The sequence below is a fragment of the Alligator mississippiensis genome, chromosome 4 (assembly GCF_030867095.1).
Source record: "Alligator mississippiensis isolate rAllMis1 chromosome 4, rAllMis1, whole genome shotgun sequence".
NCBI classification, from domain to species: domain Eukaryota; kingdom Metazoa; phylum Chordata; order Crocodylia; family Alligatoridae; genus Alligator; species Alligator mississippiensis.
The window spans coordinates 49,869,504-50,013,682 of record NC_081827.1 but is presented as its reverse complement, the minus strand read 5'-3'; the positions used below and the strand labels follow the sequence as shown (position 1 = coordinate 50,013,682).

Here is a 144,179-nt window from a genome sequence, read left to right as displayed (position 1 = left end):
GGCTAGAATCTGGACCCAAGAGTTCAAAAGCATTATAATTAGTTCTAAAACACTCTTTCATCAAATTCATTGATGAAAATCCAACCCCTCAAAATAACAATACAACATTTCAAAGGAAAGTCATGAGTACTTTAGGAGTGTAATCTGGTACAAAGTACCTATTGCCAGGATTGCAAAACAGAAAGTTTGGCTTCTTGTGTAAAACAAACATCAGGAACCAAAAATTTGAAGCAAGCTGCAAATCTCCCTAAGGGTTTAGGTTGAAGAGATGACAGATATAATCTAGTTCCCTTTCTCTTTTGTTTCACAAATCCTGAGCCTAGGATTTATTACACCTACATATAAACTACTATCCCTAGATCCTGCTGTGCAAAGAAGTTCCTACAAACAGAGTTTTATCCCTTTGTGGGTTGGGAATTGTGAAAGCCATCAATGACAAATCAACTGTGGACAAAGAAAGAGGGAAGTCATTCCTCCAGGGAGGCAGCTGGGTTTAGGAAACTCCAAGATCCATTGCAGACAGTGTGTGCATGCATTGGGACCTCTGGAAAGGAAGGTTTTTAGTAGTTTATCCATCAGATCAAGAAAGGGATAGATCTTTTTTCTTTCCTCATTGTCTGCACTGCTCCCTTTTCACTTGGGGCTTTCAAATTTCTCTTTTCATCCTTGCAGAAAAGGGAACTACCTCCCTCCATTCAGCTACTCTTCCCAGAGAAGATTCTGGAGTTGCCCTTTCCTGCCACCTCTTACTTAAGTCATGTTCTTCTGAAGTGTAGAGGCCTTCTTATCAGGTAGCATTGTCCTGCAGTGAAATTCTTCTAGGAGCTGTGATGCCCCCTGAAATGTCCACATTAAATCACCCCTGAGTCTGGAATGCATAGTAACATTTTATCAAAGAAATTATGTCAGGTATGACAAAGCCCTAGCCAGCACAGCTATTAAGGATGTGTGACCCATTAAACTTCTCAAGTTAACTCCATTTTTTGTGTCCTAACTGAACATTAAAAACAGTACAAATTACAGGAGTAGGCTAAATTTGAAAACCATAGCTATTTCTGATGCCAGGTGAGGGATCTGCAGAACAAGGACACTTCTGGAGTGAATGGAACCCTGTCTCATTTTCCTAGTTTATAGCAATAGCCAAGTCAGAGTCTAGGAAAAATGAGCTAAAAATCTAGGTGTCAAATCCCTAAATAGTGCTGCAGTTAGAGATGTTAGCTCCTTAACAGTGAAGGAAGTAGACTTTGTATATTTAGACTGTAAACATGTTGGGGAAGAGACTGTCTCAGAAGTGCACAGAAGTGCACGCAGCAGCACCCAACAAGACTGCAGTTTCAATGGGGGATTCTGCCTTCTTCAGCAATAGTGCAGTATACAACAAAGAATGAATAATACTCCAGGCAGGTCCTTTTCTTCTCTTCCCAGTGCTCTGGAGTGGCTGCTATCCCAGGGCTACAATGGCCCACACAGATCTGTTACAGTGGATGGGGAGATGGACTGAATTGAGTTTCTAATAGCATTAAAAAATGGTATGCTGATGCAAGAGGGGTGGATTAGGAAAGTTTGCTACATCTGCCTAGTCTGAACACAACATGAAAGGAGGATTTAGCTACTTGATAGGTCCCAGCACAGAGCTCATATGCAGAGGGCTGCACATTGTGTTTCTCAGCAATTCAGATAAACAAAGGAGTCTCTCTTCCAGACTGAATCAGGGAGGACACGCATGCATGCTTCTTGCTGTCTCTCTCCAGCGTGGTCCACTCTGATTTCAGGGTTCTACTTTGTTTTTTGTACTCGGGCCATAAAGCCCCTCTACTTGTTGAGCTGGGCAATACAGCCCTAACCCCAGCTGGATCCTCTCTCTCCAGCTCAGTGGCAATAAAATGAATACATCATGTAAAGAGCCAGAAGCTTCATTACAGTGTGTAGATAGTCTCATCATATGCACAAGTCTGTGTGACTGTACAGTATAGTCAGGTTGTTCAGCTTCTGTACATTTCACAATGTGGATGTGCAATGGTCCAAGGTTTGGTCTATATTTAAACAGTGAAAAATATTCACTAAAAATAATTACAACACAACTCTTCACTGCTTGGCACTTCTGTGGCTGTTTACATCTGTGCAACGTGAGTGCCGGGTTGGAAAACTAGAATAGTAACATTTTACATCCAGTTTGGAAAGGTGGGAATAGCAAGATGCATAGAAGTGGAAAATTAGGCCCCTAAAATCTTTAAAGGAAATTGTCTGTCCAGTTCAACATTGGACTAAACAAATACTTTGGAGTCATAAAAGAATATAAAGAAACAGCTTTTTAAGGACCTGAGTGTGATTTCACAGAAATGTAAATCAGCAGTGACTCCAGCAAGGCTAGCAATTACTCCAGACTGAAACACATACAAGTGAATTCAGAATCAGAATCTAGACAGCTTTTTAACTATCCCAGTAAGATATTGTAGTGTGTGTGTGTGAATCCGTGCATGTGAGCACGCAAGCAGTGTAACCGTACTTTGTTAGAAAGAACTAGGTTTCAGCTTTGACTCTTTCAGCACAGCCTGAATTATGTGATTGCACAACTCAAATACACCCCTTCATGTGCCTTTTTGATAAATTCACAGCACCAGTTATTGCAGTGCATCTTTTTCCATAACTTTATGTATTTTTAACCTGGTTTTGGCCAGGTTGTGTCACATTGCTGCTATTCATTCAAGTGTCTTTGTTTCCCCCCTCCACTGTTATACAATCCCTTTCTCTCTGTTTGGCCATGGAATATGTTCACTTATGCTGGCTCTTCCTCCAACATCACACTGGAATTGATTTGCTACAGTATGTCCTTCTTTACTTCTTACATGCAACTCCCTGTGCTAAGACAGATACACAGTCTCTCCACCTTTCTTCCTCCACTGTCCTCAGAAATCTGAAAATTCTTTATACCCCATGAATATTTATATAGTCTTTCAGTTGATATCAGTGTGCTTTACTGTACTTTGTTCAAACGTGTTTTGCATTACATATAGGGAAAGAATTTTGTTTGCATTTCTTTTCATTTTCTTCATGCCTTTCATTTATTGCTATCACAATAACTTAATCATATTTTAAGCTGGTTAATTGGTGTGTTTCATTCTTATAGTAGTATTGGGGCACCTTCTTTTAAGAATTTTAAACAATAGAAGCCTTGCAACTAAAGACCTTGCTTATGATTTTTTTTCATAATGAGAAAGCAATAAGAAGCAAAAGAATACTTTCAAGTGAATATTTTCATTTTCTAAAAGAACAAATGCAGAATAAGAAATAGTAAAACAGGAAAAATTTATTGTCATCTCATGTGGGAAAATACACTTTCTTTCCTCTAAAAAGAAACAGATATGAATGTAAAAGAGTTCATGCTTGCAATTATGAGATCTAAGCATATACCAGACCCTAGGTGTCCTCAGGAGAGTTTGAAGTATCGTGCAGTCTGTTTCTCAATGTTAAGGCACTTTTTACTGTAGCATATTGTTTTATCTGGTCAAATTTTCAACCTTTTAGAAGCCAAGGTGAAAGCTTAAACTTCTTTGCTAAAGTATATCCATTGTATATTAAAATATCCAGGATGATTCATTCAGTCAACCCAACATCTACTCATCAGCAGGAGAACAAGCTAAGGAGGCATTATATCTTTCTCTAGCATACCACTTAAAGTGAGGCATTCCAATCTAAAAGGTAGAATTGTTCCTTTGAGTAAAATAATTAATGATCCCAGCAAAAGAAAAGCTGTTACGAGAGAGACCTCTAGTGGAATAAAATGTGTGAGACTGAAAAAGGGTTTTATTGTTTTTGCTTAGCTTGTTCAGGTTTAACTTTTTTCTTTCCTAAATGGGCAGTCTATTGTTTTAATCTCTTTGAATTTGGAAACTAAGGGGTCTGTTCTCCTTTCTTTCTAGACATCATATGACCCTCCTATTCATGCTGAGAGCTGTTACATCCAGGAATAAAATGTACCTTAAAGGAAGATTGTGAAGCTTGGTCTACTGTGTATGTCGTACACTATGATACAACATAAGGGACAGATATATGAAAAGAGAGACCAACAGATAGGGCTGTTATGCCAGGAAGAGTGACACCTGGCTACAAAATAAGAAAGCTAGATTCTCAGATGGCTCAGGAGTCATGTCAAGATCTGGCCCAATGTTCAGGGATGTAACAGTTCGACAAATTAAAACATGCTACTACTTCAGATGATATTTTAATATGCAGTATTTCAAGCTTACAGAACTTCTGAATTATTTCATTGGTGCCTTTTAGAACCCTTTTACTGATCAACACTTACCCAGGTGAGTAGCCGCACTGAAGTTAGCAGAGGATTCAATGAAATATTCAAGTGCTTACCAACAAGAGTAAGCTCCTGTAATTTAGTATATTTTTGCCAACTAACTATTACAATTTTATGGAGGAAGCTGGAGGGGTATTGTATTTATTCAGCGTCTTATTTGTACTGCCCTTAGCAGACAAAGTGACAAGTCTCTGCCTGAAGGAGTTTGCAATTACAATTAGCGTTCAAAGGCCTACAGCTGCAAACTCCTCCTTCTTCCTGTGTAATGTTATTCTGTGTGCCCCCCTGGTATTACACTACTTAGCAGTCATTGGTGTCAACTAGCACGGTGTTAGTACAGTGTCAAGCACCAGACCCCATAGAAAGGGTGTGCACAGGCCTAAATGTATGAAAGGCAGCAAAATTATAACAAACATCATTTTTTTTTTATCATAAACAGATACAAAATATGCAAGGGACAGAGATAGGAAAGACATGCACTGTGTGTTAAGTACAGGTTATCAAAAAGAAACTGTCTCTGGATTATGTACAGTTTCACTTGACTGAAGCTTCATGGAAGATTAAGCTTCTTTTGTTCTCTGTGCTGTTTCACATAGATCAGTTGATGATGTGCAGAATAATTTTAACCACATATTAAACAGTGGTTAATCTAAGATAAGGATATGAGCAAATATGAATAGTGAATAGTGTTTTTAGTGTTAATGCTAATTAGAGATGAAGCAAGCACTTCAGAGATTTAAACTCTTTGTGGAGGACTCCCTAAAAAAAAAATGGACCCATTTACTCTACTGCTGTTTACCAGTTATTCTCCTGTGTGATACCTAATTTAAAAAGGAATCAGTAATTTCTGTCTGATTTATGAAGAATAACAGCAATAAAGCAACTACTGCAGGCATGGGAAATAAAATAGGCAGAAAGTGTTAAAATCCAGGGTATTGTGTCAACAAGTCATGAGTATTAACCAAGTTCAGTTTGATTTTTAAGAGGAGAGAGAGAGTTGTGTGGTTCTGCAGCACATAAAAATAACATTGTTTTGTCCTTAAATTATGGCATTTCTAAAATGCTACACTTCAGAATTTTGCTGGTCCCAGAGGAATTCTTTTAAGTGCTTTTTCTCTTGTTAAGATTTAATTGATCTCTTTTGAGACTAAGGGAGATTTAATATTTTTTCGGATCTATTTATATTTTCAGCTTTTGCCCTAATTTCTCCCCCCCCCCACACACACCTTTAATTTTCTTCATTTGCATTAATTAAGCTCTCCTCAGATATGTGAGAAGAATGGGATTTGTAAACCCCATTCAGCCGGCAACTTATTCACAGTTCTCTCAGGTCTTACACTAAGAGTTCTCAGCTAATGATAAAAGGGAACTGGCCTCTACATAAGTGCAAAACATGTTTCTAAAAATGAATACTTTGAAATTTGGGCCAATAACAAAGGTTTTGGTTAAACAAACACTACTTAGGCAAAATGTGTATATAAGACTTTGATTTCTGGATGATACATAACAGGGAAAAATTGGTAGGGAATTAATGAAATAATAAAAGATGAAAATCAAGAAATGGCAAATCTGGATTAATAAAAGTCAATGAATTCCTATTTTCTAAGTATCCCAGTGTCCCATTCATTCTTCCTTACTGAAAACTATAGACATTTTTAAGTGTACAAATTATATGATACTAACTACATAGGTTTTTTTCTCCCATCGCCATCCACACTATTTTGTTTTTTAACATATATACTGATTTGTCATCTCTTTTTGGGCACCCATACATGTGCTGTGGGGTGGTGAGGGAGGGGGGTGTTTTAATTAGAGCATCTCTCAGGAGCCACTGTAATTAAAACACTCGGAGCATCTTGTGTATTCAGCATCCCACATTTCAAAATGGTGGCGGGGGCACTTTAATTAAAGCTCATTTGATGAGCTTTAGTTAAAGCACCCCCACTGCCATTTTGAAAGTGGGGACGCTGAATACACGAGATGCTGCGGAATGCTGGAGGTTTCCAAATTGAATGCTCCCACAGACTTGATTAATGGAGTCAACTCCAAACCGTTCTAATCAGAACGTGTCAGAGCACGTGTAGAAGTGGTGGACTGCTCTCTAAATATTACTTGTACCATTGGAGGAGTAATCTACTGAAAAACTGTATTTAGCATAATGATTGCTGTGCATAATATATATGATGAATAATCTTTTAAATATGAAGAGGGTCATTGCCAGTCTGGCAAAAAGCTAAGAAAAATAAGAGAAGAAGCGTGCAGGTTCAGCATACAGGAGAAGCGTGCAGGTTTAGAAAAGTACAAGAAGAATGTGGATAGGTTAATACCGTTGACCACCTATGCCCTGTGAAGGTATGTGTTTGTTTGTTTGTTTTGTTCTTCCTGCTGGGACTGAGTTTCTGATTTGCATTATATTACCCTGGCCAAGTCATTGCATACTCATCCTGTACTCCCTTCTATCTCCTTCCTTTTTCATATCTTAATGGTAAGTGGCAAGTGTAGAGACAAATGGGCATATGACCTACGATCTTAGAACTGTAGCTAAGATTTTCTTTTTCTTCTTATCCTCCAACATTGATGCTTCTCTTGTTTCCTCTGTTTTCCCTTTTGCATAAAACCAACAGATTGTGCCTTTTGGGATCAGCCCTTTAGACAAGCTCCTTTTTCTGTTTTAAATTACTTTCTGTTAAATTCCTGTATAGCCATTCAAATGTAGCCCATCTACCATTCACAGAGCAGGAGCATGTATTTTCTACTTAGAATGAAATCAGCCCAAGACATGGTAAGCACTACAGTTTTCAGAAAACCAGTTGGGGAAGCTTTGAAAGCATTTTATAACTACTACAGACTGCCAGATCCTGATCAGGGTTACCACAGTATGTATTTGGAATAACTTATCTGAAGCCACTGAAATTACACCAGTGTAACTATGAAACTAATTACTTTTGTAAAATATAGACATTTTCCACACCCAATCTATGGTCATGTAGCTTGCTTTAAGTCATGTGACTGTAGATCAGAAGCAGATTGTGCACACATTTGTCAGTGCCAGGGATCACACCAGGAACCCAGTGTAAGTAACTTGAGGTGCTGGGGGGGGGGGGGAAGGGGAAGAGCGGGGCAAGACTGTGGGGACTAGTGAGTCCAGTAGGGTGAAGAGGCTGGGGGGGGGAGAGGGGGGAGACTGGGAAATGGTTGTCTGTCCAGTGATGGGGTGGTTGGGGGATTTAAATATAGCTTGGTCAGGGCTGAGGATGGGGTTGGGTTATATGAAGAGTTGTGCTCTGACTGTGTTCAGATGGTTTACTAGATTGGGCTAACCTAGTCTCAGTCTAAGTTTACCTCCTCAGGTAAGCAAAGTTAGCTCAGGCCAGCCGTTTTTTGCCCAATTTAACCTCCACAAACATCTGCACAGATTGGCACTTAGATTGTCCTAACCTTAGCTGAGTTGATCTAATTGTAACATCTGCACGTACCCTTAGACATAAAAGTATTTTTGTGCTCCTTTATTCAGTGCTGCATTGAGAACTGAGTAGGAGCACCAAAAGCAACATAGGCTGAGATCCACAAAGGCACCTAAATACTTTTTTAGGCACCTAGCACCAACAGTAAGGTGCCACAGGGGTTCCTAAAGACCTGTAGTCACCCAAGGATCTTAAGCACCTAATTTGCTGCTATTAGATATGTACTAAAATAGGTACACCCTGGCACTGCCAAATTGTTTGGAGCCCTATCTCTACACTAGACTGCTTCTGCTATTGGTACACATGCTGGTTTATAGCAACCACCACAAGGAAGCCACAAAAGTACGTTTACATCTACACAACTTTTGGTTGCTCTACCCAGATCCACTATAGTAGCTGTACTGACAAGGGCAAAACGTTTACACACTTTTTTCCAGCTGCTCAGAAGTAAGAGAAGTTCTTTCAGCCAGGAAGGAAGTGCAAGTCTAGCACCTAAAAGAAGGAGAGCTTTCACTGTAGATATACTCGCAGCTTTGCCAGCAGAACCCAAGTTCTTTCAGCCAAATCATATAGGATAAGTAAGACCTCCTGCCAAACCCTGTCAATAATCTCTCGTTAGCTGTGGCCCTGCTTACCTCACCTGTGTGACCCACTCCAGTAGGTATTTGCAGAATGCAAGCAGTTCACACAAAACAGCTGGAAAATAAGAGTTTTAGAAGGATACTCTCTATTACACTCAAAGACCAGGTCATTCATCTGGGATGTAAGAGATTCAGGCTTCATTCCATGCTCTTACTGACCTGGAACCAGGACCTGAACCCAGGTCTCCTGTGTTTTAGGGGAGTGACTTTACAACCCAGCAATTAGATATTCAAGAGTAAAGATTTCTTCATCTCTCTTATTCAAGCTGTTCCACTTGCATTAATAAGCAAAGTGGAAAACTGGGCCAGAGAGATTGACTTTGTGGTCAAGCAGTTAAAACACTTACCTAAAATGCTAAAAGTTAAAGTTCTAGCTCCAAATTATATGCAGGCTTTTCAAATCCTAGGTAAGTGCCCTAGCTACTGGGCTACTGGGATTTTGGTAGTTGGAGTTTCTTGCTCAGTTTTTTTTTATGGGATAGGCTTAGGTGCTTACCTCCATGGCTGAGAATCCTGAGTGCAGACAAACATATCCTAAATGATAATACCCCTTCCCTTTCCTTGGAGTTTACTACTATTTACTTTTAGTAGATCCATACTCATTTTGCTGGTTTATGTGAATCCCATTCATAGATGCCTAACTCTTCCATAACTCCAAACTATGGATTCCTCTGAAAAGCAAAGCGACTAAGATGCATGTATTGCGACACTCAGCATTGCAAAGCCTAATGCCTAACCTCCCCTGTGGCTTCTAAGATTTTTCGACAATAATCTGGGACACAGTTTATTTTGATTTTAGGTGTTACACAGGAAACAGCACCCTCTAGTGATAAACTTTAGAGGGTCCACATGTAACCCAGAAGGTTCTGGAAGCTGTAGACAGAGAGGAAAAACAGTAAGCACTCAAAGGTGTGATATGCTCAGGGATTCTTCTTAGCTGAACCTGTTGGTCATCCACTCTCACGGAAGAAAATAAATTACATACTCATTGCCAGCTATCATCAGACCACAGTAAGTAGAAGGACTTTCTTGCTTTCCTTTGTTAAACTGTCACAACAGCTGCACCAAACATTTAGGGGGTCAAGGCAGTCCTCAAACTCCAAAATAAAATATAATCCAATACCCATCTGCAGCTATATTTTAGGCTTAACAGAAGCATGATTAAAAAATAAAAGGCACGGTATTTATTTTAATCCTTTCTATTTGTTCCTTATGATTAACTACCATACAGCAGTAATTGTCATGGGTTCTAAGCCAAGGACCTTAAGAAACAGAGAAAAGAAAGTGAATCATTAAGGTGGAAATAAACTACACTGGAAAGAAACTAAAAACAATGTTCATGGACATTCATTCAAGTCCTAAATGGTAGGGCTGTGCGAAGCTTTGGGTGTTGATTCGATTTGTAGAAGATTTGGCCCAATTCAGTGCCCGAATCTCCGAATCTGAATCGAATCAGGGGACCAATTAAAAGGTCCAAATCAATTCAAAGTTCTCTGATTCTTCAAAAAAGATTCGGAGAACTTCAATGATTTGGACAGTCCCTGGTGGCTGCAGCAGGGAGCTGTAGCCAGACTAGGAGTTGGTAAGTAGCAGGCAGGGGGCTGAAGAAGGAAGGGAGGGGACCATGGGGGACCCCTGCCAGGCCCCATGCCCTGCCTGTTCCTCCAGCCTCCCCACTCCCCGCCCGCTCCCCCAGCCCCCCTGTGACTGCCCTGTCCACCCCAACTCCCAGTGTTTTAAAAAAAAGCCCCAAATCACCAGGTGCTGCCGGGCCGGGGCACAACCTCTGCTGCCCCCCACTGCCCCACTCCATGTGGGGGCTCTTCCCTGAGCCCCCCAAACTCTCCTTTACTCCTTCAGCCCCCCCGCGGCTGCCTCGCCCAGCCCAGCTCCGGCCCTTCAAGGAAAAAGAAACTGAGAAAAATCCCGGGACTCACCACTCCTGCAGCAGCCTCAAGGCTTCAGAGAGCTTGTGCAGAGCCCCTCACATGCTGTGGGACAGCAGGGATCACTCCCTGCCAGGCAGGAATGGTGAGTCCGGGGTTTCTGGGGTTTTTTTCTTTAAAGGCCTGGAGCTGCCATAGCCGGGGAAGCTTGGGGGGGGGGGAGGGTTGGGAGGCTCCCCCACACCATGTGGGGCAGTGGGGATTGCTCCCCAACTCGGCAGCACCTGGTAAACAGGGGCTTTTATTTTCAAAGTGCCAGGAGCTGGGGTAGGCGGAGCAGCCATTGCTGGGGCTGGAAGAGCAGGGGGGGGTGGGCTTGGCTGATTCAGAGATCATCTCCAAATCAGATTCAGCCAAAATAATTCATATTACCATTTTTCTAGCTTTTTTTAAAAGATATGAAAATATAAGACAATATCAACAATACAGATTTCCCTATCATAATCAATAAGATGCGCTATTTAGCTATTTTACCCAAACACCTTAGACATACGAAAAATGCTTCCGAGTTCTAAAAGGAAGTGGCAGGGGTTAACTGGTCTGGGTGAAGGTAGTGAGAGTGATAACTGAAAATAGAGATAATGAAAGAAGAGAGGCATTGTGAATCTAATAAGTAGAGCAGGATCCTTTTCCACAACATGTCTCATTGGTTTCTTGAAATGTTGATGTCATCCTAATGGGACCCTGGGTAGATTTCTGGGTGTGAGAGGTTATATATATTTTCTATCTGGGGCCATTGATGATTTTAAAAAAAGTGGTAGAAACTATGTTCACTAGAAAACTAGATCCAGAAATTCTGGTCACTGTTTATTTCTACTAACTTTCTTAACTAATTACAAGAGTGAAAGTACTTACATATTGTTCATAATGGTATATTTATAATGAATTCAGCTTGTTTTCTATATTATATAAACATTCCTCTGAGATTACAGAAGTAAACTAACATTTTAAATGCACATCGTTCTGCTAATTTCACTGAAACTATAAACCTTTAATATGTATAATTGCTAAGTCCTGTAGAATAAAATCAGTTATTTTTTTCCCTTAAAATTTATGAAGAAATTATTACTAATTTCAGTCAGGAACATTTTTATAGTGATTTCTAAATCTAACTGGGCCATGCAACTTCATCAAACTACACAGGTTGTAAATCGGGACACAATCTGGTCTCAGTTTTGTTTATGCATCATATAAAAATTACACTTAAAAACAGCATCTGAGGATTTCCAATATGTTTTTAACATTTTTCTTCTAGACTGAACCACAGGAAAGTTTTGCTCCAAAATCCATATGGGGGAAACTGCTACCAGCTATATTATAAACAAAAGTATTTCGTATTTTCCAGCAGTTACTAAGCATGTTTAAGATACTCATGTGGTGTTTTGGCAGGTACTTATTGATGCATTTTAAGCCTTTTTTAGCTATAGTCTTTAGTCATTTTAGTACATTGAGAACTAATCTTCAAGTCTGTCAACCCCATTTTGCATTACAAATCATTTGTAGTTTTATAACTGTCATTTCCAAGGACATCTGGAAAAGATGGATTTATGAAAGGTTACTGTGCATTCTAAGAAGGCCAGGAATTAGCATGACTTTGTAAAGGTTCTTGTAAATTGAGCAGCAGCCATCACTGGCAATAAGCTGTTTTCTGCTCTAGTCAAGTATCTTTATTTAAATATTAAGGAAGAGATATGACCTTTGGCCTCAAAGATCACTATGATACAGCAATAGCACAATCTATTAGCTGTCAATGAAGTATTATGGCCCTGGCTCTCTCAAGACACCTATTTGTGGACAGTGTTATAATAACCCTTCTATTAGGCATCCCCAAGGCAAATAACCTTGGCTTTAACAGAGTCAGTTTAAAATTCCTTGGAGTAACATTAAGAGAATATCTGGTTTGTGTCAGTTTAGGATCAACTACCAGCATTAGTCCCATTCTGTAAATTGTAAGTAGCTGCAGATTTATTAGAATTATTTTATACATGCCCACAGGTAAATATTAAATACAGAAAGATGTGAAAACTCATATTGCTTTCTACTTCCTACACAGAATATTTATAGATTAATGGATACCTGACATGTTGGAACGTTTTAAAACAGGACTCATTTTCTACTGTATACATTTCATTTCTTTTGTTGATGGAAAATACACAGTGTCATCAAACTGCACAAAAAAAAGAATTTGTAAAATAAAATCCTCTAGCAATACACAGTAAATGTGATACAAAGGCAGTATAGATAACATTTCCATGATCTAGCATGTTATCCTATATAAATAGTTAGGCACATCTGCAATAAGATTAGGAGACAGCTTAAGAAACGAAGAATTTTCAAGTGCTTTGTTTCATTTTTCTTAGGAGTACATTTTTTTTCTTTTTTGCTTTTCAGATACTAATATTTTTATTCTTCAGGCTTTAGGCCTAGATTGAGCTTTTCCAAAATTATAGGATATTCCGAATCATGGCTATGGTTAGGCCATCTTTGCCTTTTAGACTTTTTAGATAAGCAAATCTGTTTATGGTTATGTAATGCCTATTCCACATGTTTTGAACATAAATCTACAGGAGGTGCCCTAGCTATATATAATAACTTGCAATCATTTCTGCATTGCTTGCAAGAGAAAAAGCTCAGGTCAAAAGTTACCCAAGAGACAACAATCACTGTCAAACTCTATTAAAATGCTTTGAAAGATCACATATGTCAGTGTAAGTCTTCAAAATAAATGACTAAAGATCCTATTCACATTTCAAGTATTTTGGCCAATGGACTGGTTTTAGGGTCTTTTCTGAATCCTACTTTCTTTCCTAAAACATATGGCTTTTATCACTGAAATGTAACAAATAATCACATGCAATAACTGTCATGGAATTATCACACAATAGAATTAAAACATGGTCATTGAGGAGCTTTGGTGGCTTTGCAAGTCCAATTTTTGCAGTACAGCCTTGTAAATTGTTTCCTGATGATTTTAATAAGTGAGGACTAGATCATTCCTTATGCAGGAAAAAGCCATTCACAGGAGGAAAAACTACATGAGGTTTCCCTCACAGAATTTCTATGCCTCCACATTGCCTCCTAGGTCCTCAGGCAGAATCCTCATTACAGAATAGCTTTGATGAACTAACACACCTAGGGATTCCCTCCAGCCACCAACTCCCAGGACTCCTCTGAAGGAGGGCTTACATACTGTAGAAGAAGAATGCACCAGAATTAAAGCAAACAGTCAAAACTAACTTGGCAAGTTTATCTGCAGAGTTATGAACAATTTCCTGTCTGCTCCCACCCACCTGCATATTATGACCTCCTTGGAGAAGAACGTAAGAGTAGAACGAAAAAAGGGTGAGAAGCCTCTGATTTTCCCCCACCTAGATTCACTGGGATTTATCCCCTCCATTCACAAAGGCAGAAGAGACAATTTTAGTCTGATCTGGGATTAGAAATACTGAACACAGCTGGCGCACACATCTCACACCCAGCGTATCAAAGCAGTGAAAGCCCCACAGCCACCTGAGAAAGCATTGATTTGACTTAGGCATTATATGGGGCCATTGTACTGCCCCTCCTACCTGTCCTAGTCTAAGGGCATGCCAAAAGCACACTTTAAGTTTCTATACAAGATCATCTTCCAGTAACTGTCTGCCATAACATGCTAATCATAATTTTGCAATTGGCCAGAATTGCTCAGAAGCCAGGAAAATACAAAGGTTGAATAAATAAACAGCCCAGATTCTCACTGGTAAAGCTGGAAATCTTCTTTTAAATTGGCCTTAAGAAGCACAATGTACTTAAGAAGCAAACGATTAATTGTGTATTACAGCAATTGTTTTCAAGCTCTCAGTAGTCTTAGTCCTTACATTTCTCAGTAAAGGACACTTGACTTTTGGCTCATTCCCCCTTCAGTAGTCTTCTTGCAGCAATATTGGATTCAAAACCATTTTCTTTCATAGGGCAATGGATAGCAGAATCTAGGATGTAATTTAAGAGGTTCTATTGATCTCATAAATTACAAGAGGCCTGCTGAAGCAGTTTATGAATGGCAGTAAAAACCTGAAACTGAATTACATCATTAGAATCATGTACCACATACATGTATTATTATTTATAATACAGGCCTATGGATTCTACAGTTTATAGATTGAGAAGATGACCTAGGACTTGGTGCTAAAAAAGGAATATGACTTCTTCAGCCTTCTTACTAGAAGATATGCCTCAATAATGGAATAAGAAAACAATGTTTATGAAGTTTCTGCCATAAGGAAGCAAAGACTTACAGTGCTTTGAACTTGGGAAATGGAATAATGTGTGCCACGTTTTACAAGGCCAGATTCTGATACCATCATACACTTGAAATACAACCTTACTTCACGTATAGACCCCACTGAAGTCAGAGAGATTACTTGTAGACCAAGGCATTACTCGGTGTGATAGACACAGAACTGCTTTTAGATTTCAAAATACAGATATAAAAAGAACAACTGTCTCATGCTACAGTACTTAACCATATAATTTAAAAATTCAGTCAAAGGAGGACAAGAGGAGCAACAAATACAGTCTTCTGTAAGTCTTTCTGTAAAACCCAACTTCCTTGCTCTCAGTTCTTATAAAAATCTAGCTCCCAAATAAAAATAAAAAAGTAACCCTTTTTGTTTTTCAGACCCATAAGCACTTACCCAAATAAATAGGCTTTGAAGCAGCCAGAGTACACAGGCACATCTCTGAAAGCACTTTGCTTTAAAATCTACTATACAACATTTACAGGAACTTCATATGAGACAGTTAGCTTTACAGATCATTTTACTGTCACTGATTAGTGGAAAGGGAGGGAGGTTTAGTATGATACAGTCTCTCCAATCCACACTTTTCCATTCTTCCACTTCTTGTGCACCTCCAGCTATCTGTAGTACACACATAAAGATATGGGCCTGTATAGCTTTCTTCTTGATCTCATAGGCTAGGGACAGGAGTTACACATAAACCAGTTTAACCGATCAGAAACCAGTTTAAACCTGTAACAGAACAGAAATTCAGTGCATATAAACCACTTTCAACACGGCTGAAACTGTTTAAGATAAATCTGGTTGAATGTAGTATCAGACTTAAAGGATTTAGCCCAAACAAGTTTATGGAACTTCTGTCCCAGACTCCTGCCTAGTTTAAGTTAACTCACAGTCCTTCAGCATCCCAGGATGCTTTGCAGCCCTGGTCTGAGCTGTCTGCTTCAGCAGAGCAGAGTTGGCGCCGCCCCTCTCCTCCCTAGCCGGAGCACTACCACTGCTCCACCTGCCTGAGAAGGGGGTGGGGATGAGAAACCCTGCTCTGGAGTGCCCCCCTTATTGCTTGAGCAGCAGGAATGGGGGGCATGGCCAGACACCAGTAGCCTGAGGGAAAGAGGTGTTTTAATCCCCCCTCCCTCCCATCTCCCACTGGTGCAGGACCCCAGCTGCAGTCTGCATGGCTTTACCCCCACTTGACTGTCAGGCAGCCAGAGCATGGGCGTGGCCAGACCCCAGTCCTGGGCCTGAGGCGAACGGGGGAGGGAAGGGGGAATCACAGAGAAGCAAGGCTGTCAAGTACCTCTGGAGGTCCTCTAGTGTCTAGTCCAGCCCCTGCCTGAGCCCTGGCCAGACCCTCCCATAAGTGTTGGTTTTGCTTGCAGCGTCTGCAACTGAGAACACCCACCAGGGGAGCTCTATACTGCTGAGGAAAAAAGCCACCAAGTGTTTCCTGCAGCCAGTTTTCTCCACCCTGCCCCACAGCAGGGCCCAGCACTGTGCCCCTCCAGCTCTGAGCCCTGAGACAGCACCACACAAACCCCACCACCACACCCTGTGGTGGAGGAGGAGGTGGAGGGGAAGAGTCCTGCCCACCACAATGACTCTGTGACAGCCTGGCCTAGCCTGGGCACAGTGAGCCAGGAGCAGACTGGGTGCGCAGGTCCCATGGCCCCAGCCTGAGCTGCAGCCAGCTGGGAAGGGCCCCGCCCCTGCAACCTGAGCTGGCCCAGTCCTGCCATCTGCCCACCTCACCCAGGGCTCAAGCTGGGGCTATGGGGTTGAGCCACGCTGGTCTATGGGCACTGCTGAAGGTGGGCATAGAGGGGCTGGGCCCTTCCCAGCTGGCTGTGCCTTGGGCTGGGGCTGCAGGAACTGTGTGCCTGGTTAGCTCCCAGCTCCCCATGCTCAAGCTGGGCTAGGCTGTCATGGAGCCACAGTGACAGGCAGAGCTCTCCCACTCCCCCCCCAGTCCGTCCCCCCCCACCCCCGGCTGCAGGGCGGTGTGGTTTATGTAGCCCTGTCTCAGGACTCAGGGCTGGAGGGGTGTAACAAACCCCTGTAGTGTCAGGCACAATCACTACAGCCAATGAGGGATTTACTTTATATTGAGTATCTTAGGGGTTAGGGTCACAGGCCAACAGGAAAGGACAAATACAGGTAAATGGGCATTCATAGTATAACAGCATATACTTAGAGGGCAAGTAAACAGGTAGTGCTCAGTACCGTTGTGGTACATACATTCAGCACATAGGGTCCTGTGTTCACCTCTGGAGGTGTTCCCAAGAACCAACCTTTAGTCCAGGGTCAGTCAGCAAGCCTTCACAAGGTTGCTCCCCTTCTGTCACACACTCGTATCTCATTTTCAGTGCACACAATGCATTACATTACACAATGCATGCATTACAGCAGGGTGGTGTGGTTTGTGTGGCCCTGTTTCAGAGCTCAGGGCTGGAGGAACACAGCTCTGGGCCCCTCTGTGGGGCATGGGGGCAAAAATGGCCAAAGGACCCCTTGGTGGCTTTTTTCCCCAGCTATACAGAACCCCTCTGGTGGGTGTTCTCAGTTGGGGACACTGCAAGCATACCCAGCAGGGAGGGGGGGGGGGTAAAGAAGAGAATAGGGGGCAGGGGCTGGAATAGACACAAGAAGAACTCTGGGGGTCTCTACCAGCCCTGCTTCTCTGTGATTCCTCCCTCCTCCACTTCACCTCAGGCCTGGGGCTGGGGTCTGGATATGCCTCTGCTCTTGCTTGACCCTTTGGTGCCAGCTGGGGGCTGGGGTCTGGCCACGCTCCCTACCCCTCAAAGCCTGGCAAGGGCTGCTTCCCTCATCCCCATACAGGTACACCCTGGCTGTGGTCCCTGCAGGCCAGGGTGGAGGTTTAAACCCCTCCCCTGTCATACTCAGCCCTGCTGCAGCCTGGCCACAGCATCCCCCCACAACTCAGCTCAGCTTCCCTCCAGCTGTGAAAGGGAAAGTAGGGCTTGCTTTAGCACCCCCTGGCTTTTGGCTTGAGCCACTTCAGACATGGGGCTGCATTTCTAGAATTGAAAGGGAATGTCTATTTACTTGCTTGCTGGTTCAATCTATGCAGGTTAGACTAACCTGCAAAGATTGAATCAATTCAGGCTTGGGCTTTTTGAATGTCAGAGGTTGGCCATAAGGAGCAAATTCTCTTCTTTACCCTACTGCATCCTCTTGACCTCAATGCAGTCACTATGCATAGTGCAAGGATGAAAACTACTTTGAATAAAATAAGGGCTGATCAAACTCTTTAAGAAAAAGTTTGGATAGAATATATATTTTTTTCAGTTTCATTTGTTGCTATATTATCTCTCGTATCTTAAAGCTTGACCTTGCAAATCCTTCCTCTGGAGAGAAGACACTTTGAAGTCAATAGGGCTGCTCGAGTAAGCAAAGAGCTCTCTGAGGGGTAAGGTTGTGGAAGTATGAACCTTTTCACTAGCACTGGGAAGATGTGGATTTAACATAACTACTTAGCCTATGATTTCCAAAGATTTTAATGAGTTAGGTACCCAGCTCATGCTGGATTTCAATAAGATATGAACCTCAATGCCTTTTACAAAACACTTTTGAAAATCCAAGCCCAAAAAATATGATCTCCCTCCCCATGCCCCTTTTCTTTTTTGGTAAGCATACCTGTGATCCCTTTAGCTAGAGTCAGCTGAGGCTGCAGCAGCCCTCAAAAAACTTCAGGGGAAAGGAAAGGGAAGAACGTGTATACTTGCTCTCATTTCCTAAAAGGAATCTGGAACTGTTTTTACTTAAAGGAGAATGAGCCCAGGAACACCAAGAGGAAGGAGGCAGTGGCAAAGTGAGCATAACACCTCCTCTAGGAACCTGGAACTTTTTGAAAAGGTGAAGAGAGAGACGTGGGAGGAGCAGCTTGAAAAGAAACATCTCCTTACTGAAAGCCAAGAAAACTGTGAGAAGAGGGAAGCTCCTTCCCCTTTATCATTGAAGAAAAATGAGTTGGGGAAGTGGGGAATTACAGAGTTGTACTAGGAATTTGGCAGGCTGGTTGCTGACCCTAGCCTTGACCACTCCAGCCTCTGAGAGGGTTGCTGCATGACCTAGAGCCATTTATCCCCCACCCCTTATGCACCTCTCTTAGAAGCCTTTTATCTTGTGTTTTTATGATCACCTAATTCCTATTTGTTAGTCTGTGGTAAAAACACAACTTTCTGTCAGTGAAAAATTAGTATGAGCTTACTGAAGCTTCTTCAAGAACATGCCAGTTTCTCAGATTGCCATGGCCCTGCAATGGTGTCAAAATCTACCTGGATCAGTTTATTCTTCCATGTGCATTCAGAAGGAAAAAGTGAGGGCCTGGAAGAGGCCCCTGAAGTTTAGGGGGAAAAAAATAAAAAGACTAATGCTGGCCTTTCACACATCAGTCACTTGTATGGTCATTTGTATCAGTGAGTTGCCCTGCACCATAAAACTCATTTAGCTGACATAAACACTGAAAAAAATTGCAGAAATAATCTGCAGAAAGCCCTTCTTAAGTACTTCTGTCAGCTTTCTTTCTTTGATAAGTATAATGCATGCTCCATAATTTTGATCTACCCTATCCCCTATTTTCAAATAAAGAAAAGTAAATGCACAAGTATAAACAAACTGGCTGGTTTAACCCAAAACTGTAGTTTGGCATAGTAGGGATTTCTACTTTTAAAAAAAAAGGGGGGGGGGGGAAGAGCAGCATGGTATAAGGGGATGAGGAGAAATGTGGGGAGTAAAAAAGGGAGAAAAAAGAAGAAAAGCAAAAAAATCAACCCCTATTTTTTTCAGATTTGGGAAAGTAGAATTAAAAAACTATACATATTTTTATTTTAAAAAAGAGCAACAACTTTGAAAAAATATTTTCATGAAAATCCAGTTCATTTTATAGGAGTTTTCTCTCATTAAAAAATGTGAAAGGTATACTACAGAACTAATTAGCTAACTGTAAAATGTTTGTTGGGACATTGACACACTTTTTACCTTAGACTGTACCAGAACAGCAAAAACCCAGTGTGTAAGATTTCATTTGACAAAGGTCTGGATTTTTTTTACAGTTTCAAAGAACAAATTGAATTTACTTAGCTGTATAATTTGTATTAATACTTCCATTAAGGATTTATGAAATCCACAGCATAACTGAAGAATCACAAATATGTTTACTTATACAAGCAACACTCACCATTCATGGGGGATACATTCTTGTATCCCCCACGAATGGTGAAATCTGCGAATAAGGCACTGCATTCATGAATGCAGTGCTCCCAGCAGCTGGGGGTGGGGGGGGGCACTGCTCCAGCAGGAGCCTGGCGGCGGGAACCTGGAGGCAGCATGTGCAGAGCTCCCGAGGAGCTCCTGTAAGTGTATAAAGTGTATTTAAAATACAGGTTTGGCATTCATGAATATTTGAAACCACAAATGCTAAACCTGCAAATAGCGAAGGTTTCCTGTATAGATAGTAGACTAATGCCATGTACAGACATTCAGCTTCTCATGGGAGAGTTGCTGCTCTCCCAGAAGAAACCACAAGTTTATAGATGTTCAAGATTTTTTTCCCAGGGTAAAAACAGCTTCTCCAGGAGAAAAATAACCTGGGAACAACCAGGATTAAATCATTCTCCCAAGAGAAAAAAAAAATGCTTCATGTTTTCTTTTGAAAGAAGCCATGGCATGGGAACTTCCTCCTCACCCCCAGGATACAGTGGGCTGCTCACTGGACTCTTTTGCTTTAGAGCAGAACACACTCTATTCACAATCCTTCTTCATGCTGCAGAAAGACACAGACTGACTGATCAGACTGCGTCAGCCGATCAAGGCTGCCCTGTGCCTTACTGTTATCTGTTGCCAGGCAGATTTGGGAGCAGACAAGGGTGCACACTAGGGCTAAGTAAAATTTCACTGGGTGTTTCGTTTTGAAGCTGCTTCGACTCATTTTGAGCTTGAAACAGCAAAATCAAAATGAAACAAAAGACTTTGAAACAGGCTCGAAATGAAACGAGGGTGCTCAAAACATTTTGAAAGTTTTGAAACATTGAGTTTTGAAGCTGGGTTTGCTTGCAGGGAAAAAGAAACTAAGGTGAGGGAGGGGGAAGAGGAAAGAAGAACTGCTCTCATATTGACATGTGTAGCTGGCCAGTGACTGTGATCCTTCCCTGAGGTCCCTTCCAATCCTTGTGCTCTGGGGGAGAGACAAAAAAACAGCATAAAAAGCAGCATTGTTTGAACTGAGCTTTCTCCCTACCTTGGGGTCAGTTACTGAGCTGTGTCTTCCAGCAGCTCAGCAGTGTCAGAGAAAGGCTATCACTTCCTACTTGCTAGCCTGTTACTAGTAAGTGGGATCCAATATTTTTTGTTTTCCTAATACCCTTTTATTATTATATTCATTCATTCCTATTATTATATTCATTTGTCCCTCCCCCAAAATCCTTTTTCTTTTTGTTAGTCTATTTTGATTCTTTTCCCTCAGAAAAGAAATCTATGCTCTCCCTCACCGTGTGCATTCCATTTACTATGCAGGGAAGCACAGCATATATTGCATATAATATAAAATTTATTCAGGAACACATACTACATACATTTATATATTTTATTTATTATGTAAATACATACATACAATTATCTATATATATTACATAAATACAGATTACATTACAGAAGAACACACAGATTTTCTAGCACACCAAACACACTATGAAACACTATGAAGTGTGCTGGAAAGGCAGCTGGCAAGCCTTCAGGGAGGGGCAGAAGAAGGGGTAGAAAGAGAGCTGGAAGTTCCCCCCTACCCGCCAAACTGAGATGCAGCTTCTTTCCTACAACTAGCAAGCATGAGGTTTCCAATTCTACTGGCAGCAAGAAGGGAGCAGTGCCACTGCCTGAGTCTGCATCCCCTCCAGGATCACCAGCCATAACCCCCCCCACCATCACCATGACACAACAAGCAGCACCAGCGTGACCATCTCCTCCACCCCCATTTCACTTCCCACCCTGAGCCTTCCAGTGTCAAATGAAGAGCTGGAGCTGGATCTGAGTGTCATAGGAAAGGGAATTCTGGGGAAGGAGGGGGAATCATCTGAGTTTGTGCTCCACACCCCTCAAGTTTCCCCCAAAGCCAGGTCTCCTTCCCCAGAAGACACTTCAGAGGAGGTTGAAGTAGAGGTTGTGGAGGCAAGTGGCTCATCTGAGTCTGCTTCTCCTGTTGCTGTGCCTTTGCCTGATGAGGAGGGGGGAAAGGCAGCATCCACACATACACCCATAACCCAGAAGCGAATGAGTAGTGTGGTCTGGGATCAGTTTGAGCTGGCAGATGATCCCACATATGCTATCTGCCTGCACTGCTGAGCCAAAACCAGCCAGGGCAAGGGAACAAAACACATGAGCACCACAGGGATGCTGATGCATCTCTGCAGGCACCACTCCCTTGCCCTTGCTCCTCCTCAGCCTGGCACCAGTGGGAGCATGCCCAAAACAAAGTCCCCCTCTCACTCCAAAGCACCCATACCCTGAAGCAGAGGCAGGCCACTCTGGAACAGTTGGGAAAGGCGGACAGAAAGCGGGGCATGATGAAAAGGTGAGTGACATCACCCAGAGCATTGGGGAGATGCTTGCTGTGGATGGCCAGCCCTTCTCCTTAGTTGAGTGGCCAGGGTTAAGGCGACTCATGGCACTCATGGCCTCATCTTACCAAGTACCCACACACAACACCTTCAGCAAGACAGTGGTGCCCTCCCTGTATGAGGCATGCAGGCAGTACTTGAGGGCGGAGCTATGCAAGGCAGGTCCACAAGTGGCCTTACACTTCACCTTGGACATCGGGAGCAACCAGGGTGGAGATCATTCCTACCTCTCCCTCACAGGGCACTGGTGTGACCATTCAGACTGTCGGTGGGCTCTCCTTCAAGCCGAGGTGATGGATGAGTCCCACATAGCAACGAAGATCATGGGGGCCATGAACTGCTTGATGCAGGGGTGACTCATTGGGCAGGGGGAGCTCAACTGTGGATTCATGTCCACCAACAATGAGGCCAATATGATCAAGGCAGTCCATGATGCCAACTTTTCAGGCATCTGCTGTGTGGTACACAAGATCCACCTCATTTTCAGGGATACCTTGGAGGGGGACAGGGCTGCCAGCAATGGTGCCAGCACCACCAGCAAGCTCATTTCAAAATGCAGGAAGCTGGCAAGCTATCTAAACTGGTATCTTTTAGTAGACCAACTGAATAGTTGGATAAATATATCTTAGTAAGCTTTTGGGTTGAAAAAAACCTTTGTCAGGCTGAGGAAGCAGCCTGAAGGAATAGTAAAGAAGCCAGAGGCTTCTATTCCTTCCATCCAGGAAGAGCACACACACCAACTGCAGATGTTTCCTCAGCCTGACAAAGGTTTTTTCAACCCAAAAGCTTGCTAAGATATATTTCTCCAACTATTCAGTTGGTTTACTAAAAGATACTAGATTAGATTGACCCAAGGAAAGGACCTTTTCTGCCAGTGCCATGTCCTTAGATCAACACCCATAGCACCTGTCCCCGGTCTGCTGACCGGAAGGAGGCAGGGTCCTAGGCACACCTAAGTCCCAGGGCTAGGGCTGACAGGGAGAGTTCTCTGGCAGCTACTGGAGAAGAAGTTCCTGCAGGAAAGGAAAAAAAAGTTCTGTGACAGTTTGGCTGCCTGAGATACTGCTAGTACTACTGTGCTGCAGTGCACTGCTTACCTGTTGTCATTTAAAGTGATGTACCAGGCTGAGGCTGTAGGGGAGGAGGAAGCCTCATTGGGGCACACTACCATATCATGTAGAGGCCCCAGTGCCAGGGAGGGCACGCCTTAACACACACATAAAGTCACACAAGTTTTACTTGTCAGCAGCTTGAAGTGCAGTTTCCCAGAAACCCCTGCACCTATCTCCTTGAAACCTGGCAGGCTTCATGGCCTCAGCAGAGGTTACCATGATGCTTTACAGGCTTTGTGGCCTCAGCAGAGGCTACTCTCTGTGCTGTTTTCACTTGAATCAGACAAGACATTACAAAGTTATAGGCATTTTTGTGATTCCACATTTTAGCCTATGGGCGAAACGTCGAAACACATTGAAACAGCAAAACAGTTTTGATGAAATGAAATGGAACAGTGCTTTGAAATGAAAGAAAACAATGAAATGAAACACTGTCCCTTTGAAATGGCAAAATGGAAGTTGAACTAGAACTGTGCTGTTTCACAGAGCCCTAGTGCACACATGCTCTGCACGCCCTCTATCTGTGCTGCATCAGCAATGTAAGTTCTCTTCACTTCAGGGGCTTAGCATGTGAATGTCTGTTCGGGCATCACCAGGTAAGTTTTTCTACCAGAAGAACAAACCTGGGCAAGTTCTCTCAGATTCTTTGAATAGGAGTATGAAGCTTGGGCCTACCATAGAAGGAGGGAATCTCTTGGGTTTCTGAGTCAAATCCTCTGCTATCTTGCATAGTCTTATGGGGTGTGGGACAGAGCCAGCTCATCTAGGGGGGCACAGAGAGGGGGTGGTGGCTCCCGCTGCTGCACGTGACCTGGGTGGTCATAGGGGCTCTGTGCCCCCAGATCTGCACTGGGCAGGGCAGGCTGCTGCTGCAGGCTGGGGCTGCATCAGGTTCTTCCTGGCAGGGGCTGGGCTGGGCAGCACTAGGTCCGGAGAGCAGTGGCAGCAGCATTGGGTGTGGGGCTATGGGGGGACTGCAGCCACCCCAAAATTTGCTGTAGCCTCCCCAACCCTCCCTCCCAGTGCCGCCACTGCCTGCCCCAAGTGCAGCACTGCCCAGCCCCCACTGGGAAGAGCCTGGTGTAGCTTTCTGGCCCCAGCCTCTTGCCCCCAAGAGGACACAGGAGCCATGTGCCCAGGATCTGCGTGTAGGGCAGGGCAGGTTGCCACTATGGGCTGGGGAGCTGTGCTGGGCTCTTCCCAGAAGGGGGTGGGGTGGGGGTGGGGCTGGGCCAAGTTGCACTGAGGGCAGGTGGTGGTGCCTCTGGGAGGGGGAGGAGTGGGGGACTACAGCACATTTTTGGGAGGCTTCAGCACTCCGTTAGCCACCCTCCATGGCCCCCCTCCCAGTGCCACTGCCACCTGCCCTGAGTGCAGCACGGCTGAACCCCAGCCCCTGTTGGGAAGATGCTGGTGCCACCCTGACCCCAGCCTGCAGCAGCAGCTTGCCCTACCCTGCACAGATCCAGAGACACTCCCCCCCCCCCACTGCATGCCTCCTGGGGTGCACGTAGTAGCAGAAGCTGCAGCCTCCCAGATGAGCTGCTCATGGCTCAGTTCCACACCCTGCCCTACCCCAGCTGTGCAGTGCCTACCACTCCCCCAGACCCAGCCACAGCCCCACTCCCTCCTTCACCACTGTGTGCACCCCTCCCCACCCCTGCTGCAGCCACTGGAAACCCATGAACAGGTTGCCTTGTGGCCCTACTGCTGCCCCACCTTTGGGGGGGGGACTAAGCCTTGTTAGCCCCGCCTTCTGCTACCTATGCATCTAGCACACTGTGAAGGTCAACAAATGGAAGCTATAGAGAACCAAAAAAGGAAGTGAGTTCTACAGATTAGGTCCAAGATTTTTAAAAGCCATTACTGATTTATGGAGCCTGTAACTAGAAGACAGGATCATGTTACTAGAAAGGAGAAGGCACAGCAAGCTAGCCTGGCTGTGTAGGTAAGCAGGCAGCTGAAACAAGCTTAGTTGCACAACAATAGGTGGGAGGAATAGAGCAGACTCCAGGCAACCATAGGATAAGGGCTACAAGATGCTGAGCTAAGCTGCAGCTAGGAGGAGCAAGCTTCCCATTAGAATGAAAGAGGAACATCTGTAGAGGGCTAGGGAGTCACTTGACCCAAAGGGGCAATGTTCTGTGGCACCCAAACCCCACCCCTGGAGAAATGTATGGAGAGAAGGCCAGTCCTTTACAGGAAATAAGAGCTCTCAGGAAGGAGGAGCTTCATAAGACACCCTGGTAAACCCCAAAATGCCTTGTAGATAGAGAAGCGACAGCCCCACAGAAGGAGAGCTGACCAAATAGATGTTTTACCCAGAATGGGAAAAGGGGTTTGTTTGTTTGTTAATCTAAAGTAGCTGCTTGTCTTTGTGTTCTGATTAAGCAGCTAAGGATGAGATGTGGCTGATAGGGAAGGAAAATAGGCCACAGGGGTACCTGCAGGCATGTGAGGTCTTGAGCTCTGGCAGGGACAGGAGCACAAGGCACAGGTAGATGAAAGGCAAGAGGGTCAAAGCCTGAGGCAGGAAGGGCAACAGAGGTGGGCTGAGGCTGAGAGGGCCAGGCCCAGAACCCAAAAATTTTGAGACCAGGTCCAGGAGCCCAGAGCCTGAGAAGGGCAAGACAGAGATTGGCACCCAGAAGCCAAGGTCCAGCAGAATGGACCCAGGCTAGGGGGGCCAGGTAGAGCCAGAAAAATGGGGCTAAAGCTTGGAAGGCCAAAGCCTTAACAAAAGTTTTGATGCTTGAGAGAGCCAAGCATTGTGGTAGAGCAGGCAGCTCCACTGAAGTGTTAACGTATAGCATCTGCGAGGTGTGGGTATGTCTAGTGGGGCAAAGGGAGGCCACAAACAAATCCCTTAAGGCACTTGGTGTTCCAGGGTAACAATAGGGCTGGAGGGGCCACGATGGATTGGATGAAGGCAGATTTGCAGTACAGTGGACTCACTCCAGGCCCTTGGGGCAGCCTCCCAACCTTTTTGTTTTGTTTTTTTGAACAACATCAAGGTGTGGCAGACAAGCAATAGGGAAGGACCCCCTAGGAAGATCAGACTGAGCAGGAGCCATGTGTCTACCGAGGGCACCATAGCACCACTGGGCACAGGTCCTGTCACAGAGCACAACTTGAGATGCTTTGAAAGGCAGCTTTTTTTCAAAAATTGCCAAGCACCTGCCTTCCAAAGAACATCTGAATTTGTGCATCAAAAAACATAAAATAATTTGATCTAACATCTTCCATATTTTGCCAACAGCATCCTCTTATATGGCACAATTTCTCTCTCTAATGCCTCTGTTAATCACAGCTGCCACTTTATAAAGCACAGAGGAAATGTAATGTGTTAATCTGGTAACCTGGGACCCAAACTACTGTATTAATTTCTTCATAGGTCAAAACTAGCACATTAAACTCCACCTGGAAGCCAATGGGTACTAGGTACTAGTATAAAAAGAGAAGCCATTTGTTTTCAAAACTTCACATAACTGAGGAAAACTGATAGTCCAAACCTTTTGAGGATGATCTTGGTATGATCCAGGATGTGTATGATTGTTAGAAGGGTAGAGAATAGTGTATGACTCCTATCTAGGGAAAATACATTGAGTGTATGGAAACAAATACAATGGCATAAAATATTTTCTTTTCTAAACTTCAAGCATGAATTATTTCAAGCTGTGACCCAAATGCTGAAATGCACATCTTGCTGGAAAATAAATATATATTTTAATGTAGTGAGGAACCTAGAAGAAAAAAAAAGTTCATGACATTTGAGAAAATTGTTGATTATTTCTTTAGACTTGATTTATCTTTCTTTAGATTTAAAGCATTTTCCCCTTTCATAAAAATACAGTGTCACTTACCACATTGATAAGCATTTGAATCCCTTATGTTGACTACAGTATTGTTTTCTGCAATCTGCCTGTTCCTAACTCAGCCTCTTATTCCATTATAATGCTTGAATGATTCACAGGCAATGTTTCCAATCCACTTTTCCTAGCTCGTGAAACTTTTTAACGAAATGTTAGCATTTGCAGGCACCAGATGTTTTGACATAAGGAGAAGCAGTATGTAAATTTTAATCCATGCTAGGAACAATAGCCTGCAGGCAACTTTTTCTTATTACATGAATCATATACTTAACCACAATGTGGTGGATTACATCAAAATCATCACCATCCTGAATATAGTACACTTGTCTTGTGGTTGCCAATTAATGAAACTGATATATATTTAACTTGATGGGTATCAGTGATTTAACCAATAAGCCTTATCATACTTCACTACTGTATTCCCCTTAATAATTAGATTTTTGGACCTGCAACTGATTAGTATCAAAACTTCACAGGTTTTGCTTTAATCTCCCATTGGTTGTCAATACAAATGATGCTTACATCAAACCTGATTAGCTGCCATTTACTCTAATATCACTATTTTTAATCAAGTAGTTAAGTGCATAGTGCTTTTCCTAATCCTTTTTAATAATTTCTGATTTGATTTCCCGATGTTGTTTGTTTCATCATCAGAGGGCATGAATCAACGTGAGGATGAGACCTCCTATCTTTGTAGGTAAATGAGGTGATCCGAGCAACTCACAGACAGCACTGTGCATCTTTCATGATCAAATCCTAAATGTGTACAAAAACAGTGTTTCCTTTCTTTGGCTCTTCCCTGAAATTAGGTTTGTAAGTAAAATTACAACTGTATCATATATCTGAACCATTCGGGGTATCTTAATTAACAGATTAATGGAACAAAAAAAGCTAGCTAGTATTTATTTAAAATGAAATGCTCATCTAGCACTGCAGAAAATACTATGACAACCAAAATTTAAAAGAACTAAATGAAATACTAGAAAACCATGGCCAAATATATATTACTACTATTTCATAATTTTTGCATCATTCATATACCTAAAATGCCAAATACATGCTATAGACAGCAGCACTTTTGATATGAGGTATTCAAAATACTCAACACAAATTCTTACTTAATTCATTTAGTAAGGGTATCTTTTTAGTGCCAAAATGCTGCCTAATTATCAGCTTTAAAAATGTTTTACATCTTAAAATACAATATTCTGTTTATCCTAGATTGTCTGGGGAACATCTAGTACATTAAAAGGTTTTTGTAGAGCTTCTTAGCGATTTAACTGATACTATCATGCCTGCTAGCAATTTTGCAACATTCTGAAAACACTTTCCATAAATCAAAGCCTTAGCAGCAGGAATAAGCAGATGGCAGGAGAACATATTAAAGAATATATCAATTATTTTCATTAATGGGAGGCTACTGGATCATGATGTATCATAATGGACTAAATGGTTAGCAGTTGTTAAGAGTGTTGTCTATTAAGTATTTCCTTAGATGTTCTTAGTGATGCTATTATAATGTCTTGCAGTAACATTCTTAGTGAGTCTTTGTTTCACAAGGGACATATAAAAAAGATGTTTTAATTTCTTTAATTGTATTCATATAATAAACATAAAGTACCAGCAAACACAAAATGTATTTTCTATAAAGACTGCATGTACAGTATGTACTAAAATACATTCTGTCACATACATTTACTTAGAAAACAAGATACTGTATGATTAACAATGAAAAATAGCAATTATCATAAAAATATTCTACTGTCTCATAATAGTAATGTAAATGCCTTTGCTGATCTAACAGCCTTAACATAATTTTAAATTACAATAATTTTACATCCTCCATTCATGTATACAGCCCTATTAAAGTCAAAAGGTATTATAACAATGTTCTTATTAAGATTAAATGACTGAATTATATTTAGTCCTTTAAACTATAAGGCAACTGCATTCCTGTTTGTTAAAATGTTTGCACTTACTTTAGCCTTTTACACAGTATCCACACAGGCAGTGAAATAATTTAGATCTCTTTTCTTTGTATAGTATCTATATCCATTTCATTAATTAAACAAGATGGTAATATTTCAGCTGCCTTTGGTTTTGTATAATTATCAGCTCACTGGTTCATGTACACTGTAAGAATACAACCACCATTTTTACTAGAAATAGGCAAAAAATCCTTAAATATACTGGGGGGAATGGTTTTCCCCCAAACTAGTAGAAATTAAAGTCTTTAAATTTCCTTCTGAAGGCTTTATTCATAATACACCAGACTTCATCAAACAAAGCTGTATTAGAAATAATTTGGACATACTTTTAATGCATCAAACCCTGGAGACCTAGCACAGATTTTATTCCTGTAAAACTCTCATTGACATTGAAAGAAGTTTTTTTTTCCTGAGTTAGGACTTCAGGATTTGTTCCCATATTCATAAAAAACCCTTTTCTGTGTTCAAGATTACAAGCACTGCACCATGCTGTAAAAAGTCTGAAGCTTTAAAGCCATCATGCTAAGTCTGAGTTGGGAGAATTTGCTATTTTAGGGAATTTGGAATAGCGAAACCAACATATAGAGGGCCGTGGATGTGCTGAATACCTTTCTGAAGCTTCCTTAACTGTGTAGCTTTCCATTGACCTTCTCATAAGCATTAAGATTTATACTAAAAGATCAAACCATACTGGGAAACTATAGCCTCTGACACAAAAGAGCCAGGTGAATGTTATCCTCTCTCAGGGATGCATTCCCTTATAGCGGGTTAGAGGAAATCTTTTTCACCTTGTGTAACCACCTATAGTAGTAACACAACAGCTCTCACTGAATTAAACTAATTCATGAAAATCCTAATCACAATCTGAAATGACAATTTCCCATTGGAAACATAATTCAATTGCACTGAAAGAGAATTACCATCACACATATACACATAGTGTTTCTATGAATGACTGCAGCTTGGGAAGAGTAGTCTCTCTGCATATTTACTGACAGATACTGCAGGACAGTATATAGCAATAGAAGTGACTGCTAGCCTGTGTTAGGTTTTTCATGCAGAAAAAAAATCTGATGTTTTATACTGAGGGAATTGTCAGAAGAATGAAAATGAACTTAAAAAAAAATAATGGGTGCACTGAAATATTTTTAAGATGGTACTTGTAAAAAAGATGAAATTCAGGATTTTTTTTAAGTCAATGCAGTCCAAAAGTATGGTCTATCTCCCATGTACAAATTAAATGGGAAAATCATGTAACACATTCATATTTAATTCATTTTTCTCCACTGTGAGCAAATCCATGCTGGTGTATTTAAATCTAATGTAGTAGAAACTACAAGGACAAATGCCAATTGGTTAGCCATCTATCTTCTCCCTTCTTCACATGAAATGGACAACATGAATCCTAAATTAGGTGCCTGGGCATAAATGTTACTTTTGTTGTATCATGTTTCAGATTTGACTTTCATTTTGTAATCTGTGGACTCTCTGGCATGGTGGGTTATGCCCCAAGTTTACTGAACAACTCTAATTAAAATGGCTCTTCTTCCTATATCCAGTTACCTTTGGTTAATATTCATTTGCACTCCCATCCCCACTTCCAAGATTTAAAAAAATAAACAAAAAAAACCCAAACCTCTGCATCAGCTGTTATTTTTTGTTAATTGTATTGTAGCAACACAGTTAGGAGCCTCCACCAAGGCATGTTGAGCTAAACATGTATATGCACATGACAAAAATGTGGTTTCTTTGTACCAAAGAACTTATTGTCTAAATGACTGCATTTATACAGTCTAACAGAACTCTTTAAATACACTAAAAAACTGATATGATTTCTTTAGATAGAAGTTGATTAGTTTTTGCCACATGGTGAAATTCCCAGTGAGTTAGTAGAAAATCCAAGTGAAATTCCAATGAGCAGGTAAAATTCCAGTTAAGAAAAAAAATGCCAAAACACAAGAATTTAGAACTGATGGGGTGTGCTATGACCCTTGTAAACCATGTAGTTCAGTGAAACCATCTATACAGCAGCGTGTATAACACTTATGAAGGTCCTACTTGCCAACTTTGCACAATTTCTAAATAATAATAATAATAAAGACGACATGAGAAGTAAAGGCCTACGCATTTAAAATCCAAGTCAAATAATAGCCTGATTGAATCCCTTTTTGCTGCAACACTTCACATGATGCTTCTTTAGGAAGGTTCTGGGAGAGCAAAACTGAACACAACAGTTCTCATTTTTAAGAATATTTTACCTTTCACAAAAACCCCCAAAACAAATACTTTTGGTTTATTTGAAAAAAGAACTGCAAAGAACTTGTGCCAGCTTATTTTCCAATGTATTAGTATTAAATTGATTGTACTTAATCTACTCCAAAAATATATAATCACACTCCAAAATTTCACCGCATACGAAGATGATGCGTCTTCTGCCTGTCCTCTAACTGCTAAAGCTCTAAGTCAAATCCATATGTTTTGAATGCCCATTACTAGCATGTGAATGTGATAAAGGAGTGGATCAGAACAACAGCTTCAGGAATATTTCCTTTGGCTCCAGACACTACTTATCTTTTTGATAATGAATCTAGAGGCAAATTTAAAGTGAAATTCTCTGCCAAAATGCATGCAAGGGAATGTAGTACATCTCATCCTCCACATCCAACTGGATCAAAAATATTGGTATAGAGTTAGGACTTGTCCCTTTAGAAAAACCCTACTATGCCATCAAAGGAACCAAGACACACTTTATGGCTTGAAAAAGTTTTCTTGGAAAATACAGTATCCTATTATTCAATTGTGATTAGCCACCATCAAAGAAGGACACCACCTGGGTACATGACAAATAACTGATATTGCTATTAGCAACAGTGGCTGTTTTAATTTATACTAATTGTAACACTGAATATCTCCATTGCATCCCATACATGCAGGGCGCGTCTACACATGCACCCAACTACACAGCTGTTACTGCACAGTCATTTAGTACTTGCTTTAGCAAGTTGTTACTGTACAGTCCCAGAGGCGCCCAAGTCGTTTTTGACCCTACTGTGCAGTAGCATCGGCATCATGATTCGTGTCTGCCAACTGTGCGTTGCCGTAGCTCGTCACTATGGTGACATAGCGTCTCATGTAGACACGCCCACATGCACTCTTACTTTATTCTGTTGACTAAGTAATCTCTTTTTAAATTGCTGAAACCTGATCTGTATCTGTCCAATAAATGTGGTTTTTGTTTGATTGCTTTTTTTATCCCTATTGTTATATTTCTGGTTTTCTTTGGTAACACTAAAATGCACAATAATAAGTACTGAATGTTTGATATTTTCTATAGGTGAATAAAAACTGAAATATGGATTCAAAAAACAACTTTATGAACTTTGTGGTCTTATTTTAAATACAAGTGCATGCAGTTCATGCAGCATTAGTCTCCCACCTTTTATAATGATTTTAACATCTCTATTGTAAGTAGATCACATTCAAACATTTCCCCATTGCAGTTCATGTTACATAGCTATTGGTTTTATTCAAATTTTCTATTTTTCACTTTTAAAGAAATTAATAAATGCTTACAACTAAAAGTCTTGAATAAATTTGGGAGAAATGAGTACTAAATTCAACAGTGTATTTGAGTATAATTTTGTGACATGGTTTTGTGGGAACTATTTTAATACTTCTGTGAGAATAGAAGAAAAGATGGAAAAAAAAACAAACCTTTCTGGTAAATAAAGAAGGATCTGTAGCTAGTTCCAGGATAAGGAGATACAACTCTATTGTTCTATGAAGTTTGCCTCAGCTAAACCCTACTCACACAACAGCTTGTTACCACAACAGTTCTTTGTTTTCTTATTTGAAGTAAGCACCAACATCAAACTTAAATTCATAACACAATTTTTTAGCACCAGCAAATGATTAAAAAAATATCATCAGGGCCTATCTAGTTCTACAAATCATCTCCATCATCGGTACTAAAGCTACTTCTCCGACTACTCTCTTTTGATGCAGCAGGTGATGTGGAAGACAAGAGTGGATCTGTTCCAAATGGCGATATTGTGTCATCGAGTAAAATTTCCTCTAACCTTTGTTCTTCTTTTAAAGCGGCACTAAAAGAGAGATCTGTGAAGTGCGAAAGTGGATCGGAAAAGGCTATCGATCCATCACAAATGTCAGAACTTGGTCCATGAGTCAGAGCCATTTGCTGAGAATAGTCTATGACATTCTCTTCTGGATATGTCTGTTGCTTGATGACTTGGGCAGCTAAATCCACAGCAGCGAGTGAAGACATGACTGGCAGACCATGAGCACGAGCCTGGATTTCTAGTTCCTACCATTTAAAAAAAAAGATAATGATTTAAAAATAAGTCTGATTTCTTCAGAACCACAGTAGATAACAGCATTCATACACAGAATATGTACACATTAATGATAATTCTTAATTCAATTTTGACAATATGTTTAAAAATGCAATATGTGTATAATCCAGGATAATAACAATGAGTAACACACGCCAGTTTTCTTTTTAACTCTCATCCTGTTGTTAAATAGATCTCCTATGGGAACATGAGAGATATGACAGCCCCCCTAATACTATTACCTACAGTACTGAACCACTTTAAAGTGATAGAAAAATGCTGCAGACATTTCTACTCGTTAATTATCCACAAGGATTCAGGACTCCTATCAGGAGAAATAACAGGTATCTTACCCAATGATATATATGTGTGTGCACATATATTTCTTTAAATCTGGCATCTCAAGGTATGGAAGGCCATATTCTGATACTTCATGTCACATGAGCAGATGATGTGTGACTTAATATAACATGGCACAACATACCCCAAGGCAATGCAATGCCGTGGAATTTTTACAAAGGGGAAAAGAAGATACGGGAGAGGATTTAGTGTCCAATATTGTTTTAGGAAATGTTTTTCCTTTCTTTATTTTTAATTTTTTTCTCTAGTAATAATGTGGATAGTATAAGGCCGCAATGTTCTTTCAAATACTTTACTGGTCTTTCTCTACACGTTACCTTATATAAATCCTAATGATTAAAGGAATTTCTTAAAAATCAATGAAAAAAAATGAACACAAAAAACACAATTTTACAAATCTGTTTCTATTTTTATATGAAAACGTGTACCTTTGTCACAAGGCCAATGAATTTTTAGCAAATGGTATTTTGGAAAAAATTATGTAGGTGAATAAAATTGGATGAGGGATAAGTATTGAGGAAGCTTTGTAGTTCATAGTAACAGTCTTATACAAACCTGAATTCGAAGTAGAAGTCTTCTGTTAGCCTGCTCTAATTTCTTCTGTCTGTGTTCTAATTCTCTGGCTCTCTGTTGTTCTTTTTGTAGCCACTTGATGTACTCCACTGATGCTTTTAAAATAGTTCCTTTGTTCCAGCGCATATCACTGCAGAATGTAGAGATAACCTTTTCACAATTGTGCATGTCAGCAGAATTCATAAGAACTTACAAAATCTTTTACATTAATATGAAATAATGATTTACATGACTATTATTCACTCTTAGATATTATTGCTTCTGAATGGAAATTTTAATAGAATAGTTAAGAAGCCCTTATATAGTAAAATTAATCCCAGAATGAAAATAAGTGTCAAAAGAAAGTAATAAAGTGACTTTTTGTGGGAGAGCTAAATGCAATATCATGATTCTACCATTACAGTTTTTATATTTTTAGTGAAAATTGCTTTTATTATTAACTCTAAGATTAAAATCTATGTGCAGTATTTCTGCATTAATGAACTAGGAAATATACATTACTGAAGACTTAAGCCTAAATTTTTAAAGATCATTTCAAATATACTACTCCTTTTACCTGACTTTCTAATGAGGTTGCTTTTATGCTTGTTGGGAAAAAAAATGGTCTGTGCTGAATGCTGATCTTCACTGACGATAGAGGTGGCAAATCACAGTTTAGCAATCACACTGTGTAACACGACAAAACTGACTCATTCAAACCCTTTGACAACAGCTGAAAAAACATATACCGGGTTAAGTAGACAACTGATATAAATCCCAACTGAAAATAAACACATCCTTGACAAGGATGAGATGATCCTTGGCCCTGATCTAGCAAAGCCCTTATGCACACATTTAATTTTAAATTCACAAGTGATCCCATAAAGTCAGTGGGCTTATTCATGTGCTTAAAATAAGCATGCACTCCAGGACATTTGCTGGATCACTGGCCTTGAAACAAGAAAAAGTTTTATTAAGGATGTCAATTTTTTTAATAAAAGTTTGAAAATTTTATAATACAGGTAAGAATACAGCTGGCATTATAGATAAGGATGGTCTAACTTCAAGGCCAGAAAGTCAATACAAATTTAAACAGAGGAAAGGACTCACATGAGCCCTGCAATGGGTGTAAAAACTGACTGGTGAAAGCTTGTAGGAAGGTGGATCACTTCTTAGATTCTGAACCAAAGGTGTGTACTTGGATACTTGCTACGTATGGTGAAAATAATATAAATTATGAAAACAAATCAATAGTCTAAACTGCTGTTTAGATTGCAAACTCTGAAAAACACTGAAATTATACTTCTTCTACTATTTTAAGGAAAGCCTTTGAAAATGCTATTCATACATACACACCTGTGGTGAGTAAAATATAATATTTCCTTCATTCTCAAGTAAAAGGGTGAGTGACTATATTTTGCAAGTGCCTTAGTGAATTTTGATGGCAGTTTTGGAAAAAGATAAGGGAATGATAATATCTATAACATGTCCTTCAGGGAAACACATCCACAATCCTCCTAGGTACATAAGGTCACCCCCTCATATTAAAGGACAGAATAATACCATGCAAATTTTATGACTACTTGCACTTAACTAGCTCAGCTTGAAAAAAAAAAATACAACACTACAAAATTAGTTGCAAAGACACAGTATTTGGCAATTTGGAAATACTTTGGATGGGGTGAGGGAACAAATTTATTTACAACTACTGAGTATAGGTATGAAGTCTGGCAAAAAAATATCACAGAGGTGCTCCAGGTAATCACAGACATTATGAATTAAAACAGGAAAATTTTGACAAAAATATTTTTCAGTGAATATTTCCCTTAGATCTAATAATAAACCATATATTATGGGCTGCACTTTGAACTCACTAATCAGTTATTTGCAAGCTTTTTCCCCCCCCCCATAGTATTAATAACCCTAATTATCATATTCTGAATTTTGCTGACTTCTCATAATGGTGCTGGCTGGACAGTTTGAATTTCCTCTGATATAATGGTGCTAATTTTTCTCTTACTTTAAGATAAATCTTCACTGTGAACCTAATTGCCAGATTTAGATATCTAGTGGAGATAGATCTAGTCGACTCGCAAGTGCTAAGGAATAAATGCTACATAACTTGTAACGTGACATTTACACGTTTGAAGGGATTGTCCCTACTTTTGTGAACCCTGATAAAAAGCCTCCGGCCCCTGAGATACTCTTCTAGTAAGGAATTCTGAATCTTTCCTTTAAACTCTGGAAACTCAGAACTGAACTACATCACTGACAGTTTCTTAAGTTTGTTATCCAACAAGTTCATTGTTCAATACCTGAGAGAAAGTACAGAATTCTTCCCAATTGGCAAATGTGAGAGAGTGTGTGTATGCACGTATATGCACACACATGCCACACTATACATCATTGGTGGGATGTTTTGCTAAATAAGAATACTAAATCCCAATGTGCCAGTATTTTTATGACATATACTGATGTCTGTTTTCTCTCTGCGGATGCCCTCTCATCCCCCAATATACCTCAGGTACATAATGACATCTTCCTTGTATGGATACGAGGGAAGGAATCTCTAGAAAAAATTTCACCAGATCTTTAATAACTTCCACCACTCCATCACACAACTCTGGAATACTCCACCTAGCAAATTTATTTCATAAACACTACAGAGAAGGTTTGCAATGGCCACAGTCCCACCACATTGTATCAGAAACCAACCAACTGCTACACCTAACCTCATGCCACCAGCTTTCATCCTAAACACACCACTAGATCCATCTACAGACAAGCTTGATGATACACCTGTATCTGCTCTGATCTCATCAACCAGCATGCACATCTTGAGGATCTGAAGCAGGGATTCCTACAATTATAATACAACTCCAAAACTGTAGCCACTCAGATCAACAAAGCCAGACTTAGTCCTTGCATCAACCTGCTACAGTGTTAACCCTGGGACAAGAAAAATAGGGTCCCTCCCCCAACACTCCATTGCTGACCTCAGGATTGCTGTTCTCAGGCAGCAAACATTTAAAAATTGATTTGAATGGGGAATTGTGAAACAAGAAATCACCCACAGGCTGGATTGTGTTAAGTATGGTTTATATATGGACTATGGATTCTTATTCCATTACCTAGATTAGTTTTTGCGACTCCCTTGTTCCTATGGGTTTATTGCTTGCTTGTTCACCTCTCCCAGCACTGCCCCCTGCCCCTCTTCCCTCTCTCCCATCTTCCCCTGCCCTTCTACCTTTGTATTCAAATCATTCTTTATGTTTTATACATTGGTATATGCAAGTCCTTTCACAGCATCTGATGAAGTGAGCTCCAACTTACTGAGATGAAGTGTGCACTATATATATCTAATTTAGTTACTCTATAAGGTGCAAATCTACTCTGCCTATAGCTAAATTTTCCAGAGCCTGAAGGGGATACAGCCTTAAATACGCTAGAACAGATTCAGTGGAAGGCATGAAACAACAATGCATTAATCTGGTTTAAGCTGAGCTCCATCCATACTCTTTTAAACTGGCAGATGGGCAAGTAATAAAAAAGCCTCTGCGCTGCCTCTATATGAAACTGTTTTTTGCTTGTGCTGGTTTTCTTCAGCATCTTTACCCATGGTAACGGAATGGAGCATAGAAAAGCCATATCAGAATACTGTCTGTCTAGGGTATCCCCTATTGGAAGGGCAGGAACATAATCCATCAGGATAGTGCCCAATTGGCAGAATAGTGTGGGAAAATGTGCTTGCATAGGTATTATCAACAGTATGTGCCACAAGAGACAGCCAGCCCGTGTGTGTGGCAGGTGGCAGACTGGGAAGGGAACAAGCAGCACAGTGGTAGATAGTAGGGCTGTGTGAAACACCATTGTTTTGTTTCAACATCCATTTTGAAGGGACAGTGTTTCAATTTCATCTTTTCATTTCATCGAAACCATTTCACTGTTTTGATGCATTTCGATGTATTGCCCATAGGCTATAATAGGAAATCACAAAAATGCCTACAACTTTGTCATTTCTTTCCTGATACTGATGAAAATTGCACTCTTCTGAGGTCATGAAGCCTGCAGTGTCAAGGAGATGGGTACAGAGTTTTCTGAGAAACTGTACCTCAAACTGCAAAAAAGCAAAACTTGTCATACTTGCTGGCAGTGGCAGCCTCCTGTCATCTGGTGCACAGATCCAGGGGCCCACACCCCTGGGAGGGCTGCAGGGCTGTGCAAGACTCCTCTTGGGGGTGCAGGCCTCTGGATCTGTGCCAGATGACAGGAGGCTACCGCTACCACTTGGGACCAGTGCTGGGTGCATGGAGCTCAGCCTGGCAGCGGGAGGTGGAGAGCAGCCCTGGCTCTGCCCACCTCCCACCACCAGGCTGCACTCCATGGGGCTGGCAGAGCTGATCGAAGCACAACCCTGGCTGTGCCCACTTCCTGCTGCTGGGCTACACTCCATGGGGCTGCAGAGCCACTTGAGGTGCAGCCCAGCGGTGGGAAATGGGCAGAATCAGGGCTGCGCTCCACCTCCCACTGCTGGGCTGTGCTCCGTGGGGCTCTGCAGCCCCATGGAATGTAGCCCAGCAGCAGGAAGTGGGCACAGCCAGGGTTGTGCTCCAATCGGCTCTGCCAGCCTTACAGAGCCACAGCCCAGTGGTGGGAGGCAGGGAGAGCCAGGGCTGTGCTCCACCTCCCACCGCCCGGCTGAGCTCCATGGGGCTGCAGAGCTGCTTGGAGCACAGTCCTGGCTCTCCCCATCACTGAGCTGCTTCGAAACTTGAAATGTTTTGAATGCCCTCATTTCATTTTGAAGTTGTTTTGAAGCTTTTTGTTTCATTTCAATTTCACTGCTTTGAGCTTGAAACACATCAAAACAGCTTTGAACCAAAACACTTGGCAAAATTTCACACAGCCCTAGTAGATGGGCCAAGGAGCAAAAAGGAGAGCATTAGATTAGGCAAGGAGCATAGGGCAGGAAGCAAAAAGCAGAGCAGCATCTTGGGCACGGAGCAGTAAACTGGGCAGCAGATCAAGTAAGGGAAGGGGATTGGAGTGGCACATGGGGAGGGCAGGGAGCCAATTTGTGGCATGCCTACCAAAAAAAGATATTAAAAAGGGATACTGTATGAGAATATTATAGGTCTTATACATCATCCTTTTATTTATTTATGGTAACTGAAAGATAAAAATTGTCATGGGAATTTTTTAATTCAATTCTTGTTTTTCAATTTTTTCTATGATAAATCTGAAATTCTAAATTAAGATGCAGATATGTGAAACGTAACTTAAATGGCATTGCAAAATTCATCTTTATTGCTCCATAATCGTTTCCATGTCAGCCATGCTCCAGTTACAGATAAAATTATGACTCTCAAGTTATCAGCCCTATAAACTCATTTGGGAATGAGCAGTAGGTATTAATGATTTTATTTTTTAATAAAACATTTTAAAATAATATTTAAAAAAATCAGTTATATTTTTAAAATATTTGGAAATAGCACATTGTGTATCTAGCTAGCATATAGAACTGCTGAGCTCTTATTCTTCACTCTTGTTCCTCCATTTCCTTTCTAGTATTCGTCACATTAATTTTTATCTTATCGCATTAATACCTACACATGTGAATAACTCTTCAATTGAGCTCAATCCTAAATGTTTTCAAGATTGGGCTTCTAACTGTAAATTCTTTGTGTGTGTCAGGACACTATTCAACATAGTGGAACTTAAGTCCTGATCAGGGCACCTGGATGCTACTATAATAATAATAATTTGTCCTTAAATTAGTATAATGAATATGTTATACAATTGTTACTGTTATTATGGACTAATTTAAATAACTGCAGTGTCTCAGGAAGGCCTGACTCAACTATAAAAGTAAACAACAGATATACAATGTCTTCGAAATCACTCAGGGTGATGACAGATGTGGAAAACCCCCCCAAAACAAAACAGCGCTTTATCAGAAGAGGCAGTGCATTAGTTCAACCCAGCTCCGCAGCGTGTATATAGATCAGGCATTTCAGCAGGGATTTTTGGCAATTTTATCTAAAGCTGATTCAGTCACTATTAGATAAAAGTGCTGAAAAGCCCCACTGAAGCTCCCAATAAATACAGATGTTGGGCAAGTTGGGTCCAATTAATGTGATGCCTCTTCTGGGGATGCACTGTGCTTGGTGCGAGGGTGCACCAAGCTTAAAGCATCATTGGGGGGGGGAGGGGGGGTTCACATTGGTAAGCAGCCTCAGTCTTACTACATTAGCCATTTCCAACTTCACCAACTGAAAACAACAAATGCCCACTAACTTCATTATACTCTCTCCCAAACCACTCATGTCTATTCAGGAATAAGAAACAAAGCCATTGGCCAGCTTGTTCTTAGCTGGTCTAAATCAAAGTAGTTTTATTGAAGTCAACACAGTATCAGCAGCTCAATGAGGCTGAAGATCCAACCTCATGGAACAAACATGTCCCATATATTTTTAATACAAAGTAATGATGAACTCAGTTTGTGAACAAGTTTTAGGTTGAATGTTGCTTTTATCAATCATAGCTTGGGCAAAGCAACAATAAACAAATCAATTCAAATCAGAGTATATTTATGAACACTCCCAGTTCCTCAAAAGAAATTAGTCAAAAAATATGCAGATGTATTTGAAGGGTTCAATTCTGAACCTCTTTGTTGACTTGTATCAGACAACTTGTATGAGTAAGTGCTATTCAGTGCAGCCCACTCAAAGCAAATCTGCTTTTATATCATCACTATACATGGACCGCTATTTACATAACATTTAATAATTGATGCAGAAAGCCAGAAGAACTTTGTCTATCAAGGCTTTCCACAGACATACAACAATTCAAAATACAGCAGGCAACAGACAGACACTGAATGCATAGAGAAGGTGACAGCAATCCATTTATTCTTCCCTGAAGGCTTAGGGAATCTGTGAACTTCTCATATCAACAATATTAGGTTGGAATTCTCAGATGAAGGGCTTTTCTCTTGTTATTTCTGGTCATTCCAGTCTGTTTGGAAATATCATGGGAAAGATGTTCACGTTCCAGCACAACTTGGAGCCTGGTTTATTCAGCTCAACCTGGAAATCCATATATTTAAATAAACTAGTTTTGAGTTTCAACAAAATACCAAATGGTATTTGGGTTTCTCCTGTTTGAGTTTTAAAATATTTGACCATCTATTTATGGTTTTACATTTCTGAAGCACCTAACACTTAGCTCTATCTATTTACTGAAAATTAAACTAAAAAGTGCTTTGCAATTTAATTGAGCCAAGATTCCTACCACCAATTCCTTCCCCCTGATAAAGTGAATTTAGAATCTTCATCCCTTTAAATCACATAAACTATAACCCAAATTACAAAATTAAATAAAAAAGTAGTAAAGAGGTTTTAGCAGAAACGTAAGACCCCCACTGAATCTCAGCTGAATGCAAATAAGTTGGTCATAAAAACAACATAATAAGAGGAAGATACAAATCATACCTTTCTCTTTGCAGTTACATCACTAGTTTCAAAAGCATTTTTTAAATTAATAAATGAGGTGTAAATGGTGCATTTGAGAAAATGTCATGGAGGGATAATACATGACAATATAGAGAAAGTCTTTAGGAGATAATAAATATCTATCTTTTTACATAAAAGGAAGAGCAACCTAGGAGCATAAGAAGGAAAACAAGAACAGTGGTGTGTGTATATATATACCCATACTATATATATAGTATGGGAACACTTGGAGGTAGTGAAAGGGAAGGACTATGCCATGGAGTAAATAATTGTTCAGATGCACTGAGCCTATTAGATTAATTTGTATTTACAACTGAAGATAAACTTCATGTGCATTAATCCTTTGATCCTTTTCATCTGACCAAGCATAAGTAAAATTGGACTGGGGCCTACCTTTTCAAAAATGACTAGTGAATTTGGATGCCACATTTTGGATGCCAAATGAAGATTGTGATAACCTGTCCTCTGAAAATGAGGTTTCTTAAAAAGGTGTCAAATAGGACATCTGAAAAAACAGAAGCACCCAAATTCACTGATCACTTTTGAAAGTATGAGCTTGTGCGACTGTCACACCAAGCCTGTCATGTTGACAGAATAAGAAAAGAAAAAATATGACCTCTTCATTATCATTGCCCAAAACCTTTTCATAAAGCAACACTTTAACAGATCAGTACAATTTGTTCATATATTCAATTATGTGAAATCTAGAAGTTAACCCAAACCAAAGCATTCAATTCCAGCACCCCTCCATACTTTCAGGGAATGAGGACCTCTTTCTGTAATTTGTAAGTCATTCCTATTTCTAATTGCAGTGTAATTACTACTTCATAGATACAAACCAACACTGCCATCTGTGTTTCTTTGAGTAATCTTTCCTCACAATTCTTAGAAGGGTATGACACTATGATTAAAATGCTTTTAGATCCAATATGCCTATGAAGGATATGAAGTAATGTTGTATCCCTGATGGTCCAGAAATTGTGAGAGGCAAGGAATTTTTGGGGTGATATCTTTTATTGAACCAACTATATAGTTGGGAAAATGGTAGACAAGCTTTTGAATGCAAGGTATTCTTCAGATCATTCTTTTTCTAACTGCTTGCATTTGAAAGCTTGTCTAACTTTATCTCAACTATGCATTTGATCCAATAAAAGATATCAACCCAAAAAATCCTTGCCTCTTTCTGAAGGATGTCAGCGGTGAACAAAACATTATTTAGGAGCTTTGGGAGGTCCTTATATTAACTGAACTGGTTCAACCAATCCTTGTATTAGCAGCATCTATAGTGGTATGCCCATTTAATTAATGTTGGGTTGATGCTATAGAAAAGCTGAATCTGTAAAAATGTCAGTCTGTAGAGACAACTAAGACGTGTTACTTTTCTCACTGGTGATTTCTATCGAAGTGGCTTGTTATGCCAAGCTTGTACTCATGTAAGTCTCACACAGCTTTATATTCTTATAGAAATCCTGAATGTAATCAAAATTTTCTTAGCCCTCAGGAAGAAAGGCTGAAGTGTCAATAGATATTTTTATTCAGAGCATCATGCAGGCTTCCATTGACATGCAAATGAAAACCACAATATTTGTATAACCAGTTTTATCCAAGTATCAGTCATGCTCTTTAGGCTTTTTGAGTGGCATGAGAAATCCAAAGCTAAAGTCCAGGCATTAAATAACACTGTTACTGCTAATCCTGAAAGAGACTGTCTTATAGACTGGTCTTTTTTCCCCCTACTGATGACAAATATTAACATCATAGAAAAGAAGCAGAGTTCAGGCAATATAAATTCTTAGTTACAGTAAATAAATATATCAATATAAAATATAGCAATTTTTATTTTTTATAAAACATTAAAGGTCTTTCATTTCCACCTTTACTTTTTGATTTCTTTTTCAGTGAATGTGGATTTTCTGAAATGTGTCTATCCAACAACTTCAGTATGAAGGGAAGGTAACAGCAGTGCACATGTTGTCTTATCCCACCAGAGGGACTATCTCTGAGAATGAGAGGATATTTCTTTCCCTACGATCATTCTACCTTTATAATCTAGTGAGACTATAAACAAGCACAGCGGTTATTCCCCAATACATTTCTTCCCCTCAGTGTGGAGACCTCTCTCTGAAGAAGTGCACTGATAAAATACAGTCTTCTCAAAAAGCCTCCAAAAAGCTGACAGTGGTTTAACAACTTTTGGTGTCTATCAGAACTGCTAAACTGGATTTAAATAAATAAGTGATGTAGGAGGTGCAAGATTCTGCATCATATGAACAACTCTCATGGCATATTTTCAGACCTTTCCCCCTGTATTTAAAGGATAAACATGATTATAGAAATGATTGTTGAACTCACGGATCATTGGACTTTGGAATAAGCGTGCCAAGCTCCTTGATTCGGTAATTAATATTATACCTTCTTCTTCTTTCAACTGTTAAAAAGAAACATTTTCTACTTTCATTATGAAACATTCTTGGGAAAAAAATCTATATGAAACACCTGAATTAGTTATAAATGAGTGGTCCTGTCCAAAGAATATTTCTTCCCTCAAATGAAAGCACATGAAAGCCCCATGTTGCTTTGATGTCTACATTTCACCCCTTTCCAATGAACTTCCTTGGAAGCAAGGACCATCTCTGGTCCTCAGGACAGCTGGCGCAAACACTCATTGTAGAACCCAAACTTAGGAATGAAATCAGGCTCATATTGTGAAATTAATGTTTTATTCCCCAAATCCTTCTGTATGGGACTCAAACCTGCTGCCACAGATCTGTAGAATTTTTCTGTTCATTTCCAGGGGAGCATGAAGAGTCTGACCCTGTTGTGCACATTCACTCAGGATTCCCAGTAGCCTGGGCAAATTTTGACTCCTGATAAATCCTCCTTTTCCCTTTGTGTTCACCTGCTATAACCTGACAGCAACAAGAATCACATGAAGAGGACCCCTTTAATCATCCTGATTAAGGCGGAGTAAAGGCATTCCAGATGACTCTTCAGCCTTTGCATCATCACCTCTCATTAGGGCAGTAATTCTCACCCATGGTGCCATGGCATCCTGGGGTGCCTTGAGATCCTTTCAAGGGTGCTGCGGTGCACCACACAATGTTAGCACTGTTAGGTGTGTAAGCATGACTCGCAAGATAAACCTGGAGATTTCAAATAGGAATTCATAGTGTTAAAAACATTCTGAATCGTCATGGCCTTTCAGCATTTTTTGCTACAGAAAAATTGTTCTATTATTTTTCTCTAGTCAAAAAACAAATGAAAACTAAGAGCTGGCAGTTTCTAGGGGTGCCTTGAATCTAAAAAGGTTGAGAAACACTGCATTAGAGATTACATGGTTGTCTTTACTTTGAAGGTAGACTGCATCAACTTACCCATACAATAGTTTTCTTAAAACAAGATAAATTTAAAACAGACAAAATTTATATTAATTCAACAGAAACTACCTGTTTAAGTGTACCTAGATTTACCAGTCCAATAAAATTATCCAGATAAGGCATCTCAATTTAGTTTTAGTTTAGTTACAGAAGAAAAATGAAGAAAAAAGTGAATAGCTTATAACCTTTAAAACAACTCCCTTTCTCTGACCATTCAGGTATGCTTGTTAGCAAAGCATTGCTATGAATGGGCTTGTCATCCTTTTGCCACTTCAAGTCAGTGCACCCAGCCCTACTTCCCACACCATTTTTTCTAGTTTTCTAGGTACATGGTAGGATTTGGAGGAGTTGCAGTACTTTATAAGGTATCAACCATAGAGGTTAAAAGACTTTTCAATGATAGTTTATACCTGCCTTTAAAGGGATGTACTGACCTACCTTAGATACAACACCTCACAGACTAAGCTGTCTGATTGTATCTACTTTTACTTAGGCCACTAGCAAGCCACCATAAGCAGGTTTTTCTTCACTCGTGACCTATGATATATGGATCCTCTGTTACAGGATGCCCAAACTGTGTATAACAGGCATTCTACATAGTGTTTATATGTGCCATCTCCGTAGCAATAAGAAAGGCAAAACTAGAAGGAAACGTGTTTACAAGCTGAAAAAGAGAAAGACAATAAATCAGGAGCCAATTCCAAACTGACCATTTTAAAACTGTATCTGCTTAGCTTTGCCAAATTCAAAAGGCCATATGCAGAAACACAAGCTGGGAATAAGTCCCAGTAAAAAAGAAAGACTTACATCATGAAGAAATAACAGGAGTCAGGACGCCACCAGAACAGAAGCAATGGGAAATTCTGAGTGTGCTACCCTAGCAATACATGCTGCCACAAGCACACCAAACCTGTACTTTGCATTGACTCCCCATATTGGAGTGTCAGTCAAGTCTATAACTCCTTGTCAAATCCAACTCCTTTTTAGTCAGGTAAGTAGCATTTACACAGCAAACTTTAGTGAAGATGTTTCTGCATTTTTGTTTTAATGGACCTATATAAAATGGACACCTGGAAATGGGCACAGAAGCAAGGGCCAGAGTCCTTAAAAGGCAGTGGCCAGCTCACTGACCTACAGAAGCATACCTGCTTTTTGCCTGCTCTCCTTCTGATCCTAAATATCTTCTCCACTTGTCTGCCCAGCAGCCAGCTTCAACAAGTGGTAAGAAAAGCACTTTGCTGGGAAATAAAAGCTGTAGCTGTGAACTCTTTTGGGTTGAGTGTGGCTTAAAACCATTGTTCTGAGTAAGTGCCCTAAACTTAGCCTCCTGGGCTAGAAGTTGGGAGGGTTGTCCTCTTCTGCTATATTAGTGTAATTTACACAGTTATGCACTGTCTTTGGAACAGTAGGACCTGAAATCTGCATGAGTAGCTTAAATGCCATGTTAGCAATGCAATTCCTACTTCCCGGCCTCAAGGCAGCATTAGATTTTGGCCCATCTTCAAGATGGCCTGGGTCCAAGATGAGGGTCAAGTTCAACAGCTTTGCTCTCAGGCACAGTGATACTTGGACTATAGGTGTGAAGCAAATAAGTTTAGGAGAAAGAGTTTTCTTGGGCCCAGCCTACATCTAAGGAATAAACATCTACAACCATTAAAGAACCATCACAAGCCTCACCAGCTTCCACTCTAAATGCAAGGGACAGCAGTTTGACTACATCGTCCCCATAGAACAATGTAAATTTATTAAAAGCAAAACATGCCATTACAAAGACCATGCTCCCCAAAACATTTTCTGAAATAAAATGGAGCAGCTGGCAGACATGGCTCTCAAGCTTGCCTTATATCACTTCCTGTGCATTCAGGATCACTCTAGGAAGTCTGCTTACATGAGGGTATCTTATGGAGTCAGGAGCAGTCTGGAAGATCCCTGGAGTCAGGGTATTTTCTGTAATGGATGAAGGAGCTGAAAAGTCTTGGAACCCCAAGCATAAAGTCTTCAGGAAGCCCCTATGTCCTCAAATGCAAAAGAGTTAACATGGTGAAGCTGCCAGGAGTCGCATACCATGGAAGCTGTGAGATCTTTATTACTCAAGCAGTTTGCATAGCAAGATTGCCCCAGAGTCACAAGCTCTAGAAGCTCTGGGATCCCTGGCATCCTGCCAGGGTTGATATATTTACCAAAACGTTTCTTTGAAAGCTTCTGACAAATCATAATTGTCATACTAAATTATGAAGAGAATGGGAATGCCTTAGTCCAGGGCTGTCCAACTGATAAGCCACAGAAGGTGTTAACCTGCGGACCTCAGGCTCCCAGCTGGCCACTGATCATCCTATTGCTCCAGCTGCAGCAACGGCCAGGGGCTCCAGGCCCCCTCTCCAATTTCTTCTTCCTCTGCCTGCCCCAGGGGACAGCATGGTGCAGCACAGCCCATGATGCTGGGGGAGCCTGAGGTGCAATGCACTGGGCGAACCTGTGGCCAGTGAGTTAGAGGAGGGGTGACTGCCCCCTACCCATCCACACCTGTAGTGCAGTGGGGGTGGGAAGGGGAACCACACAGTAGCAGCAGCCCACAGAGTGCAGCCCCTGCTGATGCAACCTGAGTGGGGCATGGCCCCTGGCTGTCTAGGAGTTGAACAGCCCTGCCTTAATCCACATTCGGATGACTGCCTAACTGAGTCTGTCAGGAATTTCCCTTTCTTCTACCTTATGCATGTTACATAAACTCAGCCCCAGCCTAGACTCAAAGAGCAAAGCCTCAAAGAACATTGTAACCCACCATTATACCAGTGAATAAAGGAGTATGCACATGACATGCATTTATTGGTGTTATTTACTAGAATTCAAAGTAGAGTTACCCCAGGAAAATTAGGAGGAAAACTTCACAGATGTAAGTGAGACTCGTATAGTTTTCTTATGTCTGTTTCTGTCCAGACACAGTCCTTTGCTTATATAGCAATAAGCTATTATCACTTCCCTCACCAGTTAGTGACAAGGCATCATAGTAAGTACGCACTGTGGTTGCTACTCTGAGAAAGCTGATCATCTTGTCTGCCTCTATACACTGGTGTATGTTAAAGCATAAACAGTGTATGAAATTAATGCAAGTTACATTGATATTTAGGTATCATGTGGCCAAGTCCACGTAATGCCTTCATTTTCAGTGGATGCATCTAAACATGGCTCTACAGCACTGTTGTTACTGCACTGTCATTTAGTACTTCCAAAAGGAAGTACCAAAAGGAAATTCTAAAAGGAAGTACTAAATAACAGTGCAGTAACAGCCCATACTGCACTATGTTGGTGGCACACGATTATTTTTAGCCTCTATGTTGCTGTAGCAATGCACTATTTTGAGGGAGTGTGTTGTTACAACCATGTAGCAGCAGCATCATGGTTTTTGCTTGCGGATGCTACAGCAATGTAACATCACATGTAGATGTGCCCACTGAGGAGCAGACTAATTAGCTCCACAGTCAAGTGTCATCATAGTGACAGTATTATCTTACAATGGAGTCACTTACTGCACTGAAAAGTAAGTACAGATGATGTATATGAAATCTTTGCTGTGGAGTTGCCTAATCAGCTCCACAGTAAACTTCGCAGTGTCTACATGTGCAGTGCTATTAGAACAGAGTAAGCTAATTAACTCCACTGTAGGTTAGTACTTGTAAACACAAGTACTGTCTTACAACACAGTTCTTTACTCCACAGCAATGCACATGTAGTTGCTGACAGAGCTGATTGGGGCACAAAAGCGCTTCAGTGCAGGGGCTGCCTACCAGCTACCCCTGCAATGGAGCACACACCAGCCAGGCCCTCTGCAGCACACTGATCCAAGTTGGAGCAGCTCTGGGATAGCAGGCTGACCCCCCAGGCCTTCAGGTAGCCAGAGTTGCTCCCACCTGGCTCAGTGTACTGCAGTCCTGGGCATACATTCAAATGTTGCACCCATGAGCAACAAACTCTGGTGTTATATGCACCAGAGTTTATTGCATCGCATTAATTTCACAGGTAGATGCAGCCAGTGTGTAGCCTAGGACAAGTTACTTCACTAACTTCCCTCCCACCTGTTGTTGCTATTGTACATTTGCACTCTAAGACCTTCAGGGCAGGGATTCTCTCCCTATTTATTTTTATAAGGCCAAGCAAAAGAGTGCCAACCTTGGTTGCAGCCCTTAGTGTAAATAAAGACATAATAGGCACTCACAGACATGCAGGTCCCTGCTCTAGCTTACGATACTTTGCATAAAGTGCCATGGGTTAGAGCGACCCTCCACCTCCCCGTCAACTCAACAGATGTTCACCTGTTAGGTCAGGAGGGTGGAGTTTGAGCCTGCCTACTTGTCCAATGATTGGGGCAGGGCTCATGCAGCCCCACACCCACTACCAGCTCCAGTGCTGTCTGCAAAGAGAGGGAGGAGGAAGACAGTTTCAGGCTGGGGTTTGCCTGGCCTGAACTGAAGGAGGGGGTCCCAAGGTTGTGGGGCTCCAGTCCACACCCCCCACACTCCAGCTCAGGCTGGGCAAACCCCAGCCCACAGTTCCCCCTCCCCTCCTCCCTCCCTGCAGACCACACCAGGGATGGGGATGGGCTGTATCAGCCTAGCCCTGGTTGCACTGACAGACTGACCCTAGGGAACAGACATTCCCTAAGGTGCTCCACTTTGGAGTGCCTTCATCTGATCCCTCATTAGGTAAGGGTTAATTTGTCATGTGATCAGCCCCTTTATAGTACTTTGCAGACATAAATGTGTGTCAAGGCATGACTGTAGAGTGCTTTCAGGGGGCCAATCATGCAATAAATATAACTTATGTCTGCACCAAATATTATTAGATAGTGCTAAAGAAACAGGTGTTATTTTAATTAATTAATTCTACATGGGGGAGGTGTTCTGCAAGTGAAAAAAAAACAGTACAAGTGCAAAGTAACAGTTTCATCTTGAGAAAGAAAACAAATATGTTTCTCTGTGTTTGTAGACTGAGTGCTTTTTTCATTTTGTCTACAGATATGCATCTCTTCTCTTAATCTTGGACAACAGCAAAGAGCTGATAGCTGGCAAGTTCTCTTCCTGTACTCTCTCTACATAACATGTAATAATATTGAAGAGCATATACTCACTGAGGTTGTGGTTATCCTTTTTTTGTCTCTCTTTTGCCATTGCCCGTGTATCTGCTTCTGACAGAAAGAAGCATTTATTAAATAAGTCCTTGGGTTGAAGTTACAATACTAGTTCCCTGTTACAATGCCCCTTTTCATTAAGACAAGGTTTTTAGGCTATGCCTTTAGCACTTTTTATCAATTCCCACAAAAAGACAATGCCACTACATCTACATTCAACCAGTAACACATTTTCAAGTGTCTGGCAGGTTTCTTAAGATGTATTGATAATGCACTTTTAATTAAAACATTTAGAAATACTGAGAAAGTACATTGCGTTTAGTATTTTTCTCTAATTTACTGAACTTTACATCAGAGAAAAAAGTCCTTACAATAAACTAATGTGAATCAGGATTTGTATATCCCATAATGCAAGAGTAAATCAGATTTTAAGATATTCACATTGAACAAACTCACTGTTTCCTTTGAGTGACACTAATAAACTGTACATGGTTGTTAGCATTCTTTGGATTAATTGAATGTAACTTTTAAAGTTGTTAATCCATTAATATAGATTTACCTTGAATAGACTTATTGTAAGCTTTTAAAAGAGCCATTTGTTCTACCCTGGAACAAATTTAATGGATGATAATTTATTTATACCATTGATCAGGAGCCAAAATGTGGAAGGATCCATGGTTTCCTAAAATAATTAGGTTCATTAGAAGCATGATTTTCATAAAAGTCACAGGATAGACATTGTTTCTAAGTTGCTAAAGTAGAGAACACAGTGTAAACATTTCCCTTGATCTTTACTCAGCTTTTTAAATGGAATAGCACATACTCTGTAAGTCTTAAGTAACATAATATTAAAGAAAAAATACATTTAACAAGTATCTTGTTGTAAGATTATTTGAACTTTTACAATAAATATCATAACATGTCAAGATCCCAGAGCTATATTACCTGTGATTTCCCTCTTTACTGGTAGGATAGCTGGGCAGGAAGCATTTGTAAGACCCATATTAGCAGGTGATATTCCCTGGTCACTGTTGTATATATCCAAAATGTTATTAGACAGCTTAAGGAAACAAAGGAAAAAATAAGAAAAAAGAGAATCAGAATAAAGTTGAAGGATTTAAAGGTTAAAAAAAAATGTAAATATTTATAGAAAATCACTTTCATAGATGTATATTCATGCATCATCATTTATTTATTTTTCAGAGATGCCTGTAAAGCAGTGGTTTTCAACCTGTAGTCTGTGGACCCCTGGGGATCCATAGATTATATCCAAAGGGTCCATAAAAGATTACTCTGATCAATCAAAAGTATGTAAATGCCCACACTTACAATTCAAAGGGGTCCACACCTCCATCTGAAATTTTTTAGGGGTCTGCAAATGAAAAAGGGTGAAAACCACTGCTCTGTGAGAATCTGCCCTTATCCTGTACTGTAAAATTAAAAGTTAAGAGCAAAGCCTGCCATTGTTCCACGTGCAAAGCATGCTGACTGAAGTCTGTATGAATTTTGTATGCAGACTGAAGGCAGGATATGGTCCTGACGTCTAATTTTGAATTAATGCTATAGCAAAATTTCCAATAACAGGATTACTGAAACTACACTTCAAACATGAGTTCAGTTGAAAGGGAAAATAACCTTGCTAATCTTAACCTAGTCTCTAGTGAATATTTAACCATGCCACTGGACATCAAATTTTAATTTTAAATTGTTAGAGCATAAACAGTTTAAAGCGTAGAAGGCCTAACTGTATGCAAGATTTAAAATGGGAGAACTAGAAAAATATGTTATAAGGTAAAAATCCTGCACTGTTACAAGGATAGACCAGCTAGTCTGATCTGTTCCATGTCTGTGATAACCTATATTATTATGGTTGTTCTGTTCTTTCTAAAGTGTAGCATGTTATTCCAAAAGAAACAAAAACGTTGGAAATATGGTCTTAGGAATTTCAGATAATGCCACTAAAGAGTACTTTTTCTTTGAATAATTCAATAACTCCTAAAAATTGAAACTCTAGAAATAGAGTAATGTCTGTTTGAGTCAGTGCTTCCACTACTATTTAATCAACCCTTCATCACTAATTATCACTTCCTCTGACATAACTAAACATAGAAAACAACTGTGAGATACATACCAACTCCTCAGACAAAATCAGGGTGGAGCGAGAAACAAGGAGGAAAAAAATGAAAGACAGTATTATTTCTTTTTATGGCCTGTGCAACCTCTGGGTAAAGCTGTCTTCCAACCTGGACCAATATACAAGGGTGCTGTGGTTTTTGTTAGTCAAGTTCCAAAAACCCTAAACCTAAACGAAGAAATCAGCATAGATGATTTGTGACAATAGGAAAAATAAGTACTCTTTCCTCTGGACAACAAATAAAGGGACTGTCACAGGTTATCTTTAAAACATTTTATATCTGTGGAATGCTATGCCATCATAAAGTTAGAACATTTTCAGAGTAGCCACAGGTTAAGGTTTAATGCCACCTCAGACCTGCAGAACTAACTTGCCACTAGAGATAGGGACAGACATTCAAATTAGTTTAACCTGCAGAAATTGAACTGATTTGCAAGTGGACAGACATTCACTTTTCATTCTGGAACTGCAGACACATGCAGTAGCTCAAGCTGGAAGTCTGGGGACGCTTCCCTTACCTTCCACAGGGTATCTGAGCTGGGGACATGAGGGGTGTGGCCAGGCCCCAGCAGACCTGAGTATGACTGAGAAGGGGGTTAAACCCTGACCTTGGCCTGCAGAATTCAGAGGGTGGGGGAAGAGGAAGCATGGCCAGACAGGGGAATGGCCAAACTCCCATGACAAGGAAAAAGGAAGAGGGGGAGATCCCTGACTGCCACAGTAACTCCCTGACAGCCAGGAGCAATCTGGGCACACAGCTCCAGTGCCTGGCCCCAGAGGGGGATTCTTCCCTCTCCTCCTCCTCCCCCTCTCCCACTGCTGCAAGGCAGGGAGGGGGGTTCTGTGCAGTGCTGCCTGGCCTCAGAGAAGGACTTTTATGACTCTTCTGGCCCAGCAGGTGCCTGCCACAGGGGCTCACTCCGGATACACAAGCCCCTACTATGCCTCTGAGATGGCCCTGATAGCCTGCTGCTCAACCAACCACTACCCATGCACACCAAGCCAGGCTGCTCTCACTGACAGGGCTCAGCTTCTCTATCACTGAGCTGCAGCCACTGAAGAGGGCCCCACCCCTGTGGCTTAGGCTGGCTCTGCCATGCAGATGCCTCAGCTGAGGCTGAGTGGGGCTGGCCTGGGCTGCTGGGCCCTCCTCAGTAGCTGCAGCTCAGCAACAGCCACTCCCCATGCCCAGGCTGGGCTGGATCAGGCTGGGCAGCACTGCACAGAGCCCCCCTCCCTGCACTGAAGTGGCAGGGGTAGGGGAGAATGGGGAAGAGCCCCTATCCAGCACTGCACAGAGTCCCCCTCCCCACCCTGCAGTGGCGGGGGGGGGGGAGCTGCTCCATGCTGGCTCCCAGTGGTATGCCAGTGGGGGGGGAGGGGATTAATCTCCTTCCTGCCCCTTTAGCCTTAATGGGGCCATGCTGAGATGGCTTTTGTCCCTGCTGGTTAGACAGGGAAGGAAGAGGGGAATAAACCCCCTCCTGGGCCCCCTGACAGAGGCTGCTGCCCCTCCTCATCCCATTGCTGCTGCAGTGGCAGGAGTGGAAAGCATGGCCCCATTAAGATGGAGGGTTAATTCCTCCCTCTGTCCCTTCTGCCTCTGGGATCCATAGCTGGGATCTGCCAGCCCCGGCTTGCCTGCACAAGGAGACCCAGGCTGCAGTGGGTGGTGTGGAGGGGAAGGAGGGAAGAAGTAACCCCCTCCCTGCCCACTTTGCTTTAACTGGGCCATGCCAGGATGCTTCTGGGCACATCCCCACCCCTGCTCAGGCTAGAGTGCAGAGGGGTGGGGCAAGCCCTACTTTCTGGATCAGAGAGCACAGCCCAGCCCAGGGCTGCAGAGTATGCTGGGATGCTGGAGGACTCTGGTTTAACTTAAACCAGGAAGGAGTCTGGGACAGAAGTTACATGAAGTGGTTTGACCCAAATCAGTTAAGTCTGATGTTACATTGAACTAAGTTTATCTTAAACAAGTTTCAGCCATTTTGAAACTAGTTTATGTGCACTGAACTTATATTTTGTTACAGGTTTAAGCCAGTTTCTCATCACTTAAACTGGTTTGTGTATAACTGCTGTCCCTAGCCTGGAGGGACTGGTGAGCAGGGGCATGGACAGAAGCCAGGACTCATTTCCTTCTTTGGGGTGAGAGAAGTGGGGGAGGGGGGTGGCATGCAGCTCAGAGGCAGAGACAGTACAATGTGGCTTCCCTCATTCTATAATGAGCAGGAGCCTGCCAGAGTTGTGGATGGGAGGAAAACAGTCTTTAAAAAAAAAAAAAAAATGGTTTGTAGTGAATGGCAAGGGGGAAAAGTGAAGAGAAAAGTGTGGGGGGCGAAAAAAAACCCCAAAAACCCAACTATATATAGGCCTTGGGCCAAAATTTTGCATGTTTCACTGAATTGGGAGTGAGGCCCTGCCACCCATCACAGAGCCCAGGCTGCTTGCAGCAGGTGGTGGGGAGGCTGCAAGTAGCTGCTTAGGGTCCATAGAGCCCTGACCTAGCTCATTGCTAGTGGCAGATGCATACGTGCCTTGGGGCAGATGGTGGGGAAGGGGCTGGGGCTGGGGCTGCACTACCACAACAAGGATTAGGCCCCTTGCAGCTTCCCTGTCATCTGCCCCGAGGCACACATATACACAAAATGCCTTGACAAGCCACATTTTGCAACATGTTGGAGGTTACTGATCCACAGAAAACTGGTGATCTGCATCCGAGTCCTCAGAGTGGGCAGGGGTGGGCAAAGTCTGGCCCATGGGTCAGATCCAGCCAGCAGTGGACTCCATTTCCCAACAGCCCCTGGGGGCTGGTCTCCATGGAGACCCTACCCACAGCTGCACTGTGATAGCTCAAGGCTGGGGTTGCCATGAAGACTGGCCCCAGCTGCACTACCAGGGTGCACAGCAGGGCAGGGCAGGGGGCTGCTCTGGAGGCCTGGGATCTTACAGTGGGGACAGCTTGGTCTGGGGCTAGGGCATAGCCATGATCTGCAGCCTGCATGCTTGGGGTAGGAGCACACAGGCAACAGATTGCAGCTCTGCCCCAGTTCCGGACCAGGCTGTCACCACTGCAAGGTGCTAGGGCAGAGCCACAATCTGCTGCCTGCATGTCCCTGCCCACAGTGTGCAGGCTGCAGGTCAAGTGTGCAGGCCCTGGACCAAGCTGCTCCCACTGCCAGGGGCTCCAGAACAGCTTTCTGCCCTCTCCTGCCACATACCCTAGCAGCGCAGCTGGGACCAGTCTCCATGGCAACCCCAGCCCTGTGCTATCACAGCACAGTTGCAGCTCAGGTCTCCATTGAGACTAGCCCTAGCCATGTGGGCAAGGGGTGCTGGGAAATGGAGTCCAGCTACCAGCTGGATCCACCATTTTGCCCACCCCTGCCCTAGAGGCAGAAGGGGATGATGACCAGAGCCAGCACCACCTCTATGGGCAGTAGATTGCAGGAGAGTTTAAAGTTTGCCCATGGAGAAAAGGAGTGCAAAGTGTAAGGAACAATGCATCCTGGGATGCTGGAGGAATAAAAATAGAGCATTTTATTTCCCTGGAGTAGACTAACAAAACCCTGGAATGACCTGGGTAAAGCAGATCAAAGATTCCCCCTGCTTGAACTGGTATAACTTTAAGACATTTACAGGGTACTTAGCACAGGTTATCATATTTTAATGGATGAATGCTCCCATTTTAAATGCCTTTATGATGGTTTAAAGGTAAATCAGCAATGCCACCCTAAGAAGAATTAAGGCATTTGTTATAATTGACATCTGAAAACTGATGGGACAATTAGCATGATTAAAATATTATCATCTCTGGTTATAACAGACTTAAAAATGACAGAATGGGTAAAAGGACAGTTATGCCCTTTAATAAAGACATTGTTACTTCTTTTGGAGTTTTGATCATCTCAGAACTTCAGGACTTGGTTGCATTAACTGTGGATTAGTTGTGAAGAACAAAAATAAGAAGCTGTAGATGACAAGAGAGTGGATGACAAACACAAGATAAATTTAAGATCACTTCATAATTCTCAATACTTAAGCCATCTGTATCATCTAAAGGGTAAGATTCTGGTTGGGCTTGAGACCAATAAATCAAACTAGAGAACAGGGTGAATTCCTTCTTAAGCATCTGACTGTAATATACAGGAAGAAAAGTTATATTATTCTGTGGGACTTCCACCTTGGAGATATTTCCTGGTGGTTCTATTCAACCAGATAAAAATATTATTAAAATGTCTGGAAAATATAGCAAGCAATTTTCTAACACAAAAAAAATTAGACATGTTATGAAGGACTTCTGTTTCTCATTATGCTGGATAAGGATGAATTAAACACTGGACTGGAAGTTGCTAATCCATAGAGAACAGTGAACATATCCTAACTACATTTATTATGGGCAAACAAAGGACAATCCCAAACAGTAAAACATATCTGGTACTTTAAGAAGGCTAATTTTTCAAAGCTGACAAAAATTATTAGTAAAACTAAGAAATAGTTGGACAGATTTATAAAAACAGAAATGGAGAGTTCTTTAAGGAGGATGTATCAGATGGCCAAAACAAGATTCCACCATCAAGGAAGCAGATCACTGATGAAAAGTCCTTCCTGGTTCAGTTATGAAGTGGAGAGAGCCATACCTGATATGAATTGGAAAGCATGATGTGTAGAAAATTGATGCAAGAAACACAAGTTTCTGGTCCCAGGGAAGTCTGTTCTCAATCTCTGGACCCAGGAACCTTATCTTAGATTTGGCAAACTTTTGTCAAAGGGGAGTTGTTTCAAACTAAATTTCAGGCTCAACAAAATAGTGTGTTTCCAACAAAATTTCTGGCAAGCTCTGTTCTGAGCCCCTATTTAACTCTTTCTTTGCATTCCTTAATGGACCTCCTGTATCCCCAAGCTGTTGGGGCTGAGGTGCTTTTTGAAAGATTTGTTCAGCCCTTATCTATGTCATCCTAGGGTTACATTATTCGTTCCATGTCTCTAACATAAATAAATTTAATTTAAAAAAACAAAGCATTTTAAGTAGAAGTTTTGTTTTTTTGTTTACTTTTTGAGGGAAGAGAGGTACCAGAATTTCCTGCAGAACAGAAATTCTAGTTTTTGATCTGTTTCAAGTCATCTTATTGTTTTGCTTCCCTGAGCACTCAAGTCATGAATGGCACATGCCCATGGTGGCTGGTGGGGCATGGCTGTGCCAGTGGTGGCAGGAGCAGGGAGCTCCCGCAGATGCCACCAGCACTGTTGGCAGTGGGGAAGGGTGGCAAGTGTTGATCACAGGTTGGTGACTGCCCGCAGGCACTACCAGCAGTGGCAGCAGCGGCCAGGGGCGATCAGGGACTGCCTGCAGATGCTGCCAGTGGTGCCAGCGGCAGGGTGGCAAGTGACAACCACCCGCAGGCACTGCCGACTGTTGGCGGTGCCTTTTTGCAGGGGGTGCACCGCCACGCATAGGGGGTGCATGTGCACCTGCATGCACCTCCTATGCATCACCCTTGACTTAAGTGCATATATTTACATATGAAAATTTAAGAGAATCATAGAATATCACGGTGGAAGGGACCTCAGGAAGTCATCTAGTCCAACACCTTGCTCAAAGCAGGACTATCCCCTACTATATCATCCCAGCCATTGCCAAGTCTTTGTCTAGATGGTCCTAAAAACCTCCAAAGATGGAGATTCCACAAGCACTCTGGTGACCTGTTCAAGTGCCTCACTTCCTTCCTAATGAGAAAGGTTTTTTTTAGAGGAGACTAGACGATTACCTTGCTGGGGTCACCTGATCCCCAGTTATCTTTCCTGCTTGGTGCAGGGGGCTGGACCCGAGGTCTCTTCCAGCCTTACAATCTATGAAAACTTTAATGTTTCCAATTTTTCACCTGGAAGTTTAGTTCACCTGAAATTCTCCTAATAACCAGTCACAGAATGAAACTACCAGCATACATGTTGAACCTACACAAATAACATCTCCTGTACACTTTAAGCACCTTATGTAAAAGTCTACTACTACAGAGGCTGAGAATTCCTAAACACCATTAGAAATCACCATGTCAAACCAGTTTTGAAAATCCACTTAAATATTTGATCTCTCAATGAAAATAAATTTTAAAGAATGTTCAGAATTCAGTTGAGTATTACTTGAATCAAGGAACATTTAATATGAAGGATTTGAAAGCTAAGAGCATTCTTACCCTAAGCACCTGTATTTCATTCCTTAGTAGTGAACCAACAAGTACTACAATACTCATTCTAGTTTTAATTTTGTTAAGTCTTTATTGCAGTCATACTATAATAGTTGAACTCATATTAGCTCTAAGTATGTATTTAGAGACTTCCTAATGTAGTGGAAATTAAAGCATACTTTGGCCCTTTGGAGCTGTATGAAGATGACTTCCCTGGTTATCCAGGGTTTGATCTAAACCTCCCTACATCAATATGAATCTGTTTTCAATGGGCTTTTGACCAGGGCCCATAATAAGAAGACATATTAATTGATTTTTGAAAGGCTAGGAAATGTTAACTATTTAAAAAAATAATGAGTTTTCTTGCATACAAACAGTTCATGCAGTTCTATAAATGTGTTCAAAAACATATTAGCAGTAAATACACTATAATTTGTAATGCTACTCTTACCATTAAAGAACAAAAATAAGAAGCTGTAGATGACAAGAGAGTGGATGACAAACACAAGATAAATTTAAGATCACTTCATAATTCTCAATACTTAAGCCATCTGTATCATCTAAATGAAGTCAGCATCTTCACAATCCAGTGACAAAATCATGAAGTATAACAAGGTCCAACTCTGAGAAAAAATGTCATACAATGTCTAAGCAGATGCCAATACAAAAATGGTCCACTGGCTTCCCCAACAAGGGAAAGATCCTGTGCCTGCAAGCTTGCAGTCCAAGAACAGATGGCAATTCAAAACTATACCTATAATGACACACATTTTAACAAAGGTGAACAAACGTCTTCAGTCCCTAAGATAGGCTAAAATCATTTCTGTACAGTGGATGCACAAGGCACAGGATCTTCCCCAACCTACGATCATCATCTTTGTTTCATACAGATTAAGTGTCAGACAGTTTTTTTTCTCATCCATGCTGAAATCACAACCAGGTACTGGGAAAGAAGAGCCACAACACCATCTATATGTAATAAAAATGAAACACACCTTGATGGCATCCATATACTAATAAAAGTGCAGGTGCAGTCCAAATCATCTCACTCTCTTAAATATCCCATATGTGTGTTAAACAGGACGTGTCAAAACAGAGTCTTAAGACACTGTATGCGAGACACACCTTGGCAAGACTGAATTACCCCAAATTACCCTCCAAAATCACTTGGAAAGGAAAGAACAAAAATCAAGAGAGACACCAAAGGCTGCCAGAACCAGAATCATGCTCCCAAGCAAACGCCCTAACCATTGGACTACAATATCATATTTTTTTCTCACCAGCCCAATGCATATTGAATTATGTTCTGTAGAGGCAGAATTTCAATAGAAGTAGTGAGTATTACCACCCACAATAGCCTATTTCCAGGTGATTAGGAGACTTTTGAAAGACACAAAAGTTGTGGGCTTGAACTCAACAGATGAGGATTGTATTGAAGTTGTATTTCTTATCCCTAGACATAGTAGTGCTATCATCACCTCCTTTGACAACATCTTGGAAAAAAGGCATTACTAAAGATTGTACGTTGTGAATCCCACTATTATACAGGCACTTCCCTGCTGCCAAGACTTAGCTTCCTAAACTCCTGGGAAAGGCAATGTTTCACACTTCAGTATTAATTAAACCTATTAATTAGGCTAAGCAGCTCCCCCTTGCTTGTGCTACCTCTTGTCAAGCCTCTCCTGAGGAGCCTTACTCTTCCAGACATTGTATAAGGAGCTCAAAAAGTTAGGTGTTATAATGTTGAGGATTGCGAAGTTAGGTGTTATAACGTCTAGATCCTTTCATGGAATCAGTCCTAAGCTATTTTGAAGTTGGTGTAAAACACCAGTAAATCAAAATATCTGTTTATACCCACTTTGTACTTTTCTAAAATGACTATGCTACACACTACACTACAGAGGATTAGGAGCAAGCTTCAGTTCTTAGGACCTTGTTACACCTTACTTTGTGAGCTGCACAAATGTTGATCAATGTTAATTCTAGCTTGAGTTTGGAGCAGTCACACTTCAGGCCAGCAGGGGCCTGAAGGACCAAAAGGTAAAAATCCCCTCCCCCTCCCATTCTGGGTGCCTCTCTGCCCCCTGGACCCCAGGATCCCTGCCTCCCCCTAGTCCCTTGGGGGTCATCCCTGCCCCCCTGCTCTACTTACTTGCGACTGTCACCATTGTCTGACCCAGGGGTGCAAGCAGGGAAGGGTTAACCTGCCTACTCAGCCCAGGCTGCTCATCTCCTGGCTGAGTTCAGCTCAGAAAGCTGCAGCAGAGGTGGTGGCAGGTAGGCCAAAATCTCTGAATCAAACAAATCTTTTCCATATTGATTTGGAGAGCTTCAAATCAATTCAGACCTTTTTATTAGTTTCCTGATTCAATTCAAATTTAGAGTTTCAGCTGCCAAAGTCAGGCCAAATCTCCTCTGGATCGAACCAGCACCTGAAGTTTCGCACAGCTCTAGTGGCAGCCAGGAAGACAGGTTAACCCTTACCTGCCTGGTCCTCTGGGACAGACAATGCGGGCAGCCACTAGTAAGTGGGGGCAGGAAGGGGAAAGGAGGCAGTAGTCCCAATCTGGTCTAGTGGCGGACAAAGGGCAGGTGAGGTATTTTACATTACTAACATGTAGCTTACAGTGGCCACACCTTAGTGTAAAATGAGCTGGGTAACACAGATCAGAGATAATCCTGCCTTGGAGTGTCATAACTTTGAGCCAGCTAATGAGTGCTTAAAACTAATTTCAGGTGTTAATGTTTGGACAATCCAAGTATTTAGAGTCCCAGGAGCTGCCCAAAATTACCATGTAACAAGGCCCTTAGAGATCTGATTTCTACTGTGACTGTGGGTAAGTTATTTAACCTCTTTGAGTGTCAGTTTCTCCTCTTGTAAAACTAGGATAAATATATTTATTTATTGTTGAAAAAAATCAAATGAAATACATGCCTGTAAAGTGCTATGTAAATACAAATTATTATTACACTGCTAGTGAGAAAGCTAGGAAAGGAAGTCTGGAAGTCAAAGGTCCTATCCCTTCTTCTTCTAAAATCTAGGTGATCTTCCAGAGTGGTTCTACCTTCCTTCTCCAGAAATTATGAGCTATGATTTTAAACTTCTTTAGAAATTTAGGTTAATTGTTAAAGTTCTCTCAGTATTTGAAGTTGCTTTAGACCAGGGATGTTACACTCATGTAGTTCTGGGAGTTGTATGAGGGTTTCTGGGCTGGTGTGTGGGTTGAATTGGGCCATGGCACAGCCAGCATACAGGGCCAGTCCAGTGGGATGCCAACAGCAGCACCATCCTCGTGTCAACCCCTGCACTGCAGGCAGTATGTGTCAGCCCCACTCCAAAGCTTATACTCCAGGCAGAATGAGGGCCAGACCCAGCACTGTGGGTGTTGCATGTAGCACAAGGATCTGGCACAGGACACGCACTGCATGCAGCAGCCCAGTGGACCAGTCATGTTCAGTGGCTCCAACAGAACCCGATCCAGACTGGCCCCAGAGTCAACACGCAGAGCCAGTCTGGCAGGAGTGCTGCATGCAGCATGTGCTCCATGCTGGTTACATGCTCATAACACCAGGTCCAGCCCACAGACAAGACCAGCTCCACATACCACATGAGGTATGTGGAGTCAGTCCAAGACCCATGGGTTGGATCATACAGCTTCATGGGCCAGATCCATCCATCAGGCCATGTTTGACATACCTGCTTTAGACAAACAAACAAAAACAAATAACCAAATAACCTAACAGCAAATTCTAACACTTACATGCTTTCCGTTATTTACTTTAATGTAGCACCACTAAACCTGATAGACTGTATAATACTCTCCAAAAATATAAATACTTAACCTCAGTTTAGGTGCATAGACAGACAAGTAAATATTTATGAATGCCTAAGTACTTTGTACATAGCAAATACACTCTCCTATATAAAAACACATCTATAATGAAATCTATCCACTTCTGAAATGTAGCCAGCCCTAAAGAAAAAATAGCTCTTTCCTTAGCAAATAGTTAAGGCACAGCCAGTGACAGTGTGGTACTGGAATTGAATAATACTATAATTAAAAGTGCAAGAAGAATTAAAGAAAAAAAGAATGTAATTAACCAAGTTAGCATTTGGCAAGGACACTGGGGTTAACAGTCTTGCTTTTATAAAAAGTGTCATGGGATCTTTAATGACTGTATAAGAGCGTTGGTTTTACATCTCATCTCATCAGTAGTCATTTGTACACAGGCTTCAATCCTGCAAGGGGTTCAGCTCTCCAAAACTGCTCAACCCATATTTAAATTCAAATAACTGAGCAAGCCTCTGGCTTGAGTTCTGCATTGCCTTGCAAGATAGAATCCATAGCATATAGCATTCCCTGAATTTCTCCTATTCTTTTCCCCCCACATGCGGAAGTTTGCGATACTTGATTAAATTCGAAAGGTATGGCTATAGACATGATCAGGGTTGCTACTACAGCTGATAGTTGTCAGCAGTGATCACACCAAATAGCTTCTTTTCTATGGAAAATACTAACATGTTATGACAAATCAAAGAACCATGAAAAATAGTGCTAAGTGACCTCAGGAAGTTATCTAGTCCAACCCCTACTCAAGGCAAGGTCATTCCTGTCTCAACCATTCCAGGTAAGGGTTTGTCTAACTTGCTCTTAAAAACTTCCAAAGATAGAGATTCCACAACTTCTTTAGGTATTTTCCAATATTTAACCACCCTCAAAATTAGAAAGTTTTTCCTAATATCTAATATAAATTTCCCTTTTTGTAATTTAAAACCATTACTCCTTGTCCTGTTCCCTGCAGCCACAGAGAACAGTCTGTCATCATTTTCTTCATAACCACCCTTCATGTATTCTTCTCTCCTCCGGACTAAATAATCTCAGTTACTCCAACCTTCTCTTGTAAATCATGTTTCCTATTTAAGCTTTCCACGCCCCTAATTATCATATCATTCAGTCTGCTCCTGTTCTAGCTTGTATTAATCTTTCTAAAAATGGACAACCATAATTGTACATTCTGTTTTAGAATAGGTCTCACCAGGGTATTGTATACTGGAATAATACTTCACTATCTCAAACAGAAATACTTTGCCTGATACATCCGAAGACCTCAATTGCCTTTTTTCAGAGTCTTATCACATTGGTGCCACATTGTCATCCTGTGATCACTAATACATCCAGGCCTTTCTCCTCCTTTGTCATTTCTAGACAATAAGTCCCCCTCTTAATGCTAGAAGAACTACCAGCCTGCAGTTCCTGAATGGAGGTTCTTGCACTTTACAATATTAAATTTCATTCCATTTTCATTCTATCTGTTCTCAAAGTCACTGAATAGTTTTGAGATAATATTTTGCTCCTCCTCTATACTGACAATGCCTCCCAATTTCATGTCATCACTAAATGTCATCAGCAAATTTCTACTTGTTGTGCCATGGTCAGTAATGAAAATATAGAAGAATACTGAACTCAGGACCAGTCCTTGAGGAACTCTCTTTATAACCTCCTCAAGCCAAATAGCCCATTGACATCTACCCCTTAGCTAAATCCTTACCCACAGAGTTCTGGATGAATTATTTTACCCTTTCATAATCTGTATTCCTCTTTTTTTATCAATGTTAAACTATTTATCTCTGTAATTAAGTTAAAATCAGTCAGTTCAGAATAATTTTAGGATTAGTTGGGGAGAGGCACTAAAATAGTGAACAGCCATCGCTGTTTTGCTAGATCTCCAAAAAGTATGTTGTCATGCATTAAGATCATTGGAAAATATATACATATCTTAAGAGCAGAAGCCATTGTGCATATGCACCTACTAGTAACAGCTACACTGAGCTGACCTACTAATATGAGTGCACAGTGCTACTAAATAGATGCAATAAGAAATTTCATTTGTACTTGATAAAAATTAGTACTTGTTGCAATTACATTCAGATTAATTCATTCATATATGAGTAAGTTGTCCAATCTTTCATTTACATTTACTGCCTATGTAAAACCCACATATTAATATCAGACTCTAATCTATAGTTTAATTTTGCAAAATAGTTTGTAAAGTGAGACTAGCCTTTCTATACTAGCTGAGAAAAACATGTTACCACCATTATATTTACATACTAAACGTATGAAATGTAATTATAAATTACAAAACTTAAGGACAACAAAAAGTCCTTCTTCAGGTATATAGGGAGCAAAAGGAAGGCACAGGGTAGCATAGGACCCCTACAGGACAAACTAAGGCTATTAGTGACTGGGGGGTGGGAGAGAGACAAAGCTGAGCTCTTCAATGAGTTCTCTGCATCTGTATTCCTAGACACAGACCAAGACAAATCCCCTAATTGGATCATAGACAGACACAGGAGGGACACCAGCCCACCAACTGTTAGCACAGACTTGGTGAAGGAGCACTTGAAGGGGCTGGATGTGTTCAAATCAGCGGGACCAAATGAACTTCATCCAAGGGTGCTGAAGGAATTAGCCAGTGTCACAGCAGAGCCGCTGGCACAGCGGTTTGAGCACTCATGGTGCTCCGGTCAGGTCCTAGAGGACTGGAAAAGGACCAATGTGGTCCCTATTTTCAAGAAGGGAAAGAGGGAAGAACTGGGAAACTATAGGCCAATTAGTCTCACCTCTATCCTTGGGAAAACTTTGGAAATAATCATTAAGGATCACATTTATGGGAGCCCAGCAGGGGAAATAATGCTGAAAGGAAATCAGCACGGATTCATTGCAGGTAGATCCTGCCTGACTAACCTTGTTTCTTTTTATCACTGAGTTACAAAATGCTTAGACTCAGGAATCGAGGTAGATGTCATCTACCTAGACTTTAAGAAGGCATTCGATATGGTATCTCATTCTGTTCTCATAAATAAACTGACAGGCTGTGATGTAGATGATTACAGAGTCAGGTGGGTGGCAAATTGGCTTAGGGGTCACACCCAGAGAGTGGTGGTGGACAGGTCGATATTGACCTGGAAAGATGTGGGAAGTGGAGTCCCACAAAGTTCGGTCCTGGGACCGGTGCTATTCAATGTCTTCATCAGTGGCTTGGACGAGGGCATGGAGAGCACCCTGTCCAAGTTTGCAGATGATATCAAATTATGGGGCAAAGCTAACACACCAGAGAGTAGGAAGCGGATCCAGGTGGATCTGAACAGGTTGCAAAAATGGGCAGAATAAAATAGGATACAGTTCAACAAAGACAAGTACAAAGTGCTACACCTGGCAAAAAGAACCACTAACACACGTACAGGCTGGGGGTGACCTTCTCAGCAGCACAGCAGTAGAAAGGGATCTCCGAGTCATAGTTGACACCAAGATGACCATGAGTTGTCAATGTGACGAAGTGATCAACAAAGCTAACTTCACTTTATCATGCATTAGCAGATGCATGACAAGCAGGTCCAGGGAGATGATGATTCCCCTCTATGAGGCACTGGTCAGGCTGCAGTTGGAGTACTGCTTCCAGTTTTGGGCACTGCACTTCAAGAGGGATGCGCTCATATGGTCAGAGGCCTGCAGGCCTCCCTATGAGGAGAGACTGAGGGACCTAGAACTCTTCAGCCTTCGCAAAAGAAGGCTGAGAGGTGATCTTGTGGCTGCCTACAAATTAATCAGGGGAAGGCAACAGGGAATAGGAGATGCTCTATTTACTAGGACACCCCCTGAAGTAACTGGGAACAATGGCCACAAATTGACAGAGAGCAGATTTAGGTTAGACATTAAAAAGAACTTCTTCACAGTAAGGGTTGCCAGAATCTTGAATGGGCTTCCAAGGGAGGTGGTGCTCTCCCCTACCCTGGGGGTCTTCAAGAGGAGACTGGACAAGCACCTAGGTGGGGTCATCTGACCCCAGCACTCTTTCCTGCCCAGGGCAGGGGGTCAGACTCAATGACCTACTGAGGTCCCTTTAGACCCTAATATCTATGAATCTAAGAAAATCTTGGCCAGGCTTTGTAAGGCTTATGATAGCATCAGCTACACCTCTGAAAAAGGCGTCTAATATTGGAACCAAGTTGAGCTAGAGTGGTGAAGCCCTGGCTGTCAGGGGACCTGGAGGCTTAGCCTGCCAGCCTAGACCTGCTCTGCTGTGGCTCAGGTTGCTGAGGAGGGTCTGGCTGGGGTACAAGTATGCTACAGTTGGGCTAAATGGCAGGCAGCCCTACACTGTAGCACTCTCATGCCCCAGCCAGCCCTGGCTCCCATCTACACATGGGTTGCAGCCCACTAAACTCCACTGTAGGATAATATTTGTGTTGGGCAGTACTATCCTACCCCAGAGTTAATTAGTTTACTGAGGCCTAGTCGCGCCATGTGTATAGACGGTGACACTTTACTGCAGTGCTAATTAGCCAACTACATAGTAAAATGCATGTGTAGATGCCTCCAATAATACCTAAGATACTACAGACTACCTTTTTTTTATTGAGGGGAAAATAGGATCAGTTCAAATACTTCTCAGTCTTTCTTTTTGTGGTAGCTGCTTAGAAAACTGAAAGAAACAGTAGATGGGAAGGATAGGTTTGTGATTCAGCACTGGAGCAGAGCTTGGGAGATATGTTCAGCTCTTGGTTTAGTCAGAGATTTGCTGTGTCATGAGGGAAAGTTGTTAACCTCTCTCCATGAAAATGACAGTGGATGCTTCTACATGAGACGCTTACTGTGCATTAGCCTAATAACACTGCACAGGAGCGAGACGGTTAAAACACTGTGCAGTAGGCTATTAGCACAGTTTACTAGGCTAATAAACATTAAGCATCACAAAATATCTGTGTGCCGGCACTACTGTGCAGTAACTCTAGTTAGTTTGTACTTTATTAAGCAAGTACTAAACTAAATGAGCGGTATCTAAGGCACATTAATGAACATGTAGTGTGCACCCACTGAGTGATAATTTTTCTGCAAGGTCTATATAGATGACGGGTGGGAAGAACTGGGACCACAGAGGGAGTTTTGATGAGTTGTTGCAGGCCAAGTCAGCACCCTCCCCACCACAACAACTCACCAAAACACCCTATGGGTCTGTGGGCAGGTAGAGAACAGTGTTCAGAAGTGAAACAGGCTGGCAAGGCCAGGATCATGGGGCAGGGTTGCGAGGCAGCCCCCTGCCCTGTTGGGAGGGGTGTGGGGAAGGGTCAAGTAGGGCATGTGTTCATGTGTGGGGGTGGCTGCCTAGGTACTAGGGTCCCAGGAGCCAGCTCAGGGTGAGAGGAGGGGGCAGGGGGCATGTTCATCACTCACCCAGGTGTTGCAGTCTACAGCTAACCCCATGCACTCTGCATGAGGCCAAGCCCTGACTGCTTCCACCCGAGGCAGATCATACTGTACACCAGCCCTCACCTGCTGGCCCAGCCAGCGCACACATTTTTCAGCAGGCAGAATGGGTGGAAGGCAGCAGAGAGCTGGAGCCGGAGCCAGAGTCTCACATGCTGGGGCAGGAGCTGTCCAGCTGAAGCTCCTGGCTGCCTTCCATCTACTCTGGCTGCCTGTGCCAGGCAGGCAGGATCGGTGGAAGGCAGCCAAGATTTGGGGCCAGAACCCTGCATGCTGGGCAGGAGCCACTTGGCTGAAGCTTCCTCCAAGCCAAGAGTGGCACAGCAAAAGCAGAAGGAGCTGTTGCAGGAGGTGAGGGGAGCAAAGCAGCACCCAGGATTTTGCAGCTGCACCAGGAGCAGCTCCCCCACTAGAAGCTATGCATGCTGGCCAGAGCCAGGTCAGTGCGTGCGGGCTGCCCCAGGCTAGGCTCAGCCACGTGTGGAGCACCACAGGAGTAGCTGCAGCCAGATACAATCAACTGGCAGGCTGAATCCAGCCTGTGGGCTGCATTTTGCTAACCCCTAATTTAGAGACTGTCTGGGGCAAGAGCTGTATCTTACTATATGTTGTTATAATGCCTAGCACATTAGAATACAGCTGAAGATTGTAGATGCTGATGTAATTGGCCTATGAAACACTTGCTTATATTAGGAAATAAATCAGAAATAAATACATGTAACAAACAACAAATTATAGCAGTTCCCTTTGCTATTTTTCTTGGAATAAAGAAAACTAGCAAATATACCAAGTTTCAGGTCTCTAATCTTGTACCCAGGACAAATTGCAGCACCTTCTATATTTATCTTTAACCTGATTCATAATCATATGATGCTCAACAAAGTACCTAATGTTCAGATATATTATAATATATTATATATAATGTATGAAAACTGGCTCATTTTTTATCTTTGAATAATGATCTTCAAGCTGGTTCATTATTCACAACTGAAAAATGAACTGGGTCCAGATTCACACTTACACACACACACACAGCATATTCCTGGAAAAGTGTGTGGGGGGGGAGGGGGAATTTAGCCAAGTGCAGGGTAGGAAGTAGAAAAGCAATGGAAATTTACTGTAGGCTCAAACTCTTTCTAGAGAGCTGTGTTTTGAGGTGCAAACGTTTAATTATGTGCTTTTTGAATGTTTCTATACATTATGAGCGCCAAGATAAAAGCAAAAGCAAACTGATCCAACAATATCCAACTGACAAAATCTATCCCATTCACCTCATGGTGCAGAAGCCTAAAGTGCGCAATTTAAATTGGACCATCATTAGCTATTTTACTACTGCTCATGTTAATAGTAATATTTAATTAATGAACAAATGCAGTGGTTTCAACCTTTTGGCCCTGTGGGCCAAATTAGAGGCACGGGCCTGGTCTGCAGGTCAGACTGGACCCCACCTGCAGGGATTGGGTCCCAAGGTCCTGTGCTGCCCCAACCTAGCCCCGTTTGCTAAAATTTGGCCCCCAGGGCCTTACACCACCTCTGTCCAACACATCAGGCCAAGGTCAGGCTCCAGAGCCCCATGCCGCCCCTGACTGGCTCCACCACCAGCATTAAGCCCTGTACTATGCTTCATGCCCAATCTAGTGTGCAGGACCATGGCCTCCAGGGGTCCCTATGAACCCATAGAGAGCCTTGCAGGCTAGAGGACATGGTGCCAGGAGCCAGATCTGGCCCAAGGGGGGGGAGGCAGAGGAAAAGAGGGGTTGAGCACCCCTGAATTAATGCACGGTCCCAAACAGTTCCTTGTAATTCCACATATCAAACCATTCAAATTTTTCCCTGAACAAATGCATGTTTGTTTTGTCAGCACAAAAACCTGACATATGAAAAGTGGAAAAGGTGGGGAAAGAATAAAATTGACTTTATATTAAAATATTAATATAGGCATCCTCTGTTAGATACACATTCTTACATATTTTTAATCTCACAGTAATATTTGCTTCTATACAAGACCTTATATTGCACTAACCACAGTAATATCTCAGTTCCTGCCAGTAAAATATTAAGTGATGTCTGTCATATGATTTATTCTCTCTTTTTCATTCCTCTGCTTTGTTTGGGTCAAGTTTCTTTTTTGTTGCTGTTGAATTTAAATGTGCACACTCCTACATATTTATATTAAAGAAGGCAAGGTCAAAGAAATGCACCTTGCACTTGAAGAAGAAACTTGTAAGTCTTATTTACAGTCCATAATTCCTTTGGGAATTCATGCCATACCCATTAACTGGCTTCTAAGAAAGCTTGTTTCTTGCACAGATAAGTTTTATCCTCATGGAAAAAAAAATCTATTGCATCAGAAGAGCAGAACTAATCATGGCTACCTTCATTTTGGAGCTGGTGGTGATCTTTTAGATATGCTGGTACCAAGCCATTGACATTTGAAGGTCAGGGGAACCTTTTTAAGTAGATCACCTTTGGCATTTAAAAGCAACCCAAGACCCAATGTGCACCGCCACCACCATCCCCCCCACCCAGCAGGTAACTCTGTGGGGTGGGAAGGCGGGTGCAGATCGAGGCAGAGGGAAAAAAAATTATTTGGGGGCACATCTCCCCGGCAGGTAAGTACCATCTGGCTGGGACCCCACTCAACTTACCCCTCGTCTGTCTCTGTCACAGCGTTCCCTCTAAGCTGTGTGGTGTATGCTTAGAGGGAACGCTGCTCTGCAGCACTGTCCCTCACCATAGGGGCCTCAATCTAGCCCCCGCCTCTTCCCACCCCCATGGACTGACCTGCTGGGCTGGGGCACGTGGACACTCAGCCCCCACCCCAGCCTTGGATCTACCCCAAGAGGCTCTAAGATTTAGTGCAAAAGGCTCGGAGATCTACTGGTTGGTGACCACTGATTTAGACTGACCTCCCTCTGTAACAGTGCTTATATTTCAACTAACTACCCCTGTATTACTTTTGGCAAGATATAAGACTTTGAACTACCCAAATTTTACTAAAACTAAATAAAGATATTATATTGCGGTTGTAGAGATTAGAGATGATGAAGGTATGGATAATTTATGTATATGTCATCTTCCTGAACGGGATTGTATTCCCTTGTCAATCAGAAATAAAAGAAAACATTACAAATTCCACTATCTGAGAAGTTCTCAGTGAGGAATTCAGACTTGCTGAATTTCAGACTGAATTGACCAATTGTGATGCATACCTTGAAACCAAAGGAGACCATACTATGGCAAACGTTTCAAAATGCTTTCCTCTGCTCAGCAGCATAACCTCTGTCCTGTTCAGATACTGCTTCAAACAGCTGTTGTTCATCCTTGGACTATCTTGATGCCATTAGCGGGGAAAGAAGATGTATATAGGGTGAAGGAGATATAGAACTATACATTGTCTGTACATTGCTGCTATTTGAGTCCATATTGCTTGCATGTTTACAGTGACTGCACTGACTACAGTGAAGGTGTTCAGCAGAACTGGAGAGGGATCTGTGTGTTCTATTACTATTCTTTAACAATGTTCCTCCAGGAAAGACTTAAAATATTTAAGTGCATTCACCTGGGCTCTTGCCAGTTCCTCAGTTGGGATGGTAAATTACCAATAGTGAGGTTATCAAGATATTGGTTTAAACATCAATTTCCAGAATTCTTACATAAATAACTATTGGCACTTTTCCTCAAAGATCATGACTTGATAGGATGGTATAAACATTCTTAAAGTAAAAGGAGTGAGCAAGTTAGGAGAATTAGATCCTATTCTAAAGAATCCTGTCTGCTATCTCTACACAAAATTTTTTCAGGTACAGGGTGAATTGTTGTATCCTACCTCTCCCAAGGGTGTATGTACCCTATCCACCTCTAGTATACAAGGGGCTACTCTGAATGCAGAAGATACATCACATGCCTCATCATGCTACACAGTGGGGTACTCATGTCATATAAAGGTGGATTTGTGACTAGACTACAATCGCTGTAGGTGCTGTATTGTCCTATCCTGCTGTTCCATGATACAGAGTTGGTGTATGAGAACCATTCCATATCCATGCTCTCAACGCAATCCCCATATAGAGGGTTTATCTGATGCAGAGTCCTGTGCCTCCGCAACCATGATTGAGTTCACCCATAGACTCCTGCTGCAAACTGGGGAGATGAAAAGCTGCTGAAAACTCATAAGAGATGAAAAGCTTGTAATCAAAATTCATTTGAAGTTCTATGACAATCAGAACTCAATGTCTTCTCTGATTTGAGGAGATGTCTGTGCTTGCTATGGTAAACAGCTCTGGGGAACTTAATTTAACATCCTGCATTGTTAGTGCTCTGCCTTTTAGAGAGGTAACTTCTAGTCTAGAATTAGTTTTAGGATTAATAGTTCAAGAGTCCACACACACACACACACACACACACACACACACACACACGCTATGTATTTTTAAATTCAGATTATTGAAGAACGACAAGGAAAATATTTGCTCACCAGTTTTATTTTTGAAGCGTCTACAATTTCCACAATAGTTAAAGTTTGTTCTTTCTCCTTCATGTTTTCTTTTTTTGTTAAACCTGCAAGCAATATCAGGGAGTGCTATGTTGAAGCGTATGTACCAGGGTGAACTTTGATTCTTCCTTGGACTTTAAGACTAATCCGGTATAGAATGTGATTGACAAAGCATTTTCATTGTTGTTATGCACTTTTCAAGTGACCAAGCTAAGCAAAGGATCTGTTAATATTTACTCTGGCCCTTTCTGCAGAATGGTTTTGAACTCTAGCAGTTGACAAAAATTGCTAGATGACACCAATGTTTACTGATTAAAAACAACCATACTATATGCAGAACAGGGCTGCCTATATTAGCTGTATTATATGCACCCCCAAATGACTATCTCCTTTTATTTCATGATGAAATAATCATCGTACTTATTAAGTAAAGTACTTTGAGGAATATCCTACCTGGATTTTTTTTGTATGGTTTCTGGGAATGGTAATTTTTGTAATCTGTCCAAATACCAAATGGTAGCTATCACTATTTGACAAATAATTAATACAAATACAAATTATTAATGCCATGATGAGAAACTGTGACCTCAAAGACCTTGCAATAGCAATAAGATTTTGCAGACAGATCGCATGGTGCTTTCATCAATAAATAGAGTCTCCATAGAATCAAATGCAGGGTTCAACAGATATAATGAGAAGTTTCTATCCACTGCAGTTAACAGAATGATAGAAATTAGAGTTAGAAAAGACCTATCAGGTCATCCAGTCCATACCGATACCACAGCAAGATTGCTCCCAACAGGACATTCTGACTGCTTGCAGATTGTAAATGTTCCAAGGCCTAGACTTGATTGAACTACTGGACAACTGAGAATTTGCTCAGTAAGGTATTTATCTGCTTACTGGGCTGAACAGCTAAACTATATCCTTCCTTCTAGTAGTGTCAGACCTCTGAAGAGTGCAGCTACCTTCCTCATTAGCAGGGTGAAGCAATTCCTGCAGGCCCCTGAAAAGGCGTTCCATTGCAACATGCTAACACAACTCTGCACGGCTTTATTCTGCTAAGCTGCAGGGATGGCTTCTTGTTTATTCTGGTGCCTCAGGAAGAATGCAAGAGATTTTTCAGGCTTCAGTTTCTTGATATTTCCTTCTATTTTCTGGAAAAACAACTGCCCTTTGAGACTCCCAGCCACTTTTTACTCTTTGTGACTAGTAGCGTGACTCTTCTATTTGCCTCCGTCATTCCCACCATTGCCTATTGGAACCTCAAAGACAGTATCATAAAAGCAATGTTTGCACCCTAGGCAAACTCTGCAAGAAAGTGGGGGGAGGGTGGCACAGTTCAGAGGGCCAGCAGTGCAAGTGTCAGTCAGCTAAAACTAAGGCAGCCCGATCAGCTGTGGCTATAAAGAAATGTTATGAAACTACAGCAGGACGATCAGTCCAAGCTCCTATTCAGTATACAAAGCCAAAGTTACCTCTCAGATCTAATATGGCACTGAAGTATGAGGTTATGCCACTAGGAATGATGTAGACATACCTCAGAACATGTTCCTTAGGGCTCTTCCTCCCTCAACTCCTGAATCTTTTCTGATATTAGAGATGGGAATGGATTCTATTTTAACTAATATTATTATTAGAAAGGCAGGATTTTGGTTTAAAATGCTGCCCCTTTTACAATCTCATCTGCTTAAATTATGCTACCTAGAAGATATTAATAATCCCCCTCCTCTCCCATCACCATGGTTAGCTTTTCTTTCCCATGTTTTTACACTATCTTTCTCCCCCTTAGAAAAGGTTCGGGTTTTCCAGAGGATACGAGATATTGCCAGGCAGAGTGATTTTGCAGTGGCTAGGGCTACTTGCATTGTCCCTTTATATACTCTTTGGAAATTAGATGAGTGGAGAAGGCGGGGGGGGGGGGGGGGGGGGGGGGGAAGAAAGGTATTTACAGTTGGATCTCAATAATAAATGGTGATCCTCTTTGACTAGACAGACTCAGGACTGAACAGATGCCCACAGCTGTTTTGGCTGGACATAGATTTTCCATTCCAAGGGCTAAAAGATGTTGCCCAGTCTGTCTAGGAGTTTTGGAAGATATTATCCACTATGTATTAGAATGTACTTTATATAATGACATAAAGAGAACCTATTTATTACCGCACTTGCAGAAATTGATACATTTCTCAAACAGAGAGAAATTAATCTGGCTTTTACAGTCAACAGATCCAAATGTAGTAAATTGTCTCACAATTTTCACTTACAAGGCTAAGGTGATTCAAGTTAAATATCCTTTATTACTGATATGAGCAATACATTCTAACATTAGACTTGATTTTCTTGTCTCAATTGTGGATCTATGTACAACATTATAGATTCATGTCTTGATTTACTACTATATTTATATTAGTCATGTTTTTATGTTGGTGGGCTCTATTTTTTGTATAATATTTGTAGTTTGGTTACTTTGTTCAAACTTATTTATATTATGGGTGTATGTGTTTTACGTCGTCTTTGGGAGCATGGCATTTAGCCAGAATCCTTAATAATAAATTGAATCAACTTGAATTAGTATATAAATGAATATGGACAGAATGTTAATTTAAGCAAGATCCCTAGTAACACGTTAATGGTTGTATGGAAATGGAATTGCAGTACCATAGGGTCATTCCATCTTGCAACATTAAGCCCATGTGTACCAGGCTGTCTTGAGCTTTCAAATGTATGCACTCTCCTATCACGCTCCAGCTGCTTTATAGGATTGGAAAGGTATTCTTTGTGGGTTTTGTTGCTCCTTACTCTACATCTCTATATGTATGCCTATGAAGGCTTTTGACCATGAGGCCTGAAAAACCTGCCAATCTGTAGGATCATGGCTTTTCTCTTATCTCAGGACTTCCTTTGTAGCTTTCCCCTGGAGAGCATAATTTGATGGTTTGCAGCTTCAGTTAACCGTATGTTCTAAAGAGATATTTTAATGAAAACAAGTATTGTTTCTATTTACCATGATAGAACATCATTCAATGTTTAAAGGTTTAGTAATTTAAAAGAGGTAGGCCCCAAAGTGTCTACTATCAGTATAAGTGACTAGGATCCAATAAACTAATTACGTTAAAATTGTAACTGATATCAAATTTTGCTTACAATTTTAATCAAAGAAACTCAGGCCTTTCCTGAGCTTCAAGCAAATTTCATAGACTTCTAAAAATAGCATTTCTATTTAATTATTTTTTTTTAATCTAATTTAGCCTAGAGCACAAACACCATGAGAGAGAGTACTCTTTCAATATATCAAACAAGAGCCAAAACAGGACTGATAGTCATTGGGCAAATTCATAATTAGAAAAAAATTGCCTAACAAAGAATGCAGTGCTTATGACAGCCTAGAATCTCTGAGGTGCTGTGAACTGCAAAATGTCCACAATCCACAATGGCTTCCATTGCAATTTAGAGCTCCCCAAGTTAGCACTGATGGAATAATTCACAGCATTCTGTGGTTTTAATCTGTTTTTCTGTGAATGAATAATTTTGGCAAATATCTGGTAGATTTATGAAAAGAACCTGTTTTCAAAGCTGTTTTGGTTAGCTTTGTTTATGTCCCCAGGACTGTTTCTGTTCCCTAACTGCATGTGCACAGTTCTTAAAAATCACATATACTAATTTAAGATGCACTCCTATCAATATTATATATATATATATATCTCTCTCTATATATATCTATATATATAGAGAGAGATATATATATATATATAATTCACTGTTTCTAGGAAACGTTCTTGCTAGTAAACTGACTAGAACACACATGCAAATGTACACTAAGACAAATCAATTAAAAATTACAAATGAATATACAAATATATAAAGACAATTTTTGCCATCTCTATTCAGCAATACAACTGATAAAAGATAGTTGCAATTTTTTTCCATTAAGAAAATAGTTCTCTCTCTTATTCTTCCTTGAGTTATTCTATTTAAATGTTTTTTACATGAGCACACCTGACTTCATAGTCTGGTAAATTTTGGCACTTGCATCGGATGTGGGAAAGCCAGGTTGAAGTAACTACCCTGTCTGATTCAACATAGATTTGACCCTGGGTCTCTCACAGCCCAAGGGAATACCCTAATTACCCGGCTGTTGGCTGTTCTATAGTTTCTTCACGACCAATTGTAAAAGGTCTCATTTTCCCTTTTGAAAAGAACAGAAATTTTGAAACTTGACATTTGGTTTCTTATCCAAATAATCAATTCAATAATTCTTTTAATGTAAGTTTTAGATATAACAGCATGAAGCAGATTATTAAAAAGCTGTTTATCATCAGTAGCTAGACACAGATCATCTCAGGTTTTGTAGTTACTTCTGATTAAAAGTATTGGCAAAATAGTGGTATTTCATCTGTCACTCTGTAATAAATATTGAAAATTATAAGCCCTTTTCATGGAACTCAGTGTTATTCTTTCCAATCTACAATGCGTTCCCTAGAGTCTTGAAAACATACACATGTATTAACAACACAAACTACCTTTCTTAACCTTAACAGTTAAGGTCACATTGTGGTATGTAATAAAAACCTGAAAAGCATGGAAATTAGGGATGTAAAAGGTTAAACGGTAATTATATTTATACTGTCTAACGTTTACTATTTACCTCCCAGCTCAGTGCTGCCTGCTGGCAGGGGAGTGGCTCTGGCAGGGGCTGCCTCGGAGGCAGTGCAGATCTGGGCTATAGCATCATGCAGCTGCTCCGAGGGAGGTAACTAGTGGTTACCTGAAGGAACAGAGCTGGGCAAAGTTGTGCAGCAGAGCTGTTGGGCTTAAATAAGAGTAAATGCAGTGGTGGGGCTGCCATTGGGTGCCTCAGGGGCAGGTTGCATGGAGCCCAGCACCCTCCCCCTACCATAGCACCCACAGGAGCTCCCACCTGCCATGACAGCTTCACTGCACCCAGGTGGTGCCTCTAGGCCTGCAAGTACCTGGAGCCCCAGGTGGTGCCCACCTCCTGCCTGCCTAACCCCCAGGCTGTAGCAGCTGCCACTCAGCAAGGACCCACAGTGGCTCTCCCAGCCCAAAGGCATGTGACAGATGGATTTGCCATGTAGGATTGCACCCACGAGATCCACCTGTGGTCTGAACGCCCTCTGTTAGGAGCCATGGCACCAAGGCAAGTCTTCAGCTGAGTGGGAGGAGTGCAGCACCAGCCCAGCTGCTGGCTGCATCCAGACAGGGAAGGGACTGTGTTGCTCCTTTAAAACACCCTTAAAGACAACTAGGCCTAACCTCAGTAAAACCCAGATAAGATGCTTTAGGGTAGCTATACCAGTTTTTAAGACTGTAAGAGAGGGGGAAAGCATTCCTGTTTTTACATCTCTGATTTTATTAATTCATGACTGTAATTAATTAATTAAGGGTAGATTTTGAACCTCTGAGTAATTATTCACATGAGCAGTTTCATCGAATTCACTGTACTGATTTAATGTGTCTACTTAAGTGGAGCATGCGCACATTCAACTAAGACAAATATTAGCTTATGAGTACACACAATGGACAGCAGTACAAATTCCCCATCCTTACTCCCCATTCACTAAGGAGAGATTAGAAACACAAATGCTCTGTAGATTAGATCCCATGAAGCAGGATCTTGGAATCATTATTGATGCCAAAATGAACATGGGCCGGCAGTGTGGGGGCGCAGTCAGGAAGGCCGACCGTACCTTGTCATGCATCCACAGATGCATCTCAAGCAGGTCCAAGGAGGTGATCTTCCCCATCTATATGCCAGTGGTCAGGCCGCAGTTGGAGTACTGCATCCAGTTCTAGACGCTGCACTTCAGGAGGGATGTGACAACTTGGAGCGGGTCCAGAGGAGGGCCACTCGCATGATCAGGGGCCAGCAGGGCAGGCCCTATGAGTAGAGGCTAAGGGACCTGAACCTGTTCAGCCTCCACAAGAGAAGGCTGAGGGGGGATCTAGTGGCCTGTTACAAACTAGTCAGAAGGGACCAGCAGGCACTGGGGGAGTCCCTGTTCCCCCCAAGCACTACCAAGAGTGACTAGAAATAACGGTCACAAGCTGGCAGAGGGTAGATTCAGACTAGACATTAGAAGGCACTATTCACTGTCAGGGCAGCTAGGATCTGGAACCAACTTCCAAACTAAGTGGTGCTGGCTCCTACCCTGGGGGTCTTTAAGAGGAGGTTAGACGAACACCTTGCTGGGGTCATTTGACCCCAGTACTTTTTCCTGCCATGGCGGGGGTCGGACTTGATGATCTGCTCAGGTCCCTTCCGACCCTACCAACTATGAAACTGAAACTATGAAGCAAAGATTTTTCTGAAAATATTAGTCTTATATTGTAGTAGGAAGGAAAATGAAGTTGAGGTCTAGCACAGTGTTGGAGTGAATATAATCCACAAAGAGAAAGAAACCAAAAATAATGCCAAAGAAGCACAAACTCAAAGTTTGTCTCTAAAAGTACTTCAGTAAATCCCAGCAGCCATAATGAAGTATAAGGAGCTATGTCCATAGTTATTTAGGCTAGGGACAGACATTACACATAAACTGGCTGAAATGATCAGAAACTGGTTTAAACCAGTAACAGAACAGATGTTCAATGCACATAAACCAGTTTGAAAATGGCTGAAACCGGTCTGAGATAAACCTGGTTGAATGTAGTATCAGACTTAATTAATTTGGCTCTGTGCCCGCCTCCGCTTGACCAGGCGCTCTCGGGCTGCTCTAGCCCGAGTGGCCATTCTCACTGGCCACGAGCTCACGAGAGGGCCCTGAGAGGTGCCTTGGGTGGTGACGGGAGGCCCCCTAACCTTGCCTGCCACGACTTTGAATGTAACCTCAGTGGTGGGGGGTCTCTGTTAATGCCGCCTCCCGGGGTCATCGCGCCTTCGGCGGGCACACACGGGGCTCCAACCTCCCCTACACCCCAGCCAATCGCCACCTGCTGCTGCTGATCTTCTAGTGGCCTTCCTCCGGCGGCCCCGCCGCTTTTCCGGTCCTGAATCTCCCAGTGGTCCTTATCCCAGGGATCCAAACTACCCAGGCTGAAAGCTGCCTAGGGGTCTCACCCCTCCTGGTTTCTCAGCTGCCCCTAGCCCGTATGGTCCCGAGGCCTCCACAACACTACAATCATGAGCTAGCCCCAAAAGAGAGCGAAATACTGAAACTAAATTCCAACTCCTATGTCACGCCTAGCCCAGGCTCTGACCCGGGTGCCTAAGCCCTGACCGATGAGCTCCCCCCTGGCTACCAGCCTGTCAGGAGGCTTAAGGCCACCGACTTCCCCGGGTGCCTATTCCCTGAGCTTGTGGCTCCCGCTCTCTGGGAGTCTTGTTCCTGGAATTCTCTCCCTCGCCGAGTCCACTGCCGGCTCCCCGCCGGCCTGCCTGTCACTTCTCTCGTGGGGTCCGCGCTCGATTGCCTCACTGGTTTCGCCACCCGCACTCCTGCTACGACCGTAGCCAGTTCCTCCTCCCATCGTGCTGCCGACGACGTCTTCTTTTTTGTGCGCGGCTCCTTTAAGAGCGCAGTCCTCGCTGCTGTAGCCACAGCTTTCTCTCCCAGCTCCTTTAACGCGGTGGCGCTCTCTGCCGCGGCTGGTGCTGCTATCACTGCCGCTCTCCCGGCAGCTGCTGCAGGTAGCGCCACTGCCTCGGCTGACCCCGTCGGGTTGGATACACGCGCCCTGCTGGCACGGGTCCCACTCTCAGGGTTCCCTGCGGGCTTCCCCCACCTCTCTCCTGGCCCCGCTTCCGGGGCCGCCTTTTATTTCTGCCGGGCGGCGTCTCCCGCCGGCGTCGCCCGGCCCAAGCTGGATATAAGCGCAGCTTACAAACCGCGCCGGCGGTCTCCCCGCGTGTTTGTCCCTGCTTGTTCCGGCCTCTGCGTGGGGTAAGTAAGTGGTTACTTCCCCCCCTGGTCCGGCCCCGGGGTTCCCTTCTAACCCCGGCGTCCCTGGGACACAACCCCCCCCTCAAGATGCCTTGGGGCGCTTCTTCAGACCCATTTCGGGTCGTACCCGTCAGGCTGGTCTGTCCATTTGGCTGGTCATCTCGGCTCCCGGTCTGGTCTTCCCCATCACACCTGGATAGGAAGTCCGCCACTGCATTATCCTTCTCCAGTCGGTGTACTATGCAAAACTTATAAGGTTGGAGTGCCAAGGCCCACCGTGTTATTCGGGCGTTATCGGTCTTGGCCGTGCTCAGCCACCTTAGCGGAGCATGATCCGTTACCAATTTGAATTCTCTGCCCATCAGGTAATACCTGAAGTGGTCTACCGCCCACCGTATGGCTAAGCATTCCCGTTCTATGGTGGAGTACCTTCTCTCCGCCGGCAGCAGCTTGCAACTGGCGTACACCACGGGCCTTTCACTGCCCCTGTCCTCCTGAGTTAAGACGGCCCCCAGCGCGGTCTCCGAGGCATCCGTCTGTAAAACGAAGGGTTTCCTGAAGTCAGGAGTGTGTATTACCATTTCCTCGCAGAGGGCTTGTTTCAGCTTTCTGAAACTCCGCGTCATCTCTTCCGTCCACCTGACTACCCCTGTTTTCCGCCCTCTGAGTGCCTCTGATAAAGGCGCAGACAATACTGAGAAGTGGGGTACAAACCGCCTATAATAATTGGTGAGCACCAGGAATGATCGAAGCTGGTGGCAGTTTTGCGGAGGCGTAAAACTGCGGATAATCTCCACTTTACCGGCTAACAGTCTGATCATGCCCCTGCCAACCAGAAACCCCAGGTATTTTGTTTCCTTCTGGGCCAGGGCACATTTTCGAGGGTTGGCTGTTAGCCCCGCCTGTCTCAATTCTGGATGGCTCGAAGGGCTCTTTTGTGCTGTACTCACGTCCGGGTATATATAATGATATCGTCTATATAGGCCGCGGCATACTTGGCATGTGGGGCCAGTATCCGATCCATCAGGCACTGAAACGTCGCGGCGGCACCATGTAACCCAAAGGGCATCCTGACAAACTCGTACAGCCCCCATGGGGTGCCAAATGCCGTCTTTGGCTGATCTTCTTTGGCCACCGGGATCTGCCAATACCCCTTTGCGAGGTCGAGGGTTGAGATATACTGGGCATCCCCTATTCTCTCAACCAGCTCTTCCACATGGGGCATCGGGAATGCGTCGAACGTTGCCAAGATATTCAATCGTCTATAGTCTACGCAAAGCCTCAATGACCCGTCAGGCTTACGCACTGGCACTAATGGACTCCTCCAGGGGCTTCTCAACAGCCGAATGACCCCTAACCTCATCATTGAGTCTACTTCTTTACAAATGGCTTCCAAGAGGTGGTGTGGGATGGGTCACCACCTTTCCCTTACTATTGCTCCGGGGGGGGGTCTTTATATCATGAAAGGTGTCCTGAACCCACCCGGGTTCCTCACGGAATACGTCCCAGAATTCCTCTGCCAAATTTTGGGCCTCTTGCCTTTGTATGGGGCCCACCTCCTCTCTGATCCAGACCAAGGGTCCCCCCTTGGTGGGCCTGGCTTCTCTCCCCAAACCCTGGGGTCCAAGGTCCTCGTTATCTGCTTCAGAAAAGGCCACCCACCCTTCGGGCTCCTTCCACTCTCGCAGGAGGTTCACGTGGTAGATTTGCTTTTCCCGATGGTGGCCGGGCCTATGGACCTCGTAATCTACCGGTCCAATTGGTCGGAGAATTTCGAATGGCTCCTGCCATTGGGTCAGGAGCTTACTGGTGGATGTTGGGAGCAACACCAGAACCCTTTGGCTGGGTTCAAATTCCCGTTCCCGAGTGCAGCTGTCATACCTCTCCTTCTGTCGGGCCTGGGCTTCCCTCATGTTTTCGTGAGCGAGGTCTTGGGCCACCTTAATCCTCTGCTGAAACTCTCTCTGGTATGTCTGCGGCTCTTGAGAGGAGCTTCCTTCCTGTTCCCAATCTTCTCTCAAGACCTGCAACAGGCCCCGTGGCCGGTGCCCTAACACCACTTCGAACGGCGAGAACTTCGTCGAGTCCTGAGGGGTGTCCCTTAGGGTAAACAATACTAGCGGGAGGAGGAGATCCCACTTTCGGGGGTCCCCCTGAATGCAGCGCCACAACACCTGTTTTATTGTCCCGTTAAGGCGCTCCACTAAGCTATTAGTCTGGGGGTGGTAGACTGAGGTGCGGAGTTGTTTTATTTGTAACGTTCGGCACACTGCTTTTAAGACTCCAGACATGAAATTCCTCCCCTGGTCTGTTAATATTTCATGCGGGATCCCCATCCTGGAGATCCATTTTACTAACTCCTCCGCAATATGCGGGGCAGTCACCGCTCGCAAGGGGATGGCCTCTGGGTACCGGGTGGCGTAATCCACGATCACCAATATATACTGGTGCCCTGAGCTACTACGGGGAAGAGGTCCGACGACATCTAGGGCTACCCGTGAGAATGGGGTGTCTATGACGGGCATAGGCTGGAGGGGTGCCCGTGCCGGATGCTCGGTTCTCGTCTTCTGGCACTCAGGGCAGGCTGCACACTGGCGGGCCACTTCCTCCCCCATCCTGGGCCAAAAGAACCACCAGCTTATCCTCGCAAGGGTCTTCTCCCGTCCAAGATGCCCTCCCGTGGGGCTCGCGCGTGCTAACCGCCAGATGGTTTGGCGGAATCGGGTGGGTACCACTAATTGGGAGCCTAAGGCCTCCCCCCGCCGCTCCCCTTGCACGCGGTAAAGGAGGTGGTTCCTTACCTCGAAGTAGGGAGGCCCTCCTGGCGGCGGTGCTGGGACGTCTTGGGGGCCCCGGGCGCGTTCCTGCAATTCCCGGATCTCTGGGTCCTCTGTCTGAGCCTCCCGAAACTGTAGACAGCTGGTGAAGTTGTTGAGATCTAGCTCGCTCGCCTCGTCCGCCGATTCCTCACCCTCCTGCGTTTCGCCCAGCCAACCTTCGCAGTCTTGGATCCTTCTACGGGCTACCTCGGTGTCCCTTACCCTGTCCAAGACATCGTACACGGGCGCCCAGTCTCGCCCTAATAACATCTCACACGCTAATCGCGGTATGACCCCTACTAGGAGTTCTCCTTGGTGTTCCATCACCCTGAGGCGAACCCACTGGCGCTCAACTAGTCGGGACTCCCCATGGAGACAAGCTATCCTCATGGGGCGGGCCCCCTGCCAGCCCTGTTGCCCTACCAGATCTGACCTCACCAGTGACTGGGCACACCCTGAATCCAGGGTCGTTTGCACAGGGCGACCCTCCACCCAGGCCTTCACGACTGGGCGACTCCAGGCTGCATTCTCTTCCCCGATCGCATAGCTACAGTCCATTGGTTCACCCAATTCTGGACCCCTCCATTTTTCGGTCAAGGTTCTCGACCTGTCGATAGGGATCCAGTGCTCCACCGCTTGGTTTGGGCATTCTCTAGAAAAATAGCCGTTACGCCCGCACCGGAAGCACACGGTTTCCCTGGTAGCCCCCTGACTCGGCGGCCTCCGGTGCTCTGGCTCTTTGGGGCTCCCCGGGGAGTACCCTGGGCTCCGTCTCTCTTGAAGATAGCTGGCCTCCGAGACCGTGAACGCCTCCGCCAGCTTTAGGGCTTCATCGCAGGTGCGTGGGGTGTGCTGCCGGACCCAACGTTGTGTCCGTTCTTCCAGGTCGTTTTGGAACTGTTCGAGCACAATTTCGTCTGCCAGGGCTTCTCGGTCCTGTCCGGCTGGGCTCACCCACTTATCTAGCAGGTCCCTCAATAGTTGTAATAACACTCTGGGTCGCCTCTCGTCAAACCCCTTTCTGGCCCGGAATAGGCGACAGTAGTGCTCCGGGTTTATTTCCAGCCTGTATAGGATGGCTTGCTTCGCTAGCTCGTAGTCCCAGGCATCCTCTCTTGAGAGGGCCCAATAAGCAGCCTGGGCCTTGCCGATGACTAGGGCTCCCAACTGGCTAGCCCAATAGCTCTGGTCAAGCCCCGTCATAAGGGCATGCCGCTCAAAGGCTTCGATGTAAGCTTCCGGGTCGTCATCTTTGGTCATTTTGGGCATCTTAAAGGAAGCTAGGCCATGTCGAAATCAATCTTGTTGCCTACCCATCATTTGTTGTTGGGAGTCCAGGATCTGAGCTAGAACCTGTAGGTTCTGCCCCAGGACATCGGCGGGGCCTGTAGCCGCGGGATGCATGTTGGCATATGGAGCCAAGTTGGGGTCCTCCATCTTCCTGGCCAACGCACCAGGTTGTGCCCGACTCCGCTCAACCAGGCGCTTTCGGGCTGCTCTGGCCCGAGTGGCCATTCTCACTGGCCACGAGCTCACGAGAGGGCCCCGGGAGGTGCCTCGGGTGGTGACGGGAGGCCCCCTAACCTCGCCGACCACGACTTTGAATGTAACCTCAGTGTTGGGGGTCTCCGTTAATGCCGCCTCCCGGGGTCGTCGCGCCTTCGGCGGGCACACACGGGGCTCTGACCTCCCCTACATCCCGGCCAATCACCACCTGCTGCTGCTGATCTTCTAGTGGCCTTCCTCCGGTGGCCCCGCCGCTTTTCCGGTCCTGAATCTCCTGGTGGTCCTTATCCCAGGGATCCAAACTACCCAGGCTGAAAGCTGCCTAGGGGTCTCACCCCTCCTGGTTTCTCGGCTGCCCCTAGCCCGTATGGTCCCGAGGCCTCCTCAACACTACAATCACGAGCTAGCCCCAAAAGAGAGCGAAATACTGAAACTAAATTCCAACTCCTATGTCATGCCTAGCCCAGGCTCTGACCTGGGTGCCTAAGCCCCGACCAACGAGCTCCCCCCTGGCTACCAACCTGTCAGGAGGCTTAAGGCCACCGACTTCCCCGGGTGCCTATTCCCTGAGCTTGTGGCTCCCTCTCTCTGGGAGTCTTGTTCCTGGCATTCTCTCCCTCGCCGAGTCCACTGCCGGCTCCCCGCCGGCCTGCCTGTCACTTCTCTCATGGGGTCCGCGCTCGATTGCCTCACCGGTTTCACCACCCTCACTCCTGCTACGACCATAGCCAGTTCCTCCTCCCATCGTGCTGCCGACGTCGTCTTCTTTTTCGTGTGCAGCTCCTTTAAGAGCGCAGTCCTCGCTGCTGTAGCCACAGCTTTCTCTCCCAGCTCCTTTAATGCAGCGGCTCTCTCTGCCACGGCTGGTGCTGCTATCACCGCCGCTCTCCCGGCAGCTGCTGCAGGTAGCGCCATTGCCTCGGCTGACCCCGTCGGGTCGGATACACGCGCCCTGCTGGCACGGGTCCCGCTCTCGGGGTTCCCTGTGGGCTTCCCCCGCCTCTCTCCTGGCCTCGCTTCCGGGGCCGCCTTTTATCTCTGCCGGGCGGCGTCTCCTGCCGGCGTCGCCCGGCCCCAGCTGGATATAAGCGCAGCTTACAAACCGCGCTGGCGGTCTCCCCGCGTGCTTGTCCCTACTTGTTCCGGCCTCTGCATGGGGTAAGTAGGTGGTTACTTCCCCCCTGGTCCGGCCCCGGGGTACCCTTCTAACCCTGGCGTCCCTGGGACAGGCTCAAACTGGTTTATTCAATGTCTGTCCCAGACCTCTTGCTGGTTTAAGTTAAACCAGACTCCCCCAGTATCCCAGCATGCTCTCTGGGCTGGGCAGGGCTCTCTGCTCCACAGCAGGGCTGGCCCTTCCCCTCTGCTCCCTGGCTGGAGCTCCAGCAGAGACTTGTGGGCACAGCAGGGTCTGCCCAACTTCCCCCTGCCCTACCTACCTCTCACTGCTCATGCAGGAACCTTCCCCCCCCCTTCTCCCACACCAGGGACCCTAGCGCCATGGATCCTAGGCATGTGGTATGCTAGCTAATGCAGACATGTGTGTGTCTCCAATTTCACTGGGACAGGCGGACAGAACAGTGACTGCTTAGGGCTGTTTGAAGCTAATCAACAGGTCAGCTAGTAAGAGTTTGAAGTAACAGAGAGAGGTTATTCTTTTGCTCATCGGGCGATAAACACTATCACCCCCCTGCTGGCTTTCTCGCTTGTCAGTTTGCTGCAGACAATATAAAGAAGCAGGGAGTGGGATTGAAAAGCGCTGCATCATCAACAAATACATGCACTGCACACACACCCTTGCCTCAGAGTGCTAGCAGGGGGCTGGCAACAGTCCTCCCACTTGAGCAGAGAGCAGGGAAAAGCCTGGGATGGTGCAGGCAGACTTCCCTAAGGAGAATGTCCTGCTAAGGCCTGGCCGCCCCCCACCCCCAGCTCAGCACAGTAGAAGGGAAGGGAAGGCTGCTCTAGTGCCCCCCAGCTTCTGACCTGAGCCACTGCAGGCATGTGTCTGAATTTCCTCAGTCCAGAGGGAATGTCTGTCTGGTTACAAACTGGCTCAGCCTAGCCAGGTTAGATTAACCTGCAAAGATTGAATCAATTCAGGCTCAGGCTTTTTGAACATCTGTCCCTAGCCTTAGAGCCTGGTTCTGATCTTACTCCAGTGCAATTTAGGAGCGATTACAATAAACTTTTGTAGAGATTCAAAGGATGGAAGGATTCACCACATGCTACACTTATACTATAACTGTGAACCTCCATCATGGAGGAGAAAGGCCGCTTAGTGTAGGAAACTAAAGGCCATGTTACAAAGTAATTTGAGTAGCTCCTGGAGCTCTTAACCCCTGGACTATCTCCACATTAACACCTAAAACTAGTTTATTAGCACCCATTAGGTAATTTAAAGCTATACCACTCCAGGACAGGATCATCTCTGATCTGCATTACCCAGCTCATGTTTCACTAAGGTGTAGCCATGCTAGGCTACACCTTATTGTAAAACACCCCACCTGCCCCCTTCCCTGCTGGCCTATATTGGGCCCACTGCCCTCCCAGGCACCCCAGATCCCCATTCACTGTCCTTTTGCCCCCCACTCCCCCCATTCCCCCTGCTACTAGTGCAGGCAACCACAGTCTCAGAGAAGCAGCCAAGGAAGGGTTAACCTGCCTACTGGTCCACTTCCAGTGCTACTGCTCTCTGGGCCACAAAAGCAGCAGTGGCAGCAGGCAGGCAGGTTAACCCTTTCCTGGCTGCCCCCTGTGACAGACAGAGCAGGCAGCCATAAGTAAGTAATTCCCTGGGGTGGTGGATTAGGATTCTTACCTTTCAATACTTCAGACCCCTACTGACCTGTAGCGTGACTGTTCCAAGCTTGAGCTAGCACTAACACCAATCAACATTTATGCAACTCACAACATAAGGTGTAACAAGGCCCTACAAAGCCTGCAATGTTAATCTTGACTTCCACGTCCGTGACCCTGAAGCTCCTTTCATAGTAGAACCAAAAATGTATTACATTTGAATTTTGACTTGGGGAAATCATATATTCCCCTGCTTTACAACACAAGCTCTGAAAAACTCAAAAAATTTGATCTCTGCAGCCTACCTAAGCAGGACCTTTGAAGGTGTTCAATGAAGGCGCTTGAACCACCTCCGATGGCAGGCTATTCCAGAGCTTGGGAGCTCGAACAGTAAAGAAATTCTTCCTTATGTCCAGCCTGAAACGGTCTTGCAGTAGTTTATAACTGTTCGACCTCATCATCCCTTGGGGTACTCTGGTGAACAAACGTTCCCCCAGATACTGGTGGTCACCCCTGATAAACTTATAGATGGCCATCAAATCACCCCTGAGCTTGTGCTTTTCCAGGCTAAAGAGCCCCATAGTTCTCAGCCTGTCATCTTAAGGTCTGTTTTCCTGACCTCTGATCATGCATGTAGCTCTTCTCTGGACTCTCTTAAGCTTCTCCACATCCCTTTGAACCGTGGTGCCCAAAACTGGACACAGTACTCCAGCTGCACCTCACCAAGGCCAAGTACAAGGGGAGAATGATGTCCTGGGATTTGCTTGAAAAGCATCTATGGATGCAAACCAGCATTTTGCTTGCTTTATTAGCCACAGCATTGCATTGAAGGCTCATGTTCATCTTGTGGTCAATGATGACCCCCAAGTCTCTTTCTTCCATAGTGCTAGCCAGCATAGCACTGCCGAGCCTATAAGGAGGCTGCAGGTTTTTCCTCCTAAGGTGGAGAACCTTGCATTTTTCAGTGTTAAACACCATCAGGTTCTCATCCACCCATTTGCTGAGCCTGTCCAGGTCAGCCTGGATCACCCTCCTGTCTTCAGGTGTGGATGCTTTGCCCCAGAGTTTGGTGTCATCAGCAAACTTGGTCAGTCCGCTTCTGATACCAATGTCCGCATCATTAATGAAGATGTTGAACAATATGGGTCCAAGGACAGAGTCTTGGGGGACCCCACTGGTCACAGGGCACCATGACGATTGACTTCCATCAACCACCACCCTCTGGGTTCAAGCATGGAGCCAATTTCCCAGCCAGCGGATCATGGTGGACCCAAGGCCACAGTTGGCCAGCTTCACCAAGAGGTGATCATGGGATACCAGTTCGAAGGCTTTTTTGAAGTCAAGATATATGACATCAATCTCGTCTCCCTTGTCCAGGTGATAGGTCACCTGGTCATAAAAGGAAATGAGATTGGTCAAGCAAGACCTACCCGCAACAAACCCATGTTGGCTGTCCCTCAGGATGTTGGTGTCAGCTAGTCCATTAAGGATAGCCAACTTTTCTAAGATCTTCCCCTAGATAGAGGTCAGGCTGATGGGCCTGTAGTTTGCCAGATCCACTTTCCTGTCTTTCTTGAAGATAGGCACCACATTGGCCTTCCTCCAGTCCTTCGGAACTTCAGAGCACCAGGAGTTCTCAAAGATCCGTGCCAGGGGCTGGGCTATGATGCTCGGTAACTCCTTGAGTAACCTGGGGTGTAGATTGTCAGGGCCAGCTGACTTGAAGGTATCCAGCCTCTCAAGGTGTTCCTTCATGAGGTCAGCATTGATGGAGGGCAGGGGATCACCCTCACCTGGACCTCCCTGTCCCATAGTGGGCATGGGCGTCCCATGGGACTGATGAAAGACCAACGCAAAGTACCCATTTAATAGGTTGGCTTTTTCCTGGGCGTCAGTTGTCAGATGTCCCATCTGGTTTAGCAGGGGTCCAAAGTTGCCTTTGCTTTTCCTCCAGCTCCCTACATATCTGAAAAAGGACTTTTTATTGTCCTTGATACTTGAAGCTAGTTGGAGTTCAGTTGCAGCCTTAGCTTTCCTGGTTTGCTCCCTGCAGGACCAAACCAGTGCAGAATATTCCACCTTGGAGGTGAATCCCATCCTCCATCCTTTGTAGGCCTTTCTTTTTAGCCTCAGGAGGTCTGCTAGATCCCTGGAGAGCCAGGGGGGGCTGCTGTGCCCTCTTGCTGCCTTTCCTCCGAGATGGAATAGAATTAGCTTGTGCATTGAGGTTCGCTTCCTTAAAGAGCAACCACTGTTCCTGAACTCCCCTCCCCCTAGATTCATGGTCTCTTAGGGCCTCACTGACAAGCCTCCTGAGCTTGTCAAAGTTGGCTTTCCTGAAGTCAAGGACTTCAATGTTGTTGACTGACTTGCCAGCTTTACAGTGGATGGTGAAGGTGATCAGCTCGTGGTCGCTGTCACCCAGCTTCCCATCAATCACTAGGTCGGTGATTAGGTCATCCCCAGTTGCCAGTACCAGGTCAAGCAGCATTTTACCTCTCATTGGCCCGTAGACTTCTTGGGTCAGGTAGAGGTCATCTATGTAGGAGAGGAAGCTTTGCAACTGCTTGGATTTTGCTGAGTGATCCTCCCACAAGATGTCTGGGTAGTTGAAGTCACCCATGACAACCATGGTCCTGAAGCATGTGGCCTCAGCCAGTTCCTGGGTGAACTCCTGGTCAAGCTCTTGACTTTGGGTGGGAGGTCTGTAGTAGACTCCTACCGTTGTGTCCCCTATGCCGTGTTCCCCATGGATTTTAACTCAGAGGGTCTCCAGTCATCCACCCTAGTTGCCAATATCAGCTTGCAAGGATGTGTAGCTTTCCTTGACATAGAGAGCTACACCCCTGCCCCTTTTATCTACTCGATCTCTCCAGTACAGGGTATAACTATCTATACACATGGTCCAGTCATGGGTGGAGTCCCACCAGGTCTCTGTTATCCCTATGATGTCATAATTATTTGTATTAAGCAGGAGGACGAGTTCCTCCTGCTTATTCCCCAAGCTCCTGGCATTTGTGTACAGGCAGGCAAGTGTCCCCTTGGGGGCTCTTGCCTTGCCCACGGATTGTACTAGGGCTGGGGCAGGGGTGGGCTCCCTTAAGTTCCTTGGTCTGCTGGCTTTGCAAGAGTTTCTCAGTGGGCCAGCAGTGGCAGTAGTCCCCAAATTCCCTGGTGGGCTTAGTTTAGAGGCCAGTGGAGCAGGTCAGCCAGTCTGGCTGAGAAGAGCCTCCTCCCCAGCTGAGAGAGGTGGAGGCCATCTCTTCCCAGCAGCTCGTTACCTCTCTCACCAATGAGCGGGCTGTGGTCATGGAAGCCAAAGCCTTCCTGATGACACCAGCACCACAGTCTTTGGTTAACTACCTGGATCCTCCTCTCCCTCTTCAGCCAATAGCCCGAGACTGGGAGGATCGAACAAAACACCACCTGTGCCCCCAGACCCTTTAGCCCCACTCCCAAATCCCTTTAGTGCTTCGTGACCCGGCTGGGAGTGCTCCGAGCCCTGTCATTGGTGCCCACATGAATAAGGAGCAGGGGATAGTGGTCTGTGGGCTGGAGGAGCTTAAGGATCTTTTCTGCAATGTCTCGGATGCGGGCCCCTGGGAAGCAGCAGACTTCCCAGGCTAAGGGGTCGGAGTGGCAGATTGCCCCCTCAGTCCCCCTCAGGATGGAGTCTCCCACACCAAACACTTTGCATTTTCTCTTGGAGAGAATGGGGGTGAGTCCATTGCATCACCCTAAAAGACATACCCTGTGCTGCTTTTTCAACTTCCCCGACTACCCCCACTTTAACTTCCCCAATACAAGCCAACACCTAAAGGCCATGATAGACATTACACATTACAACCCAATAATGTTTACAACCCGTAATATGATACACGTGGATGGGGTTATATCTCATTTAGGGGCATGATCACTGCATAATAACTAAAGCTCAATGGATGTAGTTTAGCTGAACCAAATGTAGTTGAACCAGGTTCTGCAACTGCTTTTGTAATGTCTGTCATGCAATGAATGATATTATTTGCCCCAGTGAGGTTCCAGTGGTGTCACAATAGGTTCAAGTGGAAGAAGATTCAGGCCTTTAGTGTTTTACAGATACAAAACAAGAGAGTAACTTACATCTTCTAGAAGAGAGCCATCAATACAATACACAGTGTGTGTCTACATGTGCATTTACTGCACAGCATGTGCAGAAAGTGGTGTTTAGAGTGGTGTCTACACGTGCAGGCATTAAAGTGCAGTAACACTGTGTGCATGTGTGGAGTAAGGCCTCTACACATACATTACTGCACAGTAACTAATCAGGCATAAATTTGATATCTGCATGATACAGGTTGCTGCGCATTAAATGTGCACATGTAGACACGCCCACAGAAGACAGAGCACAGGTCCCATTACTAAATATAAAGATTAATGAAGCTGTGATTATTATGGTTTACCATAGCTCATTTTTAAGAGAGCTTCCAAATCTTATCAAAAAGCCCACTTTTCATGAAACTTGTTGCTTTCTATCTGTCCATAACATTTGCCAGTTGAAAGGTCCCTCACATTGTTCTGTGATTGAGTCTTTGCTGAGCAGTTACTATTCTTGATGCCTATTGACAATATTCCCACTATAAAGGAGAAGGAAGTCAAGAAAGAATGCTCACACAAGAATCAAGCCTGAGATAGAGCTCTTAAAGAAAGTTTAAGCTGCTTGGCACTGGCAGCTATTATTATTTGGCAGCCAAATGTATAATGCTGCATTTCATGCCCTGGACAAATCTTGTCCAGCCTGCTTCTTCAAACTTGTAACCTATGTGAGGTTGCCATAGACCAGGGGTGGGCAAAATACGGCCCATGGGCCAAATCCAGCCCGCAAGGCCATTCTATCTGGCCTGCAAGGCCCCTAAATAATTTAGAGAAATAATATTAATCTGTCTTTGGTTCCTTCAAAAATATCAGGATCCAGGGCAAGTAGGACCCAAGGGAATCCCGGTGGGCTCCCGCAACAGCAGGGCCCGCCCCCACCCCCACCCCCCAGCAGGGGCTTCTGGCCTGGGACCATGTGGCTGCACTGGCACCAGAACCTCAGGTAGGGGGGTGGGGGAGGACTGCAGGCAGGAAAGAAGCCCGGGGAAAAAGCGGCCCCTTGTCCGCCCCATGGGTGGTGCTCCCTGCTGCAGCCACTCACAGCCCACACAGAGCTGTCCTGAGCAGGCACAGGCGGCCCCACACAGGCTGCAATCACAGGGCAGTGGCCATGGGGCAAGGCCACTTTTCCCGTGCTCAGCACCAGTTTGTAACCTGCCCCCGCTGCCAGCCTGGGCCCTGCACCAGCTCCGGACTTGCCCGTCAGGACAGCACCATGGCGGTAGCAGCTCCGTGCCCCCCCCCTCAACTTGCCACGCTGGGCAGTGTTTGCTGCTATTGCTGCTGCCCACCTGGAGCTCTCATGCTGGGCAGCCCAGAGGTGGTGTTGGCAAATACTGCCCGGTGTGGCAAGCAGGGGAGCCACAGCTGGTGCCACCATGTGCAGCCCTGATGGGTGAGCCCAGAGCCAGCGTAGGGCCCAGGCTGGCAGCAGGGGCAGGTTACAAGGTGGTGCTAAGCATGGAAAAAGTGGCCCCTCCTCTGCCCCATGGCCAGGGCCCCGCGCTATAGCTGCTCGCAGCCTGCATGGGGTTGCCTGTGCCTACTCAGGACAGCCCCACACAGGCTGCGAGCAGCTGCATCAGGGAGCGCCGGCCATGGGGGGGAGGAGGGGATGCTTTTCCCCATGCTCAGCACCAGCTCATTCCCTGCCAGGGAACAGGGGGTTGGGGCTACACGCTGCCCCTGGCCTGTACCGTGGGGCTGGAGGGCACTGGGAGTGACCGGGTGCATGGGGCCCACACTGGTGTCCCAGGGCTAGCACTGGTGGGGCCCAGAGCAGGGCAGCAGAAGTACAAGGTCCTGGCCAGCAGGGGCTCTATGAAGCTGGGCCAGCTCCCCCCTCTCCCTGCTGGTGCAGCCCAACCCAGCTCCACAGACCCTTGCCAGCCTGCACCCCACTCTGGGCTCCACCGGTGCTGGCCCTAAGGCACTGGTCCCAAGATGGTGACCAGGGGGTGGGGCACCTGTCAAGGGATGGGTCTACCCATGCAGCCTTCGACAGCTTGCCAAAAATGAGTAAGCGGCCCTCCACCCAAAATAATTGCCCACCCCTGCCATAGACTATGCTTGACACTTTGGGAAACATCACAGGGTAACAGTGTTTTAGTATTATTAACATATTCTATTATTGTATCACTAATACAATAATCCATTTTTCTAAGCTATTATTATCCTAGTGGTATGTGTCATACAAAAGGCTTCATTTTCATCTCAGCACTTAGAATTTATTCAATATTAGTTCTGTTTATCCAGATACAAAAGGTCAGCACAAGGCCATCTGCAATAAAGCTTACTTCACCACTTCATTCAGAATAACACAGGGAAAAAAAACTACATGTGTTCAAGGCAGCTCCGAACTTATGCACTACAACAGGTCTTTAACTTGGCATCAAAAAGGCTTTCATTATTCTTATGATTCTTCAAACCTCTGAATTGATGGACTGAAGCTATTATTACATCCCATAGTAAACTATAGAGTGATTGGGCTGGAACCCTGGATCCTATGGCTGGCCACATATAGGAAGTATAGATTTCACCCCCTGGCTCATCTGGCATATCCAGGTACAAAAAAAAAGTAACTCAAGAAAATGGAAAGAAAATCTGACCTGTTGACAATACAGTTTATTTCCCCCTCAGAGTGTATCTTTCCATTGCAATTCTATATTAGTAGCAGTAGGACCAAAATAAAAAAAAAAAAATACTTACAGTTCTTTGCATTAGTAGGGGAGCTTCGGAGCAACCTATCCCTTCATCATTAAAACTTGATTCCATATTGATTATGTCATCAATAACCTCCTCCATCTAATAAACAATAGTGTAAAAGTAATGATTACAAACGAGCCATATTTTTGGATTAAGAAACAACAGAGAATATAATCCTGACCAGTATCATAACAATAAAACTATTAAAAGCAAAGATCACACTCTTTTACAGCAAACAAACTCTTCTAGCTGAGCTGTGCATTCATATTTCTTACTTCCTCTGAATAAAACAAGTGTTTGTGGTTCATTGTTACTTTTTCCCCCCCTGAGTATCAACAGTCCTCAACCCAATCCTTTTTTGACCCACACCAAGATCAGATGTCAGGAGCCTGTGGGCAACTAATAACCAGCATCCCCAACCCCTACTCAAGTGTCATATCCGTAACACATTTCTCTGCTGATCCAGGAAGGCTGCAAGGACTCTGTGGTTATTCAAGAGTCTGAGTCACTCATGCCACAGCGTTTCACACCACGGCCAAAATTCAGCAGGCCAATTTACATGACGAGTTTTGAAACATTTATATACAATAGATACTAATCCAAGCTTCTCATCTCCCTCTCTTTTTTTTTAAATCAGAGCACGGAAAAAGCATGTGAAATTGAGGGAGGAAAATCCCTTTTTCAAATGTCAGTAGAGGTTCAGCTTAGTTTCAGTTTGGGTTTGGTTTAAGTTTGAGACAGTTTTGATTGGTTCACAAAACTCTGGTTGTCTCTACAAAGCAGCCAACTCGAAACACTTCTAATGCTGTTGTCTGTACATTAGATTTGCTCAACTGATGAAGGCTTGCATGTGGGCCTCTATACCCCTGAGAAGGTTTTAAAAGAAAAATGGTGGAGCAGCTGCATTGAGTGCCTGGATTCCTGCTGTATGGAATAGGACTTCATGCTGCTACTGCCAAGACAATCAAGAAATAGTTGTGCACTTCTGGTAGCTGTGTTCAATTGCTATGTGCCAGTTGTCAATGACATCTGTGGGGGAGGAAAAATACGCTAGACCCACAAGCTGGTTACAAGTGAAGGTATCGGATTTAAATTTCCCAGCCTCTCCACATACTTGCTGCACGACTATTCAAGTCATATACATTTTTTACCCTGTGATACTTCTCTATTCATAAGAACTATTTTATTCCACTTAAAGTCCTTCAGATGACAAAGAATCTCACTTTATAACAGAATATGAATTTTCCTTCTTGCTAGTATGCAACAGCTCTTGAAATCTATTGAAAGACCAAATAGACTAAAGATCAACAATCTACATCTTGTCTGCAACATATACAGGCCAGATCCTCAGCCAAGTGGCGATCTACACCAATCTACACCAGCTGTAGAACTGGCTCAGATGCAAATATACCAGTAAACTGAAAAATTAATGAGCGCTTGTTACATTTACACCTTAGACTACTTTGGCATTTAATTTTATTATATATTTGGACTGATATTTTTAGAGAGAAATAACTTTGGAAAAGAGTTTGCCCCTCAAAGCAAATATGCAGAACATTCATGACAATATTTTACTTTCAACTTTTATATTTTTCAGGTGTTTTTTGTATACACATGTTCTAAATATTGTAGTACTTTAAGGGTCTGTTCCTGCAAAATGTTATGTACACTGACATGCTTATTGATTGCCATGGAACTGTCTTTTTAAGACAAGAGCACTCAGGCGAATGAATGTACAAAATAAGATCCTAGAAAAAGAAACACTGAAGCAGTTCCACAAAAACTGGCATCTACATTCAGTTTTTACTCATAAGTAATACAGGTTGTGCCGAATAACATTTTCCCCTCTCAAATAAGCAACCGCTATTTCCCCCTGCTTTCCTTCAAAGTTGGCTATATCTTAGATCTACATGCCATACCGCATTCTCACGTTCTTCTCCAAGAGGCAATAACTTGGAAACTGGACTTTCCGGAGCGCCAATATCACTGACAGGAGGCATGTGTCCATTTCTTAGTACAGGCGCAACTCCTGCAGGCTGGGCTGTATGCGAATGGGACAGCGAGAGTGTCTGGCTGGAAAGTTTTGTATCAAGCATCAGGTACTGTTTCACTTGATGTCTCTGGCTCTGCTGTATGTGATATCTAGATTGATTTTCCAAGTGTGTTTGCACCTACAAAGAAAAAGAAAAAAAAAAACCTGTTGAAGTCTGTATTTATCAGTATGATTTTTTATCTATAAAGGCAGCTGAAGAACAGCTGAAGAACTGACATTTATGCCAGACATTTATAACTATTATAAATCTCTAACTTTTTTCAGACTTCATTCCCTTTAGACAAATTAACTATTTTACATTTTCCTCCAAAATAGCTATATTTTGTTAAACAACTATTTGGAAAAATTCAATCAGTATGCATACTCTTGAGGCTACATTGCAATTATATCACATCTCTTTTCTTTTTCAAGCTGATGATTGGTCTATAATTAAAAATATTGACTATCCCTCCATAAAATGGTAACAAATGTATGCTAAACTAAACATCACACCATACATATTGTTTTGTGTCTATCACAGCAAACAAATGTATAAACCAAAATGTCGGACAGAGTAACTAAACAGCCAGAGATATTCATTGAATCTGATAACATTGGCTCACCTTATAGTAAGAGCAGTCTGGTAAATGAGGCATTTTTGCAAAAAGAAAAGGCAAGGCAGTGGATGGGTGCTCACTATTCCCAAACTGTACAGTCCTTTAGAGTCTGCTTGAAGAATGACATTTTTTTAAGACAGCAGGACTTAATTTATAAAGTGGTCATGCCAAAAGACCTAATTGAGTAAGACTTGGGCCATCCTTTGATTGCACAGATTGACAGTTACTACTTCAAAAGACTCCCATTTCAGATCAGTGTCACATTCCTATAATTTAACCACCACAGCAGTACTGCATACACAAACTATACTGTCATCTCAGCCCTGTGGCTTTTTTTCCATGCTATGGTATGACTAGTCACAAATTTCTTGTAATAAATTTTCCTGAAACAGCTTTTGTATAAGCATGTTTCATTTTAGTCAGTAATGGTAAAGCTTGGTTTGCAGCCATTATATTTCCTCTATTTTCTTCATTCCACTTAAACTGATTTTTAATTCCCCTAGCATGTATAAGCAGAGATGAATAGCCCATATAAAAATGTATTGGACTTAAATTAGCTACATTTTGCTACAATATTGCACTACTTATATTATTTTATTAGTGTTAAACTGGTCCATTTAGAATTATTCTAATTACAGTTACATAAACTAATACCTAGGCATAACAAAAGATTTAAATCTGTAATGAACATACAGACACACAGACACACTACTAATTATACTGATATAAGTTTTCAAGTTAAGTACAATTTTATTAAAAATAATGATATGAAAATAGAGGCTGCTTACAGACATAACGCCTCCTCCCGCAAAAAATGGCGCTTTACTTTAAACTCAGTGTGCCCCCATGCTGAACCCAGCACATGCCTAGAAGAGACATCGTGTTAACTGGATCCAGCTCACCCAATGTCTGTATAGGTTAGGCATTTTAGTGGGGCTTTTTTGATGCTTTTATCTAATAGCCAATTGAAACAACATTAGATAAAAACGCCAGAAAGCCCTGCTAATGCACCCAACCTATACAGATGCTGCAGAGCTAGGTCAAGCTAATGTGCTGCTGTTTCTGGTAAAGTGTTGGGGGGGGGGGGGGTTTCATATCTGTCAGCAGCCTAAGTGCATGTCTTAGAGGTCTCTATAGTTTTAAGTTAGGGATACTTTAAACTCTTATATGATTTCTGAAAAGTCAACATATTTGGGATTAACTTCAGACAAGAAATATTATTTAGGTCTTGCTTGGAATATTCACAGAAGTTCAAAGTTGGAAGGGACCTTGTAAGATTGAGTCCAGCCCTCCTGCTCTGGACAGGAAAAACTGCTGGGGTCAAATAACCCCAGCAAGTTGTGCGTCCAGTCTCCTTTTGAAGATCTCCATTCATGTTAGTTGAGGCAAGGATGTATTTTGCTATTTATTTAGGCCTCAATTTGTCAAAATACTTAAATACATGTTTAAGTCTATCCCTCTTCAAAGTACTTATGTATATATTTAAGTTCCTTCAGAGCCAATGGAACTTCAGCACATGCCAAACTTTGAAAACGGCTTTAAGTGTTTTTGTCAATTAGGATTTCAGGTTAAAATCCATTCCATGCTTCTTAAACATAGATATATGGGGTCTCTCCAAGTAGTGTGCTGCATAGTAAGCGAGATAAAATCCACCTAAGCACAGAGCCAAGGGTCCACAGTGGCTGATCACTTTTCTTCACACTGCTATTCCGCAAGTAGCCATATTTTTCCCATGTTAACTGTGCAAAGTTCTAGCACTACAGAATTCACATAAAAGCAAAACCTATCCTGACCTTCACCCCGCCTAGGCTAGTGCAGAAATGCTACCTGTATTGTATAGTAACTTCCATTAGCTCTGTCAGTGGAACCCCTAAAGGACTCCTTTACATAGAATCATAGAAAAAGAATCACAGAATAATAGAAAAGTAGGGCTGAAAGGGGCATCCAGAGACAAACTAAAGAGAGTTTTAAACTGGTCTCCATACCACACTTAAATGAAGGTGATGACCTCTTAATCTCGCATACAGCAATATTAGCTCAACATTCTTGAATGGAACATTCAAATGTATTACTAGATATTAAAAAAATACATGGAAATTATAGGGAATTTATAGTTCATTAGATAATCAATATGTGCCATCCTTCAAAGTTCTCTGTCAAACTGCAGGAAATTTAATCATTAAGTAGATATTATTCCAAGGAACTTGACTGGGAGAATGATAGCTCTCTTTTGTCTTACTATGAATTTTGTGGTCATCAGTGCCAGGGAAAACTAGAACTCCTGTGGAGTCTGATTACCTAAAGAAACACCACTTCCTATATTGTGCCATTCCCCTGCATGGTTTTCATGAATGAAAATCAAGTAAGCATTGACTAATGGTCAGTCAGAAATCAAGCTTGTTATAAGTGTTTTTCTTACACCATTTTCTCTTGGCATGTATAAAGATCCTGACAATGTTGTTGTGGAATTACAGACAAAGGAAAAGAATGCAAAGCTCCTCTGTTAAAGGATGCAGACATTTCTAGAGCTATAGTTTTTCAGACCTTTCCATGGTCTCCAACATATGAGTTACAAAAGCCATTACTGTTGGAACAAAAGTAGATCTGTTTGAGTTGAATGGATCCGTGCAAGTTTTGGGAAACATGCTCCCAATTACTGTATTTCCATTAACAATTGAGCTAAAGGAACCTGTAGACCACTGACACATTTGAGGTCACCCCATTTGTTTAGGTTCAATGGGGGATTTAGATTTCCAAAATTTGACTAAGATACATAAAATATAAAAGAAAAAGCTATGTTAGAAAAAAATGAAGGTTGTAAAGTCAAATGCTTAAAACATTAGAAATGACAGAATTGCCTCCCTATACAAAACATTTAAAGTAGGAGTGAAAATTCAAAGCATTATTAATAAGTTTATGAGTTTGAAAGTGAAGTATGAATTAGTCACAATATGATTGGAAAATAAGTTAATTCTCCACTGGCATACCAGACAATTCACATTATCTTGTGTCAGTAATATTACGGTCATTTTAGGCTTGCAGTAGCTAATAGAAATCCTTCTTTTTAGTATTTGTAACTTTGGCAACAATTTAACATTTTATTTTGAGTTCATATTAGCAATTATTTTTGTACAAGTTGAGAACAAAAGCCTCATCATGTATGCTCAACTGGAGAAATTCACACATGCTGGTTAAAGCACTGGCACTGAAACACTCAGTCCATTGGATTAGAGGACTAAACAATAAAGTAAGTATCCTTATGTTCTGCCATTATCCCCAAAGACAACTCCTGCTTTAGAACCAAGTTCAAAATGAATTCTTACATACATGAGTAGTCCCTTTAATTGATTTGGGCTATTGAATTCAGTAGGATTATTCATGTGCATAAAATTATTCACTTTTAAATATTAGCAGAATTTGGGTCTATCTGTTTAGATCAGTGGTTCTCAACCTTTTTAGATTAAAAGTACCCCTCGGAAAATGCCAGCTCTTAGCTTTCACTCATATTTTGCCTATAGAAAAAAAACTGACTATAGCAATTCTGTTGCAAAGAACTCAAAAAATCACAACAGGTCAGATTGTGTTGAGCACTATGGATTCATATTTGAAATCTCTGACTACATCCTAAGAATCATGTGTAGGTGTTTGCACACCTAAAAGTGATTACATTGCATGGCACCCTTAAAAGGATCTCATAGCATGCAAAGGTGCCACAGCACCCTTGTTCAGAATCATTGGTTTACAGTATATAAATGTATTATTTTTTCACTTTTAAAAAAATAATTATGAAAAAGAAATGTAAATGATTTAATTGTGAAGAATAAATTTTTCAAAGCACCTTAATTATTTTAGGGGCTAAATAAGGACATATTGATACAAAAATCCAAAAACCCAAAATTTAAGTGCAACTGACATCTGCAAAAGTCCATTCTACTGCTGCCTTCCCCTGTTGGTACTGAGTTTCTGCTGCCGACGAATCCTCCAGTGGGAAAACACAAAACTGCCTTGGTCCTGTATGGAACTCTAGCTCATACCTAAGTTCCTGTGAGGTTCTCAAACAATATTGACCGAGCTATTATAACTGTGTGGATAAATCCAGTTGTTGTTATCAGAGCAAATCCACCTGATTCAGAACCTTACAAAAAACAGAGCGGGTCTGTCTAGCAATCCAACTAGGTATCAGCTGGGTATTTGGGCTGTGCGAAGCTTCAGTAGCCAATTCAATTTGGAGGAGATTTGACCCAATTCAGAGACCGAAATCTCCGAATCTGAATTGAATCGAGAGATCAAGTAAAAGCTCTGAATTGATTTCAAGTATCCGAATAGAGTCGGAAAAAGTTTTGGAAAAGATTTTGCCAATTCAGAGATTCGGCCATAGACTAAACAGGCAGATGACAGTTGTCTCCAGCGAGGAAGTCTGTTGGGGTTGGGGGAGGAGAGAGGGATTGGGGCTGGGACAAGCTGCCCAGTCAGGGTGGGAGGTGCATTACTCAGGGAGGGGAGTTGGGGGGGCACAGGATGCAGGTGCAGCAGTGCTGGGAGTGGGGACTCTGCCCTGCTGCCGATTGCCCAGCCAGGGTGGGGAGCGGGATGTGGGCATAGCTTGTTCCAGGTGGAAGAGGGCAAGGGGCAGCAGGGCATAGACCCTGCTCCCAGCGCTGCTGTACCCACATCCTGCGCACCCCCCTGCCGGCTGGCAAGTGGCAGCAGGGAAGAGCCCCCGCTCCCAGTGCTGATGTGGGCACAGCAGCACTGGGAGTGGGGGCTATACCCTGCCACCACCCAGAGTGAGCCGCACCTGCGTTGTGCGCCCCCCCCCCCCCGCCACCACCTGGGCAAGTGACAGCAGTGCATAGCCCCCACAGCTCCCCCTACCAGGGCAGAAGCAGGCACAGACACAGGAGTTGCGAGAGAAGCCCCCATGACTGCTCTGCTTGGCCCCATCCCCCACCCAGCCCAGCTTCTTGGCACTTAAAAAAAAAAAAAAAGGAAAAGCCGCCCTGCACTCACCAGCCCCTGCAGTGGCAATTGGGGGCCTCCGAGGCTCATGATAGAGCCTTCCTGTGTATTGCAAGGCAGCGGGAATCGCCCTGCCCTGCTTGGCACTCACATGGCATCTGCCCCATGGTGCAGGTGCAGAGCAGCTCAGCAGGGCACTGTGCACTGTCTGGGAGCTGAGGCAGCTCCACATGTCAACCAGAGCCTGGCACCTCTCAGCCACAGCAGTCCCAGCTCCCAGACAGCATGCAGTACCCTGCTAAGCCACACTGCACCTATACCGTGGGGTAGATGCCGCTCCTGCCTCTCCCCAGCCAATCCAAATCACTGAATGTCTCCGAATCAGTGCTGAACCTTCTGAAGCTGATTCAGCTAAATCAATTCAGGAAAGTGACCCGTATCCCTGAATCGAATCACTATCCTGCAAATTGACTGAATCCGAATCAAATACTTCCCTATTCGCACAGGCCTACTGAGTATTCTAGCATCATTCTGCCTCAATATCTCCAGATTTTCCATGTCTGACTTCATGGGAGTAAGGACATGCAAGGTGACTCTCCTACATGCCAGAAAAGTACCCTGACCACTTGAGACCGTCTCCCCAATCTGGTCCAAGGAATATTTAATTATTTATACAAAATGGAGAGGAGAGATTGAGGCTCACTTAAGAACTGTTTAGAACAGTGGTGCTCCATGTTCTGGCACCACTTCTGGCCACGTTGCCCAAGTGAGTGGCATGGAGCTGAGGAATAAAGCATAAATTCTATTAGGGAACATTTATATACCCCATCCCTTTTCACATTCTTTTAGATTTCGTAGTCCTGAATATATATCAGTGGTGAATTACTTCCCTTGACCTACTGGCAACACACCTACCAATGCAGACCAGAATGCCGTTAGCCTTTTTGGCAACAAGGACACACTGGTGGCTCATATCCATCTTATTGTCCACAGGTCCTTTTCTGCAGAGCTGCTGCCCAGCCAGTCAGCCCCCAGCATGTACTGGTGCATGGGATTCTTCTGTCCTAGGTGCAGGAATTTGCACTTGTCCTTGTTGAACTTCATGAGATTTCTTTTGGCCCAATCCTCCAATTTGTCTAGGTCACTGAATCCTAGCCCTACCCTCCAGCTTACCTACTACCCCAACCCCCAGGCCTCAATTCATGAGTCCTGAATCCTGGAGGCATCAAATCCCAATGTAAATCCAAATCGAAACTGTAGGATTCAAGCCAAATGAAATACAGCATCCAGATACTCTACACATTGGAAAAGGTGTCTAAATTCAAGTCTGAACAGAGTCAAAATGCTCCTAATCCTATTTATTTCTAATTTTTATCCCAGTAACCGTTATGAGTACTAGTCAGTTATGAGTACAAACTTAACTGTCTTCAGGAGTTGTGCATAAATAACCAAAACTCTTCATTTTTTCTTTCTAATTTGAGCAGAGATCTTGATGCTGTTGTAAATCTGTGGTAAAGTTGTGCAATATTTTTCCCCAGAGGAACTTTAAATTCAGCCTAATTTTACTTTCATTTTTAATGTCTTGCACAATGTCACAATTAGGACTTCTTTTTTTTTTTTTTTAATCCACAGGTTTATTTCTGTTTGCTGATGGTATTTTTCAGTCGAAAAACCATTTCTATGTTTACAGGCATAAGAGAAAGCACGTATTTGCTAGATGTGGTCAAGTCATGAGCAATAATTTCAAATACCCCAATAAATAACAATGTTTATGTGCCAGTATTCAGGAAAGGGCAAGCAGGATGAAGAGCATACTTATTAGCTGGTTGAACGGACATCAATCTTGGGCAAAAATGATGGAAAAGTTAAATTCAATTAATAAATAATGAAAGGTTAAGAATATAAATAAATGCCAGTCTACACAGTGTTATGGAAAATAGGTCTTGTCAAACAAATCAAATTATACTCTTTAATAAGACTACAATTTTGGTTCATATGTTTCATAGACATTTAGGCTGGAAGAGATCCCAGAGTATCATCAAGTCCAGCCCCCTGCCCCAGGGGCAGGAAGTCAGCAGGAATCATAGGATCCCAGCAAGATAAGCATCCAAATGCATCTTGAAGGCGTTCAAAGTAGGTTCTTGAACTGCCTCTGGCAGCAGTCTATTCCAAACCTTGGGGGCTCGGACAGTGAAGAAGTTCTTTCTTATGTCCAACCTGAATCGGTCACAGTGGAGTTTGTGACCGTTCAATCTTGTCATCCCTTTGGGTGCTCTGGTGAACAGACATTCCCCCAGATCCTGATAAGCACCCATGATAAATTTATAGGTGGCCACCAGATCACCCCTGAGCCTGCGCTTTTCCAGGCTGAAGAGTCCCATGGCTCTCAGCTTCTCATCGTAAGGCCTGTTTTCCTGACCTCTGATCATGCACGTGGCTCTCCTCTGCACCCTCTGCATCCTCTCAAGCTTCTCCACATCCTTTTTGAATTGTGGAGCCCAAAACTGGATGCAGTACTCCAGCTGCAGCCTCACCAAGGCAGAGTACAACTGGAGAATGACGTCCTGGGATTTGCTTGAGAAGCATCTATGGATGCAAGCCAGCGTTTTGCTTGCTTTACTAGCTGTAGCATCACACTGAAGGCTCATGTTCATCTTGTGGTCAATCATGACCCCCAAGTCCCTTTCATTTGTACTGCTAACCAGCAGAGCACTACCAAGCCTAAAAGCATGCTGCAGGTTTTTCCTCCCAAGGTGGAGAACCTTGCATTTTTTGGTGTTGAACACCATCAGGTTCTCATCCGCCCATTTCATGACCCTGTCAAGATCATGTTATCTGTTGATAAAGTTAACTATGTAGCTATAAGATACCTAGATATTTAAGTTAACCCAATGGTTTACCCCTAAAGGTCATTGGGTGTGGTCAATTCACACCGGTTTCTGTAGCTAACGTCACACAAAGGAATGATGCAGTTAACATCACATCCAGCTGCCTCTGACACTCCAGCATGAATGACTGGGCACCATTTACAGCTGGATCAAGTGGAGAGTCATCATTAACATGAATCTAGAGGAAGGCTTGAACTTGCCTAAAGTGCTCTGCCTGCATGCCCCTATCTAACTTAGCCTTATGTAACATTTTACTTAAAAATGTCACTAGACCAGTAAAGCACACATTAATTACATTATGAACTAATACCTAACAGATCTAAAAAACAATTTTCAATGAGAAATCAAACGGAGTCCTACGCTATTTAGTGTTAAACTCAGTATTGACAAGCCATTAAGCATAAGCATCTAGTATGATGCAGCAAAAAGGGCTATGATCTTTGAATTCATAAACAAGGACATAATGAGTTGAGTAGGGTATGTTAATTTTACTTCTGAATACAGCACAGCTGAGAAAAATACAGCACACTAGGCACTTATACACATGCAATTACAGCACGTCAGAGCAGACTCAATTAATCAAGTCTGCTGGAGAGGCAATTACTATGCTCCAGCAGACTCCCACACCACATATAATCAGCATCCCCACACTGAAAAATAGCCATGGGGACACTTTAACTAAAGCTTATTGAATGAGCTTTAGTTAAAGCATTCCTGTGGCCATATTTTCAGTGCAGGGATGCTGATTCTCATGACAGTCTGGGAGCTTCCCGAAGCACGTGTATAAAACTCCCACACTTCTGATGTCCATACTTTAAGAAGGCTGATGCAAAATTGGAGTGAAAAAAAGAGGCAAAAATAATTTTGGGACTAGAGAAAATGCCTTATAGTGAGAAACGTAATTATCTCAATTATGTTTAACTTAGCAAGAAAAAGATTGAGACATGATGATTATAATGCATAAGCATCTCCCTGGGGAAAATACTAGGTATGAAAGCACTCTTTAATTCATCAGAAAAGAGACATAGGAAGAACCACTACTCAGAAGTTGAAACCAGACAAATCAACATTAAACAGTAAACAACACTGAAACAAATTACCAGGGAAAAAGGCCCATTTCTGGTTGTCATATTCAAATCAAGAGTGCACAGCTTTAGCCAAATTCAAATTATGCTTTTGTCAAGCACATACCATTGTGCTTCACACAGGGATAGCTGGGTGAAACATAACGGTGTGTGATACACAGGAAATCAGACAAAATGATTTTACAACCTTTCCTTTGAGGAAAACTAATTTTGAATTTTCAGCAAATTAATATTAGGACTAGAACGCTCCAATACAAAATCACAGGGGCTGCATCAACATGATGATGGCAACCAACTGTGCAGAACAGCTTTTAACTGATGCTGATTACACAATAGCATCTCATCACACTCCTATCACGTGATGCTACTGCATGTTCAGTGTCTCATATAGACGCGCCCAGGATGAAATTAAACTTCTGGGTAGTAGACACCCAGACTTCATTAAGGTTGTCCACTTGTGACAGAAACTAATTTCTGCCAGTATTTATATATACAAAATTCTTCACACAGATGTGATCACATTAGTTGTGAATATAACACTTCAGAGTTGTAAATATAAGGTTTCGTGTGGTTTTTCAATTGTAGTATGAGAAAGTAAGTTCCTAATTAGAACTTCTTTGTTACTGAAATGTTTTCTAAGTACCCAAAGATACTGCAATTCCATTTTAAAATAACAAACACAGCAGAAATATGGACTATTATAACATTTGTTCAGTTAGTTCTTCAACTTCCTTTAAAAAAATTAGTATATCTTGTGATGAAATAGCCTTTCCTAACTTCTACCAGCACTGAACAAAAATTGCTTATTTGTCCTGATCATTTTATTAAGCTTGTTAAGTTTTATTAGAAACAGCATGCGTTTGTCAAGTTGTTTCGTGCTGGAATTAAATTTCAATTAAAGTTAACAACAGAGTATTTTTATTGCATCAAAAAATCATCACCAAATAACATTGCTGTTCATTTTAATGTTTGGTGTCTAGATGTATATGTAACTATGTCAATTAATTATATAAGTTAAACAGTGTAATTTTTTTTATGTTAAATTGCATTGATTGAAAACTTTGATCTAGTTAGATGGAGACCTTCTTTGTTAATATGCATGAAGAGAGATTACAAAGGAAAAGACATCCAGTCTGGCGATTCACAACTATGTTTAGTTGATGCCATATAGTAGCTTTAAAGTTAAAAAAAAAATCTCATGTGACTCTAATGCACTATTTTTCATCCAGTTTAACCTTTTGACATCATAGTCATCAAGAAGTTGTGGATGTTCTTTCAAGGACAAAAAGTCTAAAGAAGCAACATTTTTAGTTCTTTTACAAAGACCTTGTCTTCAGCTATCATTATGGCCTTCTCTATTTTGGTATCTCAATATCCCAAAATAGCTGATAGTTATAAATTGGGAGAGTAGGGGGAAATGCATATCTCTATCATGGCTGTTAGCTCATACAAAAACATATGATTTTAGGCATATATTTGTTACTGTAGCTCAGTAGCAACTAATACTAAATAATAAATCCTTACATTCATTTTATTATGTATGTTCTTATGAGAAGTGTATAGGGTGTTTGTGTTGATCTCAAACACAAAAGAAAACTTAAGATTTAATGTTTAAATAATTACAATATACAGGGAAGAATTTTTTAACTAAAAAACAGATAATTGTGTAATACAAAGCCACTGATAAGGATTGAACCAGGGGTTTGCAATATTAGATTGAATTATACGATTGTGGTTATGATAATCAGGTGTTTATTTTTATCATAGGAGAAATACAGTTAAATATATTAAGTCTAATTGGAACCAATGCTTTCTTGAATAGGGATTGAGTGAAATACACAATGTTCTTTCCTGAATCAGATTCTTAAGCTACAGTATTTTCTTCTAAACACCTATTTCATAGGTGTTCACATTTTGACCTTGTCCTCTTCCTACTGGACTCAAAGAGAGTTTGGGGGAGAAACCTTTTAAGTAGTACATTTTCAGTGATAAAGTTCTCAGAAATCTAATTGAAAACTAACAAGATTTTCCAGACTGGTTAAACTTCTGAAGCAAATTCTGCTTTATAAATAACATAAGTTCCAGGGTTTGTCCAACTAGCTAAATACACCCAGAAATGTCTTTTGGTCTGCATGAATAAAACCTGAAAATAAAGAGGATGAACAGGGTGCCAGTCCTGCAAACTTCTGTGGGAGTGGCTTTACTTCCCAAGCAGAGCAACTCAGATGCTAAAAACGCATCTACCAGATCTCACTGCACTCCAACCATCTTGCAGGATAAGGACAGAGTAGGATGCAATAATCACTGCAGAATTTTTTTTACAATGAAACTATTTTCAGTTTTGTGAAATTCAATTTAGCTGACACAGAACTGGAATAAGCTCAAGCAGACACAACTGGATCTAAAGGAGTAAGTGGTTTAGCAAACTGGCAGTTGAAAGGAAGTAGAAAAGGGGCACTTCAATGACAAAAGACGATTCAAATGACAGTGTTACATCAGGAAGATTTCTAAGAGATGAAAACAAATGCATACGTAGAACATCTGCTCTCTCATATGTACTATCTCATAGCTCAGGAAGGCAAGGAGACTTCTTGCTCTCAAAAGGGCCTTATTGCAATTGCCTATACACAAGATGGCTGACAACTTCTTGTCAATGCCGTCATGCCAGCCCTCAGGAAAGGCATTAACTCTTATTACTACATCATGGACATAAAGCCTGTAAATACTGGTAATACACGTAAGTATAACTCTTAGAGGCAACATTTTAGAGGTGGCCATTTCCTTACAAGTTATTTTGAAGATGTACAGGCAACAAATGACAACATTCCCCTCGATTATGTTTGTTAACATTCATGCAGCCTTGGTTGAGCTCATTCCTTTCCTTCCTCTATTTTTTGGTGTTAACATCATTGTTCACACAAAAAGATCAGGACTATAAAACAACAGGGGTATCATCAAATCGTATAGTCCCAATTGCACTGACATACTGTTGAGACTTTAAGCTCCTTAACTGAACCCATGTAGTCAGGATATACATGCCTCTTATGGCTCCTTTGCCAAAACCATCTGATTCTGGCTTTAGGGAAAGAAGCCCTAAGGCTTTAAGGCCAGCTTGTCATGTTTTAAAATGTAAGTTTCTGTTACTGTGCAGTCCTTTTTGATGTTTGAAAATAAATCCTTCAGTCAAAAGGACTTACAAATGTAAAAACATTGAGTCTAACGGTATGTGCAGAAATTACATTTAGATCGACCTAACTATAGTTAGGTCAATCTAAATGTCAATCTCTACAGTTATTTGAGGAGGTTAGATCAGGTGAAAAAAAATATCCAGCCTGATCTACCTTAGTTCATCTGCGGAAGTGAACTAGGATTGGGAACGGGTTGATGTGATCTACTGATTGTCTGTATATGTTCAGAGTACAGCCCTGGGGCTGGGAAAGCCCAGCTACTTACCCCAGACCCAGGGATGCCCTCTTCCTACCCCCACCACACTTTGACCAGGCTACTTTTAGCCCCCTGATAGACAACACTTCCCAGGGCCATCCGGGGCGGGGGGGGAGAGAGAGAGTCGAATCGGGGTGACCACCGTGGGCGGAGCAGCCACGACCCCTCCTGCAGGGCCTGCCTAGTGCTTCACAACTGGCTGCTTGCCACCCCTCCCACCGCTGGCTTCACATCCAGCTGCTCACCACCTCTCTCCCCTGCCCAGCCACCACCACTGGCTTCTTCATATCCAGGGCACGTGGGATAGGGGTGGGGGTGGGCTGCCACCCCAGGCTTGGCCCCACACAGGCTGATTTGCCCTGGGTCCCACACCCTGCTAGGGTAGTCTCTGACCCTACCCATGGACCTACCAATCTCCCCCCACACAAACCCACCAGACCCCCACCCTAATCCTGCCAAACTTCCCATACACCCACTAGCCCCCCCATCCTACCTGCCTCTGCACCCACCCAGAGCTACTTAGATTGGGTTCCCAGCACAGCTCTCAGCACTGCCAAAAGTAAGCCATGTGATCATAGAATGGGTCCCACAAATGTAAAGTTTTTAAAAAATGGAGGCTACTGGAGGCATTTTTACAAAGCTGTATCTCTGATTTACATTAAAGATTGGAACTCAAAAATAAACAAGAAGCAAGACCAAATGGTACAACTAATAGGGTGATGCAAGCACACCAAGGTACCACAGTCAAATTATGGAACAAATTTAGAAGTCCTTAATCACAATGAACAGTGGCTTGTAAGGCACCGTATTGTTGATATTATTAAAGGGACTGACAACTGTGTTTCTTGCAACTGCTGAGTGGAGAGAGACCCTTTGTACAGACAGCTGTGTCTGAAGAGCCAGATTTTGATACCTTTACTCACTTAATATAATTCATTTCCATGAATTGTCCCAATAGTGTCAAGGTGCCACTAACTGAAGTGTAGGTAGCAAACTCTTCATCTTAGGATTTTACTACCCATATTAGATATCTTTTAAACATGAAAAAAAAAATGATTCTGATTTTATTTAAGCTCACACAACTGAGACATATAACTACTGCATTTTGCTAGGTTACCACAATAAAAACAAAATAGCAGTATTAAAAAATATCCTTATTCGGCCACTGCAATTGCAAATCTGCAAAATACAATACAAGAAGTAAGGGAAGTGTTTTATTCAGAGATCTAGAATATTATAACAAAAAATATCACGCGACAAAAATTGTCTGTTGTAAAAACTAGAATTCAGAGAACTTTGTAGACAACATGGGAAATGTGAAAGGGTGGCTTTTGCATTCATATTTGTTTATTGTTAAAACAGGATGAGTAACTAATTGATACCTGATCAAATCATGTATGAAAGAATTGCATTATGGAAACTTACACATTTGGACATTATGATATGAGTGAAACAGAAATTAGGTTGTGGGAGAAGCTTCAGAGAGAATTATGAGAATGTATGTACTGGTTCTTTAAATTAATATCAGGAAGTCAGTGAGGGGGTCTGGAAAAAGAGGTAAAAGAAAAAAAACACTATGCAATGGAGCAGAGAGAGAAAGTTGCTTTTGCAGAACAGTGTTTTCCTTAGTCTAATAAAATCCCTTATCCAACGTTAAAAAAAAAAGACTCAATACTGAATTCTTCATTGTTTTTCCATGTGACAGATACTCAAGCTTTTTCACCCAAATCTATTAAACCTTGGGAACTGCAAAAAACAAAACCAAAAAAAACCAAAACAAACCAAAATGTTAGCTCCAGGGACCATGGGTAAGCAGTGAGAAGAAGCATCAGTTCTTACTTTTGGTCATATCTTTCTTTGGGGTAACTCAAAGAGCAATGAGTCTATTGTTTGAGACACAAGGGAGATAATATTGTCTGCTGTTCTATTCCGTCACTTTCAGCAGGCCAAATCCAAGATGTTGATCAGAGATGAATTTTCTCATGGTGTTCAAGAAAGCAGTAGCAGAAATATTACTCTGGATCTACTGTGTTCAAGTTTGTGTTTCTTACATCCTTTCCTTCTTTTCTCTTAATATCAGTAGCCAGGATTGCCTTCTCATTCGAAGTTATCAGCAAGAACAACTTCAGTTGCAAGAAACTATCTGTATTTCTGTCTGCCAGGAAGAGACTACAGGAGAAAAGCAGAGCATAATAGGCTTGAATCTAATCTCATTTACTCTGGTATAAATATGGAATTAGCCTTAGTGAAGTTGGATGAAGAATCTCATCTATTGGTGTAATGCAAAATTTTTCACATAAGAGAATTCATATGGAATTGCACAAAACTCTGGAACCTGTTTGTGAAAAAGTATATGTAACATAGTCAAATGTTTAGCTTGCTAAAGTATTGGTTTGCAATTTCACCACCAGATGGTGGTATTATTTATTATTGACCTCTGTGTGTACTGTCTTCCTGAACAAAGAAAGAGAAGAAACTAAATTATAACTTTGTGCACTACCTTTAAAACTACAGAATCCCTACATATTTATTACTTAATACTGTATCATTATAAACACAGATTAGGTGTAATAAAGTTCTGATACCATCACATGATAGGTGGTCATGACTATGTCGTGCTTCATTTTTAATGACATATACTACATGATCATGAATATTTTTAGCTTCTATAAACAAAAAATACTTCAAAAGTAATGGAAGACTCCTGAGCAAATATGATGGTCTCATGGGAATGTGAGAACTTGTCCTTTTGAAATGGAAGTTGTTTTGGGGCAGGTATAGGCTGTCCTGCATGTTTATACTGCACCTACCACAAGGGAGGCATTCACTGTCATTATGTATATGGTTGTTAGTAGAACAAAATATAAAACAACCACCACCATCACCAATTTTCAACACTGTCAAATGATAGTGCTGAGTAGACTGTTCCTTAGCGAGGAAATTGGCCGTTTGACCAAGAATCCTTAACAGCAGCAGCAAAGATTGTTGGTGATACATCTCAGAATTGATCTTTCCTTACATAAATATCCAAAACAATACAATACAAAATGTTTTTAGCCTGCCTTCAGCATGTTGTATTCTTGGATTCTACTTTCTTTTACTAACCCATAGAAAGTATTGTAAAGGAATATGGGCAAAGTAAGTATCTTGCAGCCAAATCCTGATCTGGTGTTAATTGGCAGTGTACCCATGAGATGAGTAGAGCTACAACAGTTTACATCAGCTCAGGATCTGGTCCATGAAGTGTGTCTTCACAGTACAAGAGCAAACTGAAATAGCTAATATAGATAAGTGATATTTCATCAAAATACTAGTGGACAAGCATGGGTACTGGGATGAAGGAGCAACAAAAAAAATAGTGTATAATAATTATTAGCAGTCAACAGGCAAATGTAACAGTTGTTAAACAGTTTCTATTCCCAGTGTTTTATGGCTATGAAATGACAAAGATGTGGTCTCTATTCTCTCCAGCATATTTCTGATACCTTACTGAAGTTCTAAATGTTACTGGAATAAAATTATTCTCTTGATCACTCAATTCTTCTCATTAGCTCATTCACCACATTTATTTACTATTAAGTATCATTGTTTCATAATACAGAAATAAAATTGGGTCCTTAGATTCTTCTTTGTGTGTTATTAACATTTTTCATTGCGTGCGACACAAAATTCTGTTGATTTTTTCTTGGCATTACAATTCTAGAGCATCATATTTAGACTGTGGATACATGAAAAGTAGAATTCAAGTGAAGGAGCTAAGTAACCCTTAATTTGACCATTTCTAAAATCGGTTTGTCTTATTACTTGTTAATGCCTACAGTCAAATAAAAATCTTCAACACTAATAAAAGTCCCCACTGTGGGAGCAGAAGTTGCAAGTTAAACTTACATAAACTGCTGCTTCATAAGAGTTCATTCATTGTGTGTGCATCTGTCCTGAAGTTGTACTTTTCTGGTCAGAATCTGAAAAAGGTAGCATTCATACTTATGCCAATCTGAATATCCTGTCTTTAAGTGCATTTAAGTGACCAGGAGCTCAGAGTGTAGAAAGAAACATTTTGGTGCTGGAACTGTAGACACCACAAAACTTATTTTTGCTATATTCCACTTTTACTAGAAATCCCACTAGAATAGTATAAATCGATACTCTTCATAGTAAACTAAACAAATTATCTTTACATACAACATATATTTTGACAAATCTTAATTGACTACATGTCCAATTTAGTGGCCATTCGATTAACTAAGAAAAAAAAGATATCTTTTAGAATCTTTCTAATGTGCAACACATCAAACTTTCAGTTCTGTCTCCAATGCAAATAAACCGTTTGAAAAAAGAACTCTCTTTTTTAGTTTATTAAGTTCCACAAGCATCATAAAACAGATTTAAAAGGCAAACTGACCTCAAAATATCATTTGGTTTTGTGATTTTACGTCAAATCATTTATGTCCAGAGCTAGGCATGATGTACCTTTACTTACATGAATATACTCTGTACAGAGGACAATGGTGTGAGGAAGCACAACTCCACAACAACAAGGAACTGCAGGAGTAGGTGCTATTATTAGCATATGGACATTTCCTGATCAGTCTCAAAGGTAGTTTTCTTAATTGTCAATTTACAATTCACCAGCTTTCAGTCATTATATCCACTTAAATAAGAATATTTCAATCAGCTAAAAAGGAAATAAAAATACCAACCCCACTGCCTTTAAGCAGATGAAACTCCCATTTAATTTTAAGAGTAATTTTATGCCAATAAGGAATTAAGGATTATTATGCATAACTTATTATTAGGCATATTAATTCTAAGGCATATAGAACAGTATAAGGCAACTTACTATGTCTTACAAACACAGTAGTCCTGATGGGAAAAAACCATGTACAAGTTATAAATGTAGAATTGCATAGAAAATAAATTTCCAGTTAAAAGAGCTTTTTTCTAAATATAATTAAAGAAAAAAGCAGACAGATCCAGCTTTAAAAAAAAAAAAAGAAAAGAAAGAAACTACATTGTGAAATCATGCACAGGCTCTTCCTAGACTAGTATAACTTAACTGTTATGAGGTAAAACAAACATTTAAAATTAAATCATCATGAAAAAAGAAACACACTGTTAATAAGTTTGTGGATACTTATGCCTTTGGTCTGACTTCTATTTTACTTTTTAGTCATTATTTCTGTTGTGATAATAAAGGAATGTCACAATTTGTCACACCAAACAAAGAACTCAGTGTAAAAAAGGGTAAAATTTACAAACAGTTGCTGAATGTGTTAGCAGCAGTATTAGTAAGCCACAGTACAGAAAAAATGCAATACGTATTCTTTTCCATCCAGTTTAATAACAGATAAACTGTGATTAAGTTATACATGCAATATAGAGCAAGAATTGATTAGGTTGGTTTTTATCACTATGGTAAAGTGCAGAAATATTGACTTGCCAGCTTAGTTACCTACCAGTAGTGACTGGATTTCTATCAGTTTTATCACCTCTACAAAGCAGCACCAACTCACACATTCCAGTTACCAGAACACAAGCAGCTTACTAGGGAGAAGAGACCATAAAGTATCTGACCATGAATAATGTATAGTATGGTTTGTGCAAATCCAGTTAGTTGACGGAAGAGAAAAGAGAAGTGGTGCATTAGGGTATTTCCTGAATACTAGCTGGAATTTCAGTTAAAAAGAAGAAATGAAACAGCACTTTTAAGGGGAAAAAAAGCCTATCTGTGTCTTTAGTGTGTTATTAACTGAAGAATCAATGCTGCAGTGAGCCTACAGGATAATGGTATGGTCATGTTAGTGGTTTCCTTTAATCACTTTATTGCTCTGTCACCACTACTTCCTTGCAAAGAGAACAAGGATAAACACCCGGACAGGATTCAGTATTCTTATTAGTACAATATATTATTATTCTTATCTAGAATGGATCAGCTTCCTCTGCATTAAGATTAGCAGTCCCTCAGGCATTAGGAACATCCTCAACTCAGTTCATTGTACACCTCACTGTTTGTAAGTAATTTGCTCCTCCATAATTGATTACATTTGTTTTCCTTTCATATTATATATATTATTATTATTATTATTATTATTATATATTATATAATATAATCTCTCTCTCTCTCATATTACTAGGGAGAGTAGGTACTTGCCAGAATGTATGAAGCATAACTGTAAGGAGAACTGGCCCCAGATTTTAATAGGTACCATTCTTTGTTCTGCTGATTTTTCCCTCCTTATTTTTCTACTGTAGATTCCTCTGTCCTAGTCGTATTTGCACAATAAGCACAAATCCTCCAAACAGAGCACAAGACTGCCCTTCCCATAGACATGCTACTAATTTGAACTGCAAAATTTTCATTGTCACCCCCAAATCTGAATTTCCAGTGTAAAAATTCAGTATATCACATTAATGCTCCAGTTTTCAGCCCAGCTAAATTTTACCCACATTTTCAATTCCTGAAGCAAGACTTTCATGTTAACTACTAAAGTTTCATTTTCATTTCCAAAGGTTCAGTTCACATTACTGTAGATTTTTGTCTTCAAAAACATTTTAGTGCAGTTGAGTTGACAGTTATGTTTGACAAGGCGAGTGAATAGAGCACATTGAACTCTCTCGCCAAAACACTTCACCTTCTGCCTGAGGAAGGTCTTCATAAACCCTGAATAGAAGAAATGTGTAGCAATATCAATGGTGAGTACCTGAGACACCTTTGATTTGCAGATGATATTACCATATTTGCTGGAAAACTTTGAAGCAATGATCAGAAATTTCAGTATGAAGGAGTAGGAAATGTTGACTCATGATGAATATACAGAAGACCAAAATCACGTTTAACAATTCCAACAGAAGTAAAATAGGGAGAAAAATAACTAGAATCCGGAACCACGGACATTAGTTAATCCAGCCTAAAAAGATGAGATGAAAAGAGGCTCAATGAAGAGCTTCTGGAGGACCAAAAACCATGAGCATCAAATTCCATCTTTACTTGTAAAGGTATTTTTTTGGATATCTTTGTACTATTAGCCAGGATATTTAAAAAAGGTATTTAACCAAGAAAATACAGGGGATGAAACTGGAAAGTGAAACGGGGATAATGTATGTTTGCTTTCACAATGAAAACCAAATAATAAGCAAAAAATCAGCTTATGGGAACTACGTAAGCTGTAAAGAAAGAAATATTGCAATGTAGGCGGCAATGCTGCAAGATAGAAGAAATATAGATAACTTCTATCATGAGAGTGAAGAGTGTGGATTGCCTGGGATAGGTCAGGTGCCAGTAGCAAGAAAAGTAGAAAGACATGTTAATAATCCATAACCAGATTTGGCAAAAGGGAAAAAATGATAATAACTGGCAGTCTTGTATGGGAGTTGTTTTAATACGAGACAAATCCAAATTTGTTTTTATACAAAATAATCAATCACACAAACAAGTGAGAGAGTTTATTAATTGCACATTGAAATTCACTGCTTGTGCAATTTCTATGTTCAGCTCAAAGTGTTATTTGTGGAAAATATTGCATCCAGCACAAGTATTTAAGCTGGTTTAGTTGGAATGAAATGACTAGCATAAGAAAGGTTTTACAAAGCTATTAAAAGAATGATGCTAAAGTCAGTGAGGATTTTGACCATCTCATGGCTTAGGAACAGCCTTTTTGCTGTGGTTAGTAATCTTCTGGTGATCAGTTTCAGGTATTCAATGGAAAGACAAATGAAGAACTTGAAGCTCTCTTTGACTGTCATCTCAGAGGCAACTTCTTCTGTGCCCTCTAGTGTGAGCAGAGGACCCTGCCTGCAGTTTTATTATGCAAGAGGTATAGAAGTGGCATACTAAAACACCAACCAAACCCCTTGTGTAGTATAGAACTGCTCTGTAGTGGGCCCAGTGAATGTCAGGATGCCAGAGAGTCCTGGAGGTGGGCTTAGAGAGGAGCTGTCAGGTCTAAGCACACTGACCATACTTTGGTTGGTGAAGGACAAAAGAATCCCTACGGATACTGCAGCTACAGAGTAGATCCATAATGTGCAGAGATGTACCTCTTCTTGTTCGAGTAGAACACAGCAGTGCATTGATATTAGGATTTAGATGTTGGCATGAGACCCATGTTATAAGAAAGATCAAGAGTGGCTATTACTATCACTAACTTATGTTTTAGGTCTGTTACCCAGATAAGACTAACCTAATGCACTCTTTCCTACACCCCCTTAGCCCTGTGTATGAAGGCAGTAAGGGTCGTAGAATGTGGCTGCTCCCTTACGCTTTGGGTAAGAGGTCTACCACTGAAAACATCCCACTAATTTCACTGGCTAGTGAAAGTCAAAATCTTCACACAGTGAGGAAAAGTCTTTAGAATCTAGGGTCCAGGACTTTCAATTGCTTGGAGGATGAGCAGGAGAGGAAGCCAGGGTAACATGATCTGCATTCAAATGGTCGAAGCAGAGACCTGCATATGAAGATGACCATTTATGGTTTACTCAATAACCAATATGGGAGTTGAACAACAAATCTTTTAGATGCACTTCAAAATCTCAGCCTAAAATGATATTGTATAATAGCATTTTGTTTTAATCTTATTCTCAAATAAATTAATAATAAATTTGACTAACCCAATTATACACAAATGCATGAATTATAAAACACACGTTCTTGATTTAAATCTGCATTCTTTGGTCACTAAACTAGGCTGCAGCTCTGTATTGTCTTCAGAAATAGTGTAAGAATTACTTACAGTAATATAAGTCATGCCATTCCTAAGAAAAAATCCTTTTTACAACACTTACTGGTAAAGTCCTGCTTAATTCAACATGACTGGGATTCAGGAGGTGTGTGTGTCTTCAATCCCTGACCGTCACATATTTCTTGTGCAACTTTGGGTAAGTCGCTCAAGGTGAAGTTATGTTACACTTAGGCCATACTAAATCTATGACATGCTAAACCACGATGAAGTTAGAATGTTCTACGAGCAGTTGTATGTTAAGAGTTAATACCGTGTCTTGCTTGCATAGCTCTGACTTACTACTAGAGAAGTGGCAAGCAGGGGTGTGGCTAGGATCCAGGACAACCAGGTTCTATCTCTGCTCTGGGAAAGGGATGGACTGAGGCTGGGAGCATTGCATCTTGGGATGCTGGAGGACTGCAAACTGCTCATTTTCTCTCTTAACATGAACTAGGTCAGGTGTGGGCAAAATGCAGCCTGGGGGACAGATGCAGCCTGCCAGGCCATTCTATCTGGCCCATGGGGCCCCTAAATATTAATTTTCTAAAATTTTTATCTGCCCTGGGCTGCCTGTCATGAGGCCCTTGATGACTTGCCAAAACTCAGTAAGCAGCCGTCTGCCCAAAATAATTGCCGGCCCCTGTGCTAGGTAGTATGGCCCAGAATTAACCCACACCCAAAGTAGTGTAACTGAGGTGTTCAGAGGGCACTTGGCATAATAAGCTTTAATGTGCAGAAGCTTGTATTTTAAGTGCCCTTAGCATGGTCTAAGTATAACATGTAACTTCACCCTAACTCTTTCTGGGCATTTATAGATGTGCTCTGGGAGGTGAGGGGGGAGGGGGCTTTAATTAGCAAGCTGCTGTAATTAAAAGTGCCCAAGTGTCATGTGTATCAGTGTCCCCACACTGAAAAATGACAGCAGGGCACTTTGAACTAAAGCTTATCAAACAAGTTTTAGTTTAAAGCATGCCACCACCATTTTTCAGTGTGGGGACACTGATGCACGTGATACTGGAAGCTGCTGGAGTGTGTTAATTTCTGTGCTCCAGCAAACCCAATTAAATCGACTGCTTCAACGTGCTGGATTTACAGCACATCAGAGCAGTCTTGCTGCACATCTATAGAAGTCATCTGTGCCTCAGGTTCCCATCTGTTAAATGGAAATAATAATAATAAAATTCCCTTTTTTCCACCTTTTTAAAAAGGTATTTAGATTGCAAATTCATTGGAGCAGCAAACCATGGTTTTGCAGTGTTTAGAACAATGGGAGCTTGATTTTCATCTGCAGACACTCCAACAGTAATCAATAATAATAAAATAGTTATTTCCTGATATTTTTACTTACAAACATTAAAAACAGTCTAATAAGTTTTTTTCCCCCCTCAAGATAAAAATACTGTTTGGGGGCTAATATATGCCATGCCACTATTGAGTTAACCCACAATTTTAACAATAAATCAATCCTTAATTATAGTTTGAGAAGATATAGGTTTATGGAAGACCAGATCAAGAAGCAAACTCTTAACTCATAAGCAATAAAGGTCTGTTTTTTCAGACACCTAGGCATAATTTTCGTACATATTACTGGGGGGTAGATGCAGCACTGTAAGAAAATACATTGACAATGTTAATGTTTAATTTGGTATTAATGATACATTCTTGCCATATACACAGTGTAAACAGCCACATGGGACATTTTCTTGATCTATGAGAGCTTAACAAAAACACATAAAAGTCTATATTACCTGGGTTTTGTCCTTTTATTGATAAAATGCTATGTTTCTACCCATAACTAGAAATGTCTTCCCTGCTCATGTTTATGCAAAACAGAATTTTTGGCAGAGAGAGAAAAAAAAGAAGAGAGATTCTGTAACATCAGAAGGAAACATCAAAGGACTAGTGGCAGCATCTTAAGGCTTTTATCAAAGTAGTGAGGGAAATGCATTAAAGCAACAATATATGTAGCTTAAATATGATAGGACTATCAAACTCAACAGTATGTTTGATGAGCATTGATGGGGACATGATTTACATTTTTTTTTGTTTTAAAAAGACAAATGCAAAGTGTGGCCTTCCTTGCAAAACTCAGAAAAATTTTAAAATGAGACTTACACCTCAGATGACGTAAATCAGCGTGGCTGTATTGAAGTCAAATGAGCTAGGTGGCTTATGCCAGCTGAGAAGCCAGCCCTTTATTTTTTCAAAAGCTTGGGATTCTCCAGATACAGAACACAGGACTCTTTAATACCCTAGGCACTTAGGGATAATAAATCCCTGTCTTACATCTTCTCCTTCCACCTGTGCACCCACACGATACAGAAAATTAAAATCTTGTCCTTATTAACAAAGGTTACAGATGTGTTGTACTTCAGAGCAAGTCGCCATTCAAACTAGGGCTGGTTTTAGCACTTTGAACAGGCCTGAAGAACAATCTTTTGTCAAACACAAAATATAGTTGAATCTTTCTCAAGAATCTCAAAAACATCACCAGTTTATATTAGGAATGTTTATTTTATTTGTTATCCATCTCTGAAACATTAAAAAGTCAGGCAGCACATGCAACACTATGGCTATGAACAGAAATTACACATAAGCCAGTATAAATGATTGGAAACCAGTTTAAACCTGTAACAGAACAGAATTTCAGTGCATGTAGACCAGTTGCAAAATGGCCAAACCCAGTTTAAAATAGACCTGGATGGATGCAGTATTAGACTTAACTAATTTAAGTTAAACCAGTCTATTGAACTTCTGTGCCAGATCACTTCCTGACTTAAGCTAGGTCCAATTCCCCTGCATCCCAGCATGCCTTGCGCCTCCCCAACCCTACCTCGTAGGGCAGGCAGGCTAGCTTCAGCCACACTGTCTGTTCCAGCCAAGCCAAGCCAGCCCCACTGAGGCAGCAAAGCCTCTGCTTCCTAGCCTGCATCCTGCTTGTCCCTGTCATCTCGGAGGGGTAGGAGGGGAAAGGGGGAACAGAGCCCCCAGCCCCAGTCTGCCCAGGTGTGAGCAAAGGGCAATTCCCTCCCATCCCTATCCTTGTGCTCAGCCTACCCCCCTATGTGGGAGGTAGGAAGCAGTCCCCCAGGCTAGCACTGACCTGGCAGGCACAGGACTGCACACAATGGAGAGCCCCCTCCCCCCCCCGGGGGTTTCCTCTGCCCTGGCCCAGGATCCCCTGAGCCCCGATTTGCCCTGCCACATCAGAGCAGAGGGGACTCCCCGACTCTCCCACACGGTTCAGCTAATACTCAGCCCACTCCTACATGTGAAAAGGGTGAAACAGTTCAGAGAATCCCCTCTGCTCCCAGGCAGCAGGGCAGACTGCAACCTGGAGGACCTTGAGCTGGGGAGGAGGAGATCCCCTGAGCTAGTGCCCCCCAAGCCCCCCATGGGCAGCCCTCTGGCTGTGGGGATGGAGAACTGCTTCCCCCTTCCCATCTACAGGGGCAAGGCTCAACCATGCCACAACCACACAGGGAAGGGGGAGGAATCCTTTCTTTTCCCATATGGCAGGGTAGATCAGGGCTTAGGGGACTCTGGGTTGGCCAGGGGAAACACCTTGAGGTGCACCCCCCATGTGGGCAGCCCTCCAACTGCAGGGATGGGGGACTGCTTCCCCCCTCCTACCTGCAGAGGTGGGCTGAGCATTAGCCAAACTGTGTGGGCAAGTGGGGGAGGAGGAAATCCCCCAAATTCCCACAGCAGGGGAGACTAGGGCTTGGGGGATCCCAGGAGTTCTGGGGGAACCCCCCCCCCCTGAGGCAGGGCTCCCCCTCATGGACAGACCCTGGTCTATAGGGGCTTGTACCTGGATGGGGGTCCTCCCACCCCCCATTGAGACACAGCAGGGTCTTGGAGGGGGGGGCGGGGTGCTAGGTAACCAATTAGGCTGGGTTCAGTTTGGCTGGCTGGGCTCGGCAATGCCTGGCAGGCTGGGAGGTGTACTCTAGCAGCTCCCACTTTCTAGCTTGGACCAGTGCAGGCATCTGGCTGCCTTTCCCAACTGCAAAGGGAATGTCAGTTCAATCTATGCAGCTTAGAGAACTTGAGAAGATTGAATTGTTTCTGCCTTGGGCTTTTTGACTTTGTGTACTTGGCCTATGTGAACAGCTACACATAAAATACACACAATCTCTTAAGTAGTATATGCTTGAGAGAGTAATGATATCTTCTGCTGCAAAAATGAAGCCCAAATACTTGACCCTTTCAAACTGAAGGCCTGTATAATATGGCTCAATAAAAGCATAGATAGAATCATGAATCAGAGAGGCACAATTTCTTCCCTTTTCCCAGGAGGTATCAGCCAGCTAGTGGTTCCAACAAGATTTGAACCCAGAGACTATGAACTCCTGGCCCAGCTCTTCGCCTGATTGTCATTAATATTTTTCTACACTTTACTACCATTATGCTGAGCCAAGTTTTCATATGTTGTGAGGTAAGTTCACCAGTTCCACAACTGAAGAATTTGTGTAACTGAGAATCTGTATAAGATCACTTCAAAATGAACTAAAGATTAAAACCAGGTCTACAGTATAAACAAGCCAAGCCTCAGCAACTTTGTGGCACTGAATTTCAAAACGGGCACGAAAAATTAAACTCAACCTAATGGCACCTAACCTTCTGGCCCCATGGGCTGGATGACTGGTACAGGGTCAGTCCACAGGGTAGATCCTGTGTGAAGTCTGTGCAGGGCAGGGATGGGGGGCATCAGTCCATGGATCCAGTTCTACACTGGCTTAATCTGGCTACATGCCCCCCTCCCCTCCAGCAGGGCACATACAGACACTCTCTCCTCCACTACATGAGATACCCTAACTTCATCCCCTGTTCCCTGGCTACAGGCTCCACTGCTGCACTGCACCATGCTATATAGGCATTCCAGGTCAAGAGGTCTCCTTGTACTGCAGGCCATACTTCTCCACCCTGGCCCCTGCAGCAGAAATAGGAAGTGGAAGTCAGAAGGAGGGAAAGCCCAGAGCCTTGCCTATTGTTGTACTTGGCGCAACAGGGGAAGCAGCAGCAGCAGCTGGGTGAGAATGCAGGGGCAGCAACTTAACCCCTCACAGGCCACATGCCAGATAGGCCACCAGATGATCACTCTTTTATATTCAGAAATTTTGCATCAAACCTTTGCAAATGACTCCAACAGAATTTTTAGTACATTCACATTATTCTTCCAGAACAAGGCACTGACAAAAAGAATTCTGATGCCCAAGATTCAACAAGTTTCCAAGATTTTCATGTAACTAAAAAATGTGTGTGTTGTGCATGTGCATAGTATTTTGAAAAAAGGGGTGCAGATAGTATGGTGCATTATTACATGCAACACAACACATGTTTGTCTAGTTAAAAAGAAACTGGAAGCTTTACTAATAACCTAGGACTATAGTGTTCAGTTTAAGATTGAAGCAAAAGCAAGTTTAAGTTTATAGGAATGTGCATTAGTTTGCTATATCATACATCATGTATAAAAACAAAACAAACTAGACAAAAAGTAATCAAAATATGTTGATTTAAAAAATAATCATTAGAATTAAATGCACATCTCTTTTTCAGATTCATGAAATAAAATCTATCCTTCTAGAGCATCTTGACAATGTATCTAATACTTCACAGGAAGTTATTTCCACACCTGAATTAATGTTCACCTGAGTTGACATTTCCACACTTTTTCAGCCTGAGTTAAAAACAGCCCATAGCACTGTGAAATAGGAGCTACATTACTAGAAGCAGGTAACAGACAGCAGAACTGTAGAAGAAAGGGTAGCTTGATTAGTAGAACATCAAGGCCAATAAAAAAGGAGAGAGGGGGTTGTTAACATCTCTGGAATGAAGAGTTTAGAAGGAATCAAGTAGATTATAATAATCAATTAAGTCAACTGACTCTCCCATTGTTGAATAGGAATTCTGCTGCCATTGCCAGGCAGTTGGTTTTAAAATGTAGGTGAGCCATGACATTTTATTGCACTACTGTATCCCTCTGGATCTGCCCCTAGTTTTATGTCATCCTACAGAGGTATATCTACACAATAGGCAATAGAATGCACACTCCCTCCTATACGAAGGTTGAAGATACGAAGGTTGGGGGTTGATATCTTATTGATAACTTACATGGACATGAAAACGAAACACATCTGTATAAGAACTGGTGTAAGGACTCCAACTCATCATTAGGATGAAAGCACTGCAGTTCTAGTTATAGAACAAAATATCTCATTTAGAAGTCAATTTGAATTTTTATTTGCTGTCGCATTTTATTAGTCGAATTTGGGTAATGGGAACTCTCCCTTTCATTTACTGTGAATAAGGAAGTGTCCAGGAAATGACACACCATTTTTAAAAGCACACTCTCAAAAGATCTGAAAGTGTCATACTTCAAGGTGTAATACTAATGTTTGATGAGGACTTGGAGCATTGCTGATGAGCTAAAACAGGCTTTTCTCTGCAGACCACCAGTTTAAATACTGCCCAGCTCAGCAGATCAAAAGCTCTTCACATCAAATGGATTCCTGATAGCCCTTCATAGGAAATGAGTTTGGTGCATCTCCAATTCCAGCTGCCATGCTGTACGCTCACCACCATACTTTTCACTAGATTTCACAGTCTTCAGGATAGGACTGCTGTTTACTACTACTATTATTATTTATGTGTACTGTTCTCAGCCTTTTCAGACTCAAGGCACTCCTTAGAGAATGCTAGTTCTCTATGTATGGAAAAATAATAGAGCAATTCTTCTGTTGCAAAGAACCCAGAAAGACTCCAACAGGTCACAATGTTTCTGACAGTATGGATTCCTTTTTGAAATCTCTGCAGCCATCTTGTTAATCATGAGTAAATGTTTGCACACCTAACAATGATAATACTGCAAAGCATCCTGTGGCACCCTTAAAAGAAACTTGTAACACCCCATAATGCCACAGCACCCTAGTGGAAAATAACTGCTAGACAGTGTATAAATTATGGACAAAACAATAATCCCTGCCACAGAGTGTTTGTACAGCTATAAAGAAAGACTTAGTGGGGTTAACAGAAACCTGGTGGGACTTTGCTCATGGCTGGGTGGTACACATTGAGGGCTCTAAGCTGTACAGAAACGATAGAGTGGGGAGGAGAGGGGAAGGGGTTGCATTCTATGTCAAGGAGTATTATACATTGACTCTTATCAAAATGGAATCGGAGGAGGAGAAAAGTAGAAGGATTGTGGGTTAGGATACATGGAGATCAAAGGGAAAGGGATTTGGTGGTAGGGGTCTACTACAGACCCCCACGCCAAGGGGAAGAACTAGATTTGGACCTCCTGAGGGAGTTCTCGGAGACCATAAAGACTAGGGAAGCAGTAGTCATGGGGGACCTAAACTACCCTGACATCTGCTGGGAGATGCAGACAGCAAATTCCCACTGTTCACGCAGGTTCTTATCTTGTGTACAGGACCTCCTCCTGACACAGGAGGTACATGGTCCCACTAGGGGGAATGCCTTACTAGACCTAGTATTTGCAAAGGGGGATGACATGGTAGGGGACCTACAGATCAGTGGTCCCCTGGGGGACAGTGACCATCAAATAATAGAATTCACCATAAGGCATAGAGTGGGAAAGGTAACAAGTAGGGTGGAAGTGCTAGACTTTAGGAAGGCTGACTTCAGCGAGCTCAGGTGTTTAGTCAATGACCTACTGCAGAGTAAGAGATTTAGCGAGATGGGAGCCCAGGAAGGGTGGCTGTGCCTTAAGGAAGCAATCCTTTGGGCACAGAGGGAGATAATCCCAATGTGGGGGAAAAGGGGGAAGGGGCCAAGAGGCTTCCTTGGCTGACCAGAGAAATCCAGAGCAGCCTAAGGGCAAAGGGGGGGGGGGGCATATAAGCAGTGGAAACAGGGAGAGATTACTAAAGAGGAGTATATCTCCTCAGCTCACAGTTGTAGGGAGACAGTTAGAAAGGTCAAAGCTACCAGGGAGCTGAGGATGGCATCTCAAGTTAAGGATAACAAAAACTTGTTTTTCAGATATACAGGGAGCAAAAGGAAGGCCCAGGGCAGTATAGGACCACTACTGAATGGGCAAAAGCAATTGGTGACAGACAGGGGGGGGCAAGGCTGAACTCCTCAATAAGTTCTTTGCCTCAGTGTTCCTAAACGAAGGGCAAGACAAGTCTCACAATGGGGTTGTAGAGAGGCAACAGCAGGGTGCCAGACTACCAAGCGTTGACCCTGATACACTGCAGAGTCACTTGGAAGAACTGGATGCATTTAAGTTGGCAGGCCCAGATGAGCTCCATCTGAGGGTACTGAAGGCACTGGCTGATGTCATTGCACAACCACTGGCAAGAATATTTGAGCACTCGTGGCACATGGGCCAGGTCCCGGAGAACTGGAAAAGGGCCAATGTGGTCCCTATTTTCAAGAAGGGGAGGAAGGAGGATCCAGGCAACTATAGGCCAGTCAGTCTCACCTCCATCCTTGGCAAAGTCTTTGAAAAGATTATTAAGGCTCATATATGTGAGAGCCCAGCAGAAAAAATTATGCTGAGGGGAAACCAGCACAGGTTCGTAGCAGGTAGATCATGCCTGACTAATCTAGTCTCTTTTTATGACCAGGTTACAAAACACCTGGATGCAGGAGTAGGGGTAGACATTGTTTATTTAGACTTCAGAAAGGCCTTCAATATGGTATCCCACCTCATACTGGTGAACAAATTAAGAGGCTGTGACTTGGATGATTACACAGTCCGGTGGGTGGCGAATTGGCTAGAGGGTCGCACCCAGAGAGTGGTGGTGGATGGGTCGGTATCGACCTGGAAGGGTGTGGGCAGTGGGGTTCCACAGGGCTTGGTCCTTGGACCGATACTCTTCAATGTCTTCATCAGCGACTTGGATGAGGGAGTGAAGCATACTCTGTCCAAGTTTGCAGATGATACAAAACTGTGAGGAGAAGTGGACACACCGGAGGGCAGGGAACAACTACAGGCAGACCTGGACAGGTTGGACAAATGGGCAGAAAACAACAGAATGCAATTCAACAAGGAGAAATGCAAAGTGCTGCACCTAGGGAGGAAAAATGTCCAGCACACCTACTGCCTAGGAAATGACCTGCTCGGTAGCATGGAAGTGGAAAGGGATCTCGGAGTCCTGGTGGACTCTAAGATGAACATGAGTCGTCAGTGTGACGAAGTCATCAGCAACACTAACTGCACTTTATCATGCATCAGCAGGTGCATGACAAATAGAGCCAAGGAGGTGATACTTCCCCTCTATCGGGCGCTGGTCAGACCGCAGTTGGAATACTGCGTACAGTTTTGGCCACCACACTTCAAGAGGGATGTGAATAACCTGGAGAGGGTCCAGAGAAGGGCCACTCGTATAGTTAAGGGCTTGCAAGCCAAGCCCTAAGAGGAGAGACTAGGGCACCTGGACCTCTTCAGCCTCCACAAGAGAAGGTTGAGAGGCAACCTTGTGGCTGCCTATAAATTCATCATGGGGGCACAGAAGGGAATTGGTGAGGCTCTACTCACCAAGGCGCCCCAGGGGGTCACAAGAAATAATGGCCATAAGCTAGCAGAGAGCAGATTTAGACTGGACATTAGGAGGAACTTCCTCATAGTTAGAGTGGCCAAAATCTGGAATGGGCTCCCAAGGGAGGTAGTGCTCTCCCCTACCCTGGGGGTCTTCAAGAGGAGGTTAGATAGGCATCTGGCTGGGGGCATCTGAACCCAGCACTCTTTCCTGCCTATGCAGGGGGTCAGACTCGATGATCTATTGAGGTCCCTTCCAACCCTAACATCTATGAATCTATAAGATTCTCTGTACACCTCACTCGAAGCACTAAAGTTATTCAATTACTGGGGCTTACCTCTACCATCCTTATACAATACAGTGGTTTTGTGATAAGGATACACATCCCAGGACATGTATCAAAGGACTAGTTAATAGAAGCCAACACATTTCATTTGTGAAACTACAGTAGGTTTCTAAATCTACATCTCCAGATTTGAAAGTCTGCTGTAAGCTATAGCAACATCTGGTTCACCGTCATAGCAAGACAAGAAAAAAAATCACTTTTACATACCTTTGTCAATTTTTATGGATCCAGTACTAATATTATTGCTTTAACAAACTTCCTGAAAGGCTATAAATATATCCAAGTACTTCAAACAAACTAGTTCATACTGCTCTTTTTGAACAGTGGCTGAAGGAGCATCTTCAGTTGCACAATAGAAATTGGTGCTTTTGGGAGCTCAGCTGTTGTAAAGCATGGAGCACAGTGACTGATAACCATGCTTTCTATCTAGCCTTGGATGGATTACAGTGTGGACATTCATCACAATGTCCCCCCTCACCCCTCTTCATCAGCATACATTCAATGATATCTCTGTGCACCACTCCCAAGTCTCAACATAATTTTAAAATATATTTCGAACTTGCCTGGAGAAAAGCAGTCATCCCTTATGTTCCCAAAACCAAAGAGAATAGGTCTTTGGATAAATAAATAGACCCAGATGCACAAAAGGATGCAAGTGTCACAATGCTTTTAGGCACCTAGGGCCACATGCATTTAGTAAAGCCTAAAAGTTAGGTACCTGGTTCCAGAAGTAGAATTTATTAATCCAAGTTAGACACCTAGGCTGCCTATACATGTGGTTAGAGGTGTGGGTTTAATTACAGTAGTTTCTGTGAAGCTGCTGTAATTAAAATGTCACAGTATCATGTGCATTAAACCCCCATGCATTTAAAAATGGCTGTGGGACACTTTGAATGAGATTTAGATAAAGTGCCCTGCACCCATTTTTAAATGCGTGGGGTCTTAATACATGTGATGCCACAGCTGATGCTGCAGCATTCCAGTTAGAACATGGAGCAGACTAAATTAATAGTCTGCTCCAATACATTCTAATAGAATGCATCAGAGCACATGTATAGGCAGCCCTAAATTCCCTGTACTTTTAATCAAACGCCTATTAGGATTCACAGCATTTATCACACTACAGACATACACCTAAATGAGCTACTAGGAAATGTTCCCAGACTTAGATGATCCTGTGAAATTGGGGATTCACCACTCCAAATCCCTAAACAGATATACATGTGTAAGTCATCCCTTTGTGTTTAGGCAACTAGTTTTAAAACACTGGGAGCAGTTCTGTTACCACCCATCTTATATATAATAGTCGATGCTTAAAATGTTTGACCTCAAAATGGAAAACCTAGGACCTAACCCACCGTAACCAAAAGGATTTCAGATTTACACTTCACTGAGGGGTACCCAAATAACCCAGGAACTGGCAAAGCTGAAGAGGCAATTTCCACCCTACCAGTGGAAGCTGAGCTATTACATAGCCAAGGGTTCAGGAATGGTGGAACCAGAAGAACTAAAAAGAGAATGACTGAAATCCACTGATGGTAGGGTTCTCTCGCATCTGTGTGTTTTATATAACTCAATACAAGATATTAGTAGTCCAAGACAGTGCCCTCCCGCCATTTCTTCTTTGCCAATAGCCTGGTGATTATCTCCCCAAAGACATTCTTAAAGTAGCTCTCTATCATATATTTTGTGTACCAAAAGCAATTTGGTCAACTTAGCACAGCACTCTACCAGAGATAAGCTGCTTTGCTTTTTAGCCCAGGTAAAGCAGTAAATTAATGCAGCTATAGCTGTTCCCAGTACCTGAATTCAAATATCTGTATACAGTGTAGAGAGGTCATCAGTTTTAGATCCCTCCATTGCAAGGGTCGAATTCAAAGTAATGCCTGATACCCGCCTGGAGCTTCCAGGTTATAGGGTATTTGGGCATTGGGAGGCAGGGGGAACATGCTCAACTACTAGTCATAACTGGTGCTGCTTGCAAGTGCTCATAGTGGGGGATATGATTTTGAATCCCCTAAGGCACAGGAGAAAATAAGAGCAGGATCTTACACATCCTGGGTGACTATTCTAGCTCTGAGCTAATGTATGTGGTAGGATGGAAATGTCATTGTCGTCTTAAAGCAATGACGGCTGCTGTTGCATTTTGTCTGGAGCCCAATTCAGTATACATGTTCTAAGAATACCCATCAGATAAAACCCTCAGGTAACTCAGGTGGAAGAAACTGTGTTTATGGATCCTGTTTGCAGATCCTGGTGGGGCTGTTCAGCTCCTCTGAGACTGCATTTTTAGACATGTGCACAAGCAGAACTTCAGCTGTCTAGGGAAGTTTAAGGTTGAAAATTATGATGCCTATAGACTTCCAGGGCCAGGCAGCATTTGAACTGGAATTTTAAGCAGTGTAATTCTGGATTTAGGAACTTAAATCCCATTCAAACCTTTTCTGTGGATCCAGGACACAGTTGTTTTTGAGTTTCTACCATTACAGAGTACAGTCTACTTTTGTTTTTCAGCACTGACTACCAATCATGCTGTCAGTCCAAAAGTTATCCAGAGAAAACATAAAGACAACAGGATGTCACTTTTGAATTTCAAATTAAAGTGGAATTAATTATTAATATGAAACAGAAGTTTTGGATGACCTTGATGAAACCTGACAATAATGAGTTTCATAGGTCACATTAAAAATCTTTTTGTTATCAGTTTTAAATGTACTTGTTTTCAATTTCATTGAATGTACCCCTAGTTCTTGTTTTATGAAAGAGGCTAAAGAAGAATATCATCTTTCAGGCTCCCAGCAGTTGCAAAACCCTTTGGAGCTCTCTTATTTAATTTAATTTAGTAGAGCTGCTACCATTTTCTAAATACTAAGTGATTGTCCACACTGGCGCGTGCTCTTGGCAAAACTTCATAATGTAGAAACAGAACATACAATTTCTACACAGTTAAAATTTAAAATAAAATCTAATTGAAATTACATTAACTCAAAAGACAGCATGTAGAAAATTTGAAATTGATAGAATTAACATGAAAGAACGGCTTTAATATTAAATCCCAGTAACAAATGTTGGGGAAGAAAGGTTGTGTATTACATAAACATTTAACTTTAAATAATGCTGGGGCAAACAGCAAGTGAATTGCTTCAGTTCCTGTTTGACATAAATAGAAAAAGTTCATTCCGGTAATTCCAAAAATTAAATTTGAAAGAATTAAGTTTTATCATTATGTATGAAGTTACATTATTAAATGTAACAGGAACCACACAGTTTGGAACTAACCCTGTAGAAAGCCTTTTTATCATTTAAATATGATTTTTTTTTTAGGTTTTGCCAAATGCTATTGCATGCTATTTCATCTTTAATTTAACCCTTTGAGCATTTGCAGACTGCATCATGGAAGATGAGGTGTAGGCATCAAAGAGAAAGATAAGTTTGATTAATTCAGTTTGGTTAGGAAGAAGGAGTATTTCAACTTGCTATCATGTTAATAACTATAAAGATAAACTAGGATTCCTGTTGGTGTTTATAATTGGTTCATTTTTTTTCTTGGATTTTAGTGTAAAATGCTAGAAACTGAAGATCCAGGCAAGAAACTGAACTCCTTTATACCTGTACAAGCCACAGTTGAGTACAAGAGGATTTATCCTATAGGAAGCCAGGCAGTATTTGGACGATGTGACTCACTCAGGGATTCAGGCAGAGGAAGGGGCAACTTTAAAGGGGTTATTCAGGTAAAGTGGTGAATGCTTCCTGGGTTGCTCTGAGCAACCCCAGTAAGGACAACGAGTCCAAGCACAGCTTATCCAGGGGGTGATGAAAATGTCTAGAAGGCATTCATCACCTTGCAAAATCAAACCCTATATATCCACTGCTTCCTAGGGAAACCTGCTGATGGAGCTTCAAGTAATGTTTTAAAAGTCCTCCTGTTATGTGTGCTATGTAACCTTCCTACCCACTCTAGCCCTTCTGGGGGGAATAAACTGGCATTTTTGTTCCCCACCCCTCCCCCCTAAGAGAGGTGTCAGATTAATACTTTAGACTTTCGTCTCACCATAGATAAACTTCCTGGCATTAAGGCCCCATATCATTGCCTGAAACATTCCAGGACTTCAGCGAAACAGTACTTGTATCAATGATTGTTTGCCATATCTAAATACTTTTATTCAAATGTGTTACAGATACGATTTTTACTGCATTTACTAAATAACATTGGGTTTTTCTACAATGAAAGATAAGGGCTAAATGTACAAGTAGGCAACTGTTGCTCCTTCTGGATCATGGTGTATATGTGAAAAGTCACCAGGACCTTCAATGAGTATGCCTAGGCAGGAGTACGGAGGAGTAGAGGCTGTCCAGACATTCCATCCTACTGTAGACCACTGAGACAGACTCCAAACGCCAGTCTAAATCCAAATGCTCAGGGCCTCAATAGCTATAGATATATGGGCATCTGGGAATTGAACCTAGGTCTACCCACAGGGTAAACAAGGATTCTAGCACTGAACCACAAGAGCAGGTGGTCTAAATGTAGATTGGTTATGTTGGGCCAAGTCATCAAATGGTATAAAACAGTGCGGGCTCCATTACAGTAAAAGGAGCTATACTGATTTACACCAAGTGAGCATCCAGTCCCTTCCATTTTAACTTTATACTGCATCATCATTTTAGATTGTAAAACAAAAATACTTCAGTAGGTACCAGAGCTCTGTGAAGACGATAGCCTACAGCTAAGCTAATGCCGCCTTTCCTGGAACTTTGCAAGGGTCAACAATGTACTCTAAGAAGTAGTAATGTGAGCCATGTTATAGATGCTTAAGGTCATAAAATTTTACTGGCCTATTTTTAGAAGTTGTTTTTAAACAGATTTCCAGCCAGAAAAGTACAGATTGATCAGAGTCAAAATGGTGAAATCCACTGGGGATTTTTATAAGAGTGGTCTCTTTGGAATATGGATAAGCACACGGTACTAGGTACACAAGGTAACTTTTGTTTAGGTAAACATCTGTAAGTTTGGATATTTGTTTCCATGTTATTGAAGAAGCTAAATAGAGTAACTAAATACATCTCTAATTTTTTTCCCAGCTCCCAGTTTCATGGTTCATGCTTTCTCTGTCTGTACTCAACAGTGAGCTCTTTGAGGAAGCTACATCTGTTTTGTGTCCTTTTTAGTAGTTGGTTCTCAAATCTTTTCAAAGTGTGTACTATATTTAATATAAGTAACTGCCTTGTAGTCCACCAACTCCCTGAATTTGTACTAACATAACATCTGTGTGGAACTAAAGCAATTTTGTGTAAAAGCAAAACAAGGAAAGTATTTTGTAGATTTGTAGCTATGTTTCAGTGAATTTTAGCCAATGGAAATAAGTGTCAAATGACAGATCTTTTCTGGCCACTAGTCATTCGTTTGTGTACTACCACCTAAGAAACTGATCTATAGCACTGAGCACATTCAGCACTTAATACATAAAGGGCATGTCTACACGTGGCCGTACAGCACCTTTGTTACTGCACCATTATTTAGTATTTCCTTTTGGAAGTACTAAAAGACAGCGCAGTAACAGCCTGTATTGCACTGCACAGGCCATGCACAGTTATTTTTATCCACTATGTCATTGTAGCAACACTTATAATGACTTGAGTGTTTTGCTACAGCAACATAGTGGCAGCATCACCGCTTTTGCCAACAGACTCTACAGCAACATAGCAGCTTGTATAAATGTGCCCAAAAAGTAAGAAAAAAAATACAACTATCCACACTGGCTGGACTAATCTGAAATTGTCAGCATAACTCTAGTATATTCAACAGTGTTGAAATGGATTGCAGCATTGCTCAGTGTATCTGCAAAAACAGCTAAACATCTTCCGAGACTTTGCTTTCTGTTGCTTGAAAAATGTCCAGTACCTCCTGTTTATGAGTAGATTGGAAACTTTGTCAGAGCAGATCTTTTCTTGTTACTTTACCCACTGCTTGTAACTCTGACTTGAACCTGGAAATGTAGAGATATGTGCAAAAGTGAACAATATTTTACCTTGAAGTGAATTCAGTAGATAGGGCACTAGATTGAAATTCAGGAGAACAAGGTTCTGTCCCTGTGGTGCCACAGACTTGCAGTGCAACTCTAGGCAACTGAGGCCACCTCCCTGTACTCTTTTTATCCTCCCACCTTTTGTCCATCTTCTCTTGTTTAGAATCTTCAGGTTGCAGATTGTATCTGACAAAGTGTTTGCACAGATCTAACACAATGGGATATTGTGCTGCTATTTTTCCAAAACCCTAAAAAAAAAGTTTTATTTTAATTTCACTAAGAGCCTATGTCCCTTTTGAAAATGAGACTTAAGATTTTGAGTGACTTAGCCAGTTTTAAAATGTTTAAAGTGCCTACGTATAGATTTAAGATAAACAGGTGGTCTGATTCTCAAAGCAGTTTAGCACCTTGAAGTCCATGAGAACATTTCACTGCATCTCATCACTGAAAATTAGGAAACTGAGCTAAGTGCAAAAGTGTGCATACAGATTGGCTTTTTAAAAACCATAAACCTATCTTAAGGACAGAAACAGCACCGATTTTTACTGAGATTTATGCTCCTAGGCCATTGAAATGGTTTTGAAAACCCCATCCTTATTTATACATCCAACTGGAAAATGTTGGGCAAGACTTTGGAGGAAGTACAATTAAGAATTATTAAATTAACTAAATTCAAATCAGTAATTGTTACATTTTATTTATAAATTTCTTATTTTTCCCCCCTTGGGAACAAAAAAAAAATCTAGATAGTATTCACAGTGGGAAATGTAAAGAGTTTTTCTGCCTTTCTATTACTCATCCACCAAAATACATACACACAGCTACACACGCATAATGGTTATAATTAAATATAACACAGGCTACTAGAAAAAATGGTGTATTATTTGAATGTTGACAAATTTTCTGCTGAAATGAGCAGTGAAAGAACATGCTGCTGCTTTATAAAAAAAATAAATTTCATTTTAGAAAACTGGAAAAAAGGTGTTCATGTCTCCTCAGTAAGAAGTATATTTGGTTAACGGTCTAGCTTAACCCCAGTTAGTTATGGTGCAATGCAACAGCTAAAGAAGTACAATAGTTTATTTGCAACATGGTCTAAATCCAGATGACATTGAAAATAATTTGTAAACCAATCAGTTCCTGTCACACAAAACACTGCAAGTTCAACTAGTTAAAACATGAGCGCTTAAATCAATTATCAGCATCTAAACAATTAAAGACTGTTCTGCAGCTACCATTTCAGCCAGACACTACAACCAGAATGCAGTCGGACTGATCGAGCTGCATGCTCAGGAATTCACCACACGAGTAGCACAGTAGCTGGATTGCCCCACAGCCAGTATCAAAGTTTCTGATGCTGCATAAGCTTCTCATGACATGAGTAAATAGGCTCCATTGGGAAGAAGAAAAAAAAAAAAAAAATGATCAGTGGATAGGTGCACAGCCCCTGGCTTCTGTCACCTCTCTGCCATCCTGTTCGCCATGCTGGATACAGGTGCTATTGAAAGGCTGGAGCTCCGAATTGCTGAACAGTGGACATTAAATATAAGGTTTTCCAAACCCTGATCTCTCATGTCTTCAGTGGAAGAACCAAACATACCTAATTAGAATGTGGAGAGTGGAGGCAGGATTTGGATGTTAAAAAACACCAAGATATGGTACACATCAGTTATTTTCCTCCAAAATTAACTTAATCCTTATGTAATTGCTGAAGAACAATGTGTTCCAAATGAAGAATATAAATTCCAAATATCTCCCAATGCAACCACAACACCTTTTTTTTTTAAACTGAAAAGGACATATTAATTATTAATTTAAAAAGAAAGACTCTCTGAAATATAGCAGGAAACCTATCCTAAAAGCTATAACATAATAATATTCCACATACCAGACAAATTTAATACAAGATGAGGTGACTCTTTTATCACAGCAGGTAGATTAAAAAAAAGCTCTGAATATGGATCAAGGTTTGGGGTATTTAAAAGGGCAACTCAGGTATAAGTAGTGAGACAGAAAGTTTATCTTGGAATGAGATTAAAGAAGTGCTATAGTCAAGGGGGGCTTGAAATGCAATGATTTCTTCAAAATTATGAATAATTGTTAAAAATCAGAATGTTTCCTTAAGCTTTTTTTAAAAGTTGTGGCCATGTTCTCAATCATCCAGAGATGCAATTTTGTCTTATTTTTAGGGAATGGTCATCATTTCTGCTCTGAGTATATCTGAAAGTATTTAACTAGTTCCAAAGATATGGGTTTTAAACCTATTTGTCTACACAAAGTCATAGGTTCACATTCAGGAAGCAGATTGTCTCCCTCTGTTTTTCTTTGTATAAAAGGTCCTGCTTTACCAAAGGGTAAGAGAGGAGAGAAGGGATAGATGAGGAGGGAATGCAATAGAGGAAAGTAGGCAAACATGTCTGAACATAAAAGGCAAATGGATGTAAATTAAAGGTAATAAGCACAGTATTTTCAGTTATTTTTATGTATTTCTACTAAGAAGAAAGATACTAAACCTGCTTTAATTTTCAAGACTCTCACACTACATCTAAGGGTATTGCTTAGAACATGCAAGCAAACAAGCCATTAAGAGGATGAGCTTTAACATCAGGCTACAACTCTTAGTAATATCACTGACAGAAGTTCCCTGACCCTGCCAGGAAAGGAATAATTATAGTATAGCAAAATGCTAATTAGCCAAAAGCAAAACTCGATAAGTCACACATATAGACCACAACAAAAACCTTGGAGAGTCGAACAATAGAGTTCAGGTCACAAAGATGGCAGCATTGATTTAAGAAAATCCATTTCTTGAAGAGACAAGCTAATCGAGCCACTTTTTCTTTCTGGATTGGCCAGAAGTGGGTGTCCAATACTTTCTTTCTGTTGCTTTCCCCCACTTCTCTGTCCTTTCCATGAGATATACACAGAGCAAGTGGAATAATTATTCTTCCCTTATGTACAAAGCAGATGAGATCTCTGGGGCTCTATCATCTTTTGTTGCAATTAGACTTCCTGCTACCCTACTGGCTGAGATCACAGGTTGATACTATGAGCACATATATGGACTGCACCATGTAAAAACAGGCAACAATGGGTGCATCTACATGTGCAATTAAGGTGCAGCAATAAACTCTGGCACAGTTTGTGCCACAGTCAGCTGGCCCTGGACGCAGCATCTATACTTGTGCCCGGAACCACAACACTATATTATGGCAAAGTTCATTAATTTACTATGTCCTAATACCAGCACACGTGTAAACAGTGACACTTATTGTGGAGCGGATTAGTCAACTCAATATTAAAGTGCATGTGTAGATACAGCCAATGGCCACTTCTCACACAAACCTCTTTGTGATGTCATGAACTGCACATGCGGAAAGTTAAAATGTACACTGTGCTACAAATTTGCAGCATGGGGGCAAAATTTGCTACCAGGATTTCCTGATATCAAAAAAACAACCCCGAAAAAAAGTGGCATAGTACATGCTACAATAGCACGTGCCAGAACAAATGAGGGCGTGGTCCTCAGGGAGACACTCTGGCTATCAGCATGTACCATGCTATCAGCCAGAGTGTCTCCACTCCTCCATTTGTGCCCCAGCACACCAGGAGCTGGGAAGAGCTGGGCAAGGACAGTTTGCCCAAAGTGGGACACAAAGTGCAACAGTGTGCACGTACTGAGCCATGTACTGCGGCACAAAGTAGTGGCACAAATTTGTGCCACTACACGTGCATGACCCTGTACATCTGGATGTGGCCAATATGAGCGATGTGAGAGCTTGCACAAAAAAGTAACCCTGTTCAACCTCTCTTTCAATGGCTACAAAGGTAAATTAATTCAAATGACATGCGATTATTTCATGAAAGGCACATAAGCATATGGTTAAATTCCTCTGAAGTCACTCAGTGGGATTTCAGTATGTGAATGAAGGATATGTTTAAATGTTCTCCTAAATAATGATGGACTTAAGCTTATGTACAAATGCATTCCTGAAGTAAGGACTTAACTGACTCCTGAGTATCCAAACACAGGCTCCTAGTTATAGCAACATTAGAAATGTAAAATGTAATTTTCAAAAGAGCTTACTATTCGCTTCCCTTGTGAAGATAGCCTTGAAAACAGAAGCCAATATAAATCAATGGAAGGATCCCCCATTCCTTACCATAAGATGCATTTAGATGCATCATAAATAATCATCTGATAAACCTCTTTTAACATTTTAAAGTTGCCTCTATTTATAATGATGCATAGGAACTGGTTACAGTTGAGGGGCAAAACAGTTTTATGTCACTCACCCCAATTACAATAAAGCTCCTTCTGCCATCAGATGTAACCACCTTCCAATATGCATGAACAATTCTCATTATCAGCAGTGGAAAATATAATCCCACTATTGCTAAAATGGAGCAGGGTTGACTTGGGAAAGGTGGAAGTAACCTTCTAAAACACAGCCAGGTATGTATTTATGTAAATAACAACAGCAACAATATACTGATATGAAACATCTGTACACACACACACAGTTATATTTTTATACACACACACACACACACACACACACACAAAGGCAGACTGGTCCTCATATTTCCATGAATAGGGAGGTTAGCTCCACAAAGCTAACACATGTAGAAACAAAGGGAAAGTATTTTGCTAGCACATCTCAAAATAAGTATGCAACTGAAATTATGTGGAGTATCAATAAAACTGAAAAGTCAATTTTCTTTCAAATAAAGTCACCTGGTATTTTAAATCAACATCAGTGTCCTCAAATCTCAAACTTTTCACACACTAAAAAAAGGTGTGTTCAAGTAAAGCTAATTAATATTCTCTTCACTCTAGCCATCAAAGTCATTTTGGTAAAGCAATTTCTTTATTTTTCATCAATACATATAACTTTTGAAAGCACTAAATGTTCATTGACGTAGCTGTCCTAAACACTCTTATGACAGCTGGAAAAGAATCAGCTTGTATTTTGCTACATTGGTTGGTCCCCTGGAGCCATGACAACTCTTCAATGGATCATATGCTATATACTATTATTGTATGATTATATATTTCTTATTTTCACACTATGCAATAGTAGTGAAATGAATAACAACAGTAATACAATTAAAACAGTATTCATCACCTTGAAAGTGATTTTTTTTTCAAAGTGACCACCTTTTTAAAGGTACAGTTAGCTCTGACTACATCCACTGCCTAAATAGGGAAAGCGAGATGAGGGCAAGAAGTACAAACGATTTGCTGAGCACCATGGAGAATGTAAATGTCAGAGAGAGAATTTGAACTCAGGAGTTAAACAACCCTGGTCTGGTGTCAGCCTGCTTCATACTCTATTTATCTATCTTTCAAAATCATGCTATGGTTTACATGCAAATTTGCCATTAACATCTACTTAAGGGGGAAAAAGAAAAAATGCTGACTAAAATTTTGATCTCAAAAGTTTTGTGATAGTCTTCTTCACATCCAGCAATAATTTGCTTAAAAATTTGTTGGTAAACATTAAATTGCTGCTTAAAATATGGAAGATACCTTAGTAGTAATTTAGTCTTAGAAAATAAACGTGATTTTGGCATTCTGTGCAATACATTTCAGATAAGGGGTACATCTTGGAAAAAAATGCCTACACATAGATCTGTGCATAGGCATGACAACTGAGATAAAATGCCTATACATACAGAAGATTACAATCAGCGTGTGTATATAAAAGGAGAGAGAAGGAATGTAGATTATGCATCATATACTACATTTAGAGTCTGACTCATCACATTTATGTTTCAGTGTTTCACAAATACCAGTCAATAGTTGCAGTTATTTCATAGCTGTGGGTTTGGTCCAAAGCCCACTGGAGTCAATGGGAGTTAATTGGAATATAATATGGCAATTTAAATTCCTATAATATTTTCCCATTCACTGGTACAAATTCACACCACCATCTTTAGCTTAAAAAACAATTCTTTTGTTCTTATGGAATTTAAACAACATCTTTCTCAAACACTAGACAAGAAAAGAAAACTTTATCCTTACGCTATTTGGCACACACACAGCTTTACATAACATGCTAATAATACACTGACAAAAAACATATGCTTCAGACTGTAACTAATAGAGAAAAAATGGAAACGATGTAAAAACTGGAACAGAATTGTAGCAAAACAATATACATCATGTGCTCATCTCAAAAGACCATTGGAGAGAGAGAACTACAAATCTTTTCTCTTGCATTTTTTCCTCAAAAGTTATCTTCAATGATCAGCTCAAAAACGTTCCAATGTATTTACTGTAAAAAGTATTTACAAGTAACTACATTTATTGTAAATGGTTCATTTTCATTTCAGTCCACTCCCCCTCCAAAAAAATACAAATCACAAACAAACAAAAAAACACTCTTAGGGACTGGGGAAAATTCTCTCCTAATTTACTACTATACTTCCAAAATAATGAAAGAAAGTATGAAAGTACCTCCATTAGTATGTAAATAATGTCATGTACATGTGACACATGATGTCAAGAATTCAATTTCATTGCTTACAGTTGAAGGAACAGAATATTTGCACTGCTTCTAGAAGCCTGTTTGAAGTGTAAATATACATACCTGTCCGTACCAACTGTATTCCAGCATTGTAAATGAAGTAAAAAACCAAGCCTTAGGACACTCAAGAGTAAGTTTGTGAATACCAGCTGTTTCATGTATTGCCAAGCGTATGCCTATGCTGCTACTTCTCTTGCAAGGGAGTGTGCTACAGTCTACAACTTTTTAGTTAGCCACCAGCACTGCTACAATCACAGCTTTGTTGAAGTGTTGTGCTCTTACAGCTAAAACCTGTTGATAATGAACCTGAACCCATTATTTTGAGTCAATGAATTGAAAGAAATAGGGCAAAGAATGAAAGCCACAGGGCCAATTACCAGCATTCTTTGATGTATTACTTGCTAGCACCCACCAAATCACTTTGTGTCTTTGTCTTGATCCCCTCTGTTATTCATTAATTATTCTGGAAGGGTTAGAGTTCAGATAGCTAATTGCACAGACAGTCTTACTTGGTGGGGATTCTCCCTACACTGACACTTTCCCCAACTGTGCCCAGCCACCTTGTATTACGCCAATTAATCCAATTCTTGGCATTTTTGTACAGTCTTCCAGGTTCTTTTAAAGCTTTGCCTAAAATGTTTTCAGTTGGGCTCATATAACAAAGGCTGAAGCAGATTTAAGAACTGGTTAGATAATGTTTTACAATTCATTGTATTCTTCCTTTTCTACAGAGGTCACTAGCTTCAACAACCTGGTTTTCCTTCTCACATGGTTGCATCCTTACTCACAACCACTGCATCTTTGCACTAGATCTTTTACAGTAAATGAAACTACAGATTTAAGAACTAGGTAGTTAATGTCTTGTAATATTGCATTTTTCCTCCCCACAACAACCAAAAAACAATGGACTCTTCATCATTATCTTTATCAAAAAGGACCTACAATGAATTGGTTTAACAATCTTTATACAGTTCTACAGGAAGATATTTATATAGCATGCTCGACCACCTACGTCCAGTAAATGACCACATAGTACTAGCAAACGTGGAAATTAAAACATAGATTTTCAGAATTGACTCTACTCAATTCATGTAATTTTGCAGCCGTGAATACCTGAACTTTTCCTATGATCCTGTTAAAATTATAGGGATAAGATTTTTCAGGCACAGGACAGCAATAGCAAAAGTAGTGTCATCTCCATTGAAACAAAGTTTTTGCACCTGTAATGTTTCCTTCCAATTTGTTATGGACATTGCAATATAATTGAAAATCATGAAATCAATGGAACTACTTGGAAGATACTAAGGAAGAACAACAAAATTAGGTCTTCAGACGCTGAGTGAGGCTCAGTTGAAAAATCAGTCTTTGAATGTGAAGATATAAAGTGCCCACAGATAACAAAAGCATTTTAAAATGGTGGTGGTAATGACAGAGCTGGTGAATGTCAAAAATGGAATTATACCTAAAAGGTATAAAGTACAAGCATAGCGATGAAACTTTAATTTTGGGAGTGTCCAGGCCAGAATAAAAATGACAGGTTTTGTAATAAAAACAGATTTTAAAGCAAAATCTGCTAGTAGTGCCAAAATACTATTAATCAACCTACTAATTCATCTGCAGGTAATAAAAATCCAGTGCCCTGCAGGGAACCAGGGCAGTTTGATTATTACAGGCACCCTGCATGAGAATCTGTATAACACCTAGGAGAATCAGATAGCTAAACAAAACAATAGATAGAAAGTTTCTTTATAGATCTCATTTCTTTGCCACAAATAAATTCAGGATAGTACTTTTTCCCCCCTTTATGAATGCAAAGTATGGAATAGACGGTAGTTAGTATGATGTTGTTAAGCATATTTTACATATATGTTCAGGACCACTCAGGTGAAAGTTTGTATAAAATAGTTCTGACTAGTCTGATTATGATATTGTCAATTACCTTGCTTTTTAAATTGATCTCTTGGCTTGGCTAACATAAAACCTCATCATCCATGAGGACTTATTAAGTGCTCACTTTCAAACTCAGTTTTATAAGCTACTTTAACAGAAAACTAAACAACAAAGAGTTCTTTGATTTAATTTATTCTTACATAACCATAACCATGCATAAAGTGTACATCTATGTTCTTTGACTTAATAATTTCTCATTAAAAGTCCAAAACTAAAGTTTCTGTCTCATTAATCTGTGATTGAAAGAACCAGGACATTTGAGTTATTTTCTGCAACAGAACAGTACTTTTTTATAAATGAAAATGAAGATAGTGAATTAGAGAAACAGTGTATAAAGGAAAGTAGCTCAACTCAGCTTGGGTAGATGAGGACTTGATATAGCGAGAACACTTTACACAGTATTAGAGACTTCGGTAATGTCATCTCAATATAGAATCCCATTTCCTATGGTTCCTGCTACTCACATATGAAAATTAGAAAAACAATCATGCCTCAAAGCTTTCTTAATGTCTGTGATCAAGAAACATTTAAAAATGTAAAGCCTAAACCTAAGGCTGAGGAACAAGGCCATAGCCATAAAGTGATGGGAACCAGAGCCAGGGACCCGCAGCCCATGAGGGGTAAGAACCAGGGTCAGTTACCTACAGCCCACAAGGGCAAATACAAGCAGGGCCAGGGGGGCCACAGCTTAGGAGAAGTGGAATCTGTTGGAAGTAATGAAGCCTGAATCCAGGAGGGACAGAGGACACAGGCCTAAGCCCAAGAAGGGTAGAGATTGTTTGAGGTACAGAGGCCTGAGCCCAGAATTAAATTTAAGGCACTGAGGTTGGAAGCTCCAACAATTGTGGAGACCGTTCCAGGTTTAGAAGCCCACTTTTATTGGAGTTGACGCTGCACCTGATGGCCCAGAAAGGAGGGACTGACTGCATTGGACGATGGGGCTTAACATGTTATGATCTGTAACATCTGCAAGGCTTGTGCATGGCTAGAAGGGGAGATGAAGAGACCACATAATTAGCCCTTAATTACAGTTTTTGGACTTACACTTGGGTAGGTACTTGTGCATATGGCACAATGTCCCTAACTAGTCTGAACACAGTACTTGTGCATTCAAACTGTATGAAAAGTAAGATTGCAAATTGTGTATAAGTGCCAAAAATGGTGGTAATGTAGCTGGATAAGTGCCATGAGGGTGAGAGGATTCTTCCCTAATATTCCAAAGAGTCCAAAATTTATTATTTTTAAAACTCATGAAGCTGTAAGCCAAAATTATCAAATGATTTTGGAAGAAGTCTACCTCATGACTTCTGAATACTTGCAATTAATGCATAAGAACTGCCATTTACTAGGTCAGACCATAAATCCATCTCACCCAGTATCCTGTGTCACACAGGGGCTGAGAGTGGATGCTGAAAGGGATTCTGAACAGGGTATGACCAGGGTTTTTCCCCTGTTCTTCTCCCACTTGCAGCCTCCAGCATTAAATATCTAGTTAGTTCTGATTCAGAAGCTATAAACCTAAGGGTTTATATTTTATATATATTTTGCAATATTTTACAGTTAGGGTGGCCAAAATCTGGAACCAACTTCCCAGGGAAGTGGTCC

At 42.1% G+C, this 144,179-nt stretch overlaps 1 protein-coding gene across 2 annotated transcripts; it reads right to left on the bottom strand.

Moving 5' to 3' along the window:
• Positions 1-28,832: 28,832 nt before the first annotated feature.
• TFEC (transcription factor EC) lies at positions 28,833-115,039 on the bottom strand. Of its 2 annotated transcripts, XM_059725953.1 has the most exons (8): positions 114,947-115,039; positions 96,385-96,636; positions 94,469-94,564; positions 51,469-51,583; positions 50,524-50,580; positions 44,377-44,452; positions 34,514-34,661; positions 28,833-33,570 (listed from the first exon to the last, which is right to left on the bottom strand). In XM_059725953.1, exons 2-8 carry the CDS (start codon positions 96,559-96,561, stop codon positions 33,190-33,192), a joined length of 1,050 nt encoding a protein of 349 aa, XP_059581936.1. In that variant the 5' UTR covers positions 96,562-96,636; positions 114,947-115,039; the 3' UTR covers positions 28,833-33,189. The 2 variants fall into 2 exon arrangements, with proteins under 2 accessions (XP_059581936.1, XP_019347789.1); XM_019492244.2 differs by lacking the exons at positions 94,469-94,564; positions 96,385-96,636; positions 114,947-115,039 and adding an exon at positions 72,586-72,730.
• Positions 115,040-144,179: the final 29,140 nt, after the last annotated feature.

Coding starts and splice junctions, on each gene's coding strand:
- TFEC (XM_059725953.1), bottom strand. CDS start 96,561: ATGCTTGATACAAAACTTTCCAGCCAGACACTCTCGCTGTCCCATTCG. Junction 44,453..50,523: donor AAAGGATAACCACAACCTCA/GTGAGTATATGC, acceptor TCTTTTTAACAG/TTGAAAGAAGAAGAAGGTAT. Junction 34,662..44,376: donor ATTCCAAAGTCCAATGATCC/GTGAGTTCAACA, acceptor TACATTCTGCAG/TGATATGCGCTGGAACAAAG.